We start from the raw sequence: 144179 nt of genomic DNA on the forward strand, positions 1-144179 counted from the left end.
ATATAGACTGATCAATTATAGGCCAGTATAATTGACTTGCAGCCAGACCCTTGTCTTCTCCGAAATGTAGGCCTAGTTCACGGTGACCTTTAGTGCCATCTGCTGGTGAGTTCTAAGTCAAACGTTCACACAGAAAATAACCCAAAATGACAATTAAGGGAATTTTGTTTGCATAGAGCTTTTCACAAAGTCACACCAAGTGTTTCACACAAGACAAGTTTGTTTTTTGTTTTGTATTTCACTCCCAACCCTCACACAATCAAACTACACCCAACTCTCATCCAGATAGACACTAGCAGATTGCATGCTTTACTTCTGACTAGATCGAGCAAAAACACTCCCAAATGACGAATTCGCGTGCTATTCACAAAGAGAGAAGGAAGGAAAGACAAGGGGAAAGGTGCTGTAAAAGTCTATGTTGCACCATGAACGTGCTGCTTTATTATTATTTTTAATTAGCCTTACTTTTTAGCAACTGTTCGTGATTTTGCCAATCCCACTTGATACAAAAGCAGAAGCTTTAATAGAATAGTTGTTGGATAATTAACCAAGTGTTGGATAAATTGTGTGCTGTTTTCTTTAATTTGTAATTATAGAAGTTGCACTGACAACCTAAACCACTAGATGGCAGCATGTCTTTGTTTACCTGATGACACCTCCCCCTGAGTTCTTCTCACCATAGACATGATCTATTCTCACAGTGAGTTATGTTCCTCAGCTGACAGCAGAAGAGTTACACAATGTCGTGTGTTTGTTTTCACATTCAAATGTGTCCACACAAACATACTGCATCTGTCACAGTCAGCTGGGTTCATTTATCCACAACTATCTCTGCGCCATATTTTCTACGCAGGCCTGCATGAATCAAACACTGAAGACAGTCAAAGGTTTGATAGATGGAGCCTCAGTCACAACAGAGGGTTAGGTCCCTGTTGTTTAATGACCATCAGCAGAATTAGCTTTTTGCTGTGCTCAGCATTGTGTCATTTTAACCCCAACAGCCTTTACCCCCACAGAAGCATGTTAGCATGCAACAAAGGCTCAATACATTGACAATTAAGCACTTTTTAACAATTCATTAACTGGTATCGACTGCTTCTGTTATACTGGGCCTAATAGGAAAGTGCTGAAGAAACTTAAGCTGCCTACCCGGATGCTGGTGCATTTCCACATGGCCCATCGAGTCCACGTGTGGTACCCCGGCCCGGCGCTACAGACCGGGACAGGCACCGACTGCAACGCATTGTGCGTGCTGCTGAGAAAGTGAGGTCTCTCCAAGACCTGTTCAACTCCAGGACCCGGAGGCGTGTGGGTCGGATCAGCGGACCCTTCTCACCTGACATGGACTATTCACCCCTCTCCCCTCAGGTAGGAGGCTACGGTCTATCAAGACCCATAAATCCCGCCACTTGAACAGTTTTTTCCCTTCCGCCATCCACTGCTATCACTTTATATCATTTTATCACTTTATACACCTATACATCTGTAAATATAATCCTGCTGTTGTTCTATGTCAATTGTTGTCGTCTTACCGTATTTTACTTATTTATTTTAATATTCTTCATGTATGCCCCATAGCCTTTTGTTTAAAGTTTTATATCTGTTTATAGCCATTTTATATCTGTGTTATATGTTTTATGTTGCATGTCTGCACCGAGAAAAAATCCTAGTTTGTGAACCTGTTCTCAAACAATGGCAATAAAAAACGACTCTGATTCTGATTCTGTGTGCCCTCTTATTTACTACACACATGGCCCACAGGCATGTCCAGTCCTAGCCACATTTGTTGTGTCTTTTCCTGTCAGTTTGTCTGCTTGTGCTGCATGTTCTTTGATCTTTTCTTAGCCCTGTCCGGTAGGCTCCAGGCGACTGGTGTGCAGAGGGGAGAATGAGGTTAACCCGGCCCGGACACTGTGGCGGGGATGGAGGGTGTCTGGCAGAGGCTGGTCCTGGAGGATGGAAGATGCTGATGGCCCTTCTCTGTTTAAGTGGGTCAGTGGCAGGTCAGTGGCCACACTGACACACATGTCCATCCTCCCAGCAAGAGGGATGACGCCTTCATGTGAGCGATGGAAGGGAGGAGGGCATTTCATCACGGGGCAGATCTGATTGGATTCAGTACAAATCCGATGTTCTCCTCTGCTTTCCTCATCCATCATTTGTCCACATGTGAACAGTATCAAGACTCCTAAGCTAATTAGCATCTGACGGGATGTACTGCATTTTGCACATCACAAGACGCCTTTGCCCCAAACATGTGACATCTTTCAATGGATTTTCTCATAACTAAAAGTGTAGCAAGATGTTTAGAGCAGTTTCCACACAGAATTGAAGGAGAAAGTGTGGATTGTATTTGTCATACTTCTAGTCACAATTGCTCATAAAATGCAAACATTCAATCGCAGTTTTGTATTGTGTAATGGTCAGTGTTGGGCTTTCAAATTGTAATATGTTCTAAGTAATAGTTACAGTTTTAAAAATGTAATATGTCTGTTTTACATATTACCGTTTCCAAAATGCAGCTGCGTTACACTACTTTGAGTTACTTCTGAGTTACTTTTGACAAAATATAAACTGAAAATAGTAATAATGCCACAGAGCAAAACTGCTGTAAAATTTGACATTAGTAATTTTGTTTGGGGGAGTTCTCATCGTACATCAATACAAATCATTTAAATGTTCTTAACTCAAGTTACTTTTATTGTAATGACTAATTATTACATTACTGAATTTTGTGTGAGCAATATTTTATATTCTTTAGTTACAGAAAAAAGTTATATGTGTTTGTAACTCGTGACTTTTGTAATACGTTACCCCCAACACTTGTAATGGCAATACATATCTGGCTTTAAGAAAATTCACAAACCAGCTGGTTCTTCTTTACCAGCATCATTGCATATGGTTAACTGGTCAAATGTGATAGATCTATTAAATATATCAGAGTGGTTTTGAAAGACTTGTTGTAAATCTGTTACGTTTGGCTGTGGAAGGACCTGTGGCTGATGTGCTGAAACCTGAACCCAATATGTACCAGAATAAACACGGATAGTTTCAAGTTATTTTTATGAATGAATAACAAAACAATATGATCCAGCCAATAAAGCGACACATTTGTGGATTTTTAATTGAGAATCTTTATACCCGTAATGTGACTTCACTTTATATATTATCACACTTCATATAGTCAGAATAAATTTGACCAGAGGCGCGTAGCTTGAACAGGCGGATAATCATGCACCTCCAACACATTCAGATCCCGTCACAGAGTAAGTAAGAATGCATTGCACACAGACCCCTCGTCTCCTCAGCCGACCTTGGTCCTCGCCTCTGTGAGACCTGAGGGCACAAACCCAAATAACCCAGCACTGGAAATCAAAATCAATGCAGGAAGCAGATCTGTTGCCAGAAGGGAGTCCTCCAAGGTCAACACCCCACTCTGGCAGCCAATCTCACTGTGTTCTCCCAACAGCGCGTGCACCACAATGACACACAATACACCTCTGAGGACAGTTGCTGATATCCATCTCAAAAGATTAATGGTATGTTGAAACAAATCTTTGAAAACAAAATTATGGTGCACACTGGAGCGAATATCTGATTCTATGTTTATGTGAATTCAATTTCTATTGGATGAAGCCCTTCTGAAGGAAAGCTTGTTCTATACTGGGTGCACAGTCTGAAGGAGAAAGCGATCCTTGTGAGCATTTACAAAACAAAGTTATATTTGGTCTATCCTTGTTGCAGAGCATTCTGACGTTTCAAATGGCGTAAGCTTGTTATTGAGTGTGTAAAGGCCATGGTCACAGAGACACCTTGGCATGGCAAAAATAAGTCAAACGTGGCCAACTGTTTGACTTCCATTTACCACCAGGCCTGGATTGAGATCAAACCTGGACTAAATTAGGTCTGAAAGGGGATACAAACAGATATAAATTGGACTAAATTATGTTTAACCCCTTAACCCCCACCTTAACAGAGTACCAGTTTTACCCAAATCTACTCGACTGGAGAGTTTACAGACTATAGGCCAATGTAATGCCTCATTTGAAAGCTAAGACCACTAAATCTTGTCTAAGCTTCTTCTTTGTTCTTGTTGTCATGTTTTTGTCATGTTTTAGTCGATTCAGTGGTGTGTGTTTTTTTTATCACATTTTTTTTCAATTTTATTTCTCATTTTTTTGTACTATTTTATCACATTTTCATTGCTTTTATGTGGCGTTTTGGCCACATTTCCTTTTCTTGGTGTAATGTAACTGTGATATGAAAGGCTGAGGTTAAGAGCTTAAACTGGGTGTAAACCATGTCCAATCCAGAAGAAAACACGAAATTGAAATGCATTAATAACACATAAATTCAATCATCTCTAATCTAAGTGAGTGCAGATGAGTGTAAGCTCAAAAAGCAACAGTTATAGCATTCAAGAAATTGTTTCTTTGTCTTTAAAAGAAAATGTTTCCAGTTTGCTTTCTTTCCTGTGTGAATCCATCTTCAGAAAATGCCAGTGTGTGGAGTAAATTTTATAGTGCTGTAACTCTTACATTAACGTCCCTCAAGCTGTTTTATTGGAACACGTGACTGTAATTCATTCTTCAACTGTACTGATCGGCTCTCATTCAAGCAGACAAATCAGGCAGTTAAACGTTTTAATGTTGTCTTAAATTATTCACTTTCTTTAGGCCAAAGGTTTTAAGAGCAATTAACACCGGCTTCCAGACAAGCACTAAAGAAGACCCGCAGAAGATAATGCGGAGAGAGTTACTCACTAATTATTTCAGTCATTACTGAAGGTCAACTTAAGGTCACAGAAGAAATGAGTTGAAGAACGGTTGAAGTAAAATGGCTTCGTGGAGCAAATTAAGTGGAGTTAGACAAACCAGTGTGACGGCTGGAATTACACTGATTGAGAAGTATTTTTTACTCAATCTAAAAAAAACAAGTCTTAAAGGGGGGGTATTATGCAAAATCGACTTTTTCATGCTTTACATCATGTTATTAAGTCATTCCCTCATTAAAACCATGCCTGAAGTGTTGCCTTAGCACATTCACGTATTTTCGAGTAATCTGTAAAAACTCTGATGGCGGCCATTTTAGGGATAAAACGCCTGATTCCTTCAGGGAACGCCTCGAACCTCCAGGATACGCCTCCGACCTTTCGTCACCAGCCGAGTAACCAACCACTGCTCCTCAGCAGAACCCCCTCCCCGCAGTGTCTAGCCCTAAGACGTAAACAGAGTCATCATGGAGGATTAGCTTCATGTGTTGTGAACCGGAGCCACAGCAGACTTTTACAAAGACACACATCAGTGTTTCTGTTACCGAAACACCCAGGATTAAAACCGGTGACAAGAACACTTATTTCAGTGTCTGGTTCTGCGCTGGGCCTTGATGATGCACAGAGCCTCCGGAGAAAGCTAATGCTAAGCTAAACCTCGAGTCATCACGTGAAAACGAGAAATATGCACACATAAAGTCAATAAAACCACCACACACATAAAGAACCGTTTAACAATGATCACACACGGAGCCAGGCTTGTTGATTTGGAAGTTTATTGCTCACATTTCATCTACAATGGGTCATAGACGAGTGGCTTTCTCCCGGAGCTAACAAGCTAGCCGCGACAAGCTAACGGGAAAATTCACTGAATACAAGCAGCATATTATGCATTGAAAACGTCACTAAAACAGGCAACTGCTTGAAGCAGCCTTTATGATGATCACACACGGAGCCTAGCTTGTTGATTTCGTAGTTTATTGCTCACATTTCATCTACAGTGAGTCGTAGCCGAGTGGTTTTCTCCCGGAGCTAAGGCACTATTAGCCGCGACAAGCTAACAACCTTCACCTTCACAACATTCATTGAAAACAGGCAGCATATTATGCACAAATAACGTCAATAAAGCAGCAACTACTCGAAGCAGCCTTTACGATGATCACACAATGAGCCTGGCTTTACACATGTGTGGTTTATTGCAGACTTTTCATCAACAATGAGCAGTAGTCGATTAAAACAAGCTAACGGGTAAACTCGAAAAACCATTGTCCACCTGCACAGATAATGTCCGTCTTTGAATCGTATGGGCTCCTGCAGATCCTGGTGTCGTCCATGGGGGTATAGTTAGAGATCCATAGGGCATGGCAGATGCAAAGAGAAGCCTCCAAACAGCAGTTATTTTTCAGGCAAGAGCCCCGTCCAAGCGTCCGGTGTGAAAGGTTCGTCTCCAAAAAATATCCTGTGTGGCCATTGTTCACAAAGTGATAAACAGTAGCTCCTTTCCAACAATAAAAATTAAAATGCACCGATCGTAGTTTCAATACTGTACGCAGAGAACGAGCGGAGTGTTGTGATGCCACAGACAGCGTATGGAGGGGGCGTGTCGGAAAGGGTCAGAGGTTCTTAAAGAGACAGAGGCCTATTTCAAGTCTTTCGCTACCGCCATTTTGAAAGAGTAATTTTATACAAGGCAGTTATTCTAATTTACTGCATTGACAGACCAACAGAAGGTTTCGTCATCATTGTAGTGCGCTATAGACTGGTGCTATGTGGCTGAAAAAAGCATAATACCCCCTCTTTAAAGAAGAACTTGTTTACCTTAATAAATCCTTTTTGTAGTCCCTGTGGGGATAATACAAGTGTTAATGAGATGATTGGGGAGTCTTTCATATCCCCCTGGTGTCTCTGTCCAGAAAACTACAATTGCAACTTCGCAGCCACCAGGTAGGAATCACCAATACACCCTAATAGAATCACAAAGAAGAAGCTAACGGGCAAAGCTAACTACGGGCTAGCGCCACTTAAACAGTATTTACAGCCAAGTTTGAGTCAAAAAATTATCTCCATTGTGTAATTGGATGTATAATATCCCTCTCTCCCTTTGTCTTTTCTGTCAGCGTAGTATTTACTCTCACGGACAATTAATGTGTAAAAAAAAAACCGCAACATGCTACGACGCCTGCAGTGGCTCTTGTGGCCTCTAGGTGCATGAGTTACTTAGTTCTGCTTTAATTTGGGAATTGGAAATTATTTGTTCAAGGGCTTTCATGCCGTAGCAAAAAGAAACATGAAAAATGCAATAAATGAACTTGAGATAAACGTGTACAGATCGCGGTAATAAACATCCACTCTTCACTTGTGCAAAAATAATGCTGACTTCAAAACAATAAAGGCAAATTTAAACATACAACAACATCTTATCACTGCTTTTAATATAGATTAATATTTCAACATTGTGTATATAAAAATGTATATAGGCTATAAATAATAAAAGAGTTATTCATTAAAATGGTGGCTATAGGTGCATTTAGCCTTTAGCTCAGACTCTTATTTACCACTGAGAGGTCAGAGGCTCTGAATGTGGTCATCCCCTGCACTATGTTTGCGTTGTTTGTAGGCAGCACATGCGCACTCTAAGCTGACAATCAATCTCTATGGGCCCCTGGGACAGGCCTCGTACCTGCCCGGCCCGTCACATTACCTCCCCTCGATTATTGTCCCACAGCCATTGTTCCTATGGCGATGAAGCGAGTGCGGCAGAGTCGTCGTCACTGTCAGACCTTGCAGACAGTAAAGATTTCTTGTACAGTGTGAAGAAGCTGATGTATCTGTGTGCTAAGGCCTGTCACTTGAAAGGCATAACATTTGCAATCAGCAGACGTTGAGGAGCTCGATGATAATGGGCTCACATTAAAACAGAGCCCGCCTCAGTGAAGAGTAGACTTCAAATAAATGGTACTTTTGACTAGAGAGACACTACAAAGGAACCTGAATATGATATAGGTTTATATTTTAGCATAGTAACTAGTTTATTATGAAATTGGTAGTTGTAGTTTTACTGGTCATTTCTCCTGGACTGTGTGGGTCCCTATGTTTGGAGTTGCCTGTTTTCTCTGAGTCTAGGTGGGTTTTCTCCTGGTGCTCTGCTTTTTCCCATCAACCCAAAGCATGAACATTGATTAAATCCTCCAGCTGATACTCCTGACCAAACAAGAATTGGAACTGGAGCCCCAGGAGCCTCTATGGTCAGTTCAAAGTTACAATAAAATAAACCTTTTGTAAGAGTATAAAGTTAAAGTGTTCTATTTCTGCACCTTGGTTTTATTTAGCACATTCACTTAAAAAGGGAACAACTACATTTTTGAAGTAACATTAAAAGTGTTGTCACTCAAGTCAGGAATAGTTTCATCAGTGCTACTGCGTTATAAATATTTTATCTGCAACCGAATCAATACAAATCTGGTGACTGTATAGAGATAAAATGAAAACCAAACTTTTGTGGAAGCTTTTTTTCATCGAAGGAATGTGAGATGTGTTTGCAATCAGATCCAAAGGTCAATGTGTTTGTGATGTAAGGTCACCTCACTAGAGAGCAGTGTAAATCAGAATGAACAATACCTCTTCAGGGGCGACAGAGCCGTGAGTCAGCTCTGTGTGCCAATGCCTGCTGCTGCATATGAATGTGAGCACTACTACAGCCAACCTGCACCATCTCCTTGTTCACACACACACACAAACACACACACACACCACTGAGAGCGTGCCACTTAAGAAGAGTTCATGCAGGCTTAAGTGAACTGGTCACGAACTAGATAGCCCACTATAGGAAGCGCCGGTAATAATTCCAGATCAATTAAGCTCCCGGAAGAACAGCCTGTCTACTTCATTATTTAGTTTGGCTTTCTTAAAGGAATAGGCCACCGTTTTTACATACTGAGATATGTTCTTACCTGAGCCTAGACGAGTTGATGCGTACCTGCCTGGTCTTTGTGTGTGCGCTCAGTCACGCAAAAAGACCAGAGATGTTGTTAGCATTTTGCCCCTCCCAGCATATTCCTATAGCTCCAAACTGAGATGAAGTTAGAACGTTTTCCCTATTTAAATACAGTTATGTGAAAAGTTACACGATCCAAGTCTAGTTACACAAAATTAAACATGTCGATTGTCTAAACATATATATAAAGAGGGGAACTATATTGTTTGGCATAATAACACTGTACTGCGTGGACGTCGAAGAGCTTACAACGCCTTACAACATTTTGTGTAAATTTTGTGTAACTATGCTTTGTGTCATTTTTCACGTAAGTGTATTTAAACAGGGAAAACATGGAACAGCTTGGTAGATTGGCAGTTTAGAGCTATAGGAATTGCTGGGAGAGGCAAAATGCTAAAAATATCTTTGGTCTAAATGCATGACTGAGCATACGCACAAAGACCAGACAGGTACGCATCAACTCATCTAAGCTAAGGTAAGAACATATCTCAGTATGTGACAAAGGTGACCTATTCCTTTAAGGACATTTAGCACACCTTATGCAATGTAAACCTTGCAATGTAATTCCATTGAACATAGTTCAGCCCTAATTGTGAAGTGACTTAAAAAAGGCTAAATGCACAGCTGATGTTACATATAAGCAGAAATGATTTGGAGCAGAGATAATATGAGAGCTAAAAGGATCACATGAACTTAAGACAAAGAGGAACACCACCTTGTGACATCAGGCAGAAGGAGGGCGGAGATAGATTGCATTAGACAGGATTACTTGAGCATTCATTAATGAAACAAAACTCAACAACAGTGATGTGTTTCATGTGAGAAGATATTATAATATGGCCAGGATCCCTATACAAATGGCAAAAAACAATACAAGGCAGGTTCTTGCAGTCTAGAGAGAGTTTTATACCAGCACTATTAGCCATGAAATCAAAGTTCGTCTCCATCTTCCACACTGCTCACCTGGTCCGGATTCCCCACAGACCTGAGCAGTTATATTTAGATACAGGCTGTCGAAGAGAGTGTGAGAGCAGTGCCCGGACTGGGGTTAACGGACCTGACTGTGCACTGTATGATTCACACTCCAGTGGGTTAAGGACCGGCAGCAGCAGAGCACAACGCTCCTCCAGGCTGTAGCCCACATTGGCCAGATTGTGTGTGCATGTTTTGTTCCTGTATTTGCATATGTCATAGTTGTGTGCATATTTGAGTTTGAACGCACGGAAAAACTCCTGAAGGCAGACAAATGAACAATGCCAAACTTTTACTGAGGTGTGGAAAGCGCTTAAGTTTTGTTTGAATAATTTGAATAATAAAAGTTTCTGTTTTTACAAGATTAGGTTGAATATTGTTATAAAGCTTAGTTTTGCTCATTGACACACCATATACCCCCGTAGCTCTACTCATAAACCTGTCTTCTGCACAGCTCTATAGCTATTTTCTTTATGATGAGCCGACTGTATACAGTTCTCCCTGGAGTGATGAGCTCATGTGATTTACCTGCACATAGACCTGGCTTCAGGAGCAGCCTGTAAAAACCCTTGCGCCTTTGTACTTAAAGGCCAGTTATAACGTATTGACTGCTGAGGAAAATCTCCGGAGAACCACATGGAGACAATAGCTTTCCATCTGAATGCTGGGACTTCCACTTTTTTTTTCCTGGTGGGATTTATGAATTGAATTTCTGTGTGCTGTGACGGAGGGGGACTGAATACGTGATCGCACCAGTGAAAAAGAAGTGCTTACTATGTAGAAAATAAAATGTAATATGTATGCATGACCGTATTCGCACACATTGTGGTACAGTAAATGTGTTGTAGGACAGTGCTTTTGTTACTTTTCATTTTATTTCAGCTTGCACATTTTCTGTGGGTCACCAAAAGAAATCATACTCTGTGCATATTGGCACAACAGTAATTCCATGCCAAAAAGCCTGAAAATATCCTTCATTTATTGGGAGCAGCGTGAAGGTTTGCTGCTCGTGAATCCTTGTGGTTGGACTAAAACCTTTTTCCAGAATAATTCCATCTTGAAATGAGAGAATCTTTACTTGAGTTTTGGCTTTTCGGTATACAGTATGTCAATTCACTCTCAATTATGTACATGTGCATCCAATAGGGCTGAAAGATTAATCACAGTTAAACCAATATCTCAATTTGAATGGTCATGATTAACAGCCACTGTGGTTGTTTAATTAGCAGGTCATATTTCTCTCAGTTGTTAATGCTCTTGAATAGGCAAATCGCAAATCTGAGTGCAGTCGCCACATTTGAATTCTGAATATGATGTTTTACCTAAATTGTGTGATGGTGGTAAGTTTGTACCTCATGGGACTGCAGATGGAAATTAGCCTTGAGCTAGATCCGGCATATTTACAGCACTAGTTGTCTGTTCATTGATACACTGTCCCATTCAAATAAATTAATAAATGAAATGAAATATTCCCAAATCATAGGCTGAATGAAGGAACTTCTATGGCCACACTGCTAATGCTTCCTGGTTCTAAATGGTCAGCTTTGAGAGAGTGAAAGTAATAGCCATGCAGTCTAATATATCTTTCCTGCTAACAAAGATTATGATGAAGACATAATCTTTGTTTTTGACTTCACTTGTCAGTGGTCATTCGCTATCCCTGATCACAGTATTTTCCATGCTGTCCATAATGACCAGACAGCTATCAGTATATACATATTTGATTGCAATGTTTCCCACATTTAGAACCCGTATGAATGCAGGGGAATATCAAAATGCAAGGGGAGTTTTTACACAAAATTGAGTGCCAGCGAGGTATAATCTGCAGTAATGTGCATAAAAATATCCCATAAAATAAGGCAATATTGACGGTAGAGAAGTGAAGGGAGGGGGCGATATAAATTTACAGTCCCGGTGTGGAGGTAGTATCCATCTGAAGTGCCATAACGGATGACTGGGCCCTGGCAGTGACACAGGGCTGGAGCAGGGCTGATTGAGTTGTGATCACCCCCACAGACTGCTGCTGCCAGCCAAGCAACACTAAGTACTGCACATGACATTGGGCTAGTGCAGTAAATCCACTGCTACTTCATACACGGTAATGCAACCTCGCTGATGCTGAGGCAGAAGGAGGCTGTTCATGATTTTGGTTTGTGATTGTTTTTTAGTGAACATAGGGCAGAGGTTAAAACAGAAAATTTCCATTTGGCTGATTTTTGTTTTATATTAACATCACTGCCAATATTCACTAAATTGCTAAGTGCACACATATTCTCACATGGCCGTTTTTAGAGTGCTTTGCTTTTACTTCAGCAAACTTTGATGGTCAGCAAAAGAAACTAGTCCACTTGTGTTGTGTCAAATAGCTGGCCCAGGCCGTCAATTATACACAATCTATTAAATTTGCTCACTTTAAAAGACTGCCTCAAAAGACTTTTATTGTTTCCAAAAGTAGACAGTTTCCTCCCGTGACACCGCTGAGGGGAACATATCACATCTTTAACCACACTAGTTTTTATTCTAGGGATTTTTTAGCTAAGTTTTGGCTCTGCGCTTTGACTGACTGGCCCTGGAGAACTGGAGGCTCCTCTGCCCGCCCTGTGAACGTGCTCTGTAGGACGAGACTGAGCGGGGTCATCATTGATTCTCTCTCCACTGGTGTTATTCATGTAAAAGGGGAGGAGTGAGGAATGACGGTCTACGATCTAAACAAAACTTTCTCAAGATCCCAACTTCAGTAAATGTACCCTTTATAAAGGTTTGGGTGTAAAGTTTATTATTACAGTTGCATAATACAAACTCGGTGGACATTTTTAAAAATTCTTGTGCGAAAGTGATGGGCTCCGAGTCATGAAGTTTATATGAAGGTGTGTTATGTTGATGAAGTTTGCTTTGACAGAAGCGCGATGCGTTTGCAGAATCGAATAATTGTCAATGCTGCTCATGTAAAATGGGAAGGAGTTTTTGCAATCCAGTAACCGCCAATTATGTTGGCTACAACTGTATACAACAACCTAAATATAGTTGATATGTCTGCTGACACAGACAACATCTATAAGAGCAAATAGTCTCTGGCCTTGTATCATTGCAGATTAACTGGGACTCTGCTGGTGACAAGTTGGGTTTATAATTGCAACACACTTCTGGATCAATCAAGAACTGAATAACGTCTTCTTTACCTTAAAGGAACTATATGGAGTTTAAAAATGTTAAAACTAAGTATTTTCTGTCCTCTACATGTTCCAGCCATGTCCTAATGTGTAGAATGAGCCCAGACATATTCACTACAACTGTGTCTAAAATCCTGCACTGTCACTTAAAGCAGTACTAAGTAACTCTTCCCCCTAGAGGCCATACGCGCAACTGCAGGTGTAGTAGCAAGTTACGATTTTTTAACTTATTAATTGTCTTGGAGAGTAAATACGAGGCTGACAGGAAAGGCAAAGGGAGAGAGGGTTACTGTGCATCCAATTATACAATGAAAATATTTTTTTTCACTCAAACTTGGCTGTAAATACTGTTTAAAGTGACGTTAGCCCGCAGTTAGCTTTGCCCGTTAGCCTGTTAGCTTCTTCTTCGTGATTCCATTAGTGTGTATTGCTTTCTCCGGACAGTCAAGTTGCAAACATGGTTTTCTGGCCAGAGACACCAGGGGGAGATGAAAGACCCTCCAATCATCCCATAAACACTTGTATTACCTCCACAGGGACTACAGAAAGGATTTATTAAGGTAAACAAGTTACTTAGTACTGCTTTAAAAAGGTGTTGCTTCGGGTCCGAAGGGCCGTCATGCACGAGCTTAATCCTTATCCAATTTGGTGATTTGTTGATTTTTATGTCAATCACTTCACTTTGCAGCATGACTGACCGTATGAGATGATTGCGCTGCTCTCCTATGTGTGTACTTGGAGTAGGCCCGCCCTACCTGGCCCAGAGGGATAGGAGTTGCAGGGGTTTCTGTAGGTTAGGGTTAGGGTTATAAGTTAGGGTTAGGGTTTGCGCTGAGGGGGGTGGGGGCCTACAATTCTGTTTAAGCCCCGGGGCCTACGGGCACATTAAGGTGGGCCTTACGCATTTGTATTTTTGTTTTTATTTATTTAAAATGGACAATGCATTTACACAAAGTACAGTATACTTAAAATGCAGGATTATATCTCAAGCTAATTTCCAACCTGTGTCCCCAACCGAACCAGGCCCGGCTACACCGCACACCACTCACTCTGCAAAGCATCAATCAGTCCTTAACTCTTGTTCTGCACATTCACCCCTGCACTCACTCACACAGTCCTATACCTTCTAAAACCCACACACTTTACACCTACACACACCCGCATTCCCATACCAGACTTTGCTCCTGCACCCACCCACCATTCCCATACCCACAGACTTTCGACCCGCAACCCCCCCCTTCCCATACCCACATATTTTCCACCCACACCCACCCGCCTTCCCATACCCACACACTTTCCACCCGCACCCCCATACCCACACACTTTCCACCCGCACCCCCATACCCACACACTTTCCACCCGCACCCCCATACCCACACACTTAACACCCACCCGCCTTCCCATACCCACACACTTTCCACCCGCCTTAGACCTGAGGCGGCAGTAGAGAGCATAAAATGACCAACTTGCATCTAGTCTCTTTAAGTAAGTTGTTTTGGAGTCCGTGTGATTGTCAAATGAGTTGTTTTGGGCTGACAGCATGCACTTAATCTACTCCTAAAGGTAGCCAGCAAGAGCTTTGGCAAAGCAATTTTCTATGTAAAATGTGATCTGAATGATAAGGGTTTGAGACCATCTTACCGAAAATGATGTAGCTATTACTGAAACAGTTGCCTGTAAGGGGCAGACAACATGCTGCTGGTGGATATTCACACATGTTAGAAACTTTACACAATGTCTATATAATTTAATATATTATTCTTGCGAGTTCAATGTTCAGGCGTGTTTTAATTAACTTAGACTTTATAATTGCAAAGTGAGTACAGGAAACAGTTACGACCACACAAACAAGAGGCAGCCCCCACCTTCCGTGCACAGAGCCTTTTGCTGAATCTCCTGCTGTTCGTATACACACACCCTGACACTGGCTTCTCTTGTTTTATTTGTGTAATACGTGTTTTGGCCGTGGTCCAGTGCAGCAGCGTGTGCAGATATAATGGGATTATGAGTGTACCCTAACTTCATCACTCCTGCCGCAGAGTCGAGGGAGTGATGAATTGATGAGGTGATCTATGGTTTGATATGACACAGAGCAAAGTTATGAGCAAACAAATCCTGTTTAATAGAGGCATTACTGCGCTCGTTGTTACCTTCCAATGCTAGTCAACACAGCAAATTAAAGCAGGGGGAAGTGTGAGATAAAAAACGAATAGAAAATGCAATGTACGCGATGTCATAATGGGGTCACAATTCTCTTTGGCAACCGAGGCTCTTACCGTGGATTTTTAATTGTTTTCCCATAAATGATACATAAAGGTGTCCACTAAACTAACACATCTTCAAAATGTTCTCTTATATGTGGCCCAAACCCCAGCCATACAGCATGGATGTAATTGGAATGGAATCGCTGATAGATGGTCATGTTTGAAAACAGTTAAGGGGAAAACTAAGAAAAATCTAAACGATATCTAATTATTCAAAAACTACTTTAACAAACACTGAATTATGAATATAGTTTTCTACTAAATAAAGATACAAAGACATGGAGAGGAGCAAAAATACATAAATAATGGATAACGCTAACATGATAGCATCGTGCCAATGCTAACAGCTAACCAGCGCTAGCCAGTTTTTCACTTTTACTGAACAATCTGCTGTGAGAAAATATCCATATGGGCCCGATTTACCCTTGACTTTATTTATGTGTGGTAAATAAGTTCATATTCCACCAGAAAATGACTAAAAAGAGTGGAAAATTGTGTCCCAAAAGATTCTATTTTCCCCCTTGGCGAAGCCACGCCCCCACCGTCTGAGCGACCTGCTCAACATCGATCGAATGAACTGTTTGGTCAAGCTGGGTCATGCTGTGAGTGAGAGGCCAATCAGTGAAGTGTAAACTCTCAGAAGAAGCAGATAGTTGAAGTTGCTTTATAAAGATATTGTAAGATAAAGCAAAATGTCTAAATTGTGATCAAATTGATATTGTTACTTGAGAAATTGATTCCATTAATATTTGCCATTTCTCCCTCAGCAGGACAATTGAAAGTGCGGAGAAGGTATACGAGTGCACACACTAGATATGATAAAGCATAATGAATGAAATACTGTAGTTCTCTCATTAATCAGCCATGCTCGACCAGGAAAAATCTTGAACATGTTACACTAGCTTCCAGCCCCTTTCAGAGAGAGAGAGGTTAATTGTCAGTTGTTTAAAAACGCAGGTAGTGTATCCTTGGAGCCCCTCCGATTGCATCGTGTGTGTGTGTGTGTGTGCATGCGTGTGCGTGTGTGTGTGTGTGTGTGTGTGTGTGTGTGTGTGTGTGTGTGTGTGTGTGTGTGTGTGTGTGTGTGTGTGTGTGTGTGTGTGTGTGTGTGTGTGTGTGTGTGTGTGTGTGTGCGTGTGTGCGTGCGTGTGAGATGTCTCCTGTTCTCTGATGTGACGGTGCCTTTGAGGTGGAGGCGATCTGACATTTAGATTTGGACATTGGGAGCTGGAGCCAGTGGCTGGTTCGCAGAGCCTCAGCCCGTGCTCCTGTGTTGTGTTGGTGTCAGGACTGATCTGGGCGCAGGAGCTCACAGAACACAGCGCTTCCTTTGGTTTAGTGGGGGGAGAGATGGTGGGGGGAGGTGGAGGATTTCAGAATGTAGAGTACAGAACATTTGAGACGTGGAAAACAATCGTGCCCTGTTTCATTTAATTTGTTTGAAGAAATATGAATCATCAGTGGGGCAGATAACAACTAATCAATGGCAAATATTCATATGTTTTCACTCAACAAATGCAGCCTAAAAATGACTGGGTTTTATATATTTGTAACATGAGCTATATCTTTCTCTTTGATAACAGCAGAGGTGTGAATAAAAATGGGTCTTTATTAGATCTGAATCGCAGGCCAATGATGCTTTATCCATATGTAACAGCGCAGGTATGAAATCACATAAACCTGGAAAGAGCCCTGACGTGTGCTGTGTTTTGAATACAATTCCCTGAACGCATATGAGCCTGTGTTATCGGACAGACTTTGATGGATGGAGCCGAATATGTCATTTGCATGGGACCTGTATATCTCTCAAAAGATTTCATACTGTGTGAATCCTGCATTCAAAGAAGAAAAATACGATTATAAAACCTGCAGTGTGGTAAGAACCCTTCACACATTCATGGCTCGTAAACAGATAGTCTGTTTCTCCTATACCTCAAAGTAAAAAAAAAAAACAGTCCCTTCTGTGTGGTTTGTAGCTGCAGTTGCCTTAATCACAACTCCAACGCGAAACACATATTCTGTGTTCTGTTGGTCATTCCTTTTGTGGGAGTTCACTCGCACCCACCAAAGCTAAAATCAATACAATCTTTGCAGAACTCAGTGGGTGGACTCTTCTTATTGGAAACCGAATGACTCTTGGTGTTGGATAGAACAAGAAATTATATGAGTAAAGGAAGGTGCGAAAGCAGAACGTGAACCTCTGCAAAAGCTCTGATGACCATATCTCACCATATCCCTGGATTTATATTAGTTTGATACTCATCACTCATCACTCTTGGATGGAACACTGATGTGTATCCCAAACATATCATTTTGTCTTCTTGCTGTTTTGTATTTTTTTTAATTACCCTAACTGACTGAGAGTTTACACAAGCAATTTTCCGTAACTTTCTATAACTTAAAGGTGCACTATGGACCTTTTTAATGTGATAAAACAAACTTGATATTTGTGAGAAATTAACCTTTCTGTGACCCGAATGCTGCATGGATGTCTTTTTGTTCGATCACGGTGCTCTCTACAACAGTGTTTTTCGACCTTTGTTGAGCCAAGGCACATTTTTTCCATTGAAATAATCACGAGCAGAAAATGTTCTCATCAAAGTGTCTTGGCTAGGAACACCGTATAGTCTCACTAGCCACAATGCCTCAATACATCACTAATTCTCTTGTCTCAAAGAAATTAACTACCTGATATGGAAAAGGATTATATGGTTACTCTACCGAACACTCGACAGCATAGACACTCGAAAACGGTACATTATTTGTGGATAATAATGCATTTGTTAAAAAAAAAAAAAAAACTAGATGAGATTGGATAATTTCCCAAGGCACACCAGACAATATCTCACGGCACACTAGTGTGCTACGGCACAGTGGTTGAAAAACACTGCTCTACAACACTCCAGGATCAATTGTTTTGTAGGTTTTCTCGGGCGAGGGTCCATCATTGATCCTGGAGCATCATTAAGGCCACAGTAATGGAAAGTAAAGGCACCATGTTAGCCATCGGGTCACCAAAAGGTCAAATACTCACTAAAATGTTCCAGGATACATACTCCTCCGTCAAAAGAACTGCAAAACATGCCAGTGATGCCAAATGTGTTTGTAATGCTCAGCTAGTCGCCAAAAATTGCAACGGAGGTTTGCAGTGCCGCCCACCTCCGATCCTACTCAAGTTTTTCCGTATTTTTTGAATAGGATTTTTCTCTTTTTCCCTTCCAGAAGCCACAGCGGGGTTCAAGGTGAGTGGGCCTGTGGAGCTTGATAAGTTATCACAAAAAGCTCATTGCTGGCTTCCACTGAGCAAAGTAGCAACAAACTCTCCCAGCAAAGTTGAGTCAAGTCTGATGAGATGACTTCTGTGGTATACATGTTATTTTTATGTACTTGCTCAAAAATAATTTGACACATTCCCATTATAGAAAATGCCGTGGTGTCTCATTAAGGGTGACCTCTGCCAGTGGTGGGTGTGTGGTGTAATGAGAGCTGCTGGAGGGAGAAGGCAGCATCAGGTCACAGCATCTCAGACACAAAGGACACAACTGACTCAAGACTAACCGCGGACAAGATGCACTGGCGCCAAAACGACAGAAACCGTATCTATGACATCAACAAGACTGAAATAGTCCACCAGGAAATACCCACAAAAATACGGATCACAACAAGCTGGTTCTACACAAGTCTATCAATGAACATAAGTAATGTAATCTTTGTCCTCATCCCAAACTAGGATAAATAAATGAAGATTTTAAAAGGGCATCTGGTCAAATAATCAAATTCACAAGGAAGTATCGAACTTGTGATTGGTTTATATTTGATTATATCTAACCTGCCTGAAGTACTAAAGCAATATAATGACGATGACAATGCAAAACTTAAAACAGTGATATGCTTTATACAGGTATTGTTAACCATAAACCAATCTTGATCACTCTCTTCCATTTTCTTGGTTAGAAACTGCCATGTTGATTTAAAGCAGCTTATTTAAAGATTCTTTGTGGCCTCGCTTCCACACTGATGCAAATAAGAGCCCCCTTCCCCTTCCTCTGCGCAAAACAAACAACTCTGCTGCCTCCCGGACGACGGCTGGTTCTAAGAAGGTGCTGCTGGAGGCTGCATGTGGTTTGTTGAAGTGAAGCGCCTCCAGGTTGCCAAAAAAGGAGTTTGGGGTAAAGAAACAGAGATTTAAATGGATGAAGGAAACTATCCATCCATCCATCCATCCATCCATTTTCTTCCGCTTTATCCGGGGCCGGGTCGCGGGGGCAGCAGTCTCAGCAGAGATGCCCAAACTTCCCGATCCACACACACCTCCTCCAGCTGTTCTGGGGGGACCCCGAGGCGACACCAGGCCAGCTCGGAGACATAGTCCCACCACCGTGTCCTGGGTCTTCCACGAGGCCTTGTCCCACTAGGACATGCCTGGAACACCTCCCGCGGGAGGCGACCAGGAGGCATCCGGAACAGATGCCCTAGCCACCTCAGCTGGCTCCTTTCGACGTGAAGGAGCAGCGACTCTACTCCGAGTTCCTCCCGGGCAACTGAGCTCCTCACCCGATCTCGGAGGGTGCGCCCAGCCACCCTGCGAAGGAAACTCATTTCGGCCGCTTGTATTCGCGATCTTGTCCTTTCGGTCATTACCCAAATCTCATGACCATAGGTGAGGGCGGGAACGTAGATCGATTGGTAAATCGAGAGCTTTGCCCTCCGACTCAGCTCCCTCTTCACCAAAACAGACCGATACAGCAACCGCATCACTGCTGACGCCGCACCGATCCGTCTGTCGATCTCACGCTCCATCCGTCCCTCACTCGTGAACAAGATCCCGAGATACTTGAACTCCTCCACTTGAGGTAAGGACTCCCCACCGACCTGAAGAGGGGAAGCCACCTTTTTCCGGTGGAGAACCATGGCCTCAGATTTGGAGGTGCTGATTCTCATGAAGGAAACTAGCTTTTGTGAAAATGAACCAATCTAACAATCAATGAAATAAAATATGGCATTTTTTGCAATAATCATAATGATTCTGGCATTTACAATTTTGTTAAGCAAACATTATATACATAAATGTCTTTTTTTTTTAAGACAAAACCTAACATTACTTATTGGAGGAATGAGCTGAAACTATTTTATAAATCTTTATTTTTGATCAACAATCTTAGACAATCTTATAGAATGAATTGCCCTTTTACACTTTGTTTTTTCCTTTTCAATATGTAAATGCCATTTATAACATACCCCATGTCCTTTTGTTCTTTTATTTAGTTTTGCTAAGATGTGCATTGCAGTCCCTTAGTAAGATTTCTACACTGCAGCGACTTTGTTTGTATTTGCCTCTATAATAAAAATAATAATAATTTTAAAAAAGAGTTTGGGGTAAAAGGAGGGGCATTCTTTGTATACGCTGATTGTCACTAACTAAGAAAAGTCACTAGAAGATTTAAAGATTTCTGAAATATGCGCATACAACTCCAGGTGTGTTTTCATGAGAGAAAGCAACACTGCAACATTTCTCAGGAAAAAGCTATAAAAACGATATGTATTTTTTGCATACTAACCCCCTTCATTTATCCAACAATTTTAGCATATGACAAGCGATTGCAAATCTCCATGTTAAAAGTCAGTGTTCATGAAAGGCAGCAATCCCATACTCCATTAATCATGTCACTGTTCTTATAATGAACACAAAAAAGCACTAGCAAGCACTAATCACATAATCACACTTTTTTTTCCTTTTTTATTTATTTTTTGCTTAAATCATCTTCAGATCCTTCACCAGGGCTGTCTGTAACAGAAACAGGCTCCATCAGGTTCTTTGAGCGGGTCAAGGTCAGAGCCAAGGCTCCTGTAGCACAGTGGCAGGCCCTGATTGCAGCAGACATGCTATCCGTGTACATTTAAGGGTTGGCCACACGGCAATTGGTCAGAATTGGCCCAGGGCAGTCATCATTGTCTCCGGGAGGACAGTAACCTCCTCAGCTGAAACAAAACACTTCAGATTTCAGACAATCAGATAATACATATCTTTTTTGTGTGTTTTCAGACTTTATTATGAGGTTATGATGTTTCTAATCAGTACTTTTGTTTTTCTTGTTTAACCTCTTGAATTTTTTATGCTTTTTTTAGATGTCCCCCTATAGCCATAAGTTCTGTGTCACATGTCTCTTCTTAAGCAATAAAGGCTTCCAGACTGATCCTTTATTAAATTTGCTCCATCAACTTTTCACTTTTCTGATTGTAAAATGCTAGAGCCTCTCATGGTGGCTGTAAAGCTTAAAGGTTATATGCAAATGACTGTATTACAAGATCCAGCATTTTGGCGACAGATACATCTCTTGGTACAAATAAAAAGTCAGTCAGTGAAGACAGTGTGCTTATTACTAGATCTAGCTTCATTCTTATCAGGGCAAGGTTCATATAATGTATTGTATCCATGGCTTGTCCAAACAGAGACACTGCGGCAGCTTCTCAGGGACTTTCCTCTGAAAAGTGCTTTTATTTCCAAATGCACATCTGAAGCATTTCAGCAGTGTATGGTGTGTAGTGTCTTTCAATAAATCTGAGTGGAGACAAATTCACAGCTCTGTGTGGCAGCTTTGATGGATGCAGCGGAAGAGGCAGAGTGCACTCAGGCCCTGCACTCTCCTTTAACACATGGGCCATAACATAGTGCCAACTGCAGACACAGCAATCAGATCTGCAAAAACACTAGCATATAAATGTGTCCATAAAGCTACAACCTGATATTTATATTAGGCATAAATATGTTGTAACGTACCAGCGCACAGGGAGCAACCAGAAATAATGGTCTCACAGGCTGCTGTAAGAGTAATCATGTTTGGTTGGCTTCAAAGGAACAGTAAATGTGTGATCATAAGAGTAACCGTGCAAACTAATGTTGACAGTCACTGGTTCACTGCGTATTGGATTTTATAAACATTATTTTTGGTCATTAACAAACTGGCTCCAGGACTGCCTTTATCTAATGCTCTTACTTTTCATCAGTTCGAGGTTGCCAATCAGCATGCCAGTGGGAGCTTGGCTGGCAGGAGGAAGTGGAAGGAGGTGGTGGAGGAGCTGACCAGTGAGTGACACCACCCTCTGAAACAGGGACAAACCCAGAAGGCGGAGGAGCACTGAAGGCAGCCAATCAGGTTTCCTCCGGGTGCTACGGTTTCCTCGACCTCCAAAAATATGCTGGTCAGGTTGGCCCACATTGATGGTGCGGCTCAGTCACAGCAACTAAGGACTAACCCCTGAATACAATTTTGTTGTACAGTTATACAATGACAAATAAAGCACTTACTTACCTGCTTAATCGCTGTAATGCCAGCAAATACTGCATTCATAAGGACTGTGATGAATCAATCAAGCTTTTTTCATAAAGCGTTTTCATACATTTCATGTGAAAAAAACAAAGTGCTTCACAGATTTAAAAACATTCTCCTACATCCAACCACCCACACCCAGCCCCTGCCACCCACACCATCCCCTCCCACTCCCACATAAGCAAACACATTGCCACATACATACTCTCCCCAGAGACACACCAGGCAAACACACACAATCAAATAATAGCCCATCCATTCATCCATTCATCCATTTTCTTCCACTTGTCCGTTGCTGGGTCATGGGGCAGCCATTCGAGCTGCCCAAAATCACTTTGCACCAGTGCCCTATGGGTCCTCCTGTAGGTGGTGTGTCCACAGAAGGACGGCCCCACGATTGGTTACGTAATTGGGCCTTTTGGTCTCTCATAAGGGGCTTCTGAACCGCTCTTTGTCTGACCCATCATTTAGGACCTGTTTGCCATGCAGGAGACCCTACCAGGGGCACAAAGCCCCAGACAACAGAGGTCCAGGATCATTCAGGTTCTCAAACCCCTCCACCGCTTGCCAGGCCAACTAGACGCTTCTCCTTTCTGTTCAAAAGAAGAACCGTCTGGGCAGCTACTCGCAATCAATCATTTCCCGATTTTACCACTATCAGTCCACTCAAGGACTGAGAGGCGGGAGTTCATCGCACCAAGAGACGGAAGTGGTAGCTGCACTCTTCCAAAATATCAAAGATGACATGCGCGCCGACTGATGTTTTCTTCTGCTTTCGACACTGTTTTCTTCTGCTCTTTCGTCTGTTTTAAAGTGTGGAGGGGAAAATTATAGTCCCTTGTTTTGTTTTTTTCTTTAGCACTAGCCATATCCACTGTGGTCCTTTAAAAGTGCTCATATCCTTTTATGCATATACTGTCGATATTGACTGACCACTATGGCTTAAAGTTATGTGCATGATAAAGTTCTTCCAGAGAGTGCCTGTGAATGTGAGCTGATGAAGACTGGCGGGTGAGGAGATGTTTCTTCACTCTGTCATATTATTATTATTGTGATATCATAGCCGCAGTGCCTGGCAACAAGACCAGAGGCAATCACTGCAGCCCAACTCATCGCCTCCAACAATGATTCACCAATATCTGGCAGGTTACAGCCCAGCTTTGGGAGTGAAATGATACCATTGAAATTAAGCCTGCCCCTTAGGCACCGCCGCCTGTGATAAACTAATGGAAATCAATCCAAGGCGCTCATTAAGGCCATAATCAAGTATGTCGGCTGAAGTTGCATTGATTGGAAAACACTGTGAGTGACAGCCGTGCTAACCTCAGGGGCAGAGCAGAGAGTGAGTCATGGAGACTCTGAGGCTGTGCCACTTGTCACACCCTGCCTGCCAACTTACTCCCCGCCTCGGTGCTTGACCATTGCACATAAATTGTGATTACATTGTTAAATCATGTTATTGCGAATATATACATGACAAACCTATAGAAACTTTTACTTCATGATGTTCTCACACATTATTATGTGTTGTTAAATTATACAAAAACAACATAAAATCAAATTGCATGACGTGTATATGTACAAGCATAAATGAGTTCAGAGATAAAAGTTACAAAGCCACCACATGCAGAGCAATGACGGTGTGCCTGCGTCAGTCTGTGTTATCAGCTCCTCCCTTGGTGTCTGCCCCTGCAGCTGCCCCTGCTGGAGACTGTCAGAATATTCCTATTAAAGCCCTCATTGTTGTGGGCTTCCCAGGTCCCAGAGCAGAGGGAGGCTTGGCAGGTGCACAGACACTTCTCCTCTGAGCTATAGGCTATCACAGAGTTCAGAGGTTAAACGAAGGCTAAAGTTAACATGATGTTTTTAACTATTTTAGTATTCATTATTGGCTGGGTGCATTAGCCCTAAAGAGAAGGGAGGTCACGCTGAGCTATGTGCTAAGATACAACTAAGGACTGGTCTGAAAAAGGCTAACAAATTAGCAACTTGATTTGTAGAGCCATGTTGTTAAGAAATTGATATCTTGATTTTACTCTAAAGTATAGCGGACATATCAGATCGGATGGGAAGATGGATAGGTGGAGAAAGGCTTTGAGTAGGGCTGTCTGTCTATGTGACAAGCTCTCACCCTGAGTGCCTTCAGTGTGCGCGTGCGTCTGTGGCTGTGAGTGTGAGTATGTGTAGGTTCAGTATAGGGGAATCCTGATGGCAGCAGAATAACAGCTCACCAGGGAAATCACTGTCAAAGAGCAGGAGACGTGTGGCAGCCCTGACCCCAGAGAATGACCACTCAGATTAGTGTGGGCCGGTCACTAGTGCTGCTATTCCGTGGAGCGTGTGTGGATACGGGCATGAGCGTGACAGCCCTGTGACTCTGTTGTCATATACAATAAGGAACTAAGACATTATCCCTAATATACTGCCATGCTAAGTTAGCACAGAATGTTCAAACCTCCATGTCTAAATACATATAGGGAACATTTTAAGACCCACTTCATGCACCTATAGCATATCTCTGTAACTTTATAGAGCACAATATAGAGATTAAAGACTCAGTGACAAAATTATACATCATAAAATATAATGGACACCAATTCGGTTTAAGCCCAATTTCTAAGGGAGGTTATTGGGTTATTGACAAAGACCAACGCATTTTATTGTGCCTACGAGAATAATCATATACGATATCGTATACATCTACTGTGTGTATATCTCAGGCTTTGTATTGAACTGTAGTTTGTATTTGGATCATACAGCCAGAGCACAGCGAGGAGGAGGTGTCAAATGGCCTCTGCAGCACCATCTCTCCTCAGCTGCACTGTTAGAGATACTGTCCAAGCCCACAGTGTATTCGTGTCTATGTGCTCAGGCTGGCACCAAAGCTCAATCTGATGCACGTTCCTCAAGCAGCACAGGATTCCCCTCTTGCGCTTGTTAGCAATTTCTCTAACCTCCTCCTCATATTGTGAAACCTTAGTGAATAGAAAACAATTATCACCTCTTTTTTTCATTAGTTTTGATCACGTAAGCAATCATTTTACGGTATACTTGCTTTTCAAAACAAAGCAACTGTGATCAAGCCAACAGAACTTTTTTCCATCACCAGCAACAGGAGTCACTATTGCCTGTGTGCTCTTTGTGCTGGACCCAAGCCTGGATAAATGAAGACAATTGCATGGGGCGACAGTGGCGGGTCGTCTCATGATCAGAAGGTTAGGGGTTCGAATCCCGGCTCCTGCACTCTGCTGTTGTGTCTTTGGGCAACACACTTCACCTTGCCTCCAGTGTCTATACGTACATTGGTGTGAGTATGAATGGGTGGTGACAAGGGGTTCCTTGATGCTTTAGATAACATCTCTGTACAAAAGAGTTTTCAATGCTCTCTATTTGCTGTAAGAACACACATTGTTTGCCTGAAGCTGTCAGTATATACCAGTGCTTACACATCACTGCCATGGCAACAGCCTCCTCGTGAGCACCATAACTTCCTCGCAGTCTTTTCATGTGCTAACTGGGAAATATGTTCGGCTTTATGGACTTCACCCCCCTCCCTTCCTCCGACAGCCGCAGTACGTCCGCTCTGAGGTAAGAGTGAGCTGGTCCCAGAGGTGAGGCAGACAATAGCCAAGCTTCTTATCGCTCCACTAGGTGGAAATAGCCATAAAGGGTTGACAAAAGTCACCACTTAGCCACTCTCATTGTCTATTTATCATGTTAAGATGATTATGGGGCTTATCGACCCGAGAGAAGCTAAGATGAGGCTTTAGATTAATTAAGTATGTTTTTGTGTGTCTTATCTTTTCCTAGAAATTATACAATGTACAGTATGTGTCATGACCCTTCAATTAACTTATTATTTCATGTAACAGATTGATAAATTGCGGTTCTCTGTGCTGGTCCGAAACTCAAGCTAGCTACATTCCAGCATTGCAGTGAATTACTTTGTCTTCATGTCATTTGTCGTTACAGCTCAGAACAACAAAGACTCTTAAACTACAAAGATGTTTACCTACAGGTGAGAGTGGCTGTTAATAGATGGGAGGGACTTAGCCTAATGAAACTACAGAGTACAGAAGAAGACTCAAGAACTTTCATTGAAGATGGACAGCTCTTGTTGAGAGACAGTCAGTAAGTCTTTATGTCGATTTTAGGTGTGTAGGTTAGAATGTATATGTTTGCAGGCAGTAGTTGGTTTACAGCGGATCGTCAGAATGATGTCCCTGCTGTGTCTGTGATGTCAGCAGCACCCCCACAGAGCCCTCTGCCCATCTCTGTCTGCGGGATGCTGATTGTTGTGGCGTCCTCCTCCTCCTCCTCCTCAGACTTTTACACTCTTACCTTTCTGCCTCCTCCATCATGAACCACTCATTCACAGCAGAGGGTTTGGAGAGGTGTGCCTTTGGACACAGAATAACAGCCAGAGGGGAACACGCTTTCTGGTATCTCAATGAGCAATTTTCACCACAGAGATACACAAAATCATCATAATAGCTGCTCACTTATGGACAATGATTTGGCAAGCTCTTTATATACGTGTAGTCATCAACATTTAACACAACAAATTGCTGCATTATTTTATGTTTTAGGCAGTAATCTTTTAAAAGTCCATTGTCATTTATATTCATCAGCAATGATAGACATTCGTGAGTGACACTATAATAGCATTTTCAACTAGGATAAAGCTGTACTTGACATTTTTGCCATGATTGACAGTCGCCTGCTACTTTCAAAGCAAAAGTTGTTTCTTCCTCCCTCTCCTCTGCGCACTGCCCTCTCCTGGGTTGTTTGCCTGATTGATATAAAATGCATTGCTGTTGAATCTTTAATTCTCATTAAACGAAATTGTTCAAGGGCCTGAATAGTGGCAAGCAAATTTTAAATTGCCATCAATTATCTGTGCAGTCCTCTCATTAGACATTCTGGCCACACGCCGGTGCCTCCGCTACTGCTGCTGCTGCTGCTTCAGTCCCCAACAGGACGCTGGCACTCCACCCCCGCTAATAAGGAGAAAAGTGCACAGTCACACAGAGAGGCCATAGGAGAGCTACAGTCTGCTCTTTCTCCCATTTTCACTTATTTGTACTTAACACAAAGGGATTTACAACGTTGCAACAGAAGCATAGTTTTACATTCTGTGTAACGGTAAACCAGTACTAAGTAACTCATGCCCCTAGAGGCCATAAGCACCACAGCATGTGTCGTAGCATGTCGGTTTTTTTTACTTATTAATTGTCCGTGAGAGTAAATACTACGCTGACAGAAAAGACAAAAGGAGAGAGGGATATTGTACATCCAATTACACAATGGAGATCATTTTTCTCACTCAAACTTGGCTGTAAAAACTGTTTAAGTGGTGCTAGCCCGCAGCTAGCTCTGCCTGTTAGCCTGTTAGCTTCTTCTGTGTGATTCCATTAGTGTGTATTGGTGATTCCTACCCGATGGCAGCGAAGTTGCAATTGTGGATTTCTGGCCAGAGACACCAGAGGGAGATTAAAGACCCCCAATCATCCCATTAACACTTGTATTACCCCAGAGGAACTACAAAAAGGATTATTATATTAAGGTAAACAAGTTACTTTGTACTGCTTAGGCTCTATTTCTAATTTAGTAGCTTGGACATTGCTTCATGAATGAGAGTTTATAAATGAACATTACATTTAGTTCACTATCTATTTTTAAATGTTCTATTTGGTGCTCCTATTCTACACCACGTCTGTTGGATCCAACCAAAATGCACTGAACCAAATGAAACAATTGCCAGCAAACTTCAAGTGCTCAAGTGTGTGTTCAATTGTTGCTAATCTAAAGCCGCCTGGTTAGTACTTCTTTTTTAAAGTGGTGCCTGTGCTGAAGTGACTGCAACTGGAGAGTTCTCTCGTGCGCGGCGGCTCAGAGCAGTTGTTGCACCCTTAAGCTCAGCCCTCCAGGAAACAACGTGAGCTAAGTGAGGCTGACACGCATCACCACACGCTTTGCTGAATATCGCTGTCCTCTCTTCAGACCCTATACCACAGTGGTCAGGCCCTCATTTACACAGGCCCGCTCTGTGGTGGGACACAGTGCGGGGGCGAAGACAGACAGATGATTCTACGCAACCTGGGGGCTCCAACTGTGATATACTTGAGGACTGTGAGTGCTGCCTGTCGGATAAGGTTTTCATCACTGTGGAAGCCGGTGCTCGTCATCTCTGGGTTGTTGCACCCACCGTAGTCAGAAGAGCAACGGAGCTTTTGAGTTTATACATACGCAGTTAATCTAGAGTCTCCACCTGAGGAGACTGAGCATTTCCACCTGAGGCACTCACTAGTAATTCAATAGAATTTATGGAATTGGTATTGATGAGAAATACAATAAAAGCACAGTAATATCAAATTTCTGTAATAACAAATGTACACACACTTGCAGTCTTATCAGTACACCACTCCAATGTTTCAGAAAGAAAATATGTACTTTTATGCTCTTACAAAATATGTATAAGCTTCAAATTGATATTGACGTGTTTATATTGTACTATTTATGGCATGTCCTTTTCTTTCTTGGCTTACATATTCATCATCCCTACTTTTGTGTTTACTTCTTTGGACAGTAAATGTGGACGTGACATGATTACCCCACGCTGTGATTCCAGTTGTATCTGACGTGCTGCACAAAGCTTCAGTGTAAAAGCCCTTATCCTGTTGCATCTGTCATAGACAAGCATGGGCACAGCAGCAGTAAGCACGTCCTGATAAATGCTCTGCCCCTCAAAACGAGCAGCAGCACTTTATGTATGGAGCAAATGGTCTCTCTTTTTTTTTACCAGCGCACAGGTGGTGCCATAAATCTCTCCCCTGGTGACCATCTTTAAGAGCAGATTGGCCTGTTTCTGCAAACCCCCCAGCCTTTGCTCTTGAAGGGGGGACTTATGGCCAGTACATTTTTAAATTTAACTGTGTGCCACTTACACGTTCTGAAAAGTATTGCTTTCGGTCCTTCAGAAGAAAGGTTTTTACCAATTTGACTTGATAATGAGTTGTTGTAACATAAGGATTTTCAAATTAAATTATGTCATCAGTTTAGGCTTAAAAACATTATTTTGGGTAGCTTAGTATTAATATAGTATGTTTTAAATTGTTGGATTAATGTCTGTGGCAGTAAGGAGTGAGAAGGTGGGCTGCTCCAAGCACCCTCTGCAGACTGGACAGGGAAAACAAGCTTCCACTTATGGCTACTAGCATACTGGCAAATCAAACGCTGAACAACAACAACAATGTACAAACTTTGAGCACACAACTGCAAAGAACGGGTCCGGTAATGGATCATGATGCAACAAAATCCACACAGATCGGGTCACTTCAGCAGTAGAAGAAGAACCTACAATGCAAACAGTAGTAGGTTTTAACCTTTTAATGTTACCCCACAACCATTTTTAAACCGGTCCAAACCTGATCTAAATCCATCTAAAACGGGTCTAAACCAGTGTAGACCATTCTATACCTCGTCTAAACCATTCTAAAAATTGTCAAAAGAAGCATAAACCAGTCTAAACTTGATCTAAACCAATCCAATCTTGATCTAAACCAGTCCAAACCAGCATAAACCAGTCCAAACTGGTCCAGCCCTTATCTAAACTGGATATTTTGAGTATTACACACTTGAGAGAATGGTGGAGATAGGCAAAATTAGAAACAACACATGATTCAATAAAGAGTGTTCTACCAAAGGGCTGAGCAAACTATTAAAGGGTTAAAGAGCAACATCTAAAAATATATGTACTGTTTCGCCCTTAAGGTAGTGGTCTATGTCATCTGTGCTGTGCTGTGGTGCTGTTATTTGCATATTGATTCGAAATAGATTTTCCACACTCTGCCCTTTCCAACTCAGCCCTGTTTATCTGTGCCAGGAATCTGCAGAAACGGACACTTTGGACTCCATTTGGAATTGATATACAGTTATATTTCCCCATGTACTTCAAATACCTTTGTATTTACCTCTCTTATATTCTGTGTAAACCTCGTTCTCATCTAGAAATTGCACAAAGACATCTCTTATAGAAGGCAGAACACCCACATGAATTAGTCCAGCCCGAGGCAATTTCTCTCCCAGTAAAACAATAATGTTCCTTACCTCACTCATTGATCGACAGACTTGTAGCGAGGCACCACATGTGATTCCCAGCTCTTTGTTTAGACTGGACGCAAGGGGAAATCAATAGCCTCCCCTGACAAGTGGGTAAACTGCCTGCATTTGATATTTAGTGGTGTTAGCTTTAGCATTAGCCTTCGTCCGCATTTACCATACCTGCGCTCACAGTGGTGCCCAGCACGGGCTCTCCATCATCGGGCTCAGGTGCTGCTGACAGGGCCGCTTCTGCTCGGCTCCCACTGCAAGATGGAGGGCGGCTGGATCCTCAATCGATGTGGAGCCAAATGGGTTCAGGAAAAGGCCTTTTAGCACACGCTGTTCACAATGGTGCAGAGATGGATGATTTTGTTCAAGATAAGAGGAACAATGTCCAACTGTCCCCTCACATGAAGGAACATATACTGACACCCCATTTTTCATAGAGACCTTAACGTCACGCCGATTCCTCTTTCACTTGTACTTTGAGTTAAAGATTTAAATGTAGCCACGAAGCCACGTCTGTTTATTTGTGAATCTTACAATTTAGAATATTTCTTGACACTTGTAAAGACCTTTTCTAGAGAAGGAAGCTCTGCCCCTGGGCCTCACCATGAGAGACTAAAATACAATCGCTTTTGGACATCCTGCCTCCAACCATGCAGGTCATCACCATCAACAAGAGTAGGTTGAGGTTGTTGTTTCGGCTCCTTTGCAGCGGCTCAGGACTAACACCTGAACACTATTTTGTTCTAAGGTTGTACAATGACAGATAAAGCACTTAATTATTTTGAATACATATCAAGAAGAATAGTTTGAATAGTTTGTTTCAGTTTCTTGGCATCGGAACAGTGAATATTGCTAAAAATCACTTAACTTTGAACCTATGCCAAGGCACAACATAACAAGCAGCGACATATTTGAAGGCTTATTTTTAGATGTATATAATATGGCTTCATTGGTGTGGATTACCGTTAATAGTACATGGTCATTTCAGGTTTATATTCCCAACCAGAGTGGAGCACTTGTAAACAGCGGAAAAGTTGCCGCTTCTGCTTTTGGCTTGATACAGTGTAACCACTTTTTTTTATACAGCCACACGCAGAGGCACAAAGTTGTTTATTCTGAAGCGTCTGGATCTGACACTGGTTAAGATGCACTCTTTCTGCCTCCGCCAACAGAGCTGGTCTCTCATCACTTTCCAAAATGTCTCTGTGATATTTCACTGATGCTGTGGAAAGTCTGAATTTATGATTTACGATGATTAGCTCAACCCTTACACCGTATTTCGTTGTAATAAATTATGATAAAACATTCAGTTAATTCATCATCTATTGAGGTTAACTAAGGGGTAGATATTATATAGTGCTGACCTACTAAATATCGCAGTGTTACATAAATGTTCTTGTAAAAGGCGGACAGCTTTGTAAAGCCCATCAGAACACAACATTGTCTTTCTCTGTTTCTGACTTTTGGATTAAACACTTTGGCACAAAATGGTTTTCAGGAGGGTCTGATGTAAAGTGAGTGTTGTAATGAAAATTCATGTCCCCATTTATACTAAGAAGGGGCCAGGCAAGCAGCTTGTGCAGTGTTTGTGGATTAGACTATATGGGATCATTCTTGCATTTCTTCCAGTCAGCAGCAGCAACTAACGGAAGCTGTCAAGTTATTAAAGCTTATTTCTCTGAGCTCTGAGCCTTCAAATCATCAATTGACATTTCTGGAGCCTGTCCCTTGTGGTCACTTGAAGAACAGCAGTGTATTTTTGATTTATGAGCTTATCTAAACTTCCACTCCCCACTTCTCTGTCTCTCCATCAACAGGCGGGATAAGCCCAAACAAATCTGTCTAAAGCCTCTTGCCAGGCTTTGACGTCCCACAAGAGCGATACCTATTGCCTCTCATTTCACACAGTGCTAATAGCATTTTGATGAGAAGGCAGATTAACACAACACACCAGTGACACATACTACATCTGTTAGTGCAATCAAACTTTGAAGCCCGCTTTTCAATCTGGGAAACACACAAGTTTGACCTTAACCTCCAGTTGACACCAGTAAGTTTCATTACGGTGGTGGGGCTTCCAGTGAAGTGCAGATGCTGTTGAGAGGACAATCTTGAACAGGGGCTTGAAGCCTCTGGGAGAAAAAGATACAATGTGTTGGCTTATGATACTTCTATGTTTGAACATTTGAAACAAAAACTTGAAACGCGTCACGCAAACATTTTATATAGTTTTTCTTTTCTTTTCCAGAATTCAAATGATAAAAAGCATCAATAACAAAATAGGGTTCATTATAAAGCATCAATAATGATCTATAAATAAACGCATCGATGAAGTGTATACCAGATGTACAACCTCTGTATCATAGATTGTACAGCAAAGTCAGTGATGTCCTTGTATATACGTTCAACAGATTTTCAACCTTCTTGGTTGAATGAAGCAGCAGGCAGAAGTGACAGGAAGAGCATATGAACAACCGTGGCTTGGAGTGCCAGTGAGGTAAAGAACAGGAGAAGACAAAGTCATCAAAAATATCCCCAAAGAGTAATCTCATTGGTTATTTCAAGGCCTGTAGCAAAACTAATATAGTGAAACGACATACGATGGCCTTTTATTTCCCTGCCCTGGTCCTCTGGGGCTGCATGGCCAGCCACAGCACACCCCTGTGTCGCATTGTTCAGAGGAAACAGGGCTGCAGTGACACATTATTGGTTTTAGGAAGCAGCTTCAAAGAAAAGCGCTTCACTCAAGAATGAACACTGAAAAATGGTCATGATAAACTAATAAATGGGTGCTTAGAATCAGAAAATCACTATACATATGAGAGTTGATGTTGCTTATTGCTTTTGTGGATTAAACCTTGGATATATTTGTACGACTGACTTTTTCTGAGGCACTTTGGGGCCAATTTAGAATAAATCAGTAGTGTCCAAACTATGGTCCAGGGGCCAAGTGTTGTTGGCTGAGGGTTCACTCTCTGCTGAATTGGCCCCAGTGGATAAAGGATGTGTTATTTTTACTGTTTAAACAAAATCAGCACACTAGCTTTAACCATTTTTATGTGAGACAGATCACTTATATAATGCAAAATATATGATTATAGGTCAAATAGGGTAATTCCCGTGCAACAACATGCCAGTAATTATTGTATTATAGCCATCATTTGTCTCAATACAAAGTTAGAACAATCTGAGCTAACAAATGTCCCCTCTGTCATCAGATACAGATTTGTTATTGGAGCAGGTGCAGTGAGTTTCAGTTTGAAGCCTTCAGCGGTAAATCCACAGTGTTTGTGAGAGCACATCCAGCTGAGACTGTGCTGAGACTGCTGACTCCTCTGGCTCCTGATAAATGTTCGACACCAACAAACTCAATGTGGAGTCGGAGTCTTATACGAAACATACTTTTGCTCTCACTGTAAATCAAAAATAATCCCGACAGGTAGCCTTTTAAATACAGGTTTCATTCATTTTTAATGGTTTCTTTTAGCTTTTGCTCCAGCTCATTTTGTAAGTGGTGAATGATTTAGTGCTGTGTTTTGTTTATTTATTTATATTTTTCCAAGTGCATTAAATGTCAGTATAATACAACTTGAGCACAACACGTATAGCAAAAATGTCACCCCTGAAAAGACAAGCATTGAGATCATCTAAAACTATCAAATGTGGATGTGAACTGGGTCTGCAGACAGAGGGGACATCAGCTGAATATTCAGAGGGATTGGCTCTTCAAGCTCTGCAGTCTGAGAGCTGTGTCTGTGCCTGCTTCTCTCTGCTGTGCATAAGAACCCTATAAAACAAAACCTAATTAAACAATGGAGACAGGAAAAGTGAGCGCTGCTGCGGGTCTCAAAGGAGCCAGTTGACATACAGGTGCTCTTCCAGGAAACAGGCCTCGGACCTTTGACTACATTTACTAATTTTACCTTACTTACAAGTCACACTTCTGTTGTCTAAAACCTAATTAAGTTTCATGTTCTAAATCTAATGTGAAGGTTAACCTCTCAAGTTAAGTAAAGACACGCGACGCAAATAAATAAACAAATCTGATTGCACATTATGTAAGGGATGGAATGTTATAAATTCACAGTTACCATCAAATGCACCATGTTTGTGGGCATGTCCATAGAGTAACATTAACTAAAAACAGTATAAAAAGTGGAACCATTTCGTCAGCTGCCGAGTCACTACTGGTAAATACATCTAACACACTATAAGAGTCCAAATTTGTCAATGTGAACAATATTGCCCATATTATACTTTTTCAGTGGCGCTATTGAGTACATATAATTGGGACAGGCGGCCAATCAATAACAAAGACACAAAATTGTTGGGACAAGATATCGTCACTAAATGCGAGTTTCTTATTTTACCACTTAAGAAAAAACTCACTTGCTAATAATAAACTGCGCATTCAGTGCCTTCTTGAGAATACACACAGAGAAGAGAGTTCCAATGATGATTACATAATTACCCAGTGGCTCAGTAAATCACAGGCTAATTACACACAGATTGCCTGCTTTAAATAGAGTGACATCAGGCAGTGCACCTGTCCATCAAAAGGTCCAGAAATGAGTTAAGATATGAACCTTTGTAGATGCGGAACATCTGAAATTTAGCAAAAAACAATATAAGAAAGGGATAATAAAGGGCCAGATCAACTGAGACATTTAACATTGTACTGTTAGACATGATAGACAATATGCCTGAAAATGGGGTTTGTTTCTTCTTTGTTTACATATTCAGTCTGTCTCTTTTTCAAGAGCTCAAATAATTTTGTCCCTCACCTGCTGATGTCAGGAGGAGGTGCTTTGTTTTAAAGACCCGGCTCATTTTGATGATTAGCTCTTTCCTAGCCTTGCCTGACACGCAAGACCCATATGGAAGTACAACACACAAGGACCGTGACGTCGCCCGGCATGGCGCAGCCGGGGCCCCACCCTGGAGCCAGACCTGGGGTTGGGGCCCGAACGCGAGCGTCTGGTTGCCGGGTCTCTGCCCACGGGGCCCGGCCGGGCACAGCCCGAAGGGACGACGTGGGCCCGCCCTCCTGTGGACCCACCACCCGCAGAGGGATCCGTAGGGGTCGGGTGCGGAGAGGACTGGGTGGCAGTCAGAGGCAGGTGCCTCGACGACCTGGTCCGCATGCACAGCTTCTGACGTTCGGGACATGGAACGTCACCTCGCTGGGGGGGAAGGAGCCTGAGCTTGTGCGGGAGGTTGAGAGATACCGACTAGATATAGTCGGGCTCACCTCCACGCACAGCTTGGGTTCCGGATCCCAACTCCTGGAGAGAGGCTGGACTCTCCATTTTTCTGGAGTTGCCCGCGGGGAGAGGCGGCGGGCTGGGGTGGGTTTGCTCATATCCCCCCAGCTCAGCCGTCATGTGTTGGAGTTCACCCCGGTGGATGAGAGGGTCGCGTCCCTACGCCTTCGGGTCAGGGACAGGTCTCTCACCGTTGTCTCGGCCTACGGGCCCAACATCGGTGCAGAGTACCCGGCCTTCTTGGAGTCCCTGGGAGGGGTACTAGGTAGTGCTCCGACTGGGGACTCCATTGTTCTGCTGGGGGACTTCAACGCCCACGTGGGTAACGACAGTGAGACCTGGGAGGGAGTGATTGGGAAGAACGGCCTCCCCGATCTGAACCCGAGTGGTGTTCTGTTATTGGACTTCTGTGCTAGTCGCAGTTTGTCCATAACGAACACCATGTTCGAGCACAAGGGTGTCCATAAGTGCACGTGGCACCAGGACACCCTAGGCAGGAGGTCGATGATCGACTTTGTAGTTGTGTCGTCTGACCTCCGGCCGCGTGTCTCGGACACTCGGGTAAAGAGAGGGGCTGAGCTGTCAACCGATCACCACCTGGTGGTGAGCTGGATCCGCTGGCAGGGGAGGAAGCCGGTCAGACCTGGCAGGCCCAAGCGTGTTGTGAGGGTCTGCTGGGAACGTCTGGCGGATCCCTCTGTCAGTGGGGTCTTCAACTCCCACCTCCGGAAGAGCTTCACCCAGATTCCGAGGGAGGCTGGGGACATGGAGTCCGAGTGGACTCTGTTCTTGTCCTCCATTGTTGATGCGGCTGCTCGTAGTTGTGGCCGTAAGGTCTCTGGTGCCTGTCGCGGCGGCAATCCCCGAACCCGGTGGTGGCGCCCGGAAGTAAGGGATGCCGTCAAGCTGAAGAAGGAGTCCTACCTGGCCTTGTTGGCTTGTGGGACTCCTGAGGCAGCTGAGAGGTACCGGCAGGCCAAGCGTGCTGCAGCTCGTGCGGAGGCTAAAACTCGGGTCTGGGAGGAGTTCGGGGAGGCCATGGAGGAAGACTATCGGTCGGCCTCGAAGAGATTCTGGCAAACCATCCGGAGCCTTAGGAGGGGGAAGCAGTGCTTCACCAGCACTGTGTACAGTGCGGGTGGGGAGCTGCTGACCTCGACTGGGGATGTCGTCGGACGGTGGAAGGAGTACTTCGAGGACCTTCTCAACCCCGTCGTCACGTCTTCCAATGAGGAAGCAGAGGCTGGGGACTCGGAGGTGGGCTCGCTCATCACCGGGGCTGAAGTCACCGAGGTGGTGAGAAAGCTCCTCGGTGGCAAGGCTCCGGGGGTGGATGAGATTCGCCCTGAGTACCTTAAGTCTCTGGATGTTGTAGGACTGTCTTGGCTGACACGTCTCTGCAACGTCGCGTGGCGGTCGGGGACAGTGCCCCTGGATTGGCAGACCGGGGTGGTGGTCCCTCTCTTTAAGAAGGGGGACCGGAGGGTGTGTTCCAATTACAGAGGAATCACCCTTCTTAGCCTCCCCGGTAAGGTCTACTCCAGGGTGCTGGAGAGGAGGATCCGGCCGATAGTTGAACCTCGGATCCAGGAGGAACAATGCGGTTTTCGTCCTGGTCGTGGCACACTGGACCAGCTCTATACCCTTCATCGGGTGCTCGAGGGTTCGTGGGAGTTCGCCCAACCAGTCCACATGTGTTTTGTGGATCTGGAGAAAGCGTTCGACTGCGTCCCTCGTGGTGCCCTGTGGGGGGTGCTCCGGGAGTATGGGGTCCGGGGCCCTCTGTTAAGGGCTGTCCGTTCCCTGTATGACCGCAGCAGGAGCTTGGTTCGCATTGCCGGCAGTAAGTCAGACCTGTTCCCAGTGCGTGTTGGTCTCCGCCAGGGCTGCCCTTTGTCACCGGTTCTGTTCATAACTTTTATGGACAGAATTTCTAGGCGCAGCCAGGGGCCGGAGGGTGTCCGGTTTGGGAGCCTCAGAGTCTCATCTCTGCTGTTTGCGGACGATGTTGTTCTGTTGGCTTCAACAAACCAGGACCTTCAGCGCGCTCTGGGGCGGTTTGCAGCCGAGTGTGTAGCGGCCGGGATGAGGATCAGCACCTCCAAATCCGAGGCCATGGTTCTCCACCGGAAAAAGGTGGCTTCCTCTCTACAGGTCGGTGGGGAGTCCTTACCTCAAGTGGAGGAGTTCAAGTATCTCGGGATCTTGTTCACGAGTGAGGGACGGATGGAGCATGAGATCGACAGACAGATCGGTGCGGCGTCAGCAGTGATGCGGTCGCTGTATCGGTCTGTCGTGGTGAAGAGGGAGCTGAGTCGGGAGGCAAAGCTCTCGATTTACCAATCGATCTACGTTCCCACCCTCACCTATGGTCATGAGATTTGGGTAATGACCGAAAGGACAAGATCGCGAATACAAGCGGCCGAAATGAGTTTCCTTCGCAGGGTGGCTGGGCGCACCCTTCGAGATCGGGTGAGGAGCTCAGTTACCCGGGAGGAGCTCGGAGTAGAGTCGCTGCTCCTTCACGTCGAAAGGAGCCAGCTGAGGTGGCTCGGGCATCTGTTCCGGATGCCTCCTGGTCGCCTCCCGCGGGAGGTGTTCCAGGCATGTCCTAGTGGGACAAGGCCTCGTGGAAGACCCAGGACACGGTGGTGGGACTATGTCTCCGAGCTGGCCTGGTGTCGCCTCGGGGTCCCCCCAGAACAGCTGGAGGAGGTGTGTGTGGATCGGGAAGTTTGGGCATCTCTGCTGAGACTGCTGCCCCCGCGACCCGGCCCCGGATAAAGCGGAAGAAAATGGATGGATGGATAGCCTTGCCTGATGCAAACAAAATTCTCATGGTATTTGCGAGTTCACAAACACACGAGGATCCATCTTGTGCCCCTCCTCCTGATTGAATTCCAAACCACCATAGAACCATAGAGTATTTGTGACTAAATCCACGGCAATGGAAAAAAATGCTTTTACATGCTTCTGGAACAGTCCATCTATCTGAGGAAATGTTTCCAAAAATGTCAACATTAAATATTGTGTAATGTTAAAACGTTAATAGCTTCATCCTTTGGAGTTAATAATCTATGTACTTCATGGCAAATGACAGTTTAATACAGAGGAAATGATTTTTGTCCCACTTCTCAAGAAGAGTCTTACAAATACACATAACATTTTTCAAAAGTTTGTTGTTTTGAGACTCTTTTTGATTGGCTAAAATGGGATGAGCTTGATCCAGTCATGAGCAAATGCTGTCCCAAACGTTCGTCCATTCATAATCCAATCAGGTTCTTACAAGGTTGACTCTTTACTCCACTACAAAACATGTCTTACTAATTGTCTAAGTAGAACTATTGTTTTTATAACTTAATAAGACATTTGGGCCAACTTGCTTGAAGTTGTTGTATAAATTATTTTCAATTATTCAACATGAAAAGCAAATGCTGTCGAGAATCATTTTCATTTGAGTAAGGCAATATACAGTATGCACCTTTTAAGAGATCATATTATCAGAAAAGATCGTTTTTGGATTATACAGTATTTATCGCACAAGAAGTCAAAATTTCCTGTTTTTTCTCGTTTGATATAAAAAATAGCATGGATCTCTGTAACTCCCTTAATGAAATGTCAGCTGTGTGAGTTTCTATGAGGCAACAGAGCTGGACGGAGCGGTGATGGAAAGTGTGGCCTTCCGCCTCTCTGTAATTGGCCCCGTATCCTTATTGCTGCGCCGGTCGTACAATCAAATGAAGCTCACACTCGTCTCTTGTAAAGCACACATGCAACGACACCAGCGCTGCAGTCGGAACGTGCCAGTTGTCTCTATAACCATAAAGTCTGAGTACTTTCCTTAATCAGTCCTGCCTCACAGCCTGAGATTTGCTGGGAGTGGTAATGAGAGATGTGTTATCTGCCTGTGCGTTTCAGAGTGTGTGAAGTCATTAGACGATGTAATTAAGTCCTATTGTAACTGAAAGGCTTGTTAGCAGAGAAGGCTCTGAACTATGGGGCGTCATCTCTGCACTTCTGACATTGACCTACATGGACTGGATGGAAGTTGTTCTACGGCTTGTTTTAAAGGTTATTCTTAATTCATAGAGATATGCCATGGGTTGATTGCATGTTGTAAGCTGTATATTGTGTGGTCTTATACATATTTCTTTAATATCTTTTTTTTTTTTTAACCATTTCTGGGTATACGCTTCTGGACATGGCACTTTCCATTGCATTATTCATTCACTACACAGCTGTCCAGAGGCAGAATGATGGTGGCTGTCAATCTGCACCAGCGCTCTTTCCTGCCCGACCATTGATCTCATAAGTAGGTAAAGTGGGTGGGGTGTCTTGAACCGACAAGAGTAGGCACTGGTTCGAGTTGGGATTGAACCTTATGTCCCACCTTCAGATTCTGGAGGTACGATATATGTTCGCATAAGGTTAAGTTAAGGTTAAGTTAAGGTTAAGGTATACCTTATTAATCCCCGTAGGGAAGTTCATTCTCTGCATTTGACCCATCCTCAATGCCGCTGGGGCAGCCTGTAGGAGCAGTGAGCTGCCAGCGTAGGCCGGCGCTCGGGGACCCATCTCCATGATGTGGTGCCAGGCTGGTGGTCAGAAACACTGGCTGGAGGATTCACCTATTGTACATGTTTTTCGTGGTAGGGGAAACCGGAGTACCCGGAGGAAACATATGCAGACATGGGAAGAACATGCAATCTCCACACAGAAAGGCCCTGTCCCTGGTGGGAATCGAACCCGGACCTTCTAGCTGTGAAGCACAAACGCTAACCACAGTACTACCGTAAGGTAAAGTAGGTAGTAAAGATTAGACGTAAGGTTAGGATTAGGGTTGGGTTTGAAGGTTTATGTCACTATAGCACCATAGCCACAATGGTTGTCTGCATGTAGAAGTACTTATGTTCCCCCAAATCCTCCATCCACAGAAATCAAGGGACATACAATTTGGGGAACAGGTCTATCATCTTTCAATTCATATTTGGAGCAAATTATTGCAGCTGCTAATCCAACGAGTTGATATCTCCTGTTTGAGCCGTGTCATCTATCATCATCATTTGAGACACCTGAGAAATATCCCAATGTGCCTCTGGGGACGTTTGTTTTCCTAATATTGAGAAAATAAATCATTGATACAGTACAACAGCCCCAGTGTGAGACTGAAACGAAATCCCAAACATCCCGTCACAAGAGCTGGACTGTGTGTACCAGCCAAGCCCCTGTCAAACAGCTCCCTGACGTCCAGTTGCCAGGACAGGACAGTCATTGGCTTCATTTCCCAGAGTGCTCCTTGGCCAAACACATCATAAAGTGCCACACTAGGTATTGTGCTGTATGTTAGGCTAACTATGACACTCACTTTGTCAGTAAACATAATTATGATGTTTAAACAAATATTCTGGTTCTTGTAGCCATTTTGATTAAGGTTCTATAAACTATGCAAACCTCTTAACTTATCTTTACTAAAGGGTGCCAAAATATTTATATAGACAGCTAACTGTGCCTTGTCAACACTTGTCCATGACACCGCTGCTCTGTCTATATTCAGATTTGGCGCTCGTGTTTATATATTTAGCTCTCACAGAGGCCTGGCTATGCAGATGGGCAGGATTGACCCGCCAAGACCTTGGAAAGATGCCCCGGTGGCGGAGGATGACGGCGACCTCGGGACGGCAGCACGGCCCATGGTGCAATGCAGCAGAACAGATCAGTGGAGCTGCTGTGACCCACATGCACAAAAGGAACAAGTGAAACCACAGTAGTGCTGCCGGAGTGCACAGATACACTGGCATGCATAGTGTATACAGGGGCAGATCAATAAGACACATGGGGCTTGTGTTCCTGGGAACGCAGGGGTGTGTCTGAGGCGCTCCGCTGTGTCTGTCTGCCTCCAGCTCTAACCAACATGACTCTGCAGAATGAAGATAGTATGCACTCACTCAGGGTAATGAACGGAGCCGGATATACAGTATATACATCATTAATAATCAATAAGATGATAATGATAAATTAATATTGATAATAGAGTGTGAGTGTTTTTGTATGTAGTACTGTCTGTGTACTGTTATGTGTATTGTGTCATACAAGATTTGTTGTACTGTATGTTCTAAGTTGGTGTTATGTTTTTACCCCATGGGACAGTGGATGGAAATTAGCACTGAGCTAGGACTGGTTGTCTGTTCATTAATATGCATTGTCCCAATCAAATCAATTAATACATGAAATAAGATTTTGTTCATAATGCACTTTTCATTCCAAGGGATCTTAAAAAAAAAAAAAAATGCATGAAAGAATGATGAAGGGGTGGATACTCATAAGCTTTTGCTTTGGCCCACTCCTTTTGAACACAATTTCAACTGCTCAAATAAACAAATAAACTAAACTAAATGATGATTCAGATCACCAATGGAAAAAGCCATTATGGGGCTTCCCATCAAATAGAAAATAATAAATTACAGTACATATGAGGATGAAAATAAATAACCAGTATAATTTTTTTAATTTATTTTTTTTGTCTCTGATTTGGATTGAAATTAAAGACGCTCATCAAATCTCTGCTTCTAAAGAGAGATTGACTTTGTGATGACATTTACACTGCTTTGTAATAAACTGCATATAGATTTGATAGTGCAGTGCAGTTGTGCAATTCAGTGTCGCACGGCTGGCTCGCTACACCCAAGTTAGCGCAGTATTTCTGGTTACAGTAGTTCTGGGGACTACTGTACTGCTGCAACTACTTGCTTCCAAGTACACACCATGATTAAGGCGATGGAAGAAAAAGAAGCTAAAGTTGCTGTAGTTTTTCAGGACACTGTTCTTGACACATAGCACACATTTTACCCAGACAATGCACTGTGCACACTAATTTATTTATTAAGACCCAATGCACAAAGCACTGCATTCATAGGTCCAGAGGTATTTGGTTGTGAAGAACAGAAACCTGCTCAACCAATGCAGATAAAAAGATGTGTTAACTTTTGTATCATGAGTGTTGAATTACAAGTGTGTTCAAAAGAGCGTAAATATGCAGATTTACATATTTTTTTAAAAAGAGGAGAGATTTGGAAACAAACCATAAACCATTTTTGAGAAATGAGTTTCATCCATTTGTGTCTTGGTGCAGTCTGTGGCATTCAGTGTATTAACTATTCATAAATGCTATAAAACATAAAAACACTCAGTAATAAATGGCTTGTATCGTAGTTAATTGTCAGCTAAGAAGAAGAAAGAATGATAATCCTTAACTTGTCACATTCAGTGGGTAATGCTAATTCCATCGTAAAGAATGTGCATTGCCACATTATTTCAATGGCAGCAGCTCTTACAGACTCATTATAAGATGTTTAAGAAATGCATCCATCATGTTTCTATGCTAATAATAGTTTCATTAGTTGCATTAGATTAGCATATTGTCCTCAAGGAATTGGAGAAGCCTGTTCCAGTTGAAGATGACCTTTACCCCCGTCAACCTCATTATGAGCTTCACAGCAAAACCCCTGAGAACTTTGACCTCGCTTTCAAACAACACTCTGACCAAGTGAACCTGCACTAGAGTTGCAAAACATGAAAACAGAACACTGGTGCATTTTTACATAAAGAAGATTGTTTATTATTTGATATATATATTCCATATGCATCTTCATATAATAGATCTAATACCAGTAAGTCAAAAATAATAGTCATATAATATTTAGGTTGAGATATATAGATACAAAACTAATCCAATAGTCTACTTTACTGAGACCTTGTAAAAAACAATATGGAGAAACCGATAAGTGTCTCCCCAGCTTTAGTATATAGGCGCTTAGGGGGAGCGAAAATTACTAAAAAGAACATGACACCTGAACGTTGCATCTTATAGTACTACAGTAACAGTAGATTATCTGTGAGCAGCTAAAGTCCACCATTTTGGTTTAAGACACAGGATAGAACAGCTTTTGACGAATACACAACTGTCGATTTGCCTGAAAAAGTTCTGTTTGAACGAGGAAATGATCAGGCGTTACACAATGACCATAGACATTGAATTCGATGAGACAAATGATCTCTTTGTAATGGCAACTGTGGGGTATATTAGTCATAAAGTGAGCGTCCAATGTTGAGGTGTGTACAACCCAAGAAAAGGTAACAACGACTAAACAACTGACTCAGACCATCTCCACAACTAACAGTGAAAAGTTCCCAGTCCGCAGTCGTCAGTACAAACTGTCCCGGAAAGGAACAGGGGTGGCATTATTGACATCATAGCATTGTAAAGACCCTATATAGTTTAAACTGAGATGGAGGGCAGGACGACTTAAAGCAGTACAAAGTAACTCATGCCCCTGGAGGCCATAAGTAAATACTACGCTGACAGAAAAGACAAAGGGAGAGAGGGACATTTTGCATCCAATTACACGATGGTGATCGCTGTTTAAGTGGTGCTAGCCCGCAGCTAGCTTTGCCCATTAGCCTGTTAGCTTCTTCTTCGTGATTCCATTAGTGTGTAATGGTGCTCCAACCCGGTGCAGGAAAGTTGTGGAAAGTGTGGTTTTCTGGCCAGAGGCACCAGGGGAGACCAAAGACCCCCTAATCATCCCATCATCACTTGTATTGCCCCCAGAGAGACTACGAAAAGGACTTATTAAGGTAAACAAGTTACTTAGTACTGCTTTAAAGTGCATATGACAGGTTTTAATGCTTTTGAAAATATGACTTATTCAGTTGCAAGTTCATCGGTTGCATAATTATAATTTTTATTTCAGGGAAGCAGCAATTTTAACGAAATGTTGGGCAGAAAAAGTTATTAGTTATTTTCCTGCTGACAGGAAATGACATAGAAGAAGGTAACATTCCATAGAAGTTTGAGTCATTCATTTTCCATTGATTTCACATGGTCGGCACGGCAACAGTTTAAAATTGTTCACCGTCATTTCCTTTCAGTGTCCAATAAGGAAGTGAAACTACAAAAAATCACACCAATGGTCAAAATATTTTTTAGCAAAATCTTAAATAAGTTTTAGCAAAAATGTTGTCTAATGTGTCATATGCACTTTAACTGTGGAAATGTAGATGTTTTGACATAGTTATTTGTTCCTTGTCTTCTCTGCAAGCATGGCGACGTTTCATTATTTTCTCACAATAAAATAAATGGTCGCGTTATTCAATCCTACAGGCAAAACTGTCAGCATGATCATGAGATTAATTTGGCAAGTTTATGGACCCAATCACCACAAATAAACCTAACATCTGTTGATTTTCTGATTCACCTCCTGTCTTCCGTCTGACATTATAGAAGCATCAAATTCAAGAGAGTGAAGCCAACCTATCGATGCTGGCTCTCGCAGAAAGAATGATCAGAAAACATGTTGCATCACTTTACATAGCATATATGGCTGCAGTCCATTGGCCATAATGTTAATGATTGTGTGCTGGAGCTTTGCAGAACACACTCTAATCATCCACAGACTGAAAGACACAAGAATACCATATATCTCAATACACAATGAGGTGACCATTAAAACAAGCACCTTTGAAAGTACAATGGCTGCTATAGGGAAGAACATGAAAAATGAAGGAATGAAGCCAACTTTTAATGTGCTTCTTGTTGATGCTCTACTTTTGTAAACAGTTAAGCGGCAAACTCCCATGTATTTGTGCATTTCCTGGACGCCTCACAGTTGGCAGGAACATTACTAATCCTTTCGAATTGTTCATAAACGTAGCACTTCCGCACCCAAAATATATTGATATGTCGAACAGAAGAGGAAGCAAAATGTGGAGCAGGAGTAAGAGCGACTATCCTGAGCCACATCCTTACGAACTTGCATCAGCTGAGACCAGTGATCCAGGGAATACTCAGGGCTTCTTTTCCGTTCTTTGGGGAGTTACAGTGTCGAGTCGTGGTCAAGAAGAGGCGTCGAAGCTGCAGAGAAGAGAAAGGGCATAGACGTGATTTAAAAGCAAATGTTAGCGGGTCATTAATAAAGACAGCGTAATTGTGAAGATACATTGAGCAGTTAAAAGTGTTAAAAGGGTCACACGCCCTCTCAATTGTCCTCTCAATGTGCCACAGCCACAAATGGAATTAATGGAGGAGGTGAAATGGTTGGACCGGTTTAGTTATCCTGTGTGAACTATTTCTACTCGAAATCATGAGAAAAAACTTGCTTTAGGGCTGCGTAATATATTTTCACATTTTTGTTAGGAGACACATTAAAGCAGAACTAAGTAACTCATGCCCCTAGTGGCCATAAGCGCCACTGCAGGTGTCGTAGCATGTTGCATTTTTTTACTCATTAATTGTCCGTGAGAGTTAATTCTACACTGACAGAAAGGACAAAGGGAGAGAGGGATATTGTACATCCAATTACATAATGGAGATAATCTTTTTCTCTCAAACTTTGCTGTAAATACTATTTAAGTGGCACTAGCCCCGCAGTTAGCTTTGCCCGTTAGCCTGTTAGCCTCTTCTTTGTGATTCTATTAGTGTGTACTGGTGGCTCCAACCTGGTGAAGAAAGACCCCCCAATCATCACATTTACACTTGTATTACCCCCAGTGGGACTACGGAAAGGACTTATTAAGGTAAATAAGTTACTTAGTACTGCTTTAATCATATTACAAGAGGCCAAGAAACATTGCAAAGCCAATGAAATCTGAAATGTACACATTTTTGTTATGCAGCCTATAAAAGAAACTGTTAGGTGCCGCGGGCGACAGCCGTGGACTGCGCAGGGCCCCTTCTCCAGATCCTGAGCCCACCTAGTTCAGGGCTTGAACTCTTCATGCTGCGAGGCGAGTGTGCTAGCCTTCCCTTCACATTTTATCTCTTACATTTTAATCTGTAGCAGTTTATTTTTCTGTGCGCATGTATCATTCAGATTTACATTTTAATATCAAAGTAATAAGGTGTTGGCAGTGTAGATTTGCTATTTTAACGGCTTGACTGTGCTGCCTCTTCTCCTGACCCATTAATACAGTAATAATAAAGCTGACATATTTTGAGCGGGTACACGTGTATTACCATCAAGTCTGTGGTGAAACGCGCCTCGCACTGCCTGGTGTGACAGTGCCGGCCACAGGACTGTTTCCCAGGGGGGAGCTGTGTCTTGTCTTGCACTCATTAAATATTAACGTAGCCACCCCGGGCCTCCCGCTGGGGCCTGATTGAAGATGTGTGGAGGTGCTCACAGGACGGGGACAGCGGGGGTCACCTTTAACTGCGTGTCCCGCACGGTAAGCTCCTCTGAATACTCTACAGACCACACCACGCATGCAAACATATTACTCATCGGCAATGGCACATATTAAGGCTGCGTGAATGATTTCTGAAGAAAATCATGATTTGAAGGACTGCTGTTATTTCTGTGATAATAAAAAAAAAAAAAGTCAGGCCCAGGAGTGACACAGGGAGGCATGTTATTCTTGTAGTAAGTAAATTATACTTCGGCATCTGGGGTGGCAGATTTCAAGAGTGGCTTATGCTACCCCTGGAATACTTTGGACACGCCCCTGTATAAAACCCAGTAGTTTAGATCTATGCAAACGTATTGTCAAATGCATGTTGTTCTTTTACATTTCAGTCTTCTTGAATGTTAAGGTTTCTAGATGTGTTTAAAATATGCGTGTTGAAATAAATATTGGTTTTAGAACATAATTTTCATTGCAATTGCTATACAGAGAAATCAAAATAGGATTTGTATGCATTTGTCCTACCCTAACGCAGGATCTCTGCATGTCTAAACATTAAAATGGCATAGGTTTTCTTACCTGTCCCAAAGCTTGACGTTTCTACAGTTGTTGGTGCAGCAGCCGGCCGATATCAAAGCTGAAAGAAAGAGAGGAGAAGATGAGAGAAAGGCATTTGAAATGGTGGATCGGCTCAGGCTCATTACTCTAATGATACACTGCTGACATCTGTCCGCTTACAAAAGCAAGACAAGTTAAATGGACTCATAAATAAAACATGATGATTGGGGGGAAAAAATATTGTTTAGACCAACAGGGAATAAGAGAGGAGGGCTGAGGCGGAGATTTTATGATGAGAATAAACAGTCATTATACAGTGTGATGACATGTTGATAGTGTATAAAGGGCTTCAGATGTCTGCAATCAAAACATCCCATTGAAATGTGGCAATTGTCTTCATGCTATGTATCTTTTTTTATATATGGATATATATCAGGAATATCCCCGATGGAACACAGACATAAAATGCAATGTCGTTCGTTGAAATGCACCAATGAGTCCCCCAATTCGCAATGTATGTGTACATGTATGTGTATGTTTGCACATGGGTATTTATACAGTTTTCAGCAGTGCTAGCATAATTGCACAAGGGTTTTCTAATCATCAATTACCCTCTAACACAATTAGCTAACATAATGCACCATTAGAATGCTGGAGCGATGGTTGTAGAAAAGAGAGTCTGCACACCTATATAGGTATTCCATTAAAAATCACCCGTTTCCAGCCAGAATAGGCATTCATTACATTAACAATGGCTAGACTGTGTTAGCCTCATTAAAAAAGCAGTGCATTTTAAGTGACCCCAAACTTTTGAATGGTAGTGTATAATATATTGAAAAAAAACCCCACTGCTGACACAATGGAAGCAACCACGTTAGCATTGATGCATAGACGGTGGGAAATCATAAGCTTTTCTTCTTCCCATCCCTTTTCAAGCTCTTTGTATATATTTGATACAAAGAGCTTCCCGTACTTACCTACTTATGACGCTTATCTGGCAACTGTATTCATGAATGTAAGTTATTCTTTGCAGAAGCTCAAAGTAAAACGATTCAATAATTACATTTTTATCCTATTTGTCTATTACTCAAGAGTATATTGCACTTATTTTTGTCTATTGTCTGATCTCATCTGGGTACATCTCATCTAGCATTATACAATAACAGTTATGCTACTCTACTTATATGATACACATGTACTAAAAATACTTTCGGACTGCCATTTCTTCGCTAAGGGCAATTCAGATTCTGCAGCTCAACCTAATCCAACCACAATAAAAGGACACAAGGGGCATGACTTCCACCGCAAAGATTATGGTCAGACCAAATGATAAGATGCCAACTTGAGATGCAGGAGGGTTAACCACTCTGCCACCTTGTATCTCAGCAAATACAACATCAAGCCAATTTGGTGTAAGCGTGTCACAGTATTTCCACTCACAATGCAGCGCTTACAGAGATAAAAAGAGTAAATATTTATATGTCTTGTCTGGTGCCTCTGAACCCGTCATCTCCTCTGTGAATCTCTCTGACATTAAGAGCACTGAATATCCCTGAGGGCAATGTGCTGACTTTATCTTCATGACTGAGACCAGAGGCCAAGCTTTGTTTTATCTTCAACACTCAGGAAAACGCTGCTGTCAAAACAAAAAAGTGTTATTCTGAAGTGTAGCAAGCAGTTGGTCTTCTGTTTTAACAGCTAAACAAACCAGAGCAGCCTTCGCCTAAAGTAGTGTAACCCGAAATTCACATACTACCTTTATTTGCCCTCCAAAACGGTTCTTTCATCCCTTCTCTCTAAATCTCCTCCATTGTCTCTCTGGTCTTACTCTCCCCACGGGCCGGTAATCATGTTTTCAGCACATTTCGCTCCTCCTATTAAAGATTCATGGAGCTATTGTGACCGCAGACTTGGGCTAAAGATTTCACTCGCCACTTTTGCTTGAGTCCCGAGCTGTTCTTTCCTTTTGTTTATCTTGGTTTGGGGGAAAGGCGAGATGCAGTCCACATACAGATATGAAAATGTTCCTAGACACTCTCAGGGTGCAGGATTGGTGTGCACGGTTAGGAGCATTTTAACAGCGGGAACCAGTGTTTAATTTGTAAATTAGTATTTTTAGGAACACTTTTGGATTGATGTGATGGATTGGGGTAGCAGGCCAAAACAGTCACAGGAACACTCTCATTAAACACCATTATATCATCTTAAATCATTGCCAGATCCTCCAAAACAGTTCCCAGAGTTGGGGGAATGCGTTCCCTGAAACGGGGGTCAAATTAAGCACTGGCGGGAACCATATGTTTACATACACTTCATAAAAGGACACATTTGCATTTTATTTCTCCCTGTCTGACATGAAACCAGAATTCACTTTATTAATTTTAGGTCAATTAGAATTTAAAAAAAAATATTTCTATTGGTCAAATTCCATTAATGATTTTGTACTTTTTACAAAACCAAAACTTTACATAAGCTAAGATTACTATACCTTTAAACAATTTGGGGGAAAGCCCAGATGACGATGTAAGTCTGGTTCATCCTTCGGTGCAATTTCAAGACATTTGAAGGTGCCAGGTTCATTGGTTCAAACAATGATGGAAATGACCAGTCATCATACAGATCAGAAAGAATGTGGATTCTGTGTCCCAGAGATGAACATGCTGTGGTCTGAAAAGTGAATATCAACCCAAGAACAAATGCAAAAGTCATTATCCACAGTGAAACAAGTACTGTACCGACATGGGCTGAGAGGGTATTCTGCAAGAAGCCCTTACTCCAAAAGAAACATCAAAAAAGCCAGATTGGAGTTTGCAAATAAAAAAAGGTTGAAGACTTTAATTTTTAGAGACATATCCTGTGGTCTCGCGGGGAAAAAAAAAAAAATATTTTGGCCATAATGACCATCGTCACATTTGGAACCTGAGAACCATCCCAACTGTGAAACATGGGGGTGACAGCATCATTCTGTGGGGTTGTTTTCCTGCGGGTGGGACTGGTGCACTTCACAAAATAGATGACATTGTGAAGAAAGAACACTATGTGGAAATATTGCAGCAACATCTCAAGACGGCTTGACTGGCTCTGCCATACTATTCCCTGTCCATTCCACGCAGGGAATTAGTCTGGTCACCGAGCAATTGGAGCAGTTTGAACGGGCGGGCCTAACATGCACATTGTCAGCGAAATAAACCAATTAGCAATTAGCAATTAGCAATTAGCGGACGTGACGATAGCCGTAGTCACGCGGAGAACTTGGAGGCGGACTTGTTTACCCTGCATGGCCAGACCCACCTTCTTTCACGCAGAAAAGAAGTGGGTGTGGTTTATCAGGCTACAAGACATCAGCCAGGAAGTTAAAGCTAGGGAGCAGATGGGCCTTCCAAATGGACAATTCCCAAAGCCTATGGTCAATACTAGTTACAAAGTAGCCTAAAGATAACAAAGTAAATGTTTTGAAGTGATCATCACAAAGTCCTGATCTCAATCCAGTAGAAAATGTATGGGCAAAGCTGAAAAGGCATGTGCACACAGGGGCGGATCTAGAGGGTGGCACGGGGAGGCAGCTGCCACCCCGTAGTAAAGGTCTTGCCACCCCAGCTGCCACTCCATTGATGTCAGCCAGGTTTTGTCCTTGTCTGGAACTGTCTAAATTCTAGTGTAGTCATCAACCTGGCACTTTATAAATGCATTGTTTCAAGGACTAGTTGCAATCCAGATCTTCAAAGCCTGATTCATTTAATACTTTTTTTTGGTCTGTATTAATATGATGTGATTTAAAAATTGCCATGCGATCAAGCAAAGCTTGCACACCTCCCTATAAACATTCGACATTGGAAAATGTGTTGCCACCCAAGAAATGACCCCTGACCGTGCTTGCCACCCAGTGATTTTTTTTCTAGATCCACCCCTGTGTGCACACAAGGTGGCCTCCAAATTTGGCCCAGCTACACCAGTTCTGTTGGGAAGAATGGACCAAAATTCCTGATAACTATTGTGAGAAGCTTGTGGAAGAATAACGAACAACCGCTTTAACAAATATAACATTATATATATATATATATATATATATATATATATATATATATATATATATATATATATATATATATATATATATATATATATATATAATTTCTCTACAGTTCTGGATCAACTGTAGAGAAAGTGTCCTCATTGGAGTCTCCAGAAAGTACGACTGAAGCTCAGAAGCACAATTTCACGCAAATGCCGCAAATCAATGCTGGCCTGAGTGCTTTGGAAATGACACCCATTATGAAGGTTATAAACAGTGGGTGTGGACAGGATTTATCCTGCTTTATGACAACCAAATATTCACGCAGCTCCATAGATCAGATCCAGATGTGCTCAAGATCATTCCTCACAACCAGCACCAGTCTGACTAAGGGCCATGTTGTTGTAAGAACAGTGGCGCCCCTCTGTTCTCCAGCTCAGTGCTGGTTCTGGGTGGGACAAAGCTTACTCAAATAAGCAGCATGTCAGCACTTAGTCAGGTATTATGAAGAACTGATGAAGTTAGGTTTGACAAGACAATAAAATAATAAACTCCACAAGTTATTGATGTTTTGGTAGAAATGGACTAGTTCTATCTATGGCAACACAAACCTGCCTTTAGCGCAACAGCAGCGTTTTACTGACTAAACTAATGTCAAAAGTCTTGACACAATAGATGAAATATGAATCTTACTGTTTATTAGAGCTACACGGTATGAAAATACATTGTGAGAACATACCTTGATAACAGTTTTGAATGTGCTAACAATATTACATTACATTCAATTTAAGGTATTTGTTTTGCCAGTTATGTTTCAAAAAAAGACTATCAGTACCAAAACAAGGCACTTATTAAAGTAAATCATGACCAAAATGGAATTTGTAATATAAATGTGTAAATGTCAGAGTGATTTTGTGATGTATTGTGGTTTCTTGCAATGTGGCTATTATGTCATGCAACATTGTGAAGCCATGTTGTAAATATAGTCTGGAGTTGTGTCACAGCTAACAGATACATTTTCATGTTGAAAATGTCAGGCCCCCACAGTTCAGGGTCTCAGGACTCAAACCTTGACTGCTCAAGCACAAGCAATTAGCCTAAATGGATTTTCAGTCTCAAGGTTAGCAGTCACACACCAGTCACAAGGTTAGAAAGTGCTGTCCTGTGTCCACGCCGCTCTCACCGAGTATACACAAACTCAAACCGAGAAAATCTCTTTAAAACCAAACTGATCGATGTCTAATGATACTTCTTCCCAGAGCAGTTCAAGGACAGTTTATGCTGTGAGAAAATCCTCTTCTAACAATGCGTTAATTTACTTATGGGCGAAGTATTAAGCATAATTGGATTTATTGTGGTGGCGGGTCAAGCCAAGAGTACAGCGATAATGTGATTACTTCAGAAAAATGTCTCGCCCAAGAGCAGCTTTTCACCTCTTTGCAGCAGCGCTCTTGTAAAGGCTCTAAATTCACTCATAAAGAAATTAGTTTGGGAGACACTGACCCCACAATAAATAACCGTTACTTTTCTATGGGGGATTCTCTGCGCCTTTACTGTAGTAAGAGAACAGCGTGCAACGATCTCTCACTCGCTATGAAGGTAATATATCTACACATACAAGGAAAGAATAGAGAATAGGCTTATAGTTGTTCTTAATTAGTAGGACGCTGTTCCTCCTCTAAATATATGACATAACCAGATTTTCATAGCTTTTTTTGTAAATAACACTTCCAGTCCTGACGTTTACTGATATGAAATCACATCTTTTTAGGGAACAGCATCTGGTTTCAAAAACAGCAGAGACTTTTTTGACAAATAGTGTAGTTTTCAAGAACAAGTCAAAACAAATCAACACATTATTGACGTCTGAATCCGGCCTGTAAACACATCAAGCAGCTCTCCATCTACAGCCGCCTCGGACGCCCGCCCTCCTTCTCTCGACTTACAGGATCAATGCAAGGTAATTTCACATGGCCATCGCCTCAGATCTCCTAAAATCGGCCACATCAATAATTCAGGCCTGTCGGGCAGAGGGAAGCCTGTGGAGATGCATTGTCGAAAAATGACCTTCTCATGAGCCTGTGCAGACAGGCTCCAAGAAAGATATCAGTTGCGGTAGCGTGGAGCAAAGCAACAAATTCTCCAGCAATCAGGGGTAGAAGCTAACCAGATTCTTTGTAGAATCAAGTTGGCTTTTCTAAGCCTGCCAGTCAACTGAGACCAGCTTCTTTTTCTCACTTAGACAATTTGAGGTTAGGATCCTACAGAAAAAGTACCATGAGTATATTTCAAGATAATATTGTAATAAGACATAGGGCTGCACTGTCAAAATCATGAATTGAGTCAAGTCAAGAAATGAAAGTACGCAATTAGGAAATAGTTGCACTTTTGTCCCATGTATCCCTTTTGCACAATCTGGCATATGTACACTGTGAATGTTGTACGTAGATTTTCTCTATTAAATGAATAAATAAATGCATGTGATTAGTTTAGCTGCTCATGTCCCAGTCTTTTCTCAAATGCTAATGCTTAAATATAATCATATACAATACTATTTAGAATCATGTCATCAGATAAGTGTTTGAGAAAAAAAAAGTGTCTGCACAACTGTATAGCTCCCAGTACACCTGTATAGTGTAGTGCTGTGGTTTCTCTTTTTTATGGTGCACCATCACTGCAGTGTTGTTGTTTATTTTATGATAACCTCCTTTGTTTATATGAGTATACTATGTTGGTCACTCAAACACAACTTACACCAATTTAGATCAGCTTAAGACACCTCTTGCTAACATACACCAATGCTTGCTATACAGTATGACGGGTACCCTGAGATTGGTATAGCCACATAAAGTGTAAAAAAATGTCTTTGAGGTTTTCCATATAAACATGGTGCAAAACATTGTATTCATATCTCATAATGTATATATTGTAAATAACCTGTAAATAACCTGTTCATATTTGTATATTTTCCCCCTATGGGTTCATACATCATGTGACTGTTCATGTGACTTAGATAATCAAACACACCCCATAAGAACTGGGGTGAGTATGTCCTAGTCCTTCATGTCTGAGGAATAAAGTAAGTAAGTAATAAATACTAATTTTGGGAGCTATACAGTTGTCCAGACACTTTTTGTGTTCCCCTTTGATGCTGCACACTAATTCAGACTGGATGTGAGTGTTTTTTTGTTTTTCTAACGCCATCATCATATTAGTGTTTCCCTCCATTACTCAAGTTACCTTACTGTCATCTATAATAGTGTTTTTCAACCACTCAACAAATTCATTATTATCCGCAATTAATGTACCGTTTTCGAGTGTCTGGGCTGTCTAATGATCGGCACAGTAACCATGTAATACTCTTCCATATCAGGTAGTTAATTTCTTTGAGATAAGAGAATTAGTGATGCATGGATGCGGCAGGTGGCGGTGACAGTGGCATTTGATGAGAATGACTGAATTTATGCTTCAGATTTTTTTAATTTATTTTTTAGCATTTTCCGCTGGTGGTGTGCCTCGTGATTTTTTCAATGAAAAAAATGTGCCTTGGCTCAAAAAAGGTTGACAAATAATGATCTATACTGCATGTGCAAGTCTTTAGACCAGAATAAATTGCTTTGCCATCTTCAATACACATGGTTTAATACTGAGGTTATATATAGAAACAAACAGCTTTTGGCCATTGGCTTCAGTTCAGTCTGTGGCACTGTCAGTCACTCATGAGCTCAGCTGTCTGAGAGAAGGCACAGAGGAGTTGCCCTTTATCTGTGATCTTTATCAATGGAGTTATGTTCAAATAGACACTGAAGAAGCATGAAGCATTGACCTCAAATGAAGTCCTCACTCTCTTTTTCAATAAAGCGTGAAATGTTGATTCACCCATTTCTGCCGCTTAAGCTTCGTGTGGATTCTTAAAGCTGTGTGATATTACCTATTAGAGAGTTTCACTGAGATCATGAAAAAAATCAAGACCAGCACAAGATATTAAGTCAATAAAGTCTTATCTTATCATTTTTGTAGTAGCAATATTAAAAATGATAGTTGAAGTAGTTGTAATTTTACTTTTCAACTAAAATATCAAGAATCAGTAGCCTATATGTAAGTATGTTGAGTATTTTTAATCCTTAATTATTTGACAAATGAAGAAGAAACAACCAGATTTTAACTATGCAACAAAAGTAAAAACATTGTATTAAATCAACATTGACAGTAGCTGTGATTCCACAGCGTTGCACGGTGGAGAGATCGACTGACTTGAGCGCTGTCACAACATAAATCATTCTATTGTTGCATCCATTGGTTTTTCTGCCCCACTTCACACAGGCCCCCGGTGCTGTCATCTTACAGCGGTGCACTCTGCTCTCAGTCTCTGAGGTGGATTAAATATTTAAGGAGGCATTTGCCAGATAAACTGCTGTTGTCCCATTTTAACTTGTCACCACCATCACTCCTCAGCCCTCATTAATAATGGAGCGGGGGATACGCTTTAGACCCCGAAGTGAAGCTGTACATCGACTTTCTTTCAGACTAACTTTTTTTTAATATAATAAAGCAGATTTTCATATTTGACATTATAACTTGAACTATTTTTGTGGGGGCTGTAAAGGAGAGTTTGCCACTAAGGGCTTTCTTTCTTTCTGACTCTATCTATTACACATCAGCAGTAGAAGACGAAGCAGCCAAAGTAATCAGGATTACTCAAAATTGTAGCTCCTAACCCAGGTACGTTCGGATGAGGAAACAATTACACTGCTGAAAGCTCAAAAGGGTTGTTTTTGAATGATATGTCTCTTTTGAGGCTTCAAGCGAAATTTTAATAAAGAAGTGAACATTTAGATTGAATATTTTTCGTCAATTTAGGAGGTCATTTATTAAGCGTTTGCTCATGTGCAAAGTGGGTAGCACATGCAAAAATGGAGCAGCAGCAGACTCATTTGTGTACTTTTTGCTCACAAAGCATTTTCTTATTTACATATTAGATCACATCATTTCAAATGTTAAATCAGGTGCAGCATGCCCACAAAAACGCATATTTTCAGCTTGTACTCGCTGTTTAGCTGCTCTCTTGATAAATGACCCTCTTAGTGCGCTGGTCAATGCTTGTTTATGGTCAAATCATCATTGCTGTTAACAATTGGTCATGAATTACAGTATGAGTACAGTATAAGAAGCTTTTAAAGAACCAAGAAGACAACAGTACTACTGTATGTACAAGCTCCAGGGTTACACTCAAGTGTGGAATGTATTTACACGGTTCTGCTCTAAAATGTCTGTCACACCTCCTCTCCTATTATAAGGTGATAATAAGCATTATTTCTAGCATTATTTCTTATTAGGCTGTTCTGTAAAACCTAAATTACTATTAGTAATAATACATGCAGGGCCATGATACATATTTTCACAGTCTTTGAGACATGGTACATCATATTAATAAATTCAATAAAATACATCAGTTTCTGCCCATTTTTTACAATGTTTTAAAAATGAAATCCTGAATTGGCATGTGTTACATAAAGTTTTGTATTATAACTAAATGATGTCATAAATACTATCAGGTGTAACTCGGCATCCCATAGCGAGGCAGTTGTTTATTGTCCTGTGTGCAGCGATAACACCATGCAGTCTGCGTGTTCAGGAAAAGCTCTACATGAGATGAACATAATGCACAATGGAGAGACAGGATATACATTTATGCTGGAGGAAATGGATAAATATATCTGTGAGATGTGAAGGAGCAGAGTGATGGTGTTGGCAACTGCAGCTGCTCTGACATGCTATATGGCTGCCTGATATGTTATATCTGCGGATCTGTGAATATGTAAAACAATCAAAGCTGCTGGGCCAGGGATTCAAGCAGGGAGAGCCCAGACACGGCACAATCCATAAAAGAAAATGAGGAAAACTCAGGCTAGAGGTGGAATTCATTTGTTAGTGAGTGTGCACACTCTCTCTATACAACAACATTGCTGAATATGGTTTCCTGCTGTACTGTATATATACTGCTCATTATTCAAGTCTTCAAGTGCTCCATTTTTATTACAGTATTCTTATGTAAGTAGTTGAAAATTATAGGCCACAAACATTTGCTGCAGAACAAGCACCAAAATCATCTCACTATTTTCCTATTTTCATTCAAGAGTTGCCAATCTAAGTACTCTGTTTATAGCATTTATCTAGTTATGGTTGAGGTACACTTAATGTATTCTTTTTTTCAAAATGTCTTTGACCAACCATTTAATGTTGATCAACCCGTCAGGAGCAGATTTTTAATAAATATTTTATTTTGGTTTTGTTATACGTACCTATGGTTGAACGCAAAGCCAGTACACAATTTTAATGAAATATAAATGTTTTATTTGCTAATAGCCTTATCTCCGTGATATTATTGCTTTCTTTGTGACGAGATATGGCTGTTTGTTGCTGTTGATGTGTGATTAAATGAGTAGTCATTGTAGAGTTACAACTCAATCAAGTACCCTTGATTGTGTAAGGTAAAATAAAATAAAATATAACATAAAGAAAAGGGGAAAAGGAATGGCATGGTTGCAGCAAGTGTCGGCCAGAGAAAGTAATGATCAAGCCAGTGTGGAGAGGGGACAGGAGGCGAGTCTACACATGTGCGCAGGACCGTCCTGCTCCACCCTAAAGGGCAAGCGGGTCAATGTAGCACACTCCATATTAGAGAGGTAGTCGCGAAGAATGGAAGTCACATTAAGTTACCTTTTTGTATGAAATATGAACTATCATGCACTATATCTGGATATCTGGCTGTGTGAGCTCTGGCCTGCGATTGGAGGACTGGTTTCAAGTTCGGTTCTGGTTGGCTGCTCGTCCCTGGTCCTGATTGGTGTGGCATCTGAACACTTGGCCCCGAATCAACCACCTGTTGCAGCCACACCTGAAAAGGCCACACCTTGGAACCTTCGGGGCTGCTTGTCTTTGTGGCCAGTATGTCATTTTGTCCTTGTGTTCCTTCGTGTGTTAATGACTTTGTGTGTCCAGGGACTCTCATTTTGTTGTTAGTTCAGTTGTGTCTGTTTTTGGGATGTTCACTTTGTAGTGACGCGGAATCAAGAGACACTCGCTTTGTTGAGTCATGACTTTGTTTTGTGTTTGTTAGGCCTAATTTTGTTAGTCTAGTTTACTTTTGTGTACTTCAATTTTGTTTAGTTTGAGTAGCTTTGTTTTGGTTAACCTTTTGTATATAATGTAAATAGCCTTTCTTTGTTTGGTTATTTTTGGTTCTGCTTTGTTAAATTTACATTCCTTTACTTAAAATACAACTTTATTTATCCATTTTCACATCGTTTTTGTTATTTTCCTCTACCCTAGCAGAGCTGGGTTGTAAACAGGCACAATGACTATAATCTGTATCGATGTCATGAGCTACAAATGTACATTATTCACCTAAATTAACAATCCAGAAAGGAAGAATCAAACGCATTCATCAAAGTGAAGAGATTCAATGGAAATTTTGTGACATTTTGAGCTAAACTGAAAATACAGTATATCGTAAAATTAATAAACAGATGTCTAAAAAGGGGCATAAGAGCATAATATGCATTTACATATATTATGCGTAAGTGCTATAAAATTCCTGAGCAAACTCAGCCTTTTTCTCCTGCATTCTCCCTTTTCGTCCTCATCACGTCCAATCTCCACTGACTTCCAGCTTTGACATGCCTGAAGTAAATGCAACATAACTCAGTGTGTTTACTGGTGACTTTGGGACAGACCGAGGCTCCCTGCGGCCCTGCAGTCCTGCTCTTGTGCACAGGCACCGCTGCACTTCCAGTTAATTACATGGCCTTAGCCCGCTCCCTCTCAGCTCAGCGGCTCCAGCCGCTCCACTGACTCTGCCTGTTACTGAACAACTGTGGGTCGTTTGTCACATACCTTTAGGTTTGACCTGCAGCTTTGACCATTTCACCCTCTGTCATAACTCAAGTACATGATTGAGATTCATCATTTTTCTGTCAACAACGGTTTTGTTTCAAATCTGTGTTAGCAGTGTAATCTCATTGCTCATTCATGATTCAAATGGTAGCTTGTCAAGACGCATTGTTGTTTTATAGTCTGCTTCCCTTCAAAATAACAACTATTGTCAAGTGGATACTGAAAATTTTATTTTACAACACAATGCAGTTACATGATGTGTGACTTCATTATGGTTAAGCTCAGAGGTAACTAAGTTCAAAGTTAAAAAAAGATGTAATTTCAAGGACTGGAGGAGAAAATCAATGACAAACATTCTTATCATGTTTAAAACAAGTTATGAGTACAGTGAAAGAGGCAGGTGCTATTTTTCCACGGTAATTTAATATCACAACAAATAGACTCATTATCTCACTAAATAAATACAGCATAACTGTTGAGAGATAACCTTTATTTAAGAATAACGTGACTTATCTGCAGCTGCTGTGACTGCACTGGGTGTAAAATGGAGGCATGCAGCATGGGCAGATAAACAAAGTGCCTAATCAGACAGTTCTGGTTAGTGCTGCTGAGAGCCCACAGGCCCCACTGTTTAGGATAATTAGTCTCAGGTGTAATTACAAATGCCAAGAAAGCATTTAGAAGTAGCATTTTATATTAATGATATCTGCTTACAGAATCATGTGCCTCTTATGGCCTCCACTCAAGACATCTCAAGAGTTTAGCCAATTATTTTTAAATGCATGTTCACATCAGCAAAGTTTTAATGGAACATTTAACATTTAACAACGAGAAATGCAATATTTCAACTAATATTGTATTATATGAATATTTAACTACCAAGCTATAATTTCTAGATTATTTAAAAGCATAAACTATGTCATTGGTAAATATCCAACAGGAAAATTCTCAAATGTTGAACCTGATCCTTTATATTAGTCTGAGATCTTTACTGTATCTCTTTTGATCCAAAGTGACATTTTTTTAAATCCTAAAAATACTTCGCAACTGTGAAGAGCTGTATATTTATTTGTAAGGTATGAAGCTTTACTAAGGTAGAGCTAAATAGGAACAAAATCATGACCAGGATTTAACAATGTCAGGACTTCATCAGACAACCTTTCACTGCACAGCCAAAAAGCCCAAAGAGCCTTTAACTCACTATATTACAACAACAATCTAATTATTAACAATTGTAATATTGCTTATACTAAATATTATATAAAATGCTATCTTGTCATCTCAAACCCAATGGGAATACAGTGGGAGGAAAAGGTATTTGAACACTTTGGAATTTCACACATTTCTGCCTAAATTGGATATAAATTTGGTCTGATCTTCATTAAAATCACAGGAATGATTAAACAGTGTCCGCATAAACTAATACCACCGAAACATTTACATTTTATCATATGTTATTGGTCATAACATGTAAACATTCACAGGACAGGGAGGAAAAAGTAAGTGAACCCTGGACTCTCGCTGAACTGCAGCAGTTTCATAAAGAGGAATGGTCCAAGATTCATCCTGATCGTTGTGAGCGTCTAATCTGCATCTGTGGGCCTGGACAGCTTGCTATCATCAATGGAAAAATGAATTCACAAGTTTATCAAGATATTTTGGAGAAAAACCTGAGACATTCACAACAGCGTGGAAGTGAAACCTTGTATTAAATAATTTTGCAGCTTTCCTGTTGTTGCAGTTTAGACGTGCGCAACGAACAGGATGAATCTTGGACTATACCTCTTGGAAAACTGTTGCAGTTCAGCGAGATTCCTGGGTTCACTTACTTTGTCTTCCCTGTCCTGTTAGGCAGAAATGTGAGAAATTCCAAAGCGTTCACATACATTTTCATCCCCCTTTTAATGCTGTTCTTGACACAGTTATGTCTCGGAAAAAGTCACTTTCAACTTAAAACTTTTAAAGCAGCCCTTGTTGTGTGAGTATATTCCTGTTAAAACCAGTCAATTTCTGACAAGCTGCGGCACCATTCTCCCATTTGACGTCACCATTTGTTGAGAAGAGGCTTTCCGTCCACTTCCCTGATACTTCTGAGTGCGGATGAAGCCAAAAGTAGATGTACTGTGGAATGGAGCAAACAGGCAGTAATCCACTCAAACACTTCCCCCCAGCTCTTTCTGCTCTGCCTGGCACACTGCACATCCTCCGTGGCCTTTGTAATCAGACCTCTCTCCCTATACTGGACAGCTGCAGTTCACACTGGCAGCCAATTAGAAAAAGAAGGAGAGGGGAGTGGGGAGAGATAGTCGGATTTGTGCGACTGTTGAGAGGCCAACATTATCTAGGGGCCAGAGTTTTAGAGATGATTTCCTGTTGCACTGGTAGGCACAGACACTTGGTTTTAATAAGCCATGAGGCCGGAATAAATCAATGCGAAATCATATAAATCTATTTGAGACATAAATTAGAGAATGATCTTCTGTAATGTAATTGAGGATTCAATTAAAGAATCACATCAGGCATCCCATCCCATAATGAATAGTACTAAACTCAGAGGCTTGACTGGTCGAGCCAACTGTCATTCCCCACATGAATCACCTGTCGCTTTTCCCTGTTACTTTTTGCATCATTTGAAGAGTTATTATTCATATCACTCATTTAAACCAATCTGTACTTTCTACAGTGAACAACTTTTACTTTAATTGGAGTAATATTTGACCAGCATCTGTACTTTTACTCCAGTAATGAAAGCAAGTACTATGGTCACCAGTAAATAAACAAAACATGACTTGCAAAATAACATTTCTATGTGTCATAGTTGTATCGCAAGGGCAGAGATGCTCTTATAGCTCTCTTCTCTGATTATCACTGCAGCTTAAGCTAATATGCAGAAACAGCGATTACTAAAGCAGAAAACATGATTAAGTCTTTTCTCCTTTTGAAATAGACCCACTGTGGCACGCTGATCATATTGGCTTATAGTGAACAGTTCGGTCTTCAGTGTGGGTCAGGAGGCCGCTGTGGATTACTATAGTCCACAAAATGAGACGCAATCGCTGCAGAAAAGACAGATGTTTGATCTGGGTCACCGCTGAATTGGCAGGTTACAATGTTAGAGTTACATATAGTTTACAGTCCGGTTTCATAACAAAATATGGGTCAGGGCATTTCTCTTTCTTTATAGATTAGATGTATTTAGATTAGATATGTATTTATTAATGTACTTCTAAGGTTGCAATCAGAAAATCTGTTATTATCTTTTGGTGAAAGGATGTTCGCTGCATACAACAAAATCTATAAATATAAGTGGCAAAACAACATTTAAAAAGTGTTCTGAAATGTCAGTGATGTTTACTTTGTATATTTCAGTCTTCTCAAATGTTACTGCCCCCTGGGATGTTTCAAATGTGCACTGTGAACAGAATGCAGATTCCAAAACGTAAATCTAATCACAATTGCAATGCTCTGTTCGTAAAAAAAAAAAAAAATCTGATTCATTATAAAGTATATATTGAATATATTACATATTTTTTCTTTTTGTTTTTAATTGATCAGCCCCATTATGCACTTTGCAATCTGATGCACTAAATCCCTCTTCAGAAAAGCCGTCTAATAGTCAGTTTGAGGTTCAAAAGTGAATATGGGCTGTTGAGATAAGCTTTGGAAAGAGTTGGTAGAAGATTGTATAAAAGAGTCAGAGGTGACGCTGTTGTTTGTATTTGTTTTGGATTTTGCTTGAGTCTAAACCTACTGATCTTTTGGTATAAACACAACTCTTTCATTTGTTCAACTAAAAAGCTACGTGACTCTAAATAAGACGTGGCAGTGCATCAACCAAACACACACAAACACTGAAATAATACTCAGCAAAAGGCTTAGAGGATAATCCAAGCGAGTGGAGTGTACTACATCGTCATAGGAATTAAATTCTCTCTCCATCCAAAAAAGGACATGGCCATCAGGAGGGTCAGAGGATGACACATGGCTGCTCTCTTCACTTCCACTGCTCTCGAATACAAACATCACAACATCATGCTCTATGGAGAAACAGACCATGTGTGAGTGTCCTTCAAATGTTTGCACCCCCTTTGATGGTGACAAGTATTCTCACATCTTTTTAAAAACAACTACCAGTAACTTCTTTGGTATCACTTAAACTTGTTAGATATGATCAAAGTAATTTGTTTTCACTCCTGATATGCACCACAGTCCAAAATTTGCTACTGTTCCTTTCTAGGCCCTATTTTGATTCAATGTTACATCTAGTCCCGTTGCAAAGGCGGTACCATTTAATGAGTAGGTAATCTGTTTTATTGGCTTGCACTTGTTGCTTTTTCCAAGCTTGACAAGCTTCTCAGAGCGCTACACTACAGTCTAACTGCCCTGGGGCAGACTGACAGGTGCAAGGCGGTCAATCTGTGCCTTTGGCCCCTCAGACCACTTCCAATCACAACACTCCACATTCACACAGGCATGGTGGGTAACAGCATCAGCCTGAGCTAGAACAACCGGCTGAACGGCCACTAATCTTGGCATGTGCCTAAAAAATGAATCAATAATAGATTAATTTCACATCTTGAATATTGTAATACAAAGCAAGACCAAACCGTCAATCAAAACTCCACCTTTTTACATCTGAAGGCCACTGAATGTACCATGCATTGCACTCACTTACAACACTGCTTCAGGATTTCCAGAGCAATTATCCAGTAAGGCCTGACTGCAGACTTTCTACTGAATAGGTTTCAGGTTGCATCAAGATTCAAATCTCTTATTGAGCTACAAGAGTGCTCTGCGGTCATGGGCAAAAGAGAAAAGCAGATTCGAATCAAAAGTTGTCTGTGCATGTTTTTAATAGCCCACTGCCAGGAAGACGACAACAAAATAGTTATCTGTCAGGTCAATACAATTTGCACAATACAAAAGCAAATGCAAACAATCTGTATATAACAAGTACTTCTCTATTTAGCATGTAAAAATGTGTGACCGGATACACCAAAGAAGACAAATGAGTTAGATGTCTTTATTCTCTATTGTGTAATACAGTGGGCAGCGTATTAGTAGCCTAAGCGAGTTTGCTGAAGAATCATTGACCTTGCAATGTTTGGCACTACTTCAATAAAATTCCCACATAGCATGCATTACACATGCATAAATCGCATCTTCCTTTCATATAATTGAAATGGCACATATCAGTTTGCTTTGTTGGTTATAGCCACCATGTCTGCTGTAACTTTAGACTGGTTGGAGAGAAGCTAATATTTCACCTTGAAGAGATTGTCCTTCATCTTCCGCCAGCATTATGCCACTCAGCACTTTTCCCCCGGACCTGAGAAATCATTATCAGCCACTGTGGGGTATTTAAAGAGCAGCCAAGTCACTACTTTGATATTCCTCCTCCACTCCTACATGCCTAAGCCCCACTGACTTCACAGAGATGGTCATGATGCAGCAAAGAAACCAGAACTACACTTTGCGGATGTGCGTTAGCTGATACTGGGATTAACACAACAGCTTATTTCAGAAAACAGGGGCATGGACATAAGCTAGGGATGTCCCACTCCCAACAAAGTCATGAGTCAGGTTTGAGGAAAGGAGATCCGCTCACAGTAAAGACACATGTTGTTTAAGGCGTATTGTATGGTATTTGCTGAATAAGGTCTTACAAAGTATTGCTATGATTAAAACATGTATGAATATCTTTCCCTGTGCTGTTATCAAGTTCTGTTACTTGTTACCAAATCTAAGTCAAATTATATTTAGGTGGTGTAGTGGTGTAGAATTGTACACAAACCTACCATTCATGCCGTTGTATATGCTCCGATGGTGTGGTGACAGCTCGTCCGTGTTGGCTCTCCGCTGCCCTTCTCTGCCAGGGCTCCCGAACTTCACATGGTCCGGGCTCATACTGTACTGGTGCCGGTGTAACTCAGGGCTCCCTCCGTGGCCCACACATCCCTTCTCGTGATGCTCATGAGAGGACCCTAGATGGCGATGTTCTGGACTTCCACATCCCGTGCTGCTGACGCTACCCCTGTGGTGCCTTTGGAATAGCTCCCCACTCCCTCCTTGTCCCAAGTAGTGCTGTCTTTGCCCCAGGACCAGATCTGAACTGTGGTGTTTGGGATGCTGCTCCGAACTCTGCCCACCAACATTCCTTCCGTATTTCTCTGGGCTAAGTCCTCTCATGACACGGCTATGGTCAGGCACAGAGATAGACCCACAGCGCGGACGGCACAGTTGGGGCAAGGTATAGGGATACTCCAGGCTGGTGCTGCGGTGGCGTCCGGCAGGGTGCTCTGGACTGGACATGTCTCTATCCAAACCGGTTAAACCACCTATCGCACTGATGCTGCTACACCTGGGCTTGTGAACAATCTCTGGGCTGGCCTTGTCCACATTGCTACCCAGATTGGCCACGCCCACAGTCAAATGTGTTTGCTTGTGGTGCGGATGGTCTGAACTTTCAGCACTTCCTGCACTGGACGTACTACTACCATCTCCCACATCCCTCATGAGTAGCCCTTGTCCTGGCACCAACAACAAGCTATTCTGACTGTCTATGGAGTTACGGCATCCACCCACACCACCTCCACTTCCTATTCCGGCTCCTCCGCCAGACGGCACGCCCTTCTCCTCATCTAGCATCACACACAGCTCCTTTAGCTCCATGTTCTCCCGAATGACCTCCTCCTGGCGCTGCTCCAGCTCTTTCAGTTTCTGGAGGTACAGTGTGACTTCTTTGCGCATGATGCTGGCACTGTAACGGCCCAACCGCTGCCACTCCCGGGACACACGTTTGCCTTTCTGCCGGTCATCGTCAAGGAAACAGCACAGGTCCCGCAGCTCGCGGTTGTCCTCCTGCAGCTTCTGGTTTATGTCCTGAAGAAAAAAGGATAACGGTCAGTGGGAGCCAAAGAAAAAAACACATACACTGTGCTATTGCTTCACCTACTCTCAGTAGTTCAGTCAAACTGTACGGCATCATTGGTATCGCAGCTGACCCATCTCACCTTGGACACGGACTATTCAACCAACTGATTCATATTAGTAACAGTAATAGCACGGTATTATCTTGATAATACTAATATCATTAACATCAAGAAAGAGTATGCTAGTGGTAGGCCTAGTACTTGGCTTAACAGTCCTAGTAGTCTCCAGTGCACCAGTGAGAGCCTTACCATCCTTGCCTTGCTTTGTTATGCTGTTCTTTACACTGCAGCTTTTCACTGTGTAATTATCAGCTTGCTTAAGTGGACAGGCTGGTGGGCCTATTTAAAACTTAAAAAAATGTGACATCTATTGTATAAGTGCCAGTGCCACATTGTTTTTAACAGAAACTGCCTTGCTTATAATATGCAGTACTCTAGGAATGTGAGCTCTGGCAACTAAAGTCTAAGAATAGACGCAATGAAAAATCTGGACAGCAGATTTTTAGAGGTGGAGAGGATAGCACTCCTGACCAGAAAACCTGGTTCTTTCAACTAGATAACTGACAGATTCAGAGCATGTTTGAAAAAGAGTTAAAGTTGCATAGGCAGTAAGTTATCTTTGCATGCATCACTCTGGTCAAGCCTTGCCGTCCGCTCTCACAGTGAACCTAAACACAGTGCGTGCCCAGGTGCGCTTTAAATCTACGATCTCGTGTCATCCTTTCCAAGAGCGCCCCCTCACCTTCAGTCCCCTGATCTCGTTCAAGTGCAGCTGCAAGCTGCGGTTGACCTCTCGGATAAGATTGCCGTGGTCTAGAATCACGCTCATCTTGTCGGCCTCGGATCGTCTGAGCCGTCGCACCAGCTCCTCTTTGCCCCACTTCAGCAGCTCATCGTCGGTGATACCAGAGATGTCCTCCGCGGGACTTTCGCTCTTCGCTATCGACAGCTGGACCTGGGGCTGTGGCTGGGGCGGTGGAGTTGCCTTCTCCATGGGCACGGCTCCGACTCCAACAAAGCGAATATACTCCTCTGCGCACGGGCAACCACAGCTCGCATCCGCTCACGAGTCGGATTTAGTGTAGATCCGGCTACCGTCTGGAACCTATTCGCATAGTTTGGCCTTTTAGTTGCTCTCTTACTCCAGAGCAACAGCTGATGATGCCGGCTGAGTGTGACAATAAAAGAGGAAGCTCCTGCTGTCTATCGCTGCAACATATTCATATGCTTAGCAGGCTAGATTTAAAATAAGAGCTGCTGGGTTAAGCTTGTTCCAGTGGACAAGACAAAATCCAATGTAGGGTGTAGCCGATTTAAGTAGAGCTTCGGAGGAGAGCGCTGCACACCTGCCCACAGATGCGCCGTGTTCAGTGTGAGAGAGGAGACTGAGCGTGGTGGTGGGCTCCCTCTCTTTCCCTACATCCCGGGCTCTCTGTTTCACAAGACAGAAAGGATCCAGGCCCCATCTAGCGGCCATGATCTGCACTAACAATTACAAATAATTCTATGGCACGTCCACGAAGTTTTTTTTTTTTTTTCCTTTTTTTTTTTTTACGGAGGTGGACGCCTTCTTTGCGTCCTTGGGCAAGACACTTCACCCACCTCATTCACCACCATGTGTGAATGAGAGTTTCAATGGTGGAAAGGCGTTTTGAGTGCCTAATGTGGAAGTGAGGCCATACATTAGCCTTGTATATGAATTACTTTCTGTGTTTATACAAACTGTGCCGTACATAAATGGGCATTGCCTGGCCTTTCTTTTCCAAGAGTAAGAAAAAGTAAGGGTTATGATTTTACGTGTCCAGTTGGATGTCCTGAAAATAAAATAGGCTTTAAAGTTTAAATAGTAGAGAATAAAATCAATTTGCCGTGGTGCAGCTATCTTTTATTGCCAAGTCAACTCTGTATATAACCATTAGATTTGTAATAATCACAGTTTTTCTGCATTTGGCCTCGATTTCCCAGAGACCTCATTCTGGCGTGACGGCAGCGCACGCAATACGCGTTGACGTAGTGGAAAAACAACCAATGGGAAGGGGCGCAGTTTGGAGTAACACGTCACTCTAGTAAAGAGCCGGTGCAGGGCGATCCCTTTGCCGTCGTCTGTCGGTGCTTCTGTGCCCACCGTGCCTCAAATGCAGTAGTTTCTGAAGCAGGACACGATCTGAGTGGAAATATAAAGAGGTAAGCTCGAGGTCCATCCATGAACACTTGATATCAGGGGCTATTTTTGCCTTCTATGAAAGAAGAGCAGTGGGTTAGTGCTATGTTCCGTTAGCTAACCGGCTAAGCTTTTAGCTTTCATTAATTTTTAAAATAGAACATGAGATAAACAAAGAAATACGTTTCGAAACAAATCTGTTTTCGTTTTTGTGACCTTTCATCAATCTCAATAGATTGATATAGCCTTCATATTGTTTATTAAATCTCATGTCAACGTGGCGTTTGCCCCTTAGGATCTATGCGATTAAAACTCAATTAAAATATTAACATAAATATGTTTTGAATAGCACTAAAATAACTTAATTTGTCCACAACTGTAGAATCTATAAAACATATTGTATACATCAAGGTTCAAAGATTCCAAAAGGCCAAGCTGTTGTGGGAGTTGGACTTTTTACTTTTTGTTTGTTGATGATCTGCCTGACCCTTGATCACAGTGAGTGACTGTCTCGTAGTTAAATGATAAAAGTGTTTCATTATTGAAACATTATTGTGTGTCATTATTCACATTTGTTCTTTACATTCTAACTAGAACCCCAAAATCAAATCAAATATTTTTTTATTTACTTGCAGACTTGCCACTCATTTGGCTCTGTTTCTGTGCTGTTGTCATCTTATTTTTAATACAAGCATGAATATATATAACATAAGTTTTATATGGGGTGATAACACCACAAACAAGAATGTATTTACGGACTGACCGAGTAGATGTCATAAAGAGTAAAGAGAAAAGATGAGATGCCAGCTGCATGCCCTCTGTCTATACCATTGAGTAACAGTTGTAGACCTGTACAAATATTTGCTTTGGACCTGCTTTTTCAGCATAACACCAGTTAACTATAGTGGTCATTGGACAGATCCGTTAACATTTAGATCCATTCACTTTTTATCTTTTCTTGTATGTTGTGTTGTATGTTGTATGTTATGTTGTCAAGAAACACAGTGTGTGATTGACAATATGATGACGGAGAGAAAAATTAAAGGACTAAAAATACTAGCACATACCAGTGTCTTTGCTAACAAAGGTGCAGTTAAATTGATTCAATCTTCAGCGTCGTATTCTGCGGTACATGAAAACACGCTGATCAGGTTTCCATTGTCCTACTTGTGCGTCACAGCTACAACAACTACGTGAATTTTTAGAAGGCGGACAAAAGGCACTTGTATAAAGCACCGACACCTACCAGTTGAGCTGGCAGACTGAGAGGAGAGACGTGGGAAGTCTTGTTCTTTCTCAAGATAAGGAACCTTACAATTGGATTTTTTGATTTTTAGCTTCATTATGACGACCTACCAGGAGTTTATCCAACAGAACGAGGACAGGGATGGGGTCAGATTCAGCTGGAACCTCTGGCCTTCCAGTCGCCTTGAAGCCACTCGGCTTGTGGTCCCTGTCTCCTGTCTCTTCACTCCGCTCAAAGAGAGGCCAGACCTGCCTCCTGTTCAGTATGAACCAGTGCTCTGCAGCCGGGCGAACTGCAAAGCCGTGCTCAATCCATTATGGTGAGTAAAGAATATAGAAATTGTGCAATTTGTGTTTATTTTTCTTCATTAACAATCATAAACATGGCACATTCAGAAAATGATCCATAATAATTACATTGATTAAAATTATCAATAGTTTTGTTGTTAAAACATGGTGCTTTATTTCTTATCATTTTACAGTCAGGTCGACTTCAGAGCAAAAATATGGGCATGCAACTTCTGTTTTCAAAGAAACCCAGTAAGTTTATATAAAGTGATATATATTAATTATATTTAATTAATTTTGTTCTTTAAAAACATAAAGAAATAAAGAGACAATTAATTACTAACTTAAATGTCCTTGTCTGTGCCTACAGTTTCCTCCATCTTATGCCGGTATTTCAGAGGTGAACCAGCCCGCTGAACTCATGCCACAGTTCTCTACCATTGAGTACATAGTTCAGGTAAATATTGTCTGTAGACTGATTGTATGTTCTGAAATTGTACAGGGCAGAGGTGAATATTGAAGATTTACTATACATTTCTTTGGAAAAATATTGTTTTCAGTAGCATAGATAAAAAAAATACAGATTATAACCCAGTGGCACTTAATTTCAGCGTGGATCTCCAGCTCCTTTGATTTTCCTGTACGTAGTGGACACATGTTTGGAGGAAGAGGATCTCCAAGCTCTCAAAGAATCCCTGCAGATGTCCCTCAGCCTGTTGCCCCCCAATGCTTTGGTGGGACTCATCACATTCGGGCGCATGGTCCAAGTTCATGAGCTCAGCTGTGAGGGGATTGCTAAAAGCTACGTTTTCAGAGGCACCAAGGACCTCACCTCCAAACAGATTCAGGTTGGTCACAACTCTTTAGATTATCTTAAAACAGCAGTAAACTCACAGCTATACCATTATTTACTGTATTATATAGACAATGGCATAATTTGTAAATTAAAGTGTTTCTCTTCATGGGTAATTTATACGGATAATAAATGTTAGTTTTTGTATATACATTTGCGTAATGATATTATACTCTTCCAGGAAATGCTTGGTTTAACTAAGCCAACTGCCCAAGGACAGCCTGGACGTCCTGCAGGTCCTCAGGATGCCGCTGCCACCTGCAGGTGTGAAAATGGATATATTTGTATATTTGTATATTTGTTTTTCACAGCATTATTTTGTGTAAGTAACACCTTTGTTGATGTGTAGGTTCTTGCAGCCTGTACACCGTGTGGATATGAACTTGACAGACCTGCTGGGTGAACTGCAGAGGGACCCGTGGCCGGTTCCTCAGGGCAAGCGGCCACTTCGCTCCACTGGGGTTGCTCTGTCTGTTGCTGTCGGTTTGCTTGAGGTAAACAATTTTTTCCAGTCTATTTATCGGTATGAAAATTAATAAAACAGTAACATTAGCAAATGAACCTTTGCTGATATTGCTGTAATTGTTGTGGAACATGTCAGCAGCACATTACCTTTTTTCACACCAATATTATCAAATTTGCTAATCTGTGTGGTTACATAACTGATAAGTGAACTTATCGTTCCACGTTTCTCTGAACTGTAACTGTCTTATGTCAGTGCTGATTAGAGTTTGTACACTTTGCTCTGCCACAGAGGTCAAGATGATTCTCACTCTTCTATTAGATTCTCTTCTATTAGCATACTTGTCATGCTAATAGAAGAATAAAGTCAGATGGGTTGCTGTGTTCCTCTAACTTTGGGCCACTTTTATCATTTAAGTATTAAGGACATTCCAATAAAACTACTGAACTATGGACTATTAAATTGCCATGATTGGAGGATGTCTAGTTGCAGAAGTCTAGCTTACACCTGTTCCTTTTAAAGAGGCACCTTTGCTGATGGCACAGTGACTGTAATTAACCCTCTGAACACAGAATTGACCCTTTTCGCAACGTATTAAACGTCACTTATGAGAAGCAGGTCACTGGTTTATTAGTGTATGGATTTTCTCATTCATGATCTGCAAGCGTGGCAACATTCTGTCGGGTTATTTTTCATGTTTTTCCAAACCAGTGCATGATAGGGACAATAACAATGAAACAATTGTTTGACCTTACAGTGAGGGTTTGGTGGATTATACCCTGGCTGTAACTGACTCCACCTGATGTGTCCCGCAGGGTACATTTCCCAACACAGGAGCACGCGTGATGCTGTTTATTGGAGGGCCGCCAACCCAGGGCCCTGGCATGGTGGTGGGAGATGAACTCAAAACCCCAATCCGCTCTTGGCACGACATCCAGAAGGACAACGCTCGCCATCTAAAAAAGGCAACTAAGGTAAAACGAGCATTTAGAATAGAGCTGTTGAATGCATTTGTGGAACATTGTATATTAGACAGAAAGTTGGTTTTTACTTGGTTCGTCACTATTGTCAGCTCTTTATTACACAGGCGGTTTTAATGTTGTAATTGTTGTAATAATGTATGAGCTAGCATGTGTTAAGTCTCTCTATTTGTGTCACGCAGTATCATGAAGCCTTGGCCAATCGTTCAGCTGTAAATGGCCACAGTATTGATATCTACGCATGTGCCCTGGACCAGACTGGGCTGTTGGAGATGAAATGCCTGTCTAATCTCACAGGGTACACACCTCTTTTGCTCAGTTGTGTATTATTTTTTGTTCACAGTTGAAAATAACATCATTGATAATCTGTTTTGTGTGCTTAGGGGTCACATTGTGATGGGAGACTCCTTCAACACTTCACTGTTCAAACAAACGTTCCAGAGAGTTTTCAGTAAGGACTTGAATGGAGATTTCCGCATGGCTTTTGGGGGTGTCCTGGAAGTCAAGGTTAGCTTAAATGTTCTCGAATAATGTTTTGTGTCTTATTCCCTGAAAGATTTCTACAGAAGTAGTTAACACTAACCTACTTTTCAGACCTCGAGGGAGCTGAAAGTTTGCGGGGCAATAGGGCCATGTGTTTCACTCCACGCAAAAGGCTCCTGTGTTTCAGAGAATGTGAGTCACTGCTCCTGATAGAGACAATTATATCCACGCCTTTCAGTAAATGTAATGTGAGAAATGTGGTCCTGCAGCATCGTTGACAGTCTTTCTGTTCATAGGAAATGGGCATTGGCGGCACAACTCAGTGGAAAGTATGCGGTCTCAACCCTTCTACCACTTTGGGGCTTTATTTTGAGGTGGTAAATCAGGTAAATGATACTTGAAACTTCTAGTAAACACTTGATTTGCTAAAGAATAAAAGTTTCATGCTTTTGATCATCTGTGTTTGTGTAGCATAATGCACCAATCCCTCAGGGGGGACGTGGAGCAATCCAGTTTGTAACGCAGTACCAGCACTCAAACACACAGAGGAGGATACGTGTCACTACCATCGCCCGGAAGTAAGTCCTACGCCCTTGTGTCCTACGCACTTGTGTTTTTACGTTGTAGATAGGTTGCTAGGTGTCAACATGAAATGTTCTCAAGTGAAATATTTTAAATTTGGCAGCCTCTTCAGTTTGTGATATATTTAGTCTGGACAGACAAGTTCTCACCAAAAGCTAGTATTAGCTCTTCAGTTCAGGATGTTTGCATTCCAATAATTCACTGGCTCTGGGTTTGTGCGTCATTCTCCCACACCCTTTGCTCACCTGTACTAACTCATGTGTCTGTCTCTGCTGTGTCCCCTCTGCAGTTGGGCAGATGCACAGTCCCAGATTCAGCATATCGAGTCGTCGTTTGACCAGGAGGCCGCTGCAGTGCTCATGGCCCGACTGGGAGTGTTTCGGGCAGAGTCGGAAGAGGGACCAGATGTCCTACGCTGGCTCGACAGACAACTCATTCGTTTGGTGAGTTATGAAGTTTTGTCATATACATTTGTAATGATACAGAAACACATTGTTTTCAATGTTTAATCTCTGTCCTTTTCCTATTGCAGTGTCAGAAATTTGGCCAGTTCAACAAAGATGATCCCACATCATTCAGACTCTCTGAGTCACTGTCCCTTTATCCTCAGGTAATTCTGCCACATAGTGGTAATTTTGCATTTTTGTTTAGAGCTCAAATAAAACTGCTGTTTTGATCATTATTAATCCATCTTTTTCCTTGCATTTCCAGTTTATGTTTCACCTGCGGCGGTCGCCCTTCCTGCAGGTTTTTAACAACAGTCCGGATGAGTCTTCTTATTACAGACATCACTTTGTCAGACAGGACCTGACCCAGTCTCTCATCATGATCCAGCCCATTCTCTACTCGTACTCCTTCTATGGACCACCAGAGGTCAGCCTCCCATACACACGTCCATAATCCATGTGTGATACTAATGGCCTCAGCTGAGCATTTGAAACGTCATGTTTTTAATGTGAGCCTCGTCTTTGTGTCACAGCCCGTCCTCCTTGACAGCGGCAGTATTCTCCCAGACAAAATCCTGCTCATGGACACTTTCTTTCAACTGGTCATCTACCATGGAGAGGTGAGAATGCTCTCAATGCTCTAGTCTGTGTTTATTTAAACTGCATTTCTCAACATCAAGGTATAAAATGTATTATTATTTCCAGACTATTGCACAGTGGCGAAAAGCTGGCTACCAGGATATGGCAGAGTATGAGAACTTCAAGCAGCTACTGCAGGCTCCGCTTGATGACGCCCAGGAGATTCTCCAGACGCGTTTCCCAATGCCGCGCTACGTTGACACAGAACATGGAGGCTCACAGGCACGCTTCCTGCTGTCCAAGGTCAACCCTTCTCAAACCCACAACAACCTCTACGCCTGGGGACAGGTACAGTATTCCCAATATTACAGTACACTGTGAAATGAAAGACAAGCTTTATATCAAAATGCAACATGTGTCTCTACCTTAGTGGTACTTGAACAGTGAACAAAACAGGACCTGGCTTCTGGTTCTAAAGTAGAGCTGAACAAGGCCACATTCTTCAAGTGTATTGTTTATTCACAGCTGAGATCATGGCAGTACAGGCTCTTTGCATTGCTGCGATACCACCCCCTAGTGGCAAGGGGCGACTCCTGAACGTCTACTAAAACATGGAAACCAATGGGGACTTTAGACGTGTCAAAAACAACTTTAAAAGCCTGGCTCCAAAGACTTTTATTGTTTCTAAAAATACAATTATATATAAAACGCTGTTTTAGATATTTATTTTAAAAGTGTTTGCTTTGGGCTTCGAATGAAAGGCGCTGGAGCACTGAGGAGGCTTGTTGCCGATCAGCTCAGTTTCCCACCTTTTTGTCCTTTTCTGGCACATGCTCTGTAGGAGACGGAACTAATTTAAGTAAATGGGGAGGCGTGAGCAATGACTATAAATATAAGTCTACGTGATGAACGTGTCTGGTCACTGAACTGATTATGTCACCAGCAAATGTCATTTACAGTGAGTTCAATGATTGCTCTTCTTCTGCAGGAGACAGGAGCTCCCATCCTCACTGATGACGTGAGCCTGCAGGTGTTCATGGACCACTTGAAGAAACTGGCCGTCTCCAGCTCAGCGTAAATGTCTGCAACAGTGCAACAGCAGGGCCGAGTCAAAAGGCAAAGGATAGTTCCTGACCAATATGGATCCACAACATTTCCCAGATTCTGTGAAGGAGTTACACCCAGAGAAACCTGGAGGTGCTTAACTGTAAACCTTTTTTTGTTTGTTTGTTTGTTTTTTTAATAATAAAAGAAAAAAGCACATTCCTGTATCAAATGAGGAGAGCAAGTAATGTTTATTTAAAAGAATGACTGTTTGACCTTCAATATAACTAAGTTTTGACAGAATCAAACTAAAACTAGGCAATAAATGTGTAAGAATCATGTCCGACATGGTGAATGATATCAATCATTTTAAGTGTTAGTTGGTCCTACAACTAATATTGCAATGTGTGTTTAAAACTACTGTCAAGCCAATGTTTCTGCTTTGTCTATAGTAACAAAATATGTAGAATTTTCTCAGAAATAAATTATAATGGTACATGATAATAATAATAATGCAGTATCTTCCTTTTTTAATGCAGTATTTTCCTTAATATGAAGAAGATTCAAAACTTCTAGGAAAAACAATTTACATTTATTTGTCCTGGTCACCATCTGGTATTTTGACCCAAGTGTCTGTCTAATCCTGATCTAGATCCTGAATGTGTGATAAAAAGAGCACACTCGCGACTACATTGAATAAGGACTCATTTGGTTTTAGTTAAAGAACATATGTATGAGCAATTAGATCTGCATACAGGGAGATCCTTTTCTTACTCTAATTGCCTTTCAATAGTTCTTTGTCATGTAGTAGATCGTAATCTTGTATTCTATCTCAGCACAGCAAAAGGATGAGCATGGCTTACCCTCACCCCACGAGTTGACCGGTCATTTCTGCAGATTGAAAATGACACTCAACAATTGTCTTTTTCTCATTCACTGCTACTGTCATAAAGCCGTTGGGCACGCAATCCCCAATGTTAAAGCCCCTCACACACCATCAACTGTGGCAGTAAGCTGATCTCAGAGCACCCAGACAGTATGATTTCGAGGATCAGTGAACGCAGATTATGAGGACTAATCCTTAAGGGCTATCTGTTTAGAGGAAAAATTCTCCTCTTAGCAGCTTTCACATGAAGTCAGTTCAGGGGAACTGAAAAGTGTCACAGAAAACACTTTGTCAAGTTAAGAAACAGTTTCTTTCTGCCTGAGTAATTATTGAGTGAAGTAATTTCTTCACTCAATAAGTTTTTTCTTTGTCATTTACATCAAAAGCTATAAATTGAAATAATTACTGAATTGTGTCAAATTTCTAATAATGTAAGTAGTATCTAGTATTCACTCACTTCTTATGGTGGAAGTGGTTGATGTCTTTGTGGTGATAAGCACAACAAAACAAAACCAAGATGAAAATACCAGTAATCTTATATATGTTTATGCTTGGGCTGTTCAGACAATTCGGTTCACTACGTCAGAGAGCGCTCATTCATGATGCGTTCGTCAATGTGACTCTGGCTTAGCAAAAGCTGTAAAGACATGTGTTGTCTTATTATCGCTCAGATCACTGCTACACTGTCCATAGGCTAGAGAAACCCATTCTGGCTTTTGTCCCAGATCCCTTATGTAAGATTTCTATATGAAATATGTGTTTATATAACAGTGGTCACCTTTTACTGTATTGTTATAAACGTGCATTTCTTTAGGTCTTTTGAGATGAGCATGTTCCAATGAAACTGGAGGTGCACGGATTTGGCAGAGACAAGCTTGTGTTGGCAACTTTTTGTTTGATGATGAGCACTAAATTAAGTAAAATATAGTTGTAGGATAGTTTGTTACCCAACAGGTCAAGACTTATTGGATCTGATACAAAGAACACACTTATTAGTGATCTGTTTCATTTCTCATACTATACTGTGGAAATGTTCATTATTACTTAAATTTTTTTTTTATATATATATATATAATAGAGAAATACCAGGGGCTCAGAGAAGAGCTGGAGAAAACCTGGAGGGTGAAGGCATCAGTGGTGCCCGTGGTCGTTGGGGCACTTGGGGCAGTGACCCCCAAACTGGAGGAGTGGCTCCAGCAGATCCCAGGAAATACATCAGACATCTCGGTCCAGAAAAGTGCAGTTCTAGGAATATATATATATAAATATATATATTATCATGTTTTAATCGCCACAAAATGTATCCATCTGATTAAGTGAAAATAGTTTATAGTCTGCAAATACACAATACTATTTGTGCTTGATGAAAGAAAGGCTGCATAGATGTGAAAACCCAGTCATAAAGCTAGATCTTGCCACACATGTTTTTACAATTGTCCCCACTTCTATTACAGTGTCTTCGGTCACTATTATCACAACAACTTTATCCATTACCTGAATTAAAGTTCTCTAAGATGTAGTCTATATTAACATGTTAATGATAAAAACATGTGTGGCTTCTTCCCCTGGCTCTGCTTTACTATAGCATTGAAGCATTTCTCTGCAGCTGAGAACTTCACTTCACTTCGCTCTAACTGGACAGAGGGGATTAACTGGTCCTACTCAGAGGAAACAGCATCACCATCTGCACAGACGTCATAAGCACCACTGGCCAAGCAGAGCCAAGTGTGTTGACTTACAATATGCTCCGTATTTACAATAAGACTCAAAGGCCAGGGGAGTAAACGGGGGCACTACTGCTCTGACTGTATTTGTATTGAGAAAGTCACTGATACTTCTTTTTGGAAAACACCCAGCTCTGATTCCAGGGTTTATCAAACTCATTACTGTGTTGGTTCGTGCCTCTAAACGGCAATTCATAGAAGAGTTAATGTCATTAATCCTGCGTGATGAGGGGAGGATGCTGTGGACCTGACCCCAGTTCACCTCACACCACCATGGGGTGATGCAACAGCTTATTCCACAGATAGGAGCAGTGGCCAGTCAATCATGCAGATATTCATGTGTTATGTGCAGATCAATCAAATCCTATCATATTTTAGATCTAGGTATACTTTTTGATTAAATTTCAAAGAATTGCCAACAGTAGGGGAGTGCAAACCACAAGAGATTTATGGAGCATTGTTAGCTGCATAATTCAGACATGATTGAGTTTCGTTTTACACGTGCAGGTTTACACAATTAGTCTCTATTCAACCTATGCAACTAGTTTATATGTTCCAAAACTTTTCAGCTTGTCCAAGTTCCAAGGGCCGTGGGTTTGGTTGGGGTTGAGTTGTTTGCAGCCTAGAGAGAGAGAGAGAGAGAGAGAGAGAGACAGAGAGAGAGAGAGAGAGAGAGAGAGAGAGAGAGAGAGAGAGAAGAGAGAGAGGGAGAGAGAGAGAGAGAGAGAAGAGAGAGAGGGAGAGAGAGAGAGAGAGAGAGAGAGAGAGAGAAGAGAGAGAGAGAGAGAAGAGAGAGAGAGAGAGAGAAGAGAGAGAGAGAGAGAAGAGAGAGAGAGAAGAGAGAGAGGGAGAGAGAGAGAGAGAGAGAAGAGAGAGAGAGAGAGAAGAGAGAGAGCGTCATAAGAAAATCCATCCGACACTTAATGCAAGGACGCGCGTCAAATCCTTTGACAACGTGACTTCCTATAGGAACCGCTCGTGAGGGGAGAAAGTGGGATTGTGGCACTTGGACTCAGAGCAGAGAAATGCAGAAATGTGGACGTCTTGGGTGTCTATGTGCCTAAATATGCAGTAAACCTCCAAATGGAATCTCATCTGCCGGAGGAAACGCGCACTTTTTCCCAAAATGCTCTCCTGAAGCTCGGACCATGACGAACACTCGCAGATGCAGGACTCTTTGGTCGGTCGGACTCAACTTCTTCGCACTGTTCTTCTCTATAACGGCGTTCATCACCACGTACTGGTGCGTGGGGACGCAGAGAGTCCCCAAACCAAAGTGCAGCAAACTTCGGACGCATCAGTGCATAGACTACGGAGTGAACGAGACGGACCCCAATAAAGTGGTGTACAGCTGGGAGACCGGGGACGACCGCTTTCTATTCCGCCAGTTTCACACGGGCATCTGGTTTTCCTGCGAGGAGAACATCCACGATGAAAGTAAGAAGCCAACTCTGTGTGACGTGTGTTTTTTTCCCCTTGGCATTAACAAGAAGTTTAAGCCAATGGAGAAAATAGGGCGATTGAAAGAGGATCCAAAAAATCTAATTACAATATCAATCTTTATATTCTCCAGACTATTTCTCAATAAAAGAAGGAAATAGACATAATGGTTTCTTTGGCATCTTATGTTGTTTCAGAAGAACTGTGTACTGTACTGCATTATGCTTAGAGCTTGCCTGCTCTGCAATAGTATACAAAGTATACAACAGTGATAAGACCTTTATTACTTTGCTTCACAACTGATCCATAAAATATTGATTGTAGTATTGGGGGATATTTATTGCATCATCAAGCTTTTTAAAAGTGTATTTATATTTACTCTCAGTGAGCCAGAGCTGCCTTTATGGCAGACTGGCAGCTGTAGCACACGTGGCATCCTATCAAACATTCTCACTCATTTATAGGCCTACATGAGACAGAATGGGATTAAACTGAGCTCCAGGTCAGTCTCCACCTGAGATACTTCAGTCTAATGCTGTTCTTTCACACTGGATAAAACCTGTCAATGGCTAGGATGTTGTTGATGGCTGTGTCACAATATACTGCTATCGTACAAGATGCAAGATGCCTGACCTCGTGCCATGTCATATCAGGCAATAGTGCACATGTAAAGAATTTAAAAGCCATTCAGGTCAGGGGATTTTGAATGTATTCAGTGATTTATTAATAGTCGGGTAAATGAAAGGATGCCACCTCGGGGTGTTATCACCATCTCCCAGCATTATTACTATGTTATTACAGGGTTATTACTATGACTGTGACTCATGTCACTTAAGATGTGTGACTTACTACATAATATAGAATAGAACTACATTTCATGAAGTATCAACATGTGCTTCAAATAGATTATGTGTGCCTTTGTACTCAATGGTGAACATACTTTGATTTATTTTGGCTGTTGCACATCTCTCTCATCAAGTGTTTGTGTGATGGAGAGCGAGTGGGCCAGCTTGAGTTAATAAGGATTATGTAACACAGCCCTTGATGAGTTTTTCCTCAAAACAGCTGTTGCCACCCTTCTTCCACCTGATTAATGTTCCACTTACAACACAAATCCAGTCACACACTCAGCTCAGCTGATGAAAACATGCCATCCAAATGAATATGCCTGAATGGTTATTATCCAAACTAAAATATCATCATCAAGCATTTCATTTTATTGTAAATACCTGTAATACTCGGGATACACAAGCTGTTGAGTGTCCCTGCCAATGCACCATCTGCCAGTGGCGAACCCTTCCAAAAAGCTGCATTGACATATGCCACTTATTTAAAATTGACTTAATCCTAAACGTCTGACTGGAGATTTTTTGGGCCATGGTTTAATCTGCAATAGTAACACCTGAATGAATAAGGAGATTAGAATAGAACTGGAGCACTCAGACTCTCACTGATGTCACGGCTGTAGTCACATCTGTTCAGCCCAAAACAAACAGAGCTGGCCTCTCAACATAACCCCAGTGTCTGCTGGAAACATTCTGCCACTTTTTTACATTGTACTCTGAAATCCTAATCTAAGGGAATGTATTTTTTGTACCTTGACTACAGGTGAGAGATGCCGCAGCTTCATTGACTTGGCTCCTGCATCAGAAAAAGGTAAGCGCATTATTGGAATAACATGAAGACACTTTGTACAGCTGAACCCTGATAATACGGAAGTGGAACAAGTTCCTTGTACTCTGTGAAGACATAAAAAAGAAGAGAATGATAGTATTATAAAGGCAAAATGCTTCAAAAAGAGCAAAAAAATAATAATGTGCAATGTCTTTGAGTGTGATTATTAAATAGACAATAAATACTGCGGAATGTCAACAGTACTCCCACTAGTCATTTCAAAGCTCTGATGGCAGAGGGGTTCGTCACTGCATCTTCCTGTACCTCTGACCTGAGTGTAAAAGAATTCAGCGTTGGTAGATGCTCAGCAGAGAGAGCTGTGGTGTCCTGATTATCTTGAATGCAGTCTTCACCCCTCTCTGCAGGCCGGTGCTGTCTGTGACGGGACAGTTGCTATACCAAACAATAACTCAAAAGGGAGCAACGGCCTTATAGCTTCATGTGGGCAATGTTTATTGTAAATGTGCTCTCTAAACTTACAGGTTTCAAGTACATTTTAGATTTTGTAAATGTTTATATGGGCTTGTTCTTTAAGAATATACCTCTTCAAAGCCTATATAAAAGTCTGTCCATGTGCAGGGATGTTGTGGCTCTCGCTGGTCTCAGAGATGCTCTACATCGTACTGCTGGTGGTCGGCTTCAGTCTAATGTGTCTGGAGCTGGTTCACTCTAACAACATCATCGATGGACTCAAACTCAATGCCTTTGCCGCCGTCTTCACTGTACTCTCAGGTAAAATAATGCAAGATGTAAAATGCACTTATCATCAATTACTGTGAAGCTTTCTGTAGTTCAGTAAAGAATGTACTTGACTGATTCTGTGTATTTGTAGGTCTCCTGGGAATGGTGGCCCATGTGATGTACACACAAGTGTTTCAGGTGACTGTGAGTCTGGGCCCGCCTGACTGGAGGCCATACAACTGGGACTACGGCTGGTCATTCTGGTATGAATCTGCACCGTTACGCTTTGTTTTATGTCGTTTAATTGAACACTTTGGGAAATCATCTTCGAGTTTGTAGTTTTTTGTTGTTGTTTTTTTTTTTTTTTCAAAATAGTGGGTCATCTTCACTCTCACCTCCTCCAAGCATGACTGATGCTAATGAAAAAAAGCCAAAGCTCTCATGTTATGGACGGATTAGGCTTTGGTGTTTAAAGCCCCAATATGGAGAATGATTGGAATTGCATAAGGGGGATAATATTTCCCTTCTTTTACAAAATGCTCACAATGCGGCAAATCTAGTTTTCAGGGCTAACAATTCTTGACCTTTTGTGATTCCAGCGTGTGAAACATAAGATGAATTGGTAGTTGAGTCGCTCAGAGCCCATGTGACCAAAAGAGAGACAAACACTAATCTCTGCAAGTGCAGTCAAAATACTGAAGAAATAATGCCAAAATGCAATTGTTGCATCCTGATCTTCATCAGTTATTGAAACTACAATTGTCTGTTTTTTAATGGGTACCACAGGGGCATGCACTGGGTTGCATTGATTGCATTGAATTGATTGACAATTGGTGTACAATCTAATGAGTCAAGTTTTAGCAGTAATTATAACGTTTATTGCATTTTATTTTACAGCAAAGTAATAGCGTGGAAATAGCATGGCAACCTAAAGTGTAATTACACAAGAGTTAAACATGAAAACAGGAGTAAATGTAACCCTTTATTTCAATTTCATGCTAATAATATCAATATTGATGCTAAACATGCTAAACCGACATGAAAACTGTAAATAATGACACAAGGTCTGTATGAAGCCCGAGCTACAAAATGCAAAATGTTATTCTAGTTACCATGCCATTTCCATCATTAAGCAATGCTGTAAAGAAGATTGCTTGGTGGTAACAGTGAACATGTCCTCTGTTGCAGTATGGCGTGGGCATCCTTCACTTGCTGCATGGGAGCGTCAGTCACAACCCTCAACTCCTACACCAAAACTGTCATTGAGTTCAGGCACAAGCGTAAGACGTTTGAACAGAGCATTCGCGAGGAGCATGCCCGAGAGGCTTTTGGCTTGTTCCGAGACCATTCAGTGCGCTCCATCTCCAAATCTGTGGAGGTGTACCAAAGTCAGAGCATAAAGAGCGGCAGAAGGACTCCTATTCCTGCAGACTCCTTGGACCTGAGCGACCGGGCGTCCTTAGGAGAGGAACAATGCTGAATACTTGTTGTTATGACAAATTGATGGCTCCAGCATCTATCTGGGCAGGGTACAGAGTTAAACTGACAAACTGCCAATTCACTCTTACACTCATCATCTTTGTCCATTTAGAGTGAAGCCTGCCTTATGCAACAAAGCTGCTGTTGAGATCTGAGAACCCACCAAGAAAGGCTGAAAAAATGGACTGTCGTCATGAAAAACTGAAAGTTGGACAAAATGAATAAGGAAAAAAGGAGCGTCTAGCCTTGTGAGGCCATCAACAAAACAAAGGATACAATTTATATAGTAGTGATGGGACAAAGCAAGCAGTGCTCTGAAGCATGTCTCGAGCAAAAGTGTATAATATGAAGCCTTGATCTGAAGCATTTGTCAAGAGCACGGAAATCATGTGACCAAAACGGTTTGTGTCAAATGAGAATTTGTGGGTTTATATATGTAATAATGTTTTATAAATATACTTAAAACCTACAAAACCTCAAACATGCTGTACTACAACTGGTATTAATCATGTCAACAGCAGATGACAGTATCAGGAAGCTTCAGTTGATCCATCATTGGGTGGCGCAATCTGTCAACAAAAGCCACTGCTTAATTTTCCCATCACTATTAAATAGTGACCTTCTCATTATTATCTCATATTTACAGAGAACTATGTGCCTAAAGATTATTGTAATTGTAAAATTAAGGAGTGAATGTGTTTGAAGAGTGTAAACCTTAATTTTACTGTAATGTTCCCGCTTATATTACTGTTACTGAGTATGTTTGGTTTTCACCCATACAGTTTATTACATTTCAAATCCGTTTTGTGTTTCTGATATGACTGGATGTCAATAAATCTCGTGTCAATGCAGAAAAATTAAAATAGTACTAAAATGGTCTCAATTCATATAGAGGTTTTTTGTTGTTCGTGTTGTGTAATGTTAGTACAAGTTCACCAGAGGGCAGTGTTGGTTTGGCCATGACTCTACTATGGATTAGCTCAGACGTGAGTTTATTTATATAGTTTACCGTATAATCTCATTATACATTATACATTATACATTATAATACAGAAAATATAAAAGTGCACAAAGAGGTGGACCTGCACTCTCCTGTCTGCAACATTTGCTATATTTTAGCGTATTTACAGTACTACTTTTTTATATAAAATAAAAACTAAGATCATTTCCCTTTTTTTGTTTCACAATTGTTTAGTTCAGTAGCCATCGTCATACTCGTTCTGGGCCTGTTGCCGTGCCAACATGGCCTGGATGAGAGCACTGGACGGGGCGGGGTTTTGTGATGCTGCAGGGACCCACTGCATCCTCTTCAGCTCCTCCTCTTCTTCCTCCTCTGCGTTCTGCCTGGCCTGCATCACCTGCATCATCACACTGTTCACAGAGTTTGGGCTGTTTTCCTCTTGCTCCTCTGTGGTGTGTTTGTAGTTGACGTGGCTTTCTGTTAATCCTGCCCGGCTGTAGTACTCCTCTCTGGTTTGATTCTCCGCTCTCTGCCTGGCCTGCATGGCTAGTGCCAAAGCACTAGATGATGACTGTTGTCTGTCATTAACATGGAGGTCATCAGCCACCTGGTCACTGGGGCGGTGGCTCTGAACAGCCCGAGCTAAGTTAGTAGACTCTCGAGGAACTGGGCGTCCTCTGGCCCGTGCTCTCTCCTCCTCTTCCTCCTCCTCCGCACGCTGACGGGCAAGCATTACTTGAACCATAGCGTTGGAGTTAGAAGAACCAGCAGACGAGTAGTCGTCTGGATGGGGCTTGGTTTTGCTCTAAAAAACAAAAACAAAAAAACAATTGGTGCAAGTCAAAATTAAGAGAGCCTCGCTAAAAGAGAAGGAATACCCACCTTTTTGTGATTTTTAGATCTGATGTTAGGTTGGGATTTCTGGAGATTCTGCAACTTTTCTAGCAAAAATGATTTGTCTTTACCTTCCTATAAAATGAAAAATAACATTTTAAAATCTGGTGATTGTGTACTAAATTACACAATTCTGAGTCGTGCTCTTACGTTAACTATCTGTTGTCGTAGAAGAACAATAAGCTGCTTGCGGCCTTGACTCACTTGCCAGAAAATATAAACAATAACACTATAATGAGAAAAGCAGGATGCTCATATTAGCTTAGCTGCAAACATATTATTTTCAAATATCAGAACTGTTTCTCTTTTTACTATAACCTTTATGTTTACTTGCAGTTTTTGAAGTTTTTTTTTCACCTGAACTTTACTCACAGGATGATAATTGTGATGAGGAAGTAAAAGATTTCACTCCTGATGACGTTTTGGTAGATGAAGATAGCGGCCTCAGAACCTCCGGTGCTATTCAGCTGAACCATCCACACCTCCACCACACTGAAGGTGCTGTCGAGACCGCGGAAAGGGCCGCAGTGCTTAGAGGGCGTCAGGCTGTGGCACAGAGGGTGTTAATCTTTACATCCAGCAGACATATACATGACTACAGGCAGGTGAAATGATAACAAAGAATTTCATTGCACTTGATGAGTAGAATTGAGCAAATGTATTTTTTCTCAAACAACCAGTTCACCTATATAACCTATATAACAGATCTAGCCATCTTCGTGGCCGTTTATGTGGCCGCGAATTACCTACAGGAATGTACCAGTATATGTAGGTAATAATAAGAATACCTTACATACAAGATTTATGTACACTGCCTGCCATACCGCCTTAGCTATGCCCAATCCCGTCAGACCTTGGAAGCTAAGCAGGGAAGGGCCTGGCAGGACTTGGATGGGCGACCGTTTGGGAACACCAGGAAGCCTAGCGAATGGAGGGCGCGAGTGAGTGAGTGGTGGTGGTCGGAGGGGCCGATGGCGCAAACTGGTTGCCTCGCTTCCGTCAGTCTACCCCAGGGCAGCTGTGGCTACAATAGTAGCTTACCACCACCAAGTATGGAGTGAATGAATAGTGCAATGTAAAGCGTCTTTGAGTGTCCAGAAAAGTGCTATATAGAAAAGATGCATTATTATTATTATCATACTGCATGTGAATGTTCATTCATACCTCCAAGCTGTGTACCCCACAATGGCCAAAGCTCCCAGAAAGAAAGGAAAGAACAGCAGCGCAGTGAAGATGGTTTTCATTTGAGCTGCTCTCCCTGTGCGACGCGGTGGCTGACAGTTCCGCATCAGGCTGACCTAAAAATGAAGAACGCAAACATTCATTTGCAGCTGCCAATAAATCACAAGTCCTGAAGTTAATTAGATGAGTGTGTTGTAATATTAATCATTAACTAATTAACATATCTACAGTAAACATCACAAAGCAGTTTTATGCTCATCTATCTTTGCATTAATTACTCAGGTGTTTACTTTCCATTACACAATGTAAAGGAAGCATTCACTGACTTAAAGGAATAGGCCACCGTTTTTATATACTAAGATATGTTCTTACCTCACTTTAGTCGAGTTAATATATCCCCGTCTGGTCATTGTCCGCGCGCTCTGTCACGCAAACGGAGCACATACGCAGCCTCTCCCATATGTGACATAGCTCCGAAAAAGCTCACGATAGAAGCTACCAAGCTCTTCCGCGTGTTCCCTATTTAAATAAAGTTACGTGAAGTGTTTTCATGCGAAGTATATTTACACAGAAATGTAACGTGTCGATTTTATAAGCAAATAAAAAGGGGGACTATATTGTGAGGCGTAATGATACGAGGAGCACAGCGTCCGCGTAGTAACTCCTAAAGACTTCCCCCGCTCACTTCCGTCAATAACCTTTAGGAGTTACTGCGCGGACGTTTTACTCCTCGTATCATTACGCCTCACAATATAGTCCCCCTTTTTATTTGCTTATAAAATCGACACGTTACATTTCTGTGTAAATATACTTCGCATGAAAACACTTCACGTAACTTTATTTAAATAGGGAACACGCGGAAGAGCTTGGTAGCTTCTATCGTGAGCTTTTTCGGAGCTATGTCACATATGGGAGAGGCTGCGTATGTGCTCCGTTTGCGTGACAGAGCGCGCGGACAATGACCAGACGGGGATATATTAACTCGACTAAAGTGAGGTAAGAACATATCTTAGTATATAAAAACGGTGGCCTATTCCTTTAATAGGTTTAAATAAATCATTGACCCAGATGCGCAAATACAATAATGCGAGCCAAGAGAGGAGCCAGGGCATCAAGTGCATTGTGTCTGGTTATGGAGGTGTGTCACTGTATTCAATTGCAGTTCAGTTTACCATCCCAAAGATCTCAACAAAATCATTTACCTTCTTTATATAGAAGAGGATGAAAAACTTAAGGATCTGAAGAACTGGCAGCAGAGGAGAGAAGTAAATGCCAATCCTAGAAAGAAGATGAAGGAACCCTGTTACTAATAATGCAGTTAGGATTTAACATGTTAACTAAATATTGTTTTCTCACCATGCGAGAGTTTGTGCATAGATAATTTCCAGGACATTTCGAGCTACATCAAACTCGGGAACCCCAAAACGGGGAAGCAACCGCGTCCCAACCACACTGTGAAAAAAAATGTGAATAAACTTTCCTTCTAATTACAAAGCCCATTAATCACTGCAGTGTTAAAAGTGTGTTTTACTGACTTGCTGAGAAACTCTCCAAAGAAGGATCCCAACATGAGGAAGATGAAGTCAACAAAGACCAGGCGGTACAATGCTTGTCCCACCACAGACTCCCAACACTGTTCAAATATAGATATTATTATATATTTTTGGAATTTAAATGTCATATAAAACATAGATCATGAATTATTAAATGCACAAGTAAGAATTGTTTTTCTTAAAGGTGCAAGGTGTAACAAAAAATGTGTATATATAATATATATATAGCGCGTATTTGAGCTTCCCATGACCCAGTGGCTGGATGGTTAACATGGCGCTTTTACTTTCCATCCCGGTGGCCTGTAGGACGCTCCAGAACCAATTGTTCCCGGTAGGTTTTCACTGCAAATGGAACTGTCTATGCCTACATTCAATCGAGAAAACCTGTCAGGCTAACCATCCATACAGCTGCTGGGTCACTGAGACAATAGGTGCCGATCCCGTGACACCCATAAAAACAAAAATCTGAAATGTCAAATACGGAGTAATCACATAAAAGGCTACATAATGCACCTTTAAGTTTGAAGTCAAGACCAAAATATGCAAAGTAAGTAAAGTAAAGTATATAAAGATTATAAGAAGATTTTGAGATTTAATTGAAGTCGGGTTTACATACCGAATATTTTGCTGCCACAACATTCATCCAGTAGTAACACAAGACGCCCAGGATGCACATTCGGAGGAGAACATTTCTGCACAGTGAGGAAAACAAGTTAGTCATCCAAGGCTTTTGAGCATCTCATTCATAATTTTGCGGTTTTGTGGTCCGACCTGGCGACGAGAACATAGATCTGCCTGCGCTGACTGGAGTAGTGCTCAAACTTGTTGAACAGTGAGAAAAACAGAGGTACCACCATGTTCATGAGAGACACCATGAACGGCACCAGGAGTGTCTCCGCCTCCTGACGCGGAGTCCAGCCGCCAGTGTCCGACATGCGCTGAAAACAGGCAGGAACGGCACAATTACTACGAGGAAGAACAGTGGCAGGCACAGGGTTTAAAGAATGACAGGTAGCAACTAATGAGTAACACAAGGAAGGCTTTATCTCAGCCATTAAGTCTTATCATACATGTTTACAGTTTAGAGGAAATACTGTGCAAATTACAGACAAAATATGTAGTGTTTAACACTTATCCCAAATATAACAAGACAACCATACCTAACATAAATCAATGCTTTTTAAGCTATTAACCCTCACCTGAAGTACATTTTCTCCAGTTTGGCCTTACCCAAATCTAAAGGCTTCTTTCTTCTTCTTTTTTTAAAGTCAAAATAGCAACAAAAATATGAAAATGCAACAAAAGAGGCGATGAAAAAGTGATGAAAACGCAACATAAAAGCCACAAAAGAGCAACAGAAAAGTGACAAAAATGCCAAAGAAAAAGTAATGAAAAAATTGCAACAATGCAAGGAAAATTATCTGTTTTGTAATTTGGGTAAAGCTGAACTGGAGAAAATGCACTTGGTTAAGGCAGGGGTTAATTTAGATTATCCTTCTGTATACCAATGTCAATACAAAAGTTTATTTATCTTTAAGGAAAAGCATTTTTACGTGGGATCCTCAGTTTTTCACACACTGATGATTGTTTTTCTTGCATACCCGTTGTTCATATTGGCAGAGGAAGTAGATGCTGGCCCCACATCCGAAGGTCAAACTTGAAGACAAAAGCCAAGCTCCCACATAAATCCCAAAGTGCCTTAGTTTTTCAGAGGTGCTCAGCTGTTTTCGCTGGGCCTTTTCCGAAAGCGACTCCTGAAAATGGACAGTAATGAAGAATCTATAAGCAAATGAAGCAGAGTTTTTTTTCTCCCTATTACATGAAAATATCATATTTGTTCCTGCAACACGCTGATTGGAGGACTAAGCGACTTTGCTGCTTTAACATTTTAAGAAACTACCTGAAGCTGAACGCGTAGATTGTTTTTCCTCTGCCTCACTGCTCTTTCATTGGTGATACTGAAGTCCCAGCTACACAGGAGTTGCCACGCACCACCTGACGCGGGGTCAGCCAGAACATAATTCGTCTTGAAAGAGCTTGCCATGCTGGAAGACAAATTGCAGGAAAGCATGTTTAAAAATAGGAAAATGTAACGTGATAGTTTGTAATTCATCATTGGACAAACCTGAAGATTAAGGCAATGCCACAGAGCACCATGTAAATCGCGATGGTGAAGAAGTATCCCAGCTGCATTTTGTAGTCCACTGCACCCATAAGTGTCTCATTACTATAGCTGCCATAGTACATGACTGTGTAGTTAAAGTAACCCTGCAAAGTTAAGAATAAAGATGATTTTAATGTGTGGGATTTTGAATCGTAATTGTAATTGCCATAGAACTTGTAAAACATGCTCACAGCTCCAGTGAGAATCTCCAACCCCCTGAAGCTTGTGCTGTCGGGTATGTCGGGCGAGGAGTCGTACGCCAGCTGGGGGATGGTGATGAAGCCAAAGTTGACCAGGAAGGAGAAAATGTTGAACATGAGCAGCCATTTTAGGAACACGAAGTAGGACTGGACGCTGGTGCCGAACTTGCCCCCGATCTCCTTCATCGTGCCCTGCCACAGCGCAAGCGTTTGCCTGGCCGACCTGAGGTTTGAGCCGCACCTGCGAAAAGACTGAGAAACATTGAGACAATATGAGCCAGTATGATAACACAAAATATGACTTTTATTTATCAACATCTTTTATTTTTGTGAAATATCGTTTCACTATAAAGTTTGACTATAAAGTAAACAATGCTTAAGAACTTACTCGGGAAACTTGCTCTGAGTAGTCTCCCAAACGGGTAAAGTGGCGAGATTTCTTGGAGGATTTGAATGCAAGCACTTGGTTTCTGCAAGTAGAGCACCCAATGTAGAATATCAATATGTAACATTGTCAAACCATTCAGCAGCCATAAATCCTCATTAGTGTCTCACGGAATTACACACTGCTACATACGTCATCAAGGAAAAAACTTTGGACTCATAGAGTGTAACAGCAGGTCCTTAAGACTGATCTTTTTTTTACAGCTCTTCCTTCATGTTGTAAAACTATTCTTAAAATGGCAACACTCTGGTGACTCTGGTCAGAGATTAATATTTAACTCGGGATAGACAGATATAACAATGACGAGAAGGAGTTTTATCACTGGTGTGAGTCAAAGCCCACCTGATACGTTTCTTTTCCACAAAACTCATGGGGAGATCTCGAATGGCCCGGATCTGGTCTCGAGTGGACATCTCCACAAGTTCTCGCACCAAGTTCATTTCTTCTGCAAAACACAAGTTAACAACAAAGGTAAATAGGCCAATATTAAAAGCTACAAAAAGGCAAATCTATACTTTTAAATCAAGGCACTGGTCACATTGTAATGAAAATACAATATGTGACTGCCTTCGATATGCCCGATCCCGTCAGATGGTACTTAGATGGAAGACCCGCGGGGAGAGCTGGAGGAATGTAGTTTGTGAGTGAGTGGTTGGTTGGTGTTTGTCGGAGGGGCCAATGGTGCAGACCGGCAGCCTTTAAACCAGAACTAAGTAACTCATGCCCCTAGAGGCAATAAGCTCCACTGCAGAATGTTTTTTTACTCATTAATTGTCCGTGAGAGTAAATATTGCGCTGACAGAAAAGACAAAGGGAGTGAGGAATATTGTACATCCAATTACACAATGGAGATCCTCCATCCTCCAGCCTCCGGGTCAGAGCAAGGAAAGTTGCAATTGTGGTTTTCTGGCCAGAGACACCAGGAGATGAATGACCCCCCATTCATCATATTAAGGGGAGTTTAAAAATGTTAAAATGATCTATTATCCTCCCCCTACATGTTCCAGCAATGTCCTAATGTGTAGAATGAGCCCAGAGCTATTCACCACAACTGCCTCTAAAATTCTGCACTGTCACTTAAAAATGTGTACATTCGGGTCCGAAGTGCCGTCATGCACAAGCTTAATATAGAAGCTGCAGTTACGCGTACGACCTGAGGTGGCAGTAGTGAGTATAAAATAACCAACTTGCATCTAGTCCCATGAACACTTGTATTACCCCCAGAGGGACTACAAAAAGGATTTATTAAGGTTAGTTAGTTCTTTTTTAAGATACCGTAACATAATAGTAACACAAGGGTAATGACAAGTTCTATCTTTAAAAAGTGGAAACTTCTGGTTTAAGAAGATGGAAATGTAAACTTTTTTTTAACTTGTTTTCATAAAATTGCCTCTTCAGTGATGCATAATACTAACCACAGGCAGTAGCTCATCAAACTATAATAATAATTTTAAAAAAAGAATACAAAAGGTGCAATAATAACCGCTCATACAGCAACTGGGTCACTAAAACGTTAATATATGCTTTAGTATATGTATGTATTTTTTTTCACATAAAATGTTCCATAATGTTCCTTTAGGTTAAGCACTTTATTCCACACTTACATAAAGATACACGTTACACTAGTATACACGAAAACTGTCAGTTCAAATTAACAGCGGCTAAACTGAACCACATGCTACTCCGCCAGGAACACCTTCGCATTGAAAAACTATGGATATTGATGTCAAAACCTAAAAAAAAGTTTAGTTCAGGGGTAAATACTCCCAATCTACACTTTTTTCCCCCTTGTGGATGAGTGAAGTTGGTCATTTAATCCAAGCTGTCTAAAATTAATAATATACAACACGCAAATAAAAACACTTGAATGTACATAAAGGAGCCTCACCGTTCTCCACTTGATTCATGATGGCGTTCTCTGCCAACTGAAGATTGGGGTCTGAATCTTGAAACATCCTCCGCATTGTTAGTCCTCTCCATCTCATTGTCATGTTTCCTGACAAACAGAAAAGCATATATTTATCTGCTCAGAAACCACTCGCCTTCTTTTGTGCTCCTCCTAAAAGCTACACACGCTGCTGCAACCATCATGTGGATAGTTCTACATAATCTAAGTCCTCTTTTTGCTTGTCTTTACTAAAAGTGCACACATCTTAAATCAGTATAAATTATCCTGTGTGTGCAGTGCATAGTGTGTATGTGGCAAAAGAGGAACGAAAGAGCCGGTACATAAATTCTCCCTCTCTTCTTCAGTATCTGCTAAAACATTTTCATTTCCTTGTGTGCAACTGGATAACCTCAGTGTACCAAGGATTAGCGATTACTGTATTAAGTCGGTAACAAAAGTCGACCCACATTTTTCATTCATCCTTCATTACAATGTGCCTAAAAATAATGATAATGGGAATAGGATAGCATGCTTTTGGGGCTCTTACCTGAAGGCAGAGAAGCCATCTGTATCGACAGAGATTGTTCAATGCGAGTCTCGGAGGTGATCTGAAATGAATTGTGATCTGACAAAAGCAGACCATGGTGGTGTTAAAAGTATCAACAAAAAAGTCTCTAAGCAACAGAAAGCCTGCGGACTGAAACTATGGTTCTCAAATTGTGGTACAGGTAACACCGGTGGGCTTTGCTAGAGGCTTTAGCAATTCAAGATATAGTTAATTTTCATTCTTGGTTTAATCTTGCACAATACATTAGATCAGTGGTTCCCAACAGGTACAGATCATCAGTCTGTAATGACGAGCCATGACCTAAATAAGAATTGAATTTGCTATATAAAGAATAGCACCCCCTTTTTATGCTCAAAGCCAAACAAGCCAAATAATAAAACAGGATAAATTACATCACATTATGTAAAGATCTAGAGATGAATCCACAGTTCACGTTTCCCCAAAGGCATTAGCTGAAGAAAAGGTCAAATGCCAATGATCTTTTCCCCTTACAGGGTCAATAAAGTCAAAATACACACACACAAACAGATACAGGTTTCATCCTGCTATGGTGCTGGTTTTGCGTCTGTGCTTCTGTCCCAGTGTCCTTCAGTAATCGCGTTCATTTAGGCTCATTTTAGATTTAGACAGTTCTTGAAAAGCCAAATGTTATCTGAAGTGGTAATTTAAACAAAACCACACTTGTGAGAGTCATTCAGTTTGACTAGAATGTTTGCTTACTGTGTTCATGGCGCCATACGGGGTTCACTGAATGAGTTGACAAAAGGTCCATGGGGATGCCTGGTCCCCCGTCCCGTCTCTGCTGAGGACGTCCTGCCCAAGGTGCCCTCCCTGTGTCCTGGGACGGTTCTGTCGTGGGATAAACATCTGGCCTGACCCCACTCAATTCTCCAGCATAAGGATTGGTGTGGCGAGTTCTGCTGGGGGATCTAAGACAATAATGAATGAAAAAATCAGAAAATTAAGAGGTCAGGTCTTTTTTTTTGTATTGAACTGCTGTGACTGTTTGAGGACGGTAGGCATGACAATGCTCTTGGTAAACCTCTATAAGGAAGTGAAAATTACGGGACAACAATCCCACAAGTGGCCATAAAATCTCCATAAATCTTGTGCAACATTTCTTGCTTTATTCTTTTTATTTTAAGCTTTAACTGGTAATTCTAAAATCATGTCATGGTAATAGTAATAATAATCATCATCAACATAATGAATTTAATTTTAAGAATATATATATTTGTATTTTTTTTTTTTTTTAAATGACAAACACAGACGCAATGTGTTCAAGTGCAAAACTAAGTGTGCTCATGTATTATTAACAAAAAATATCCAGCATATTTTTTCCTCAATATAACATTTGCCCCTTTAGCTAAAATATATATATATATATATATATATATATATATATATATATATATATATATATATATATATATATATATATATATATATATATATATATATATATATATTGTATATAATGTGACATAATGTACTAAATAAAACACATAAAAGTACCAACCTTCTGTCAATTTCCAGTGTCTCGCTGTCATGGTAAGCAGGGTTGAAAAATCCTCTATTGCTATAACTTGACATATGCGTTGACAAATAGTTGTTCAATACTTTTCCTGTGAAACTTTAATTTGCTCTTTTCAAATCAAGTTAAAACCTCTTGTTAATCCAGAATATGAAAAAAAAATTAAAGACTAACTTCAACAAGCACAAGTTTCAGTGTGTTGGCAGCATCCACCTCAAGTGAGTAGCATCACATGGCAAGGTAAGTGCCTGTTTGCCAGAGTGACAGCTACATTGTGAGGCAGAAGCGTGTGGTGTAACCTAATATAGAGGCCTCGTCTTTGGCTGTTAATCATTAATTTATACAAGGGGTTTTAGGTTTCTGTCCGCTCCAGGAAACACAGAGCCACAAACCTGCAGGAGGAAACAGAATAAAGAGGGAAGAGGGAAGTAAATGGAATGTATGTTAATGTGCGTTAAAAAAAGCTTACCTGATGAATAAATACAGTACACGGGGAACAGTCCATGAGACACAGTACAAAAAACATCACACGCTCTTGGGATAAAAGTCCACTCTTCTGCCAAACATGAGAACCCACCACCACCACCAGCCTAAAAACCTGCTGTAGCCTGATTTTTTATCCTCACGGGTTGCTCGAACTTTGGAGGTTTTACATACCTCTGGCTCATAAATCTTTACAATGGTGGTGTTTGCCTTTAGAGACTCATTTGTTTAGTAAACTCATTAAAAGGCGCCCCATGTGAAGAGGACCTGGGAAACAGTAGCCATTCCAGCTGCGCAGAAACAGCGCCCCCTGGCGGTTGAGTGAAGTGTCTGTAACGTGAATCCATATCCAGGAAGTTGGCTCTGTTTTGTTCCCGACAACTGGAGAGAAACTCCCAGTTTGTCGAAGAGCACCTCAACCTTAAAAGCAGATCTAAACAGTGGCGATGGAGGTCGATTCTGGTAATGTAGCAACGTTATCTAACCTCCATTGTCCTAGATATTGTTTATTTACTGTAACTAACTAAAGAAACTTGCCAAAGTCTGTACTTCGGGCAAAGATAGCAAGCAGGCTAGCTTCTAAATTCCAACAGACTGCTCACTACCAACATGGAAGGGTGCAGTTTTTTTCCCCCTGGATTATGTTGTCATCCATGCTGTCTACAAAATAACATTGTTTTTTAATGTTTTGCCTTGCTTGACTCTATATTTACGTTGGTGAACATAAAACAAATGTGTTTATATTAATTGCAAACACACGTTTTGAGAGGCCAGTGTGCAGTCTAATGTTGTGTGCATGTTCTTTCTACTTATTTCGGTTTGATTTATGTATTGTTTTCTCTTTGTAGTATTTTTCACTGACCGCAGTGGGAGGGTGGCCAGTAACCCCCTCCTGGACCAGCTGCCCAGTTACCAGTCCTTACTGTACCGCAGGAAGTCCTCATCCAGTGGGCCCAAACGGAGAAGCAGCTCCCGAGGGCGGATCGGCTCATCCAGCAGTGGGAAGTGGAGCACTGTCAGCAGACATGAGGACAATCAGAAGACCGAGCAAAGAGCTGTCCGAGAGCTCTCCAAGTGCATGCAGGACAAACGCAGAGAAATGTAGCTCTTTGTTCTTACTGCGATTCCAAATAGTCAAAACGATTAACGAGATGAATGGATTTTCTCTGTGCCTGCCAGGAAACAGAGGCTGGTGGAGGCTGGAAAGCTGAGCAGCTGGAGCCAGTGGAGAGAGAACACCAGCCGCTACCTGAAGAGGCTAAGAGAAGATACACATGAGTGGATGAGCTCCCTTAAGCTCTGGAGAGGGGACATCCACGCGATCGAGGGTGAGAGAGGGTAGAGCCTATTCAGTGGTGTTTTTTTATGTTGTTACATTTTTAATTGTGTTATGGTCTGCTTCATTTTTAGGGATGTTCGGAACTGGGATCCTGTCTTACTTTTCCTTTTTACGTTTCCTGGTCCTTCTCAACTTCATCATTTTTCTGCTCATGTTCGGCTTCGTCATACTGCCCATCATCATAAGCTCACACACTTCAGCAAACACCACCTACAACCAATCTGACGGTCCGCATTTTTCATTTCAGAGTGACTTCTGTGTGTTTCATTTCAAAGGTTTTAATTCTTGGCTACTTTCTTGTGTACAGGTAGTGTTTGTAGTCAGTATCCAATTAGTGCTCGTCGAGGCCTTGTCATTTTTCATGAGCACATTACAGATCTGCTGTCTGGAGGAGTAAGCATTTGACTTTTTGTTTCCTCTCTTTCTTATAAATTTGGTCGTTGTGTCTCGCAGCTTATGACCTTTTTCCTGCATTTACAGGGTTTTCTGGAAAGGACCTACCTTTTCTATGGTTTCTATAGAGTGGATAAAATCATCTTCCCCAAGTTTACCTATAACGTACCACTCGCCTATTTATTGGTGACGATAGCTTATCTTGTTCTTAGCCTCATCTGGATTGTCAAAAGGTAATGAAAGAACTGAATGTCGGATAAACTCTGTAAACCTTACCTAATAGCTGTTTGTCTTATTTCCTAAAGATCTGCCACAGGGTTCAAGCGTAACCTGGTTCAAGATGAGGACCGATTTCAAAGTTTCTGTAACAAGATTTTCGCTGGATGGGATTTCTGCATCACCAATGAAAGTGCCGCTAAGCTCAAGAGGAGCAGTCTTCTTTATGAGCTCAAGGTCAATTTTGCATTTCGTTTTCTCCTTTTACAACTGAAGCGTCAACTAAAAGGTGCTTTCTTTCTTTCTTTCTTTCTTTTTATTATGTAGACCGACTTGGAGGAGGAGAGAATTAAACAAAAAATCGCCGACCGCACTCAAAGGGAGAAATGTCGCATTTACGTCATACGTTTCATACTGAATCTTTTTGTCATTGGGGTCCTCGCTGCCTGCTTCTATAGCATTTATGTAGCCACTATATTTTCTCAGAAAGCCCAGATGGATAATAAAAAGGTATGATTGTATTTATTCCCCCATTTTAATGCATTTTAACCTTGTTCTTAAAGTTGTTGTTTTTATTTTTACTTTTAAACAGGAAAACTTTATCGTGGACCTCATTTATGAATATTTACCATCAATTGTCATTACACTGGCAAACTGCATCACTCCACTCCTCTTTTCGGTAATCATCAATTTTGAGGACTATTCACCAGCCTTTGAGATTCGCTTCACTCTCATGAGGTACTTTCTTTCTTTAAACTCAGTAATTCACAGATGATGATGAAGCCACATCATTTTATTCGTTTTTGTATTCATTTACAGGTGCGTCTTTATGCGCTTGACGAGTATTGGAGTTTTGCTATTCTCTCTCTGGTCTCAAATCACTAAATGTAACACGGATCCCTGTATTTGTGGCTACAACCATGTCCTTTATTCGGTAAGCCATCGTAGTTAAAGTTGCCTGTGTTTTAAAAAGAAAAAAACATTTGCGCATGATTTAGTTTTCCTGTCATATTTTTTGTTTTTAGTGTTGGGAGACGCGTGTTGGTCAGGAAATGTACAAACTTGCCATATTTGACTTCATCATCATTTTTGCTGTCACCGTCTTTGTTGAGTTTCCCCGAAAGTAAGTTGGTGTTTTGCTCAGGTTAACAGAAATGTAATCCCTTATGGAAACCTAATGTTTACGGAACTTCTTTCTTGTTCTTATCTAGGCTTATAGTGCAGCACTGCGACTGTGGCCTCGCTAAGTGGGTGGGCCAGCAGGAGTTTGCAATCCCTCAAAACGTTTTGGAAATAGTTTATGGTCAGACAATCTGCTGGATCGGGACCTTCTACTCTCCGATGCTGCCTGCAATCTGCACCATAAAATACTTCTTCATTTTCTACATCAAAAAGGTGAATTCATGTTTTTTTACAGGTCACATTAGTTTGTGACCTGCAGCAAATGTATTAAATCAAGAATAACGTGTGAGATTGGCTGTGTCTTGTTGTTAGGTGTCACTTATGAACAACTGCCGCCCGGCCACCCGTCCTTTCAGAGCCTCTAGTTCCAATTTCTTTTTCCTGGGCGTCCTGCTAATAGGTCTTGCTTTGGCCTGTCTCCCAGTCATTGTTAGTGTAGCACAGTAAGTAATCTGATCATAGATATTGTTGTTTATTGCTTTTATTCCAGGTGAAGTAATGATTTATGTTTTTTGTCTCTCAGAATAAACTGTTCACAAGCTTGTGGACCATTTGTTAGTTACAACACGTCCTGGGAAGTTCTTCCTCATACAATATCCCAGTTGCCCAACGAAGTTAAAACACTTCTGTACGCACTCTCATCAGAGGCCTTTGCTGTGTGCCTGTTTGTTTTTACCTGGTATGTTTCAAATCGTGAGGTTGATCATTCATGATTACCCATAATTGCTTAGCATCTATTGTTTTTTTGCTTGCAGTCTGGCGATGTTCTATGTTATTGCACTCGCTGGAGCATACAAAAGAGTTATAGATCAACTGAGAGACCAGTTAGTAATGGTAGGTTGAGATAAACAAGTACACTGTTCAACTTTACATCTGTCAACTCAAGCAAAACAAAATGTTTTAATCATGTTATTAGGAGGGACGAGACAAGCGTTTCCTGATACAGAAACTCTGCCAGGCTCAGAGGTCGTCTCCCGTCAAATCACCAGGTTCCCGCTCCCAGACCCGTGTGACCAGGAGCCCCAGCTACCACACCAGCTTTGCTAATAACTTCAATGAAGGACTTTTCCTGGCGAATTCTCCCCCTGACTCATCCACACATGTGTAGAAAGTGAAATAGTAGGTTCACTATACCTAGAGATAAGATTGTTCTCACAGGATCCAAGAGAACAATCAAAAGCAGGCAGCCATTGATGTATTATGTGGATTTTAAACAAAAATAATGATGGCAATATCGTGTCACTGTGTTTATTCTGGCTTGTACATTGTCATATCTTCCTTCTGAGAAGGGTACTTTGAAATACTACTGACGCAAAAAACACTATCTGTGCACTTTTCTGTATCAAAACTGCATCTTATGTATTTATGTTGTGTGGCTGTTACTGTTCCCTGTAGCCACAATCTCATGCTCAGTTGTTTGAGTCATTTAACACTTTCATTTTGAGTGAATCTAGTGTAATATATATTCAAGTAACCTTTTTTCCTGTTTGTTTTTTGTAACTGTTGTTTTTTTTATATTCTATTGAGTGCTTTTTACTTGGAACTGTTCAAGCAAGAATAAATGCAAAAGCGTAATTTTTTTCACGTTTTGATTTAATTTCATCCACACCCTGCAGTACTACTTCCAAAGCTGTAGAGGTCGCTGCGTCGCAGCGCTGTAGCTGCACTGACAGCTAGTGTGGAACCGGAGGCAGCGTGAGCGTGCTGCAGAGGCTCAGAGACCCGTCAGCCAAAATGTTCAGAATCACTATCCGCGCAGATATGGGAACGCTTTGGATTATATTTGGCATTATATATTCACAGTTCTTGACGGCATCTTCGGATGACATTGTGGTTGCATGTGGGGGATTTGTGAAGTCCGACGTAGAGATAAACTATTCCTTAATCGAGGTGAGAGTGCAAATATCCGGTGAGCTAGCTGCTAGCTCAGATTTCCTCAAGCTAACGATTGAGAAATGAATGACAGTTTGAATGAAACGACCAAAGAGACGGATGTTGGTCACAAAAACGTTTCTTTATAACAACCTTGTAATTGAGATATTTCCAGTTTTAAGCAAGTGACAACTGTATCTTTGCAAAATGTGCATATTTGATACAATATGATGGACGAAGTATTATGTTTATTAAAAACAAAACATACCTGTTTAGAATGGAGAATGTGAAGCGTCAGCATGAGGTGGGACTATGGGATGGACTAATCCCCTTCATTCACAGGGGCTTTAGGATTAACCACTTCGCCAAATTGAGCGAAGAGACTATTCTGCCTGGTAGTGATAGCTGTCAGGTTTTAGTTGGACAGTTTAGTCAGTCATAATATATAATTTATGAATATATCATGTTAAGTACTGAGTTTTTATTCTTCACAGATTAAACTCTACACTAAACAAGGGTCTTTGAAGTATCAAACAGACTGTGCTCCGATCAATGGGTACTTCATGATCCCACTTTATGACAAGGTAAAAAAAAAAAATCACGCATTTAATAGTTATTCAAGTAATTTATGATCTGTTATCCCCAAATGACCTGTTTATTCCCTTGGCACAGGGGGATTTTGTTTTGAAGATCGAGCCTCCTCTTGGTTGGAGCTTTGGTAAGTCCACTAGTGTCATCACTTTGGACTTAACTCATTAACACAATTATTCAATCTGCCCTTTCAACAGAGCCCACATCAGTTGACCTTCATATAGATGGTGTGAATGACATCTGTACCAAAGAGGAGGATATTAACTTTGTTTTTACTGGTTTCTCAGTATCCGGAACGGTGAGTTATCCTGAATCATTGTTTAAATGGCTTTAATCTGGGGGTTAATTTTTTTGTCTTACATTTTTTATTCAATCAGGTTTTGAGTAAGGGTCATCTGCTGGGCCCAGCAGGTGTGGAGGTCACTCTGTCTCAGACAGGAACAGGAGACAAGCTTCAGAGTGTGGTTACACAGCCTGGAGGAAAGTACGTAGCTATACTTCATCACAACAATATTCTTTGTGCTTTTTGCTTTTACATATTTTCTCATTTTATAATGTTTTTCTATACAGATATGTCTTTTTCAAAGTACTTCCTGGAGGCTATGATATCACAGCTTCACATCCCTCTTGGACTCTTGAGCAGGTTTGTTTTATTTATTATTTATTTATTTATTTTCTATGCCACATATTACCTAAAAACCCAGCAATAATCAAAGTTAGGGTTGGGCGTTATGACAATAATCGAATCATGATCTGATTTCTGAGTTGATCTGCCAATTTGGAAAAAAATTGTTATTGTGATCCAGTTTTGTGTGATTTTTTGTTTTGTTTTGTTTTGTCTGGTCGGGACAGTGAATGTTAATGAACATACATGGTACTCGTGCATCTAAACACGCCACACCGGATTGTAGCCTTAGGCTAATTTCCATCCGTTGTCCCACTCTTGCTCTCTCAAACACACTCTCATTCATTTATTCATTCATTCATCCATCTTCATTCGTCCTGGTGTATTTAATAATAATAATAATAATGATGCATTGGTTTTATATAGCGCTTTTCTGGACACTCAAAGACGCTTTACATTGCACTATTCATCCACTCCATACTCGGTGGTGGTAAGCTACTATTGTAGCCAGAACTGCCCTGGGGTAGACTGACGGAAGCGAGGTAACCAGTCTGTGCCATCGGCCCCTCCGACCACCACCACTCACTCACTCACTCTCTACATTCGCTAGGCTTCCTGGTGTTCCCAAACGGTCTCCCATCCAAGTCCTACCAGACCCTTCCCTGCTTAGCTTCCAAGGTCTGACGGGATTGGGAAGGGGAAAGCGGAGTATCTAACATGCAAACTCTTCACAGAAAGACCTCACCAGGGGATTGAACCCAGAACCTTCTTTCTATGAAGCACAAGGGCCGCTGCACTCCCATGCCGTTTCTGTTTAGTGCAAACAATGACAGTTTTCCCCACGCACTCTTGTAGCTCAGCCTTGCAAAGTGCGACGCCTCACCAATCACAGTGAGGTGTGTCCTTTCTGAAGCTGCAGATAGCATTAAAGGTGATGTACTGTAAATCTGCAGTGCAGGCTCTAAGAAAATGGTGCTATTGTTTTTTGGCAAATCGCCCACACGCTGACAATGTTGTTTTTAACTGTGCTTAACTTGCTTTGTTTTTTTCACAGAGTACAACATCAGTTCATGTTTCTAATGCCAATGCTCCTGCCACTGCACCTCTGGTGGTGGGAGGGTATGACGTCTCGGGGGAGGTGCGCAGTGATGGAGAGCCCATGAAAGAGGTCACCTTCCTACTGTACTCAGCCACAGTCAAGAAAGAGGTATTTATGTTTTAACCACGGAGTCAAACCTACTCCACTGTTTTATGCTGAATGAGAAGTACATCAATGTGCAAAACATACAGAAATGAAGACCCTCTAATAACAATAATAACTTCTGAACGTTTGGCAAAGTGATTTTTTGTTATTCAAATGATTTTTTATGTTTTTCCAAAGTTGATTTATGATGTCCTTTGTTTTGTGTGAACATCAGGACATCAGTGGTTGTAACATGTCACCAGTGACCGGGGCTGAGTCTGGGGACAGTTCCTTGGTTTATATGTGCAGTGCTTTGTCTAAAGAAGATGGCACATTCACGTTTCCCTCACTGGCCAGTGGAGACTACACTGTGGTATGCTGTCTTAGAAAAGTTAAACATCACCAAGGCCAATTCGAATGATGTTATGCAAATTTAATGTTGTGTACCCCATTTTAAGGTGCCTTTCTACAGAGGAGAAAGGATAACTTTTGATGTTGCTCCTTCAAGACTGAATTTCAAAGTTGAGCATAACAGTTTGAAGCTAGAGGTAAAAATACATCCCTAACCATTTATTTTCCAGAAGTCTTTTGCAAATCACCTTGAATTTATTGTGTGTGTGTGCGCTCAAAAGCCAATCTTCCGTGTGATGGGGTTCTCTGTGACCGGACGAGTCCTGAACAGTGTCGCTGGGGAGGGTGTGCCAGATGCTACGGTGTCACTCAACAACCAAATTAAAGGTTAGTATTTGTCTGTTTTAATGTGATTTTTAGATTTAACAAACCACAAGTTGTTTAAGTTTTGTGGTTTTGTGTTTTCAGTCATAACAAAGGAGGACGGTTCTTTCAGACTGGAAAATATGACTGCTGGTGCCTATACAATTCGTGTAAACAAAGAGCTCATGTACTTTGAGCCCATCACTGTAAAGATTGCCCCAAACACACCTCAGCTTCCAGATATTATCACCGGAGGGTATGTTTGCCCGATGCTGTGTAATGTTAAGAAACCTATACACATTAAATCATCTTTTTTTTTTTTTCCCCCACCAGATTTAGCGTCTGTGGTCAGATTTCAATCAGTCGCCTGCCTGAGGGCATGAAGCAGCAAGGTCGCTATAAGGTCACCCTGACACAGCAAGGTCAAGACAGAGCAGGCAGCCGCACCATCGACTCTGATCCTCAGGGGAGCTTTTGCTTTCAGGCCAAACCCGGAGACTACAGCGTTCATGTGCGGAACCAGGCTGGAGTTTATTATTCACAATCATGCAGAATACAAAGAGCAACATGACAGTTTAATAATTAATCACGTTTCCGTTGTGCACTCAGGTGTCACTTCCTGAGGCAGAGGTGAAAGCCGGGCTGGCTCTGCAGCCTCATGCCCTGGAGGTTTCCCTGGTGGACCGACCCCTCACTGACCTCCTGTTCACACAATTCATGGCCTCTGTCTCTGGAAAGGTCTACTGCTTAGGTATTATTAATTAACAAAGTAGAGTTTAACAAGTCAAATATGCTGTACAAAGTGCTGCTTGATATTACTAGCACAACTCCTTTTATGTTTTTTTTTCTTTCATTGTTAATGGCCTTTTTGAATTGTCCTCCCATCAGCGTCTTGTGATGACTTTGCCGTGACTCTTCAGCCAGTGAGTCGTCAGGGGGAGAGGAGGAGTGTGGCTTTATCAGGCAGCAGTGATGTTCTCAGCTTCTCCTTTGACAACATTCTGCCTGGAAAATATAAAGGTAAGACTTAGAGGAGACACATCAGGCAGAATTTACTTGATTGAGCTTCTATCCATGTTCAAACAAACATTCCCTTGTCAAAATCATTCTTTCACTTTATTCTCGCTGGTTTGCTGCTCAATTTTGTATTCCTGCTGTGTTTTGTATTGTCATAGAAAAAACACCAACTCCACATTTTTTTTATCACTGGCCTCGTTCTGAGCAGTTCTGTATTGTGCTAGAATGCTTTTAGCTAAAAGTGAAAGCTTGAATTCAAAGATTAAAATACGAAATTTAAATGCTGAGGTACCCATTTCAACCGTTTTTTTTTTTTTTTGCATAAAGGCAACATAATGTGGCAGTTCTTTTCTGTTTGGCAGTTGTTTTTTTCTTAATCTCTCTCTGCAGCTTTACTCTACCAATTTCCCTTTTTTTTTTCCAAAATGTAATTAGTTGAAGAAAGCAAATGTTTAGCCAGCGTTTCAGTGCCTGCTGTTGCTCAAACTCTCTTGGATGCGCACAGTCTGTTGAGTTTGCTTTCCCAGATTTTTTACACAATCTTTCATAATAATATCATACGGCTTCTATTTGTTGTTCTCGATCAGTGGGCATTTCTCACGAGGAGTGGTGCTGGAAACACAAGTCCATGGAGGTGGAGGTTTTGGACTCGGACGTGTTGGGAGTGGAGTTCAGGCAGATCGGTTACATCCTGCGCTGCTCTCTGTCACATGCGATTACTCTGGTCAGTATCTGTGGCATTTCTTTTGTTCATTTTGTATACTCCAATCTGTATTTTAATAATTTATAATGAAAAAGAAAATGTAATCTGCAGGAGTTCTTCCAAGATGGGACTAAACCCGAGAACGTGGGCGTGTACAACCTTTCGAAAGGAGTCAACCGTTTCTGCCTCTCCAAACCGGGTGAGGTCCATTTCCCTGACCCCTCATTAGTCTGAACAGAGAGGGGATTTACATACAGTGGGATAGATGCTAGCGTACCCACTGTTCCCCTGTGCATAGTTAGAGAACAGCATTAGAGCCAAAAGGTCTGTGTCAGCCTTACCTAAATATAAAACTGGGGCAAAGTAATTAATCAACTGTAAATGACTTGTCCAGGTGTTTACAAAGTCACCCCTCGCTCGTGCCACCAGTTCGAGCAGGACTTCTACACCTATGATACGTAAGTGTGAGCTAGCTGCTGGTTCACTAATACACAGTCATGCTTTCCCTTTTCAACATGCGCTGTTTTTTTTTTTTTTTTTAATATTTCCTTTTTTGTTCATGTCCTGCAGCTCTGCACCCAGCATCCTTACCCTGACAGCTGTGCGGCATCACATGACCGGCCTCATCACCACGGACAAAATCATGGACGTCACAGTGACCATCAAGTAAGAGCACTCAGAATACCATGGAGATAGACCAGTGTTTGTTATGAATTGTACCAAATAAGAAGATTTTTATGAACTGAGCAAACGAAAAATACTGAATATGAGCACAAAATATGTTTCCCCCATGTGAGTGAATTCCAGTCTCCTGCTATAAAGATTTTTATTTTTTTTTAATTCAAAGTGTGTATGACCCTTTGATACTTAGTTGGATCAGTTGCAAGTAATAATTCTCATTTTATTTCAGTGAAGCAGCAATTTAATGAATGTTTTTTGTTTTGTTTTTTGTACATGCATTTTGACATAGATAAAGTTCAAGAGCAGTTTGACTCAATCATTTCCCATTGATCACATGGTCGGCACGGCAAAAGTTTAAAATTGTTTGCCTCTTTCTATGTCACTTCCTGTCAGTGTCCAATAAGGAAGTGAAACTATTAACACCCCAAAAATGGAAAGAAAGCTGTGTCTTTTTGTGCATTATGCAACTTTTTATGCAAAAACCACACCATTCTGACCACTCATACAGCCTCTGGGTCATTACAAGGTCAAATACACACAAATATAAACTTTTATTTCACATTAAAAGTTGCATAGTGCACCTTTAAATGTATTTATGTTGACTGTGTTGTCTTATGGACTATGAAAGGAAAAAACTTTGGAACTCACTGCCCAAAGCATCAGAGACTCATCCTCACTCACTTCCTTCAAAACATCCCTCAAAATCCACCTCTTCTAAACCACATTTTAATAACTGCGTCTACTAGTTCCTTTGGAGTATCTTGAAAAGCGCTATGCAAGTACTTGCTTTGTACTTGCTCAATGCAATAATGGCATTGTGGGCGCTCTGATCTTTCAGAGCCTGTTTCGTATCTTTGACGTTTGATTACTTGCTCCTGTGTAACCTGGAATGTTCCGTTTGATCCGACAGGTCGTCTATCGAGAGCGAGCCTGCCCTGGTGTTGGGTCCGCTGCGCAGCCTGCAGGAGCAGAGACTGGAGCAACAACTGCAAGAAATTCAGCTGCGTCGCCAGGAACGAGAGCGCCGTGCCGAGGAGGAAGGCGGGGCCAAAGATGACAGTCCACCCATACAGGAGAAGGCAGATGAACTGACAGGACCATTTCACTATGAGTTTTCTTATTGGGCCAGGTTGGTGTCTGTAGCCTCTTTGGAAAGCATGTCAATACGTATATAACACATCACATTGTTATCTTACTTTATTGTTGTAAAGAGCTGGAGAGAAAGTTACAGTGACTCCGTCTTCAAAGGAACTGCTCTTTTACCCTCCCGAGGTAGAGGCCACTATCACTGGAGGTAAATATTCCCGTCATGAACACCATTTTACCGTTTGTAGAGTAACATCAAAACTTTATTTGCAACAGCAGTTGTTGCTTAGTGGAGTAGGTTTTGATTGTGATTGACCTGTGTTTAGAGTCGTGCCCAGGGCGCTTGGTGGACATTGCCGGTCGAGCGGGTCTCTTCCTCGAGGGCAAAGTGTCACCCGAACTACAGGGGGTTGAGATTTCAATCACTGAGAGAGGAACCACGATGCCTCTCATCACTGTGGCCACTAATGAGAATGGAGCTTACAGGTTTGTTTCATACATCTCATTCACTTCTTTGCAACTTAAAAACTTCGACATAGTTTACCCTTTATTTCTATAGAATAAAATGATAACAATACAATACTTTTTATTAGTTTGTATTATTAGGGTTGCAACTAATGACTTTTCTTTAGCAATTATCTGGTTAGAGATTTTTGTAGTAGATTATACTTTGAGGTTTTCTATGAAATTGTTGCCAGATTAATGAAAAATGCAAACTACCTCACGTTGGAAAATACTTATAATTACCGTATTTTTACTCAAAATCACAGAATGTATTATTGATATGCCTGTGCAAGAATCACTGTACAGACCAGATTACATTTACCAAATTAGCTGAATATGTTAATAGCCACAGTTAACCTGAATAGTGGATGCAGCTCCAATAACTGTACGTCTCGTTCCAGTGTGGGTCCGCTACACAGTGACCGTCTCTATGACATCACCGCCAGTAAAGAGGGCTTTGTCCTGAGTCCAGTGGAAGGGACACAGGGGGATTTTAAGGCGTTTGCTCTCGCAGGGGTCACTTTTAAGGTACATACAGAAAAGCACCTAACATTGTTTATCAAAGTTTTATTTATCTTTGTTTGCTCTGCTCTTTGTGATTTTAGTAATGTGAGCTGACACAATAAAAATGCTTAATGGCACCCTTTTATAATCATCTTTTAATTATTAGAAGTTTGTATTTCTAATGAAAGATGGCTCACTTTGTTTTTCTGTCTGCTGCCTGGGGTGGCTATTGTTCCTATGTTAAAAGGATTCGTAATTATCTCATGAGATCCTGACAGCGTTTGGCTTTCCTTTTCACATGCTGATGGGAGGAAAGTCTTTTGCGCTTTATTGTTGCCTTGTTTTTGTTTTGTGCCTTCGTTGGCTGTCTCTTTTGTTATTTGGGCCGGAGCATTTTGGTTCTGTTGTTTTGTTTACATGGTTTGAGTTTTACTGCTTTTTTTCTGCAGATCCAGTCAGAGGACGGCCTGCCCCTCTCTGGTGTCCTCCTCTCTCTGAGCGGGGGGCAGTTTCGGTCAAATCTATTGACCCAGGACACTGGCCTTCTGACCTTTAATAACCTGGTAGGCTCAGTGCCCTCTCTGCGTATTGAAATATCTAGTTATGTATTCTTCCCTATGGTTCTAAAAAGTGTCTTATTCTTGTCAATAGAGTCCTGGTCAATACTACTTCAAACCCATGATGAAGGAGTTTCGATTTGATCCCACCTCTCAGATGATCACTGTGGAAGAAGGTCAAAACCTCAGCATCGATATCATCGGCATTAAGACGGCTTACAGGTAAATTACTTAAACGAAAAATATATGAACTATATTGACTTATCTGTGGCATTTTTGATCTTTACAGCTGTTATGGAGCAGTGCTGTCTTTGAGCGGAGATGCAGAAAGGGATGTTGCTGTGGAGGCGGTGGGACAGGGAGACTGCAGTCTCTACAGCGAGGACACAGTCACTGATGAGGAGGGACGCTTCAGGCTCCGGGGGCTGCTGGTGAGGAGCTAAACACTATATATCAGAAACAGTGGCCAACATGAGGCATAGCTTCACTGCAGTACTTTATATTGATATTTCAATACATTTTTTGAAGGGGAAAAGGCTTGGGATAAATTAACTTAAACTGCTTTCTTATCCTTAGCCGGGCTGTAAATATCTCATCCAATTGCGAGCTGAAGGCAACGACCACATCGAGAGAGCGCTGCCTCAGCACAGAGCAATCGAGGTAAACACATCTAGTCTCTTTTGCTAAAACAAGGTTACGTTTCTCCACAGAATGTCAGAATAAATGAACACTATCGTATAGACAAATGAACATTTATTGTCCTTGTGTTTGTGGAGGTTACTCTTTGTAAATTGGCCTACTGTGGCAGAGTTGTTAAATCCCTCGGAGAGGCATGGGGAGCTTTGTAATTGAATTGTTATAGTAACTCCGTGAACCCTGTGATTATGACTTATCAGCAACCTTATCACATGAGTTCTTTTCATACTCTGAACAAAAGCGCAGATAATCCCATTGCAAGGTTTCACCTCTCACTTCATAATTTGCCTTGTCGGAAAAGTGCAGGCCCTAATCTTTTTAGTGCGTCTGCAAAAATGCAATAATTCCACTTAATTCCCTGTTATTATCACACTATGTGACCCTGAGCTTTGTTCCCCTTTGGAATTAAAAGTTTGTTTTCCACTCAGGTCGGCAGCAGTGACATTGAAGGGGTCAACATTATTGCCTTTAGACAAATCAATCAGTTTGACCTCAGTGGAAATGTTGTCACATCTCCTGAACATCTCTCAACGCTCTCGGTAAGACAAATTAAGTTTTGAGCATAGTCACTTGTATTTTTTAAACTTTGTGACATTTTACACCTTCTGAATTATTGTGCAGGTAAAACTGTACAAGAGTGACAACTTGGACAATCCAATCAACAGTGTGTCTTTGGGGCAGTCTCTCTTCTTCCACTTCCCTCCTCTGGACAGAGATGGAGAGGTAAACATCAGGTGGTGCACTATTTTAAAGTTGCAGTGTTGAGTTTTTCCCACTTCCATGTTCTCTCCCGCTGCAGAACTATGTGCTGATGCTGTTCTCCACGCTGTCGCGCTCCCAGTATGACTTCACTCTGCCCCAGGTGTCCTTCTCCTCCTCTGGGTACCACAAGCACATCACTCTCACCTTCAACCCCACTGTAAGACGCATGCTTTGTACTTTACCAAAACGGACAGTGAAAGAGGTAAAGGAACCTGATTTACTTTTTCTGCTTCAGCGTAAAGTGCCTGACCAAGATGTTGCCCAAGGCTCCTACATCGCTCTGCCTTTGACTTTGCTTCTTCTCTTAGCGGCATACAATCACGAAAAGGTACTGTTTATTTATTAGTTCTTCTTTATCTATGGTATTTTGTCAAGAAGGATGTACACACGAGAATAAACGCTGACAATAACCTTGCCTCGTCAGGTCATCCCTCTCCTACTCCAGTTCGTGAACCGTATCCAGGGAGTGCGGAGCATGGCCCAGACCAGTGGAGACAACGCGGCTGTGGACGAAGCCAAGCGTCAGGCAAAAAGACCAAAATCTAGACGCACATGATCACAGCAACAACCTCAGTGACCTCAAAAACGCATTTGTATACTTGTTCACGATCACCTAAAACAATGGAGCGCAGCAGTGAGCGGGGACTGCAGGAGGTCAATTTTCCATTCATTTTTCTCATTGTCTGCTCGGAAATGTTAAGAGTTTAAAAGTATTATGGAAACTAATCAGCTGTTTGGTAACTCACGAAGATGGATACAATACAACAATTTAGACAGTAGTAACCATATCGCTACTTGACCTGCCTACTTGACAGGCTTTTGGGAAAATGAATGGAAACTTGGCTCCGTAGATGGTACTGCACTAGCTGGGCCCTTAGCCTCAGAGCTGGCAAAGGGTTTATTGTTATAGTTACTTCAAGGTCCATTTTTAACCACAGCCTCGTCAGCCAAACCCAAGACTCGTTTATACTTGAACCATTTTAGTGAAGTCAGAAAAATGTACAGCATTGCACTGATTTGTAGGCTAGTCCAACAACAATGTTTAGGAAAGATAAATAATGCCACCTGTTAGCGAGTCACCACTGCATATCCAGGGCTCCTATTTTTATTTAAAGGATGTTGAGACATTACCAAATGGAGATCCTGTAGCTGTTAACAGTGGCGGTTTGATGGACAGCCAAAATGGCCGTCCACCTCCCGCTCTGTGCCCTGTACCCTTGTCAGTCAATGCTTTTGTGAAACACCCACTTGTTACTGTAATGCACTCCACTTATAATAGGATTTTATAAGCTGTCAGGGGTGACGCATGAGGTTGGCTATGTGTCACTTTACCGCATTAAGCTCCGGAAAGTGGTGTGTTGATGATAGTGCATTGGGTGCTGGAGATTACTTGTGTGAGATGATTTTTGGTTCATTGGGGTAGAGTGACGGGGTTTAAGTAGCTCTACAGTAGTGTGCAAAAGTTTTAGATGGGATTTTTTTTTCTTTTTTCAAAGTCTTTTCAGCCAAGAAATCGGTCAATGTCCATGAAATAGTGCCAGTGTAAAATTTCGCAAAAGCACTGGTGCTGCCCTCAGATGGTAAAATGGTGCCCAGACTCAAAGATGCAGCAATAAAGTGATGCCTTTTCCTTGACATCAGTTACGTACGATACAATGGATCCTAATAATTGGCACATTTATATAACAACAATAACCCAAGCTCATATTTAGCTTTAATACTTTTGCATAGTACTGTATAGAAATGGGATACTAATAATTTATTAATTTTGTAATTAATTTTGAGCTGACTTTGTATACCATTTTGTTAATGCGTGATTTTTTTTATGTATATTTGTCATGAGCTGTTTGAATGGAAGATTTTGGCTTGCTCTGTCATAACCAAATGACAAAGCAGAAATAGAATTGACATTGTTTTATCCCTGAACGAAATATGGCACTGTGAAATTAACAGACCCCAATTACTTTTTGTATTTAATTTATGTGTTCTCATTTGCGGCAGATTTTCAAACTGAGATGAGACCGACTCTGATTATTGACTGACATGAAAGTTATTAGCCGAGATGGTCCCGTTTGAGCCGAGTTGGAGGAAGGGGAGGGCTTTAATTGCTGTTTGGTCCAAATCTGTTAATTTGTAAGATAAAGAATAAAACGTGCAAGGAGATCATGTTGTCTTTAATGCATCTGCCTCTAGGGGGCAGTGCAACATTTTCATGAATGTCCATACAGATTCAAGCACTAGGCATATATATTTACAATAAAACAGCACAAGTTATGTGTTTCCATACGCTCTAATACTGTAAGCAGCAACCGTTATGAAACAAGGAGACGATGTTTGTGTGATGTTTAAAGCTCTGAGATTTCTCACCTTTAAGGAACCTGAGATTTTCTTGCACAGCCTCCCGAAAGGGATTATTATCATGCATTGATTTGTTGTTGACACTTTGATACTTTATCTTATGTGTTACCTTTGTCTTTACACCCTTCACATAACAGCTTTTATGTGTTAAAGCGACGCGCACAGAGTTTTAGAAAATACAGGTTTGTGGAATGAACTGTACTGCTGAAACTAAACTACTATTCTTGAGCCACGACCACACGTCTGCAGCCCATTCCACACACACAAAAAGTTATTTTTATAAGAGATTATTACTGAATTATTTATTTATATATATATATACAGCTTCCAACAGCTGGCATGTGCTTTCTAGTATTAAACCAAATATTAATACAAAATGACAATATTGTCTTATGGTCTCAACTTAAATAGCACTTTTCTACCTTTACTAGGCTCAAAGCGCTTTACAGTGAGGAACCACTTACCCATTCATACACAATGTACGCATACACTGGAGGCAAGTAGGGTGAAGTGTGTTGCCCAAGGACATGAATGTGCATTTTGTGCTGGGATTCGAACCCACGACCTTCTGATTACAAGACGACCCGCTCTACCACCTGTGCCACCGTCGCCCTGTTGTAAGTGCAAATTATTTTACTCACCTACTGAAAGGCAAATATTCCTATTTTAAGAGAAATGTACATAACTTTCAAGTGAAATAGCTTGCCAAAGGCCTTCTGCATTTATAGAAGCTTGATGATAAGTCCAATTTGGTTACTTTCTGTGCACAACATGGCATCAATTGACATTTACTCTTTATCTTCATCACCAGAGTTATGAATATGCTGGACAGTCACCACACAAACATCTACTGTAGATCAAGATGGATGTTGTAACTTTGCTTAATGCTTACATTTTCATTTACCATACAGTACATATTTTACACATGTAATTTTTGATCAGTTGCATTGGCACTATCACATGAAGTCTTCCCTCAGTAAAGCCTTTCCATGTGCCGTCTGTATTTACATGCATTTTCACCTGACATAACCCTCGTGTCACCCCACATTCTAGTGGCGTGCTGGCCTGCCTGAGTCACCCCTAGCAGTCATAAAGCATTGCCCGGGACAGCAGTCATGGCACAGAGGGAGGGGTGAGACAGTTGGGACCTTCTGTGGCACATTATTACCAGCCACTTGATGAGAATGCAGGAGGAGAGGAAAGTGGAATTAAATATTCATAGGAAATGATGACAAGACGGGCAGCAGCGGTGAGTATGAAGTGTAATAGTATCTACTGCAGCTCTTTGTGGGTGCTCTAGTCGGCGTGCGAGGAGATCCGACCCAGACGGACTCCCTGCGCCACTTTCTATCGGGGTGAGAGAGGTGTGTCATGTCACCTTTTTATGAAACCCCAGACCCACTTCCAGTTCCCTGAATGCAGCGAGAGCTGAGGCGGCTGCTCCTGCTCTAAATGTAATCACAGAGAGCAGAGAAGGTCGGACAGCCTTTGAAATTTATTCTGTTACGGGCAATTTTATACCCATGAGGCCTATTCAAATGGACAGTGAAGCACATAACTTGGTTTAGTTTAGGGGCATGACCCAAGGGAATACAGGATGTCATTTTAGTCCACATTTTGTCAGTGGTTAAAGCATTCATCCACTATCCATATTGTGGCTCCAACTTGTGCATGCCGTTGTTGTGTCCTTGGGTGATGCACTTCCTTTTGCAAGTATGCATGGTGTTTGTGAGTGAGTAGTGGTGGTCGGACTCGGAGGGGCTGAGGGGACACAAACTTACCTTGCTTCCACCAGCCTACCCCAGGGCAGCTGTGGCCACAGTGAGGTGAGGTGAATGAATGATGCATGAAACTCTAAAGCTTCTCGAAGCCTTATTAGGATCAACATGTATATTTGATAACTGTTTTAAAAAAATGAGCAAATGGTTTTATTAAGCAATTTCAACACTGTACATCCCATTAATTAATATTACAACAATTATACAAAAAATGTAGGAAATTCGTTTTTTTCTTCAAATTGTGTCAAAACAAGTCTTAAAAAAAAATACAAAATCAGACCCAAACAAAAGGAAAGCCATCGGCAAAACAGATTTTTTGTTTTTTATTTTTGTTTTTTATTTTTTTTGTTTTTGTTTAGGATGTGTTCAGTTAGACAATTGCGATATATTGTGGCTTCTTGTACTATGGATATTGCATCTCCTAATAGTGCAATAATTTGGCAATATTGTTTTGTGCAGCCCCTGGACTAATGCATTATAAATCTCTCAAGGTGACACAAAATGAAATGGTGAGAAATATACCGGTAGTTTTGTGAGTGCCACTGCCCCCTCATCTTAGCAGTGAGTTTGTTTGTTAAATATGTGTATATGGGCATGGAAATCTGGGCATAATGCAATGCTTAAAAGAATATATGTGCACTTTATACTTCATCATATATAGGAGGATATGGGGATGTGTGATGAGTTTAAAAATGACCACTAATGCTGTTTTGTAATGCTGCTCCTGTGTTCTCCTCTGTACGAATTGCCTTTTACTGTTAAGTGCCTTGTAAAATCCGCCATTATTTCCTTGTCCTTGCTCCACTCTGAGGGCAACAGTGTCGGTCAAAGCTCTTTTTACTCGGTGTGTGTTTGACATTAAGGACACATCCGCTGCACTGTGAGCCCCCTGTACTTAGTTCCCAGAGGTGCAAGGTTGAGCCCTACACCAGCTCTCTGTCTTCTAATCCTCTGCCTGCAAGAAATCTCATCTATGAACACGCTGACCATGGCCACCGGCTGTTCGGTATCCTTGCCTCTGTTAAAGTACCAGGCTGGCGAGGTGAATTTTCTTGGCCTGGTGAGGTCTATCTGGATAAAAGGGGCTGGAGTTAAGTAGGTGCTAAAATATGATATGACATCTCTATGACATTGAGTCAACTTTATATAGGAGGTTTGGTTCTTTTCTACCCAATCCAACCTACTAATCTGCCTTTTATGCCCACCTGAAAACTATCTGAAGTAAAAAAATATATATAAGTATTTGCCCCTACTTGCCTTTCATCAAGGTCTCCCCACGGTTAGCGCCCCGTTCGGCTCTGGGGGATGTGAGTTGGCAGACATTGTGATAAAAGGACTGCTATCGTGCTTCTAAAATGGACTCTTTCTCTCAGTCTATCCATTTCATTTTGTCCTGTATCTCACTGTCCTCTCTCATTGCTCTCCTCAGCTCACGGTTCCGATACACTGGTGCCCGAGTCTATACTGTCATCTGTATGGTCACCGGAGCCTGACCAAAGAGGAGGAGAGACAGGAGCGCTGGCTGTGTGTGTATGTGTAGAGATGTGGGAAGTTCATCACTACTGAGCTGTCCTTGAGCAAAGTCGTGTTGAGAAAGAGGAAAAGAATGGCAAACGAAATGACTTTCTCTGTGAAGAAGTTTAAGGGGTGCATCAACTGTATTCATGCAGAGTGAGCTTGTAATTTGACTATAATGTTTTACAATTAATCAGTAAAACACTTGAGAAATACCATAAATGTTCAATGTTTAATGGTATGTATAGAAAATGTTACTCGGTAACACTTTACATTACGGGCCGGTAAGTCCGTGGTACTTACAGTGGTAATTACTAGCAATGACTGTGGTACTTACTGTGGCACTAAAAGTGGTAATTACTAGTAATTGGGGTTAGGGGGTCACAGAGTTACCACTGTATCTCTCATTACTAAGAGATACAGGGGTAACTCTTAGTAATGAAGGTTGTACTTCTATTTACTATGGTACTTACTGGTAATTCAAGGATACTACAGCAGCAATTCATAGGTAGTAAATGAGGTACTTCTACAAACAGAAGTAATTTCTAGGATTGTGTGACTATAAAACAACATAAAACAACAATAGGGAAAACAAGAAGTACAACCTTCATTACTAAGAGTCACCACTGTTTCTAGAAGTACATACCTTGTAATTCTCACTATAGTATCCTTTAAGGACCACAATAAGTACCTAGAATTACCGCTGTAAGTACCACCATAAGCACCACTGTAAGTACCACAATAAGTGCCTAGAAGTACCACTATTATTACTAGTCTTTACCACTGTAAGTACCACCATAAGCACCTAGAATTTCCACTGTAAGTACCACCATTGGCACCACTGTAAGTACCACAATAAGTACCTATAAGTACCACTATTATTACTCCATTAAAGATTAATAATGATACCCCTCACACATGACCCTTCAAGCCTCTTTGGAGTTTAGCAATGCATTACCGGAGAGAAGTTCTTTTATGTTTTATTTATGAATCAAATAGTTTTTATCATACTTTTGCCATTTCTGTGGGTTTAGTCAAGGACATAGCGACAAAGGCATGCAGTGGCATAAGAGTTGATAATAAGGCCTATACAGTATTATTTGGACTTGGTGACTTGCACAGTTACATGATTGTGGGTTTGGCTTTTTCTAATCAAAAGGCAGCTCACATTCTTCTGCAAACTGGAGAGTTAAAGCCAGCAACTCTCCTCATCAAGGCCCATTGGTTGGCCTGAGGAAGCTGCACTGACACAAAGTGAATCTTATGTTAAGATGGTCATTTTGTGTGGGCAGTCTTTTGTACATGAAGAAAACACTGAAAAGTGAACATATTTGTTAGGCCCGGGATTTCACTTGTGCAGCTTTTAATAAAAATAATGTTATTTTTTTAGCAGAACAGCTATGTTTTGGTGACATCACAACATTCGAGTCTATGGATGAGGAGGACTAGTCAAAAATGTGTGTTTTAACAGACTGTTGGTTTGACTTTGTTAAAGGGTAATTTTGCTGCATTTACTGAAACTAGCCTACATAATAATTCAATTCAATAACTAATTCACTTTTGTTTTACTAAAGCATTGTTCAATCAAAAGGCAAATTGTAGGGTGAAAGGAGTGCATTGGTTGGCTAGGTCTAAAAAAAAAATAAAACGTGGTAATTAACAACGCAAACTCCAACATGTGATTTTAAATGTAATTCTTTATGGCACCACTAGTGGGAGTGACAAACAGGTGAGCCTGTAGGAACCAGGGATGTTACTGTAACACCCTCCATATTCACGTGCTTGGTGAGTAAACAGAAGAGAAAATACTTGTTTGCTTTGTGAATCTCCACAGCTCTTTTTGTAAATCTGAGGTTGGCCTGTCTGTGGATTACATGCAACAACATGGTTAGCCCCAGGCCTTTAGTTTATATACCGTCAATGGTTTTAGGCTTGTAGAAAACATGCATCCCCCGGTTTATGCTAACATTATACAAACTGTTATTAAGCAGTGACATGACCATACATTGAAGCTGTTTTACTGAGATTTTTGTCTTGGTTTAAAGCTTATTGCTGTAAATTGCAATAGGCCTTGTAATGTTTGATCAAACTTTTCACACCATGTATCACCAGGTCAAGATCAAGACCAAAAGCACGACCAAACAGGCTCTAAAGTTTAGGTTTACACCTAGTTTTTAACTTAACTCTATACCATGGGTAAACCAGGACAAACACAGCTTAAATGCATTACTAAAGCATAAGTAGCCTACAATTAAATGTAATGAATCAGATAAAGTATAATATTAAAAATGACTATAACTATCACCCGAAGAAGCCCAAGTTCCTCCACTGGTACATGTACCGCAGTTTGAGAATCACTGCATGTTACAAATAACTTTGGGATGGGGCTTTGACACACTTTTTGGACTCTAAAATTTGAGTTAGGCATTCACTGTCTCCTTTTGCTGTGTTTTCCTGTGAAGATGTGCTCCTGCAGCTCAGACCAGACACAACAGCGGGTGATTTCACTGATCAACTCCTGCTCCAACTGAAGCTGCTGTGCTAATCACCAAAATCAACACGGTGCGTGTGCGCGCGGCAGCACGACTGTCTACTTCCGCCACTGTCAGTGTCTCATTTCTACTTCAACTTTACTGTTGCTTAAAGGAACAGGCCACCGTTTTTCCATACTGAGATATGTTCTTACCTGAGCTTAGATGAGTTGATACGTACCTGTCTGGTCTGTGTGCGTGCCCGTGGAAGAGCTTGGTCACTTCTAACTTCACCCCGTTTGGAGCTATAGTAGCATACTGGGAGAGGCCAAATGCTAACAACATCCTTGGTCTTTTTGCCTGACTGAGAGCACACAGTTCTTCCATGCTGTGATATGTTCTTATCTGCCTTAGATGAGTTGATATGTACCTCTCTGGTCTTTGTGCGTGCCCATGGAAGAGTGTGGTAGCTTCCAACTTCACCCCCAGTTGGAGCTATAGGAAAATATTGGGAGAAGAAGAAGAAGAAGATCTTTATTTATATAGCGCCTTTCAGACATCCAAATGCTAGCATCATCTTTAGTCGTTTTGCGTGACTGAGCGCATGTGTGGTGATGTGAGTAACTTGTGGTAGTGGTGTGCCTGTGCGCGCCACTAGGGGCGCACTATAAAAGGCCTCGGGTTAGTGTTGCTTGCCCTCTGACCTTGTGTATCTCCTGCTGCCTGTTGTACCCGGTGCTGGCGCTGGTGTGCTCTGTCCGACAGGTAGATATCTCTGCAACATTTATTTTAAATTAATCCTTCACGCTCGCCCTGATTAGTGTTTCCTCGTGTTAGTGTTGCTGTGGGTCCCTTCACGGGAGCGCGTCATGGCGCAACGCTGTAGCATCGCAGTAGATTGGGTGTGCGGTTCCCCGATGGTCCTGTTGATGAGCGTGTTCCCTTGTACAGCGCACGAAAGGTTGCGCTAACTGGTATGTTTTCAACTCTAGCGGCGGGTAGCAAAGGCCACCACTGTATGTAATTGTTAATAATATGCATGCCTTTTTAATAGGCGCAGGCAATGGCACCAGCACTGCCCATCGCTGTCTTGTCTTCACTAAATGTGTGTGATTTGGGTCTGTCCAGCGGTCGGCGGGGACTTGTTGGAGGACTCTTATCCTAAATGTGAAATCTGTATCTCATGGACTAAACATATGTGCTATAAAGGTTTTAAATCAAGCATACTTGAAATGCAATGAAAGAAAAACATTTTGTAACAAATAAATTCTATTTAACCAATGGAACACTTGTGCCCTTTTTCAATGGAACTTATCTGTGTGTCTTAAAGCTAAGGTTAAACAAAAACCTCGCTCTGCTACACATGCACAAAGACCAGACAGGTACGCATCAACTCGTCTAAGCTCAGGTAAGAACATATTTCAGTATGGAAAAATGGTGGCCTGTTCCTTTAAAACTTGTCTCATCCTGTCTTTGAACAGGTAAATAAGCAGTGTTGGGCAAGTTACTTGTAAAATGTAATATATTAGATATTAGTGATTGATTACAGCTGAAAATGTAATATTACATATTACAGTTTCAAATGTAGCTGAGTTACACTACTTTGAGTTACTTGTGAGTTACTTCTGGCATAATATAAAATGAAAACAGTAATAATGTCACAGAGCAAAAGTACAATCTTCCTTTTCCTTCGCTTTCCCCCATCGTGTTTTGTTTTGACGACATGAACTACACGCAACTGCAGATCTTATACACCAACTTCCAACTTGATTTGTTATGCTGCATTTTATTTGAGGGGTGTTTGGCATTTGTTCGTTCATACATTTAAATGCTCTTGTAGCTTGAGTTACGTAAATTGATGTGACTAATATATTCCCGTATTTTGTTTAAGTAATATGTTATATTCTTAGGTCACTTAAAAAAAACGAATATACAGTAGTTTTGTAGCTTTTGTTACTTTTGTCATACATTACCCGCAACACTTTAAATAAGACATTTTCTGGCCTGCTTGGATTTGATGTGAAAAATGAGAATATCATCGCACCATTTTCTGACCTCCTGAGACTCCAGGGCTTCAAGGACTTGGCCGAAAAGGTATGAAGCAAGAGCTCAAGTCAATATGCTACTGCTAAACAAATCTCTTGAGCTTGGGCCATAAGAAAATGCTGTTGAATACGGAAGGATCACTTTCTTCTCTTTCTAAAGTTCTATCTTATGATAACAATAACAGTTAGAGCCAAATTATTCTAATACCAATATTAAGTGACGCATAAGACAAAAAGCCGCAATATAATACCTATGGTTTGAGGTCTGTCTTTGATTTACATTTATTGCTAACGCAACCTAAAAGAAAAGAAACATGGTCAAAGCAGAGCAAAAAGACATCATTCTTACAATTTTAGGATTTGTTCATCAGTAGTGCCATATTGAAAGGATCTTGTAAAATATTTGAAGTGTATTGTTCGCGATAAACAGTGAATTACTAACACACATTTTTCACATCGTGCTTCCCTTTTTTGTACATGTTGACACAATATCTGAATAACTCATCATCCAAATATCTTGCCCGCAATGCACAGTAAACATATGCTTGCTACACAATAATCCATAACAGTCACTCTATCCATTAATGAAACACCAATTACAAATTCCACTCCTGCGAAGCCCCTTTGAAAGCAAGTTTTTTTTTTAACCGGTACAAATGAGGGCAAGTCTCAGTCTAATTGATAACCTCATTACCTGTGTCTACCGAGCTATTAACGGACCAGCTTTGTATGGCGCGGGTCACCGGTTCACCGCTGGGACGTGCATATGACAACAGCCACCAGTAAATTGGTTGAAGCTGGTCACGTGTGCGCCACTGCTGTGTCTGTGTGCTGTCAAAAGGCTGAGGAGGACAGACAGTCGCCTCAGCGGGGTGTCCCTGCCACTAGCCGGCCTTTGATCATACACTCACAGGCAGGACAGCGGGACAGGAGGAAAGCGCTGCCAATGCATGTGTCCGCTGTCTCTGATTGTTATCGCCAAGCTGACAGCGTCGCCGTACATCCACTTTGTGAGGCGTCCGATCGCAATTTAAGAGAATTGAGGAAGTGCTGAATAATTCATACCAGTCCTTATCTGTGTTACATTTATCTGTCTAAAGGACGGCAAATACAGGGTTTGTTCATTGGGACAGTAGGGAAATAAGAATAGTGTTGAAATAAAAGTACTTCATAGCCATTAGAATTATTATGCAGATGATAAACGACAAAAAGATAACAATTAGCCTTTCTTTCTTTTTTTGTGTGTGTGTGTGTGCCTTATTTATACTTAGCAAAACAAAAGGGCGTCCATATTTCTTTCTGAGTCTTTCTGACACAAGTATGGTAACTTAAAATGTGTTACGGTTAAGTTTTAGTCATGGTTTTCCATTTTAGCCTTAATTTGGTCCTGATTCAGTTGATTTTTTTAGTCTCCAGTCAATAAACGATTTGCTTATGTTTTTTTTTTTACCTAAAAATGATCTCAAACACATTTTTTCCTCATTTGGTGCAGCTCTAGTGTGAGATCTAGTTTTATTGATTTTCAGTTTCTAGGAAAGTGCTAACCCATTATTATTATTACTATTGGTACGAGCACTACTGTCTACTACCTCTAATCTACTAAACTGATCTCTGGTGCTTGGGCCTTATTAAATTGTTAATCAATGTTCCGTCTTTGCTCTTTGTCAGGTCTATAATTTAAATTGGTGATCACATTCAGCGTGTCTCCATAACTATAATCAGAGTGTGTAATCGCTGCTGAAGCAGTTTCTCGTCGATTTAGCGAAAATGAACTGCGGGATGAGCTTCATTTAATGAGGCATGACTTTTATTGACACATTACTGTTGGGCTTACTTCCCTCTATGCAGAAGAATACCAGCATCTAATTAGACGTAATACGTTGTCTTGATAGTGCAATATTCACACTCTTCATTTTAGTGTATAATCAAGAGGGGTTCATTGACCATTCAACAAAACTTTCCTTTGTGCACTGGTCTCCTATATTGACTGATCTAACCCTTTCTTAATATTCTCTAACACTGACTCTTCTGTTACTGCTCTCTGTGATGTTCACATATTTTACAATCTCTGACGTTGTACATCTTTTGGACCCTAATAATGCTCCCATAAAGCACAAATGTTTACAGACAGTCAAGGTAGGGCATAGGAAGTGTTGTGACCAGGAGGTAGCAAACCATGATCCAAGGCCAACTTAACTGCCTGTTAAGGTTTTCATTCTGGCCAACAAAGCATTTAAGCCATAATCAACATCAAAATCAGAATCTACTTTGTCATTGTGTTACTACATTAACTAAATTTGATTGAGGCTCAAAGACAAAGAATACAATAAACAATAAAAGTAGATTAGTAATAATGATATTTAATTACTTTGATAGTCTTTGGGCCAAATTACTATATTACTCAGAGATGGCTGTCGGGAAAAAACTATTTCTAGTCTGCTGGTGTGAAACTTGGTGACCCAATATCGCTTTCCTGAGGGCAGTAGTTTGAAGAGGTGGTAGCTTGGATGGGAGGGGTCTCTCACAATGTTTTTTGCTCTGCTCAGGTAACACGATGAGGTCAGTTCTTCCAGCGGGGGCAGTGGGCAGCCAATTTTTTTTCAGCAGACTTTATGGCTCGTTGCAGGTCCTTTTTTTCTGCTGCGGTGCAGGCCGCAAACCACGCTGTGACGCAATAAGTGCGGACTCTCTCAATGGCCCGATAGGAAGACACCATCAGCTTCTGGTCCAAGTTGTTCCTCCGGAGTACTCGGAGAAAGTGCAGTCTCTGCTGTGCTTTCCTGAAAGTTTCTATGGTTGGCTGGCCATGAGAGGCCCTCTGAGATGTGGACACAGGAGTTTGATCAAAGATCAGTTCTGAGAATAATTACCACAAAAGGCATTTCGCACACAAGGCAACTCAATGCGCCAAACTGAATTTACATGAGCTAAAAGATCAATTAATCATTGTTCTCACTGACGTGAATAAATATACTCCTATTATGGTATTATGGCTACTGACTCTGCTTCCCCTCGCAAGTGCAAAAACCCCAGTATCATTATGATGTAGGAGAGGTGAGGTTGTGTTGCTCCAAATTCACACAGATAATCTTCTGTGTCCTTTTGCCTGAATGAGTATGTTGGACTCCACTTCCACCTCCATGAAAAGCCGCGTTCATGTGTTTGTGTCGATATGACGCGTGAGGGGCTTTGATGCACTGATCGCATCACGAGATGCATTTGGTCTGAACATACCTTTGAAAAATATTGAATCTGTTGCCGTATCTACCTCGATGTCTGAGAATTCCTGTTTAACTGAACTAGAGTTTGGTAGAGATTGTTTGGTGACTGTGAGCAGTCTTCAACACTGACCACTTTGCAATCTTTCGGGATCTCGGTTAACAACCTTGGCCCTGAAAGAAGTGATTTGGTACATCACATGATGTCCAGTATCAAGTTATATGTTTATATTTTGCCATCGGAACTTTGTGACTTACTGAAGTGCACATTCTCCCCTGAACGTTTAGATCCCCAGTCCAAGTCCAGGTGTATCTTGTTTACCATCGGCCATATGCAGACTCATGACCAGCTGCACCTGCTGGAGGCTGACATGTCAGTGAACTACAAAGTCACACAGGTCTGTCAACAGCTGTGTTGATTATTGGCGGGGCCTTATACCACACTAATAACTCATTATTCTGGTCAAATTTTGGAAGTTCAATTAAATGAAAGACAAAGTCATACATGAAAACACTAAATAATTGTATAAAGGAATAAAATATGGCCGTACCGGATTTGCTCTACCCGATCCCATCAAATCTCAGAAGCTAAGCAGGGTAGAGCCTGGCTGGTGCTTATATGAGACCATTTGGGAACACCAGGAAGCTTGGGTGAATGTAGTGTGTGTGTGAGTGTGTGCGTGGTGCGTGAGTGAGTGAGTGAGTGAGTGAGTGTGTGTGTGTGCGTGGTGCGTGAGTGAGTGAGTGAGTGAGTGAGTGAGTGAGTGAGTGAGTGAGTGAGTGAGTGAGTGAGTGAGTGAGTGAGTGAGTGGTTGGTGGTGGTCGGAGGAGCCAATGGTGCAGATTGGAAGCTTCGCTTCCGTCAGTCTAAACCAGGGCAGCTGTGGCTACAATAGAGCTTACCACCGCCAAGTACTGTATGGAGTGAATGAATAATGCTATGTAAAGCGTCTTTGAAATAATTGGCCTTAATTATATCAAATTAACAATAATAACCTTTGTCCAATGGATGTTTTACACCTTTTCATCCACTACGAGTTGTGACGTTATACAAGTGTAGCCAAATATGACAGGTAAAATGTGTTATGTAAAAAGTTCGTCACCTTGTAAGACATTCCACAGTCTATACATGTAAGCAGCCTTCATACACACTGGCTTGTCCATATGGTGGTTACAAATAAGCTGATCAACAGGATGCAGAGTGGACACTTTGTGATGCATGCCCACAGGAAAGGGGATGAGAGTGGCAGCTTGGCAGACTGTGGTGCAGAGATCCATCATGTCCTGACAGGAGGAGAGGGCTGTGACGCGCCGACCTGCCCTCAGCGGCCAGCGCCTGTCAGCCTAATGAGGCTCCCGGTGACAGCTGATGTGGTTGTTGGATCGTGTGTGTGTAAATGAGTGGCTCGGACTTTCACAAAGGTTGAACAAGGGCCTTGTTAGCATGGCATCACACAGTTGAAATGTCCACTAGCATGTCTCGCTGAACAATGACGTCGCCTTATCTCCTGTCAATTGTCAGGTTTATTTTTGCCTTTAGTTTAATGTCAGTATTTGTGACACTATGTAAGCATTTTTTTTTCTTGCACCTTTCAATTTCTTTATGATACTGATTTGCCATATGGCCTTTGGTAGACAAATAATTGTTCTGAAGATGACACTTAGGGCTCTTCAAAGTTAAAAAAGGTAAACAGTTTAATAAACTTGCAACAAGGGAAAGATTCTTTCATTGTGCTGTAAGCTGGGTTGGCAAAAAGATCTGAATTTTTAAACTCACAAAAATCCATCTCGTGCTGCACCCATAATTTGTTTACACTGTATCCGCTTCACATGTGGTTTGGACGATTCATGTGACAAAATTGCAGTCAGTCGGTATATTTTAATTATTCAATTGATTTTCTATGATAGCAGTTTGTTGTTTTGCCACGCTTTGATACATTGATGTGCAAATGTTATAAGTCCTCCCTCTTTCCAAACTATTTCAACAGGGGCTATTCCAGATTGACATTACTGGTATTGGTGATGGTATTTACATAGGAATATCAATCAAGAAATCTCTCTCCAGATGAAAACATGAATAAATGTAGCCATGTACAAAAAAAGTGCGATATGCTGTCTTTGCACAGAACCATGCAAAGGGATTAGTGGGAGTAAAATGTATGACACAACGTGACAAGGCAGTTTGTTCTTGAAGTTATGCTCATCTGAAATGAAACCGTACTTTCTCGGATTGTAACAATGCACCGTGCCACGAAGCACCGTGGTGCAAAAATCTGACTCTATGCATCGTACTAAAGTGACGGGGCACAGCGCGTTGTGAGAGGGGCAGACAAATGCGTCTGCAATCTTGGTCATAAATCTGGCTCCCAAAAAAGTACAAGCATAATGTTGTCCATGTACAGCCCAAACATTGAGCCTCAAATCAAATGCGCTGCTCTGGGCATGTTTTAACTGCTGCAAACCCAAAAACATAGCACTGAACGAGCAAATGGCCGACATGTGACTATTTGTTTTGCATTGTGAGCCCAGGGGCACATTTTATTATAAAGCAGCTTTCAAAAAATGTATTGTGTGATTATAAATACGACCTATTAATGAAATTTTGTCAATTTTATTTCAAAACCAACTTATGATTTATATCGCACTTGCACCGCGATGCACCAAACCGTGGGGCCTGCACCATGAATCGAACCGAACCGTGAGATAGCTGAGCCGTTACACCCGTAGTATTTTCATATAATAAACAAGTTTAACTGAACTATGACAATAAACCATTGGATCGCTCCTTCCCTTTTGTAACAAACTCTCCCGTTGTCTCCAAAAGCCCTCAAACCATTGAAAGTTGTGTGTGTGTGGATAAATAGTTGTTTGGCCTAACTTCTCCTTCCCTCTGGTTGTCCCTGCCTCGTCCCTCACCTCTTCCCTGCAGCCACCCACTCATCTTGGCTTATGTGAGAGTGTTAGGTTCACACTGGAGAATATAGATGAATCCGGCTCGGACACCGCTATTGATTTCTTCTACACCGCAGACACCTGGGTAATGAAAGGGTTTTCCTCACTTCCCCCCAACTCGCTGCATGTCATATTTCTTAAAGTGGAGCCGGAGATGTGGTGTAATGTTATTGCTCTGCTCTGTGATCTGAAAGATGGTTTTACAGTGCAGAGATATTGGTTTTGTCTTAAAACAAATACTTTGGCAGAGACAACGAACATCCAAATGGAAACTATACATTTTTGTTGTTTTTATAGTAGTCATGAGTATTAGTGAGTATTAATTGGCTTTTATCTCACTAAACTCATCATCAACAACTCATTAGTAGCCTACTTGTGTAGAACTAAAAAGGTAAAAGTAGATCAAGAGAACACATGCTCATATGCTTTTTTAACTTTTTAGGACTAAAAATACTGTCTAAGTCATTTCTTAAAGGGACTATAAGGAGTTAAATGTTAAAATTATGTATTTTCTTCCCCCTACATGTTCCAACAATGTCCTAGTGTGTAGAATGAGCCCAGGCCTGTTCACCGCAACTGCCTCTAAAACCCTGCACTGTCACTTAAAACAGTGTTACTTTGGGTCCGAATTGCCGTCATGTACAAGCTTAATATAGAAGGTGCAGTTACATGTATGACCTGAGGTGGCAGCAGTGAGCATAAATGGCTAACTTGCATCCCCCCCTCGGCATTTTGCCACGCTATGGTCCACAAACTTAAATATATTTTGTTGAAATATTATGTGAAAGACACACCATAAGTGACACACAATCGTGAAGTGAAACTTTTTTTATGAATAAAATCTGAAAAGTGGGATGTGCAAAAGTATCTAATAAACTAATCTAATATCTAAAAACTAAAAGAAAAGGGGGTTTCCTTTTAGTGCAACCAATTGCCTGAGGATTTCTTGACCTAATAACTACATAGAGTGTACCTGTGTGTAGATCTGGGATAAAGTTATTGAGACATATAAAGCTGGGTTAGGTTATAAAAAGATTTCCAAAGCTTTGAACATCTCTCAAAGTACAGTTAAATACACCATCCAGGAATTGAAATAGTATGGCATCACTGCAAACCTACCAAGACCTGGCCGTCCTCCTAAACTTACTGACCGAACAAGGACAGCACTGACCAGAGCTGAGCAGAGGCTTCTGACCAAGAAGCCTATGATGACCCTGGATGAACTGCAGAGAGCTACAGCTCAGGTGGGGGAAACTGTCCACAGAACAACAAATCTGGCCTGTATGGAAGAGTGGCTAGAACGAGCCATTTTGAAAAGACAACCATAAGAAGTCCCGCTTGCTGTTTGTCAGAAGCAACATGGAAGCCACATATTGGCTTCTGGCAAAAGACGTCTTTCACGTAAAATTTCAATCAAATATATTTATGTTTGCGAACCGTAGCATGGCAAAATGTACGGATACCTTTTCTATATTTTTTTCCCTCTCATCTTGATTACTTTCATTTTTTTATGTGCTTTTTATTATAAGAAAACAAAAAGACAAAAATGACTCATGACATAGATGTTTCAAAAATAAACTACAGCTTAAACAACATATGACATGTCCATTCATTGCTCAGGCCTATAATGCTAATAGACTTATCAATGTCAAGAAACATTTTACTTTTTCTTGATCTAAAAATATTGTCTGCTTAAGCTATTTGGAAAGTGAGCATGCTTCCTCGTATAAAAACTTGTCGTCCCTTCAAAGACAAACATTGCAAACTGATGCTGGTCTGATGTGACTCTCTGATGTACGTATATGTATGTGTATAAATCTATAATCACCTGTCCACATACAGTGATCCCTTCATCCAGATTTAAAAATAGCCCACTCTGTTCATATAACCTCATTTAGTCCGTCTCCCGGGAGTTTTGAAATCATATGAACAATTTATCAAACCTGACACATCAATTTCATAATGTGCTGCATATGCTGATTACATACACACAGGTTGTGGGTAATTTTCTCAAAAATACTGTCACATGTGTAAATTCTGACAAGCTTTTTTTTCCCCTCACAGTAAAATGCAGTCACTTCTAATAAACTTACTCCATTCATCAGCTCATTTGAAAGAAAATCTGTTCTGGCCTATTATGGAATTTCCGTACATTAATATTCACAGCAGCTCCCCTCCACCACCTATTCTTTCCACATTAATGCAAGAACCTGCTGCTTTACACGCTCAAATATTTACATAAGCCATGAAACATTTAAAGCTCATTACAATTACTTATGTACCTCTTTGTTCATATATGCGGTGTGCAAATGTAGTCAACTACTTCCAGTGCTATTGTTATCACACATCTGGTTTAAAATGATGTATATATTTGTGATAAATAGCTTGTCTTGGCCTGCCTATCTGAAGTGGCACTGACAGAGGCTGAAGCACAATACTGTACACCCATAACACACTGTGGGCCTCGAGGGACACCACATTTAGGCCTTTGTGATTTGGCATTGCACTGTATTTGTGTCGCTGTTTTATTAATGCAGTTGACAACGAACGGCCTCATATTTTGTGAGATTAGAAAGAAGAGTAACAGAAATGTGTGCCAACGCGGCCAGCGATCTTTGGAGACTTCATGCACCGGGATTAAATTCATTAGACATAAGTTCAAATGCCCTGTCAGAAAGTTACCAGCCTGTACAGTAGTGTTTTCTAGAGCCAGTACCCGAACCCTAACCTTCTGGGGGGCACCACCAATCAAACCATTTTATTATTTTTGGTGTACCTAGACAATGTGTTAAGTAGGCTATACCCCACTTTCTCTGCTTAGGGCACCAAACTGCATGGCTAGAAGTGGCCCTGGGCTGAAGGAGGGTATTGTGCACGTTAAATTTAATTTTACATGTTGGCTAACATTTCACAAAAGCACAAACTTATGCATTTAAGATGACCACAATCGTGAAATGTAAGTGTTCTGTTGAAGGCATGGACTGGCCCCTGTGCCGCCTATTCATCTTAGTCCGCCCCGCCCACTTTTTCCTCTTCCGCACTTCCTTTGATAAAAATGTTCGCCGCTAAAATCTGATGTTGAGTAGATTGATTTGTGTAAAATGTCCAATGTTTATTTGCATCAACTAGTCAACACTGCACTGTTTCTCTGTGCCGCCTAAAAATGGCTTTGTTTTTGTGTAGTAACTGATTATATCTTGACTTCTCCAGTCCTAGGTAAACTAATAAGAGTGAAGGGGTGAGCACAATTCATGGCGACACCCGCGTAAAAACTTACGAAATAAGGTATTTCGGAAGCCTTTCGGAAGTAGACTTTTTGGGCCACCCCAGTGAAAAATGCCAGCTCAAGCCATGGTGACTGGAAATCCTATAGATTCTCAACAAAAAACAGAACGTCATCTAGATAGATTCACCATTGTGAGCCCTATCTCTCCATTATTGCACCTTCTGTTTTAATTCACTGCCACATATTTTGTGCATCCCTTCCTTGTGTCAGATGAGTTGTGGCAGAAATGTGATTTTTATTTATTGCTGGGAGCTTACACTGGCATTTTCACTAAAGGTCACCTCAGCTATTCAATTCAGTGTCTCTGAGCACTTTTTCAGTATGTTAAGCAGCATTGGCACCATGTTGATGGACTCTGTTGTAATTATTATTGGCATTGATTGGGAGGTCAAAGGTTCATCTTCTGTACTTAGAGTGGCAGATAAGTTTGCCATACAATAGACTTGTCATTAAAGAGGGGTTAAGCTTGACGTAAAGCAGAAAAAGGAAATATTGTTCTATACGGTACATTATTCCCAAGACAGTTATTGTCCTTAAAAAGAGCTTCAGTTTAACTATTTCTGTCATTGCTCACTCCTCTGTGGATTTTATGGTCGAGTATTTATTCATTTCTAGATTCAAACCCCTTAAGACGGCTGAGAACACAACTCGTATACAAATCACACAAAAAGCCAGTGATTTGCTTTTGTTCCCTGTTTACTTCAGGGATTTTAATTAAGTCCTGAATAACTGTAGCCCTCTCTATTACAAAACCTAACATTTTACCCCAACCTTGGAAATTGTATTCCATTAATGTATTGATCTAAATATGAAAAATGTATCCTTCATTGGGTCTTTACAGTATTTTAACTACCCAGGCATCGCTAATTGTATGTTTGAAAAAAGTATGACATGATCTGGTACTTTCCTCCCTCTCAATCCCACTGCTACTAGTTGCATTATTAAAATAGTGTATTCTTCTAAAGACATAACCATCTTTTCAGAGGTTGATGGCATCTTGAACTTTTCCTGCAGCCAGTTGTTTTTCTAGCTTGGCTCTTCATTTTCTATGCTCCAGCACCAATGCGCCACACAGCACTGGTATGGATAAATGTGGTATAAGGAAGAAGAGCTAACAATTTAGATTTTTTGTGTGTGTTTCAATTAGTTTCCTTTGCAGGGTGGCTGGGCGCACCCTTAGAGATGGGGTGAGGAGCTCAGTCAACAGGAAGGAGCTCGGAGTAGAGCTGCTGCTCTTTTAGGTTGGGAGGAGGCAGCTGAGGTGGCTCAGGCATCAGATTTGGATGCCTCCTGGTTTAGTGGCATGTCCCGTTAGGCAGAGGCCCCCGGGAAGATCCAGGAGGAAAGCGGACAATAATGAATGGATAATACATTTATGTTTGAAAAATGCAGTTTTTCCAGAAGCACAACATACACATTTCAACCTGAAAAGACTCACAGAAACAGAGTGCAGTTAGGAAGGTTTTATTGTACATGAATTGTTTTTGGGACGCAGACCCTGGCGGAAGATTGCATTGACGATATGAAATACAAGTTGACGAGTCTTTCCCCGGAGCCCAGACACTGGTGGTGGTAGAGGATGAGACCCGGGGCGGCCAGTTAACAACAACGAGCAGAGCCGAGGAGAGACCAGGCGGAGGGGGCGGAGGAGGGTTGCAGCACAGCTGGGAAACAGCTGAGTGATGGACGAGGGAGCTTCAGAAGGGGATCCTGGGCGATGAATGGCTGAAGCCGGCTGTTGAGAAGGCTTGAGATGGGACTGATTGGATGATTGGTGAGGAGCTGCCGGTGATGAGGCAATGAATGAATGCTCTGGGTGGGTCTTCAAGGTTGAATTTGTGCTGATGCTTCATTACAAAACAATTAACCTTCAGTAACATTATTTGTTCATTATAAACATTATATAAAAGTTGACAGAAGAATGAAATATGAACTGTTAAACTAATGAAAGAATCGCACGTAGCCAACTTCAAGGTGAGCAGATTTTAGACACGCAAGTATGTCTGAATATTTTTCTTTTATGCAAAGAATATGTGTCTTTGCGATATGCTTTTTGTGATTTGGATTTTATTGCTATGAACTGGTAGCATGAGTGAGGGTGTAAGTGAGACAGAGCGAGAAGCAGAGGGGAGCGGCCTTGCGTCGCCACATCCACGACAGATCAGTCAGTGGGAGGAGAAAAATGAACTAATCAGCCTCTCCAGTGGTGGAATCTCAGCCAATTTATTTTGAAGCTAACAGGCGTTGGTTAATGAGCTGAAGCAAAGCGTCCGAGCTCCTCTCCTCTGCACGCTCTCCACTCGTCCTGTCCTACGTCGTTCTGCCAGTGAGTCCGTGGACCAACCCAATTACTGCCAGGCACATCCAGTCAAGCGCACTCGTTCACACTTCACTATACATGTTTAAATTCAGGATCACGACCGACAAACTTTAACTTATAGTGGCAAATAGGAAGACATAGGGCAATCAAATAAAAAAGTGCTTCGACGAGATGAGAGCTTTGAATGAGGCAATTACCAACATTTAGAAAGGGTTTGGTTCAAAGGAGTATGAGCTCAGAAATCAATTTAAGTTCAGTATAAAGCAGAGACTCTACGAAGGCATTGGCCTGGCCTTGCAATAATAAAACATAAAGTGCACAAACTCGGCCTAAGACAATTGCAATTTTATCATTTAAAACTTTATATCCTTTTAGGTAATGTGATGTGATATGATGGTTCTGCATGGAACCAAATATCCATCTCGATGAGTCTAGTATAAAAATTACAAATCTTATAGTTCTGAAATGGATGTTTAAACACTTCAAACATCTTATTGCTGTTCGTATTTGATATATCTCTCAATTGTCTTCATTGTTCTATATCATACAAAATCAACTTTGAGATTTTGGCCATATTATTGACATCAAAAACATACCTGGTGAGGTGTTTTGTTTCATTTGTTTTAATTTCATTTACCACAGTGTTCTAACAATGGAGTAGAGACGTTTTTTTACTGATATGGTAAATACCGTATTACTGCAATGTTCAGTCTAGTGACCATTGTTGCGCTCCTGGATGTTTAAAATATACACTAACTGTATCACGACTCTAGTCATGGCGACAAATCGGTACTTTCGGTCTTACCCGGACAAGATCAGACTAGTGCTACTCAAACATGCACATTAACTTGTTTGTACTGTATTTTCATGAGAAATCACTCTCCTCACTGATCCGCAGCGAGTGCTTTGGTGACTACGGACACAAAACACTGATAATTGTTTGTCCAACATGCAGCCGGATGGATTTTCTCAGTGCTGCACGCACTAATAAGCACAGCCCTTCCCACGCCAGTTAATGGTCAGTGTTTTCAGACTGGGAGTGACCTGTCATCTCTGGCCCGCTGCTCCTCCTCTTCTTAATAACATCATTCATCAGCCTGTGTCAGCTCGCAGATATAGGTCGATAAACAATTTAGTCCAACATGGCTAATGGAAACCGGAGTCATTTAATATATTCACCATCCTATGAATCCCGCAGATTAGAGGGAGACCTGGAGCTTGCCCACTACCGGAGTTACGTAACATCCATTAAACAGGAGGAAAAACAAATGAGATGCAATACTGCGCAGCAAGCTAAACAAAACAAAAAAATTAAATTTAAATTATAGAGTTGCAGTTTATGGTTTTACTTTTATAATGTTTTTTTTTTATTATTTCATTTCTGTCAATGCCATGTCAAGTCAACAGTCCTAAAACCAAATGGTGAATGAATAGTCTTTTTTTGCAAAAGATATTGCCATTACTTAATCGGTAGGGCTGGAACCAAACGCCATTAGACATTTATTGAAGTGTTAAGATTGAAAAGTGCATGAACACAAAAATGCAGTTGCTGGAAAACAAGGGAATGCATGATGAAAATGCCTCTAAACACAAGTTTTGAAAGTATTGCGATACTTGATAGTGTTGCAATCTGATCCAATATTTTGTCCCAGCGCCACTAGTTAACCTTTGCACTTTGGTCATTGCAACCATTCCACTTGCGATTCTTCTGACCCGATCGATATTATTTCTGGATGGGCAATTCATCTAATTTTTAATAAAAAATGGCAATTTTAACTACGGTCAGTCTCAATTAGCGACAATGCTTTTTAACCTTTAGGTTTAATGTTCCGTGCCAGCACCTGTTTGAAAAAGTAACTTTATCTCCATTGTACTGGAGTGGATTACCTTAGTTGTTGAAGCTGATTTTATCTTCTCTAATTTCATGAACCACAGTAGTAAAAGCTGTATTTATTTTATTTTTTCCATAAGAATAAAATTGAATTGAGCCTATAGGCCAATTATTAATCTCAGCTGAAGAACACTGTATATCATAATTTTGAAAAGTCTTACAGTAGGAGAGTGGAAGTAACGTATTCCAGTATTGATCTATGGACCTTATGTGAAAATGTGTGACTTATCCAGGAGAGTTATTGACACAGTGGAAGCCGTATGCATCAAACGTCATTTTTGATTCCTTATTTCTGTGAGCTATAGGAGGGCGGCGGAGAAAGAACCTGTTGGATGCAAATGCTTTTTATAGAGTTTGTACCTGACCTGTCAGCTAATCGAAACATACAATCTTTGCACTAATAGGTTGTACTCAGGGGAGACCAATATATTCTTTCTCTCCAAATAGTAAACTTTAACGAAAGCTACTTTCATACTTTTTTGAGCCAACTCTTCATCTGTTGAAGTTTGTAAATTATTCATCCATTTCAGCAGCATCTGTGACACGCTTGAGTTTCACACAGAAAGCGGTCCATATGGGCATGAGGTTGCACTTCATGCCCACACTCAAACAGTTGTACTAAAACTTATATGACCAAATAACAGCATGAGAAAAATATCCCTAACACACCAGATGTACACAGTTTACCAATAATGGAAGCAATGTTGGTTGACTTCTTGGGAATGCACATGGACTATCTACATAAGACTTTCTAAGTAGAGATCGCATAGTAACAGTTTGATTAAATTAGATTCATTGTCCAAACTCTGCATCAGTTTGTGTGAATTGTCATTAACCCCTGTGTTTGGATAAGATCTAACTTACTTACTAACTGGACTCATACCCCTCTATTTATTGCTCCTTTGTCAAAGTCAGACGTAAATTGCTATTAAAAAAAGTCTTTAGACTGGACAATAAATGGAATTCACTTTTTTTTACTTTTTGTTTTTGTTTTTTGTCTAGTGATGAAGAGTTTTGACAACTTGGTGTATCTTTTAATATAGAGTATTTAGTAACTCGTGTGAAGACATTTGACACACAATCTTTCTTAAAACCACATTATCTTCCTGTTTTCTTCATTTGACTGGTCTTTCTACCCTGACACCTCAAAGAAAGGACACAATCAATTAACTTACTGACATCAAATGAACCGAGAGTAATGACAGGGGAGGTCCATCCCATTGGCTAATTGTCCTGAATAATGAGGCCACGTCTCCTCGGTGATTGGTGCAGGAGGTGGGAGTTTGACAGAGGTTGAATCCATATAGTATATGCTCTGTGTGAGTGCCACTAAACTGGATTTGTCGGATCACGGCTGGAATGGCACCAGTTGAGCCTTGGTTTTTCCTGTGCCTCCTGCTACATGCACTTATCCCTCAAATACAGCGCAGTTTTATGTAAGGCTTTAGGGGCTTACATGAGAGTCTGTGGCATTTTATGGAGCTGCGAGGATGTGATATAAAGCTTTTGGTGCTGCCGTAGGAGACAGACAATTCCCTCCGCTCAAAAACAGAACTGCTCATGTCCAAAGCACCTGCTCATACTGGGAAAAAGGAACATCATTTGTTTAGTTTCTGGAAATTGGAACATAGCTTTTAAATTGAAGAGCTATATTTGTCATACTAGTTGTTCTACGGAATATTATAGATGTTGAGTTAGCCAATGCAACTGTGTGGCACCATTATGGGCCAGCGTGACCTGCATGTTTTTGAAGGTAGGCTAACTCCACAGAGTAAGTTGCCTGGCTTGTCCAGAATGATGCCCCTCTGTATTTTTTATACACAGGGATATCAGTCTATCAGCCCTTGTCACCTCTTGAGACGCGAAAGTCCCCTCAATAGCAATCTACGGTTGCCGCATGTAAGAGGCGGTAATGACCAAAACACATCGACAGTAGGTGTCTTTTGTGATTCATAACCCTGCTTGATTATTTAAGAGATATTTCAAGATTTTTGACATAGGGCCTCATTTCCTAGTTATTCAGAGTGATTTCTGGAGATATATATATATATATATATATATATATATATATATATATATTGTTTCATGCAGTCCTGTTATTTGAAGAGTTTAGTGGTGCTAGGCTAGTCCTCGGCTAGCACATGTCTATGGTAACTAGTAGCCTGCATGATAAACAGTCTGACCCAAGCACAGTGCACCTTAGAGATTAGATCGGGCCCAAAAAATTCAGCCAGACCCGACCCGTAAAATGTAGACCCGAGCCCGAAATAAACCCGACGTTATTTTTTCATTTTATTGCTGCCAGAAGCGCGGCGCCTCGCGGCGGGGGTGGGGGAGGGTGGGATGGACTGCAGCTCTGCCCAAAAGGTATGCAGAAGACCAGACCGGACAGCCCGTGCGTGGAGTGCTGCAGAGTCAGACCTGACTGAAGCGCGCAATCATATTTGTGAGAATGATGCTGCGGGCGGGGGCGGGGCCACGCTCACATGTGCACTGCATGCTCTGCTCGTGCTGCTTAATGACAGTTGTTACTAAAGTTTATGTCTTTCCACAAGAGTAGTAAACGATTCATCCATTTTAAAGAAGGTTATGATCAGATTTCGTATTAATGAAACTAAAAAGGTGATGCGTGTATCTTATTCGAGATAAAAAAAAAAAAATAAAAAAATTTTTTTTTTAAACCTGACCCGACCCAAACCCAACTCTCATGCATGATATCTCGGCCCGAGCTCGGGCCTAAAATCTTACCTCTAGTGCACCTGAGGCAAATCACTTATAACACCAGACCGAATGTCGAGTTGACTGAATAATATATATATTATATTATATATATTGGAGCAGCATCAGCTTCCTGGTTGTAAGCTACGCAGCGGCGGAGCAATCTGCTTGGTTGCCGGATCTACAGTAGTTTGTTCACCTGCGGCCGGCATTACACGTGGAATTCACAAAGGGGCTTTCTACAAATCAGATATGGTAATGTTGGAGGACTACCTTGTGATTTTGAAGAGGTTTTTAATGCAGGCTACTAGTTACCATAGACATGCGCTAGCCTAGCACTAGTCTAGCACCACTAAATTGTTCCAATATAAGGACTGCATGAATTTAAAAAAAAAATCTGGATAACTAGGAAATGAGGCCCTATGTCAAAAAATATCACTGAAATATCACTTTAATGGGGAACCGCTAATAACCTGTTTGCCTGCATATGTTCCGCTCTAGAAATGAAGTTGATGCCGACTCTGACCAGACTCAATAGAGTAAGGTCACAAACGCATAATCCCAAATATTGCGTCACAACATTTCACATGCATCAGACTGTTGATGCACTTTACATGTGCTGCTGCATTTTTCCACATCGGTCTTTACTTGGCTGTGATCATCAGTGCCTCTGCCGCTCTTCACACAGCCCACTCGCAGTCTGCTCATTCACACACATGCATAAATACACACACTTATCTACCCAGCTTAGCACACTTCGCCTTGAAGCCCAGCAGGTGTCCTGTGCCCTGTCTGTCAGCTCTACCCTTAAAACACACCTAAAGCAGTAATGGTGTGACTCCGAGTGCACAAGGGGGCTGTGGTTGACGAGCTCTGCCACCCAGCCTACCACCTCCCGCTGTGACGACCCGCCAGAGCGTGACGGCACCAGGTGGGGGGACAGGCTTGTGCTGCCAACTATAAAGCAGTGCTTTTGACTCATCTACAAATTTAGATTTGGATTTAAAATAACCTCATCTGATGGAGCTCTTCAAAAGTTCAGCTGAGGCGCGCTTCTCCTCTCTGCTGGCTGTGAATACTTGTCAACTGCCTTGCTATGTTGCTATTATTTTTATGTGGTCCACACCGTCGATGTTTTTTAAAGAGGAAAGAATGGCATGGGTGGAAGTAGTTATAATTTACACTATAAATGCCGATAAAATGTATTTTTTAATTGATATGCTGTCGAAATCCAAAGCAATGGAAAAGGTGCCATAAAATGCATTAAAATTAAAGCCTGTAAAATAAACATGTATTTCAGCCTCAGCAAAACTGGTCTTCAGTTGTCTTGTATATGAACTAATGATGGAGCACAGCCTCCACCAATAATACACACATAATAAGAAAGCCTTCCTCTTCCTTCCTCTTCCTAACAATTCCATTACACTCATTATTCAATAACGCAAACATACTCTGGTCTATGCACGCTTTTATGCTTGTAGAAGCTGCTTAACGTGCATGGAATAGGTCCTAAAAGCTGGTCCATTTTATGTAAGGGCGCAAGATAAAAGTGGCTAAAAATGGCTGTAGAAATCCCCATCTGTGAAAGAGCATAAACCAGGCCACAGTGCTCTCTCTGGTGGCAGTGTGCTGGACTCCCCCTCTGTCCATCAGGTCACCTCTATGCCCAGCTCTGCCTCCTGATAATGAGCGGGCCAGGCACACCGCTAGCCCTGTGGATTTACATTTGGCTTTTCTCCAGGGAAAACGGCATGTATGTGTGTGTAGATCTGTGCCAGTAAGGATATGCAAGCCACAGGTGGTCACCTAATGAGGGGACGTTGGGTTATTTATGGCGTGTTGGACTTGTGTTGTGGAATTGGAGATTGGGTATTTCTGGGCTAATAAATCATTGAGATCAGTGGGTCTACTAATCTGTGCAATGATCACAGACGGGTGGGCTTTACCCTGCCAAAGTGTTTATTACATTTCTTCAAGGACACACATAGTACTGCGGTCTCATCTCGACTCAATAGCTTTTCCAGAGATCAGTATTTATTTAATATCTGTGGATTTATTGGTAATTGGGAGGGTGGTTGAGTGGTTAGCTCTCTTGTTTCTCAGGTTCGATTCACCATCATATGAGCCTTTCTTTGTGAAATCTGCAAGTTATCCCTGTGTGTGGGTTTCCTGTGGGTGCTTCAGTTTCCCCATTAAAGGGATATTTCAAGATTTTTGACGTAGAGCCTAATTTCCTAGTTATCCAGAGTGTTGTTGATTTCTGGTCCTTATACTATTTGAAGAGTTGGTACTAGGCTAGTGCTAGGCTAGTGCTAGCGCATGTCTATGGTAAGTAGTAGCCTGCATTAAAAACCTCTTCAAAATCATTGTGTAGTCCTCCAAACGTTGCCATATCTGATTTGTAGAAAACTCCTTTGTGAATTCCACGTGTAGTAATGCCGGCCGCAGTTAAACAAACTACCGTAGATCCGGTAACTTAGCAGATCACTCCGCCGCTGCGTAACTTACAACCAGGAAGCTGATGCTGCTCAAATATTAGTTATTTTAAATGCAGAATGGTTACATTTCAAAAATTATTCAGTCAACACAGACATTTATAACGGTAGTCTGGTGTTTTAAGTGATTTGCCTCAGGTGCACTGTGCTTGGGTCAGACTGTTAATGCAGGCTACTAGTTACCATAGACATCCGCTAGCCTAGCACTAGCCTAGCACCACTAAACTCTTCAAATATAAGGGCTGCATTAATTAAAAGCTCCAGAAATCAACAGCACTCTGGATAACTAGGAGATGAGGCCCTATGTCAAAAATCCTGAAATATCCCTTTAACCCAACATGCACAATATGCCACATAGCTCAATATCTAAATATGGATCCCACTGCGGTTGGCTACTGATCCTGATAGGTCGGCCCAGCAGTATTGAAGGATTGGTGAAATTATGGAATAATTTCATATGGTGTCTATAAAGTGCACCTTAATATTACTTTACAGAAAATGCTATCCTGCACTTGCGTGGAAGTGGGTCTTGCAGAAGACTCACTCTGGTTTCAACAACTTCTGGACTACCTAAAACACTTTATGTTTCCAATAATTTTGGTTACATCTGCAAGATCCATTGCACTGTGGATCCACTATGAGTTTATTCCAGTGCTTGTGTGACTTGGCAGCAGCAGTTGTAATATGCAACAAAGCCCTTAAAACGTATATAAACGGACTCACATCATGACTCAGAACTTTTAAGATGGTTCTCCTTTTTTACACAAATTTATGGGAAAGCAGCATCTCAAGGACGTGCCTGCCATCTGTGTGGGAAAGGATGCGTAAACTGATAAAAGTAAACTGCAGCAAAGACCACTTTAATCTGAGCTTTTGGTTATGAAATATACTCTGAAGGTTTTGAAGTAAAAACCACAGACAGTGGTTTAATCGACTATCCAAATATATAGAGGGTCCAGCTTTTTTAAGAGCACTTTCATAGGAAAAATGAAAAGTTCTTCATTAGTGAAGTCCTTGGATGAAAAATACTTGACCTGTCTGACTGCACTGTCTTAGATCTATTTACTCATTCAGCTGAAGTGTAGACTGGAACAGACCTAAATATATTTCTTGTTAAAAGTAACATTTCTTTGTGGTGCTTTTTGACAAGTAAAATAGGTATAATATATTTTCTACAGCAAAATTGACCTTTTTGTAATTTTTTCAAGTTTTTGTTACTATTTTTGGTTAATTTTGTGACATTTTGTCCCAAAGAGAGAAGTCTCTTGTAGCCTGCCACAGCCACCATCTTTGCTACTGTCTGTCTAAAAAAAAATAAGAAGAGCGGCAATAATCAAGAATACAGTCTAGACATTGTTAATGCCGTGAATGCGCTAACCCGAACCCTTGAAATGGGTGATTTTAATGGAATACCTACATAGGTGTGCAGAGGCACATTTCTACAACCATCGCTCCAGTGTTCTAATGATACATTGCTTTAGCTAATGGTGTTTAAGGGTAGTTGATGATTATAAAACCCTCATGCAATTATGATAGCACTGCTGAAAACTGTTTTGCTGATTATAGAAGTCAGTCACTGACCTGGGTGACCCCAAACTTTTGAACGATGGTGTAAATTGTATATATATATTTTATTTCTGACGGGGCGAAGAGATGTAGACTAAACCAATCAGACAAGCAATGCACATGACCCTAACAAGGAAACTAAAGTCAAGGAATTACTAATCCCAGTAATTAAATGATAATGTGTGAAATGAAAGCAAAATGGTTTAGCAAAACAATGATGTTAAATATGAGGGACTGCTGATCACAAAAAATAACTTGTGTGAAGTGAAGACCTTCAGGATAAGACAAGACACAGAGTATTAGGGAGATTTTTTGTCAATTACAGTAAGACACTTATGTACACTTAACAGTTTGAATACGTACAGATGTCAAAAGGTATTTTCTCATCCTACCGTGAAGCCGTGTTATGTACTGCATTTACAACAGGCTTCTCCAATATATGCGTACATGCCGTGTTCGTTATGGGATCTGTTAGCTGAGGTAGATAGTATTTTCTTACCGAACCATTGCAAACGCCATGTCGATGAATTACATCACATTATCTTTGCTGGCCAATTCTGTCATTCAGCAGACGAGCCTGTCAGGGGTTGCATGCCTGGGCAACTTCTGGCCATTTGCCAGCTTGTCCCGTCGAAGAAGCCAACTTTATCCTCTTTGCCAGTGAGCTGTGACTAATATGAAAACACATCCGACATCTGGGTTTCTCAATCTGCTGCTTCGGCTACACAAATAAGCTTTCTCTTATAACAACTACTATTCCTTTTTTCTTGTAGCGGAAAAATTTGTGCTGGAAAAAAAACAACTTTGTGCATCTGATTATGAAGCATTTTTATTGATCGTGAACGTGCAGACCTGTTATTGTTACATATCATGACATGTCTTGCTCCTGAAAGTTGTGAAATGTCCTTAAAAACTCATCCCTGTGAATAATTGGAATGTTATAAGTGCGTCAAGAACGACTGGAATGTTATATGACAAAAAACAATAATTTAAATCTGGCATAGAGTCTTTAATTTGATGTAATGCAACATCTTTACATGACCATCTCTAAATGTGCACAAAATGTCATATCATTAGCTACTTTCAAAAATAACTTGAGATTTTGTCACTTAAAAGGGTGATGAACTACTGATGAGATGACAGCACCTTCTCCCCCTGATATTTTAAGGCCGATCTGTTCATTGCACAAGTTCAGTGAAAATGTCTTTGGTAGGTGTGAAAGCTTCACTCCATTAGTTATTTAAGAGGGTACAGAAAATGATAAAACAGTGATTCACTTGGACTACATTGAACAGAACATTAGTATTTAATTGATGAATCTGTGGAAATTCAATCTTGTGATGTTAAAACAAGACAACTGGCCTTGAGCGGGTTAGAAAAGTTGTTTTGACTTCTCCAGCTTGATTCATGTGATGCTGGTAGATGTGTTTGTGCTCAATTCAAACGCATGCATTTGCAGTTTTCTTTATTTCAACTCAATATACATTACTTTTTGAACAGGAAAAAAAAAACATGGAGATTAAATGTTTCGTTATGTATTTTTGAACTATTACTTGGCCTTCAGCTGTAAGTAATGAACCTGGAGACATCCTGTTGTGCAGCTAAAAAATAAAAAAGCAGCATGGACTATTTTGCGCTCTTTTTAAGATTTATGCTTTGGTGTGCACTACAACGGTGGTGCCTCCAAAATTCTAGCCCAATTTCTGATGCTGAAGCAACAGAGCTGGAAAAATAGTTTAAATAATTGAGTATCCGACAGAAGTCGACCTATTCTATCTAGGCAACATTGTTCTGACACAATGCATTGCGGAAAGGTTAATAGATGCAACACAAACTGAGTGTAATTTGTGCCATTATGCATCTCGTAATTATTTATAGGAGTTTTTCTAAAATCTACTCTGAGGCACATTGTCTCTAACACTGCCTCCCAGGCCTAATTAAAAAGCCACGTTTGTAATCAGGGACGGTTTGTTCTCTCCTTGTAAGATGCAATGTCATGCTCTGAGGCTGCACTCCAGTTCAAAGTATTATCAAGAACAATTTGCTTTAATTAGATGCGCAAATACACACAAGGAGTGCTTTGTTCCCACCAAAATGAAAGCCAACAAAACTGTCAGACAATTTGGTACATTTTTTAGCATGTCAAGTAGCTAGAATTTTAATGCCGAAGGCAGCATACACTAAAAACAACTTTGGCAGAACATGGCACACCGTGTTGCCTTATTTTTTACAGTTGTAGTTCCCAAAGTGGGGTCTGGGGTCCGCTTGTGCGCCTCAGAGGCATCCTCAAATGTTAGACTTTATTGATCCACAAGGGAAATTGCGTTGTCAAGGTAGCTCAAATAATAATCTCAGAAACAAAAAAATAGAAATGAAGTAACAAAGCAGAATAGGAGATGGTTTACTAATCAGTTTGTCAATCCAGGAGATGTCAATGTGGGTGGCGCGGCCCCCCCATCCCCCACCCCCCAACAATATAGTCCAAAATGTTACGCAGTGTGCCTTTAAGAGATATTAAAAATACTACTGGTACTTTAATGAATTTACTAACAGTTCTTGCCAATACTATCTTTTGTCTAATGTTTGGGAATGGCTGTCTTTGAGCATTTTCTCAACGTTGGAATTTAAGCTAGATACTTGTTACAATAACCAGTTTGTTAAACCTTTAATTCCAACCATTCTTATGATATTCATTCCTTGGGGCCTCACCTGCTCATTTTAAACATGCATGTCTTTTGACAGTGATAAAAGGACATGGAAACTCCACTAGATGAGCCACCAAACCACAATCTCCTTCCTGGGCAGAGCACTAACCACTCTGCGTCACATTAGGGTGATTCAAATCGGACACAACTGCCTGTCTGATGCTTGTCACACTGTGCAATTAGGAGATGTGTGATATAATTGAACTCCGGTCTGGAGGTTGCAGCAGATAGCATTAACTGCCACCGGCAACATGCGCTGAAAACAAATCAGTGTTAGACCAACCAGCAGTATACGATAGAAGAACAATCTAGTAAACCGGGTAGCACTTAACTTTACAGCACTGTCCATGCATGGCAATATGACGGAAATGCCATTGTACCTAAAAGTGGAAGAAGAGGGTAATTACAGTAATTAAATGGGGACAGGATACACGCCTCATTTATTTCATAGTAATAATAACTATCCCATCTCTAACCCTGTATGAAGACAGATATAAAGACAATAGGACTCAGTTACCTTGCCATTTCTGTTCTATTATTGTATCGGCAACAATAAACAAAAACATATTAAAGGAATAGGCCACCGTTTTTACATACTAAGATATGTTCTTACCTCACTTTAGTCGAGTTAATATATCCCCGTCTGGTCTTTGTCCGTGCGCTCTGTCACGCAAACGGAGCACATACGCAGCCTCTCCCACATGTCACATAGCTCCAAAAAAGCTCACGATAGAAGCTACCAAGCTCTTCCACGTGTTCCCTATTTAAATAAAGTTACATGAAGTGTTTTCATGCGAAGTATATTTACACAGAAATGTAACATGTCGATTTTATAAGCAAATAAAAAGGGGGACTATATTGTGAGGCGTAATGATACGAGGAGTAAAACGTCCGCGCAGTAACTC

At 41.3% G+C, this 144179-nt stretch overlaps 6 protein-coding genes across 6 annotated transcripts; 4 read left to right on the forward strand and 2 right to left on the reverse strand.

Annotated features, from left to right (window-relative positions):
* Nucleotides 1-44898: 44898 nt before the first annotated feature.
* On the reverse strand, nt 44899-67842 carry ccdc85al (coiled-coil domain containing 85A, like). Its single transcript, XM_079554226.1, has 4 exons — nt 67194-67842; nt 65318-66401; nt 47633-47690; nt 44899-45785 (listed from the first exon to the last, which is right to left on the reverse strand). Exons 1-4 carry the CDS (start codon nt 67443-67445, stop codon nt 45767-45769), a joined length of 1413 nt encoding a protein of 470 aa, XP_079410352.1. The 5' UTR covers nt 67446-67842; the 3' UTR covers nt 44899-45766.
* Nucleotides 67843-68503: 661 nt separating this feature from the next.
* Nucleotides 68504-76062, forward strand: sec23b (SEC23 homolog B, coat complex II component). Its single transcript, XM_079553748.1, has 19 exons — nt 68504-68635; nt 69950-70177; nt 70340-70397; nt 70516-70602; nt 70757-70993; nt 71180-71262; nt 71348-71492; nt 72277-72435; nt 72624-72739; nt 72825-72948; nt 73036-73116; nt 73221-73310; nt 73396-73502; nt 73796-73949; nt 74039-74116; nt 74218-74379; nt 74486-74572; nt 74658-74879; nt 75520-76062. The coding sequence occupies exons 2-19, from the start codon at nt 69957-69959 to the stop codon at nt 75607-75609; spliced, it is 2301 nt and encodes a 766-aa protein (XP_079409874.1). The 5' UTR covers nt 68504-68635; nt 69950-69956; the 3' UTR covers nt 75610-76062.
* A 3112-nt stretch (nt 76063-79174) lies between these two features.
* LOC306960358 (germ cell-specific gene 1-like protein) lies at nt 79175-84189 on the forward strand. The gene is made up of 5 exons (XM_079552787.1): nt 79175-79622; nt 81234-81281; nt 81879-82031; nt 82132-82243; nt 83169-84189. The coding sequence occupies exons 1-5, from the start codon at nt 79334-79336 to the stop codon at nt 83458-83460; spliced, it is 894 nt and encodes a 297-aa protein (XP_079408913.1). The 5' UTR covers nt 79175-79333; the 3' UTR covers nt 83461-84189.
* A 390-nt stretch (nt 84190-84579) lies between these two features.
* On the reverse strand, nt 84580-95407 carry tmc5 (transmembrane channel like 5). The gene is made up of 21 exons (XM_079553206.1): nt 95318-95407; nt 94834-95240; nt 94035-94243; nt 93294-93371; nt 92747-92854; nt 91201-91303; nt 90802-90883; nt 90405-90665; nt 90175-90317; nt 89950-90094; nt 89651-89803; nt 88821-88987; nt 88666-88741; nt 88032-88129; nt 87853-87948; nt 87699-87774; nt 86479-86612; nt 85687-85860; nt 85465-85543; nt 85303-85389; nt 84580-85225 (listed from the first exon to the last, which is right to left on the reverse strand). The coding sequence occupies exons 2-21, from the start codon at nt 94905-94907 to the stop codon at nt 84656-84658; spliced, it is 2913 nt and encodes a 970-aa protein (XP_079409332.1). The 5' UTR covers nt 94908-95240; nt 95318-95407; the 3' UTR covers nt 84580-84655.
* Nucleotides 95408-95615: 208 nt separating this feature from the next.
* On the forward strand, nt 95616-100004 carry tmc7 (transmembrane channel like 7). The gene is made up of 16 exons (XM_079553986.1): nt 95616-95793; nt 96180-96432; nt 96511-96659; nt 96742-96897; nt 96978-97063; nt 97151-97296; nt 97369-97516; nt 97607-97789; nt 97872-98017; nt 98099-98213; nt 98305-98402; nt 98491-98674; nt 98774-98904; nt 98985-99140; nt 99217-99295; nt 99378-100004. Exons 1-16 carry the CDS (start codon nt 95778-95780, stop codon nt 99567-99569), a joined length of 2238 nt encoding a protein of 745 aa, XP_079410112.1. The 5' UTR covers nt 95616-95777; the 3' UTR covers nt 99570-100004.
* Nucleotides 100005-100140: 136 nt separating this feature from the next.
* On the forward strand, nt 100141-112113 carry nomo (nodal modulator). The gene is made up of 31 exons (XM_079552812.1): nt 100141-100351; nt 100828-100917; nt 101006-101051; nt 101122-101222; nt 101302-101408; nt 101495-101567; nt 102604-102756; nt 102968-103105; nt 103191-103280; nt 103365-103470; nt 103552-103702; nt 103780-103957; nt 104056-104197; nt 104335-104466; nt 105051-105187; nt 105278-105365; nt 105561-105624; nt 105737-105832; nt 106758-106976; nt 107059-107141; nt 107260-107419; nt 107839-107965; nt 108391-108504; nt 108593-108720; nt 108788-108929; nt 109075-109158; nt 109623-109733; nt 109816-109917; nt 109994-110113; nt 110192-110284; nt 110381-112113. The coding sequence occupies exons 1-31, from the start codon at nt 100196-100198 to the stop codon at nt 110510-110512; spliced, it is 3663 nt and encodes a 1220-aa protein (XP_079408938.1). The 5' UTR covers nt 100141-100195; the 3' UTR covers nt 110513-112113.
* Nucleotides 112114-144179: the final 32066 nt, after the last annotated feature.

The sequence above is a fragment of the Gobius niger genome (assembly GCF_951799975.1).
Source record: "Gobius niger genome assembly, chromosome: 3".
In the NCBI taxonomy this organism is placed as follows: domain Eukaryota; kingdom Metazoa; phylum Chordata; class Actinopteri; order Gobiiformes; family Gobiidae; genus Gobius; species Gobius niger.

What these genes read in the sequence shown, in the direction of transcription:
- ccdc85al (XM_079554226.1), bottom strand. Translation starts at nt 67,445, where the DNA reads ATGGAGAAGGCAACTCCACCGCCCCAGCCACAGCCCCAGGTCCAGCTG. An exon ending in ACGAGATCAGGGGACTGAAG is followed by an intron (nt 66,402 to 67,193) that starts GTGAGGGGGCGC and finishes TTTTTTCTTCAG; the next exon opens with GACATAAACCAGAAGCTGCA. An exon ending in CATATACAACGGCATGAATG is followed by an intron (nt 47,691 to 65,317) that starts GTAGGTTTGTGT and finishes TCTTTCTTTCAG; the next exon opens with CTTTGATATCGGCCGGCTGC.
- sec23b (XM_079553748.1), top strand. Translation starts at nt 69,957, where the DNA reads ATGACGACCTACCAGGAGTTTATCCAACAGAACGAGGACAGGGATGGG. An exon ending in GCCGTGCTCAATCCATTATG is followed by an intron (nt 70,178 to 70,339) that starts GTGAGTAAAGAA and finishes ATCATTTTACAG; the next exon opens with TCAGGTCGACTTCAGAGCAA. An exon ending in TCACCTCCAAACAGATTCAG is followed by an intron (nt 70,994 to 71,179) that starts GTTGGTCACAAC and finishes ATACTCTTCCAG; the next exon opens with GAAATGCTTGGTTTAACTAA.
- LOC306960358 (XM_079552787.1), top strand. Translation starts at nt 79,334, where the DNA reads ATGACGAACACTCGCAGATGCAGGACTCTTTGGTCGGTCGGACTCAAC. An exon ending in GGAGAACATCCACGATGAAA is followed by an intron (nt 79,623 to 81,233) that starts GTAAGAAGCCAA and finishes CCTTGACTACAG; the next exon opens with GTGAGAGATGCCGCAGCTTC. An exon ending in GACTACGGCTGGTCATTCTG is followed by an intron (nt 82,244 to 83,168) that starts GTATGAATCTGC and finishes CCTCTGTTGCAG; the next exon opens with TATGGCGTGGGCATCCTTCA.
- tmc5 (XM_079553206.1), bottom strand. Translation starts at nt 94,907, where the DNA reads ATGTCAAGTTATAGCAATAGAGGATTTTTCAACCCTGCTTACCATGAC. An exon ending in TTTGGAGAGTTTCTCAGCAA is followed by an intron (nt 87,949 to 88,031) that starts GTCAGTAAAACA and finishes TTTTTTTCACAG; the next exon opens with TGTGGTTGGGACGCGGTTGC. An exon ending in CTCATCACAATTATCATCCT is followed by an intron (nt 85,544 to 85,686) that starts GTGAGTAAAGTT and finishes TTCTCATTATAG; the next exon opens with TGTTATTGTTTATATTTTCT.
- tmc7 (XM_079553986.1), top strand. An exon ending in CAGGACAAACGCAGAGAAAT is followed by an intron (nt 96,433 to 96,510) that starts GTAGCTCTTTGT and finishes TGTGCCTGCCAG; the next exon opens with GAAACAGAGGCTGGTGGAGG. An exon ending in ACAACCATGTCCTTTATTCG is followed by an intron (nt 98,214 to 98,304) that starts GTAAGCCATCGT and finishes TTTTGTTTTTAG; the next exon opens with TGTTGGGAGACGCGTGTTGG.
- nomo (XM_079552812.1), top strand. Translation starts at nt 100,196, where the DNA reads ATGTTCAGAATCACTATCCGCGCAGATATGGGAACGCTTTGGATTATA. An exon ending in TGGAAAGGTCTACTGCTTAG is followed by an intron (nt 104,198 to 104,334) that starts GTATTATTAATT and finishes TCCTCCCATCAG; the next exon opens with CGTCTTGTGATGACTTTGCC. An exon ending in TTCTGACCTTTAATAACCTG is followed by an intron (nt 108,505 to 108,592) that starts GTAGGCTCAGTG and finishes TCTTGTCAATAG; the next exon opens with AGTCCTGGTCAATACTACTT.